This window comes from Oncorhynchus nerka, linkage group LG18 (assembly GCF_034236695.1).
Source record: "Oncorhynchus nerka isolate Pitt River linkage group LG18, Oner_Uvic_2.0, whole genome shotgun sequence".
NCBI classification, from domain to species: domain Eukaryota; kingdom Metazoa; phylum Chordata; class Actinopteri; order Salmoniformes; family Salmonidae; genus Oncorhynchus; species Oncorhynchus nerka.
In genome coordinates this window covers 34,758,672-34,864,754 of record NC_088413.1, presented here as the reverse complement: position 1 = coordinate 34,864,754, position 106,083 = coordinate 34,758,672, and the positions used below count along the sequence as shown (strand labels likewise).

At 44.2% G+C, this 106,083-nt stretch overlaps 4 protein-coding genes across 4 annotated transcripts; 1 reads left to right on the top strand and 3 right to left on the bottom strand.

Annotated features, from left to right (window-relative positions):
- Positions 1-6,793: 6,793 nt before the first annotated feature.
- Positions 6,794-8,831, bottom strand: LOC115146578 (oocyte zinc finger protein XlCOF6.1-like). The gene has a single exon (XM_029688659.2). The coding sequence runs from the start codon at positions 8,637-8,639 to the stop codon at positions 7,368-7,370; it is 1,272 nt and encodes a 423-aa protein (XP_029544519.1). The 5' UTR covers positions 8,640-8,831; the 3' UTR covers positions 6,794-7,367.
- Positions 8,832-25,073: 16,242 nt separating this feature from the next.
- On the top strand, positions 25,074-60,483 carry LOC115145862 (pericentriolar material 1 protein-like). Its single transcript, XM_029687443.2, is given in 40 exon segments — positions 25,074-25,190; positions 26,020-26,271; positions 26,608-26,931; positions 27,610-27,780; positions 28,509-28,628; positions 28,979-29,159; positions 29,290-29,399; positions 29,778-30,063; positions 33,002-33,191; positions 36,643-36,849; positions 37,183-37,346; positions 37,449-37,678; positions 38,651-38,781; positions 38,912-39,041; positions 39,227-39,406; positions 39,680-39,858; positions 40,044-40,229; positions 43,662-43,932; positions 46,855-47,000; positions 47,572-47,810; positions 48,885-49,059; positions 49,577-49,896; positions 50,281-50,445; positions 50,613-50,669; positions 51,336-51,508; positions 51,799-51,948; positions 52,775-52,910; positions 53,026-53,097; positions 53,100-53,177; positions 53,526-53,629; positions 55,244-55,378; positions 55,836-56,060; positions 56,180-56,239; positions 57,660-57,792; positions 58,088-58,203; positions 58,291-58,366; positions 58,627-58,817; positions 58,972-59,064; positions 59,211-59,331; positions 59,571-60,483. Coding segments are annotated over 40 exon segments (6,408 nt in total). The 5' UTR covers positions 25,074-25,085; the 3' UTR covers positions 59,597-60,483.
- Positions 60,484-60,946: 463 nt separating this feature from the next.
- LOC115145863 (acid ceramidase-like) lies at positions 60,947-65,651 on the bottom strand. Its single transcript, XM_029687449.2, has 14 exons — positions 65,506-65,651; positions 65,331-65,377; positions 64,875-64,965; positions 64,683-64,769; positions 64,482-64,560; positions 64,288-64,362; positions 64,115-64,160; positions 63,714-63,858; positions 63,495-63,549; positions 63,317-63,398; positions 62,996-63,127; positions 62,108-62,231; positions 61,867-61,923; positions 60,947-61,751 (listed from the first exon to the last, which is right to left on the bottom strand). Exons 1-14 carry the CDS (start codon positions 65,581-65,583, stop codon positions 61,662-61,664), a joined length of 1,188 nt encoding a protein of 395 aa, XP_029543309.1. The 5' UTR covers positions 65,584-65,651; the 3' UTR covers positions 60,947-61,661.
- Positions 65,652-67,440: 1,789 nt separating this feature from the next.
- Positions 67,441-88,394, bottom strand: LOC115145864 (protein FRG1-like). Its single transcript, XM_029687450.2, is given in 10 exon segments — positions 67,441-67,720; positions 68,025-68,135; positions 76,698-76,789; positions 77,009-77,034; positions 77,037-77,112; positions 77,401-77,515; positions 77,800-77,857; positions 87,738-87,860; positions 87,976-88,043; positions 88,254-88,394. Coding segments are annotated over 10 exon segments (765 nt in total). The 5' UTR covers positions 88,313-88,394; the 3' UTR covers positions 67,441-67,683.
- Between the last annotated feature and the right edge of the window lie 17,689 nt (positions 88,395-106,083).

Genomic DNA, 106,083 nt, shown 5'->3' with positions numbered 1-106,083 from the left:
CCCCTGCCATGTAAGGCCCTAGGACTCCCACCCAGCTAGGGTTCTCAGCCACCTGACTTGGGGTACCCACCACTTCCTGACCCAGTGGGCCTGTTGTCTTCAGCTATGGGGGGGGCACGTCTGCCACCTGCCATGGATGTGCCTCACACCGGGGAAGCCACCCAGCCTCACCTCAGGGGCGCAGCTTTCCTCATGCTCTGAATACCTTATAGGCCTTCTTCAGAGCAACGGTCCCCTGAATCTTATCTAACCTGGGAGCCATCTCCAGCTGGTAAGGTACTGTGTCAGTTGGATTCTGCTGGAGCCATGCCAACTCACTAGGAGCCAATCCTCCCAGTTCGAGCATTCAGAGGTCGAGAGAGAGAGGAGGGAGAGGGGGCCCAGGGTCGAAACAGCAGGTCTGGTCCAGTGAAAATAGGACACTGCTTACGAGCTGCCACTCTAGTTTTATGTCCAGACGCACCTTGACTGGTCCCTTTGTTGCTCTGCCTACATGTCCTGACATTGCCTGGATGGTTAATATATTTAATGTTGAATAAATTAATTTGAAAATGCATATTTCTGAATTTAGACATCCGCCATATGTTTGAGCACATTATAAGGTGAATAATGACACCAAGATATTGTCTGTATTATGTACGATTCACAGATGATAAACTCTTACAGGAGGCATGTGCAGTATGCTCTAAAAAGAGCCTAAAATGCCCACTTTCATCATGATTTTCAGAAAAGTTTTTGAAGTTTCTTTGTGAGAATTGACAGCAACATCTGATACCCTAAATATTTTCCGCTCCCTCTGGTCTGGAATCGCCCCAGAGGGATGAGGGTGATGTCCACCTTTAGGTAGTGTACGTTTGTCGTTTCGAGAAGAGAACGCAAACCATTTTCTCAAGGACCAGAATTGTGTGTGTCCTCTTCCTCTTGGACAAGAAAAAAATACAAGTTTTGCTGTATCCACATTTTAACCATTTTTTGACAAGCAAATTCACACTCTCCATCTTTTCCTTTTTGTCTTTCCTCCTTTCTAGGGTTAATCATAACTATGGAGACACTGAACTAAATGGGATATCGCCAGGCGTCTGGCTTTGGTAGACCCTGGCCCACACAAGCCTTCATCTCCTTCACTTGTTCTCCTACAACACTGAACAAAACTATAAACGCAACATGTAAAGTGTTGGTCTCGTGTTTTCTTGAGCTGAAATAAAAGATCACAGAAATGTTCCAGAAATGTTCCCTATATCCCTGTTACATCCCTGTTTGTGAGCATTTCTCCTTTGCCAAGATAATCCATCCACCTGACAGGTGTGACATATCTAGAAGCTGACTAAACAGCATGACCTTGTGCTGGGGACAATAAAAGGCCTCTCTAAAATGTGCAGTTTTTTCACACAACACAATGCCACAGATGTCTCAAGTTTTGTGGGAGCGTGCAATTGGCATGCTGATTGCAGGAATGTTCACAAGAGCTGTTGCCAGAGAATTGTATTCTCATTTCTCGACCATAAGCTACCTCCAATGTGGTTTTAAAGAACTTGGCAGTATGTCCAACCGGCCTCACAATCGAAGACCACGTGTATGGCGTCGTGTGAGCGAGCGGTTTGCTGATGAACAGAGTGCCCCATGGTGGCGGTGGGGTTATGGTATGGGCAGGCATAAGCTACGGACAACGAACACAATAGCATTTTATCGATGGAAATTTGAATGCACAGAGATACAGTGATGAGATCCTGAGGCCCATTGTTGTCAAATCAAATCAAATCAAATTTTATTTTGTGCCATTCATCCTCTGCCATCACCTCATGTTTCATCATGATAATGCACAGCCCGATATCACAAAGATCTGTACACAATTCCTGGAAGCTGAACATATCCAAGTTCTTCCAGGGCCTGCATTCTCACCAGACATTTCACCCATTGAGCGTGTTCCAATTCCCGCCAATATACAGCAACTTCACATAGCCATTGAAGAAGAGTGGGACAACATTCCACAAGCCAAAATCAACAGCCTGATAAAACTCTATACGAAGGAGATGTGTCGCTCTGCATGAGGCAAATGGTGGTCACACCAGATGCTGACTGGTGTTCTGATCAACGCCCTTACCTTATTTTTAAGGTATCTGTGATTAACAGATGCATATTAGTATTACCAGTCATGTGAAATCCGTAGAATAGGGTCTCATTTAGTTATTTAAATTGATTTATATCCTTATATGAACTGTAACTCAGTGAAATCTTTAAATAGTTGCATGTTGCGTTTATAGACAGCGCGAAACCTCACGATGAAGGTGTTTTGCTCCCACCGCTTCTTCAACAACATAGAGGACGGTGATGGCCAATGTTACCAACTGCTCCTAGACCAGGGTTTACCGTACTAAGAGGTGGGCAATCTGAATGAACCAGAAGTCTGAGAACCTGCCAGATTGTCAACAAAAACCACACAAGACACAATTACTAATATATTGGTAGCACTCTGAAGCGGAGGGATACACCCCAGGTGAGGATTTAGAGATTTACTCCCGTGTACACCTGTATCACGGCTGTGGTCCGCCCCATGTATAGACCCCATGGCCTCGACACACGTTCTCTACATCATTTTTGGAGGTGCCTCTAGCATCAGAGGAGGAGGTGCAGAGGATTGGAGTGATCCATATAGCTCACATAACCGTGGTTACATACGTAACCTTCGTTATGTTTTACTATATTGGGTTACTCCAATACATTGGTATATCCGTACCAGATTTAGTCGGTGCTAGAGGGACATGGCCAGCCAGCGGCGAAGTCCCAGCGCAGGACCGAGACGTAGGGGCAGTCAATGTGGAAGGGGGTTCCCGGCACAGTCCCTGGAAGGGGAGGCGACGCCCAGGACCGATGAACCAACCGCAGAGCCAGGGGCCATAGTACCTAGCAAAAGGTGCAAGAGGAAGCCCAGCTGGCCGCAGCACAGATATCAGTGTGGGGCATTCCTTTCAGTAGAACCCAGAAGAAGAATCCAGCCCTGGCCAATCTTGAGCCAGAGTATCCAAGCCCAGAGGCCCTGGTGGCTCCGACATGGAGTACCACAGGGGGCAGTGTGCATTGTCCAGGGAGACAAAAAGGTCCACCAGCGCCCTCCAGAACATGTCCCACAGGTGCTGCATCACCTGGGGATGTAGGCTCCAGTCCCAAGGTGGCAGGCCCTCCCTCAAGAGAATATCTGCTGTCACATTCAGGATGCCAGGTCCGTGCGCCGCGCGTGGAGACACTAGATGTCCCTGAGCACAAAGAAGGAGCTCCCGTGCCATAAGATGGAGGAGGTGGGACCTCAGTCCACCCTGATGGTTGATGTAAGCCACCACTGTGGTGTTGTCCGTTCTTACCAGGACACACCTTCCCTTCAGATGTGGAAAGAAAGACTGCAGGACCAGCAGCACAAGTCCTTAAGGAAACATTTACAATAAAAGGATCATATAAAGATTGAGTCTATGGCGAGGTTATTTTTAACTGCGCTTTAGTAGAAGGATAACCATAGGTTCATTGTCATCGAATACACAGAATTAAGCATTTATTTACAGAAAGCCATGTTCTCAATGTTATTAGATAATGTTAGTACTCTAGAGGCAACAAAAAAAAGCTTGCTGCGGGTTTTCAGCAGAAATCGCAGCATAAAATAGAAAACAAATCCCTGCACATTCCATTTGGGTTTGATCATCAGCCTGCAGTCAGACCTGGTGTTGGACAGGATCTACGCGACCCAACATGATCATCACAGAGGTGCTTTTGACCCCAAGCGCACCTATCGCATCAGTAAGGGGTATGTCAGTATCCCTGACTAGAAAATCAAATAAAAGCGAGCCGCACACTCTAGGAGCTCAGATGCAAAACTTTAATTACCAACTTTTCGACAGCCAAGCTGTCTTCATCAGGGTATAATCACAAACACTGTGGGATGACTCGTTTATATAGTGTCAAAAGACACAGGTGTCTGTAATCATGGCCAAGAGTGACCTAATATCATTGGTTAATAATCAAATATTAAAATGTCATACAAACAACAAATGGATAGCATACAATCATAGATTAATTTGACTACACAAGCTTACAAACAATTATAATGGCAAAGTCACAATAATCACAAGAATGGCTTCAGATCAAAGTCTACGTTGAGACCGAAGGGCGCAAGGGTCTTTAAATTAAAGATCCAGGCAGCCTCTCGTTTTAACAATAAATTATCAAGGTCACCCCCTCTCCTAGGGAGGGTGACATGTTCGATGCCAATATAACGCAGAGACGAAATCGAGTGGCCTGCCTCCAAGAAGTGGGCCGCAACTGGATAAGTAAAGTTTTTACACCTAATGGTGCTACGATGCTCTGAGATACGTACTTTTAATTCGCGCTTTGTTTTACCTACATAATTTTTTACCACAAGAACAAGTTATAAGATAAATAACTGCCTTAGTGGAGCACGTAATAACACCTTTGATTGGGATCGATTTCCCTGTTTGTGGGTGTTTGAAGGATCTACATTTATAAGTGCCATTGCATTAAGCACAGCCATTACATTTGTAATTTCCATCCAGTAGGGGCGCAAATAGACGTTGTTCAGGAATATTTTGGGGTGGTAAATCAGAGTTTACCAATTGGTCTCTGAGATTTCTGCCCCGCGAGAATACGACCAAGGGAAGGTCCGAAAACACATTACCGAGACGATCATCGGATTTTAGGATGTGCCAATGTTTGTGAACAATTCCCTTAATTTGTTCAGAGCACTTTGAATAGCGGGTAGTTAGAACGCAAGAGTGCGTCTTTTTGCGAGACTGACCTTGACAAAGGTCATGTCTCGTTTTGTTTTGAATTTTCTCAATGGCGATATTAATCTGATCATTCTTGTAGCCCCTCTCCTTGAACTTTCTTTGCGTCTCAGCCATATTTCTGTCGAAATCGGATTGTTTTTTGTAAATTCTTTTGATTCGACAGAATTGGCTGTAGGGCAAACTATTTTTCAAGTGAAGTGGGTGACAACTATCAGCCCTCAACAAACTGTCACGATCAGTAGGTTTCCTGTAAAGATCAGTGTATAGAACATTATCTTCACACAATATCAGATTATCAAGAAAACTGATTTGACGTCTATCAGATTGCATAGTAAATCTCAGATGCTCAGAACAGGAGTTAAGAAAAGCATGGAATGCCTGGAGCTGTTTTGCATCACCCCTCTATAAAACAAAAATATCATCAATATACCGTTTCCAAATAATGACGTGAGGCAAGATTTTTTTTGTTGAGAGAATTGAAAATAGACTGTTTCTCCATGTAACCCACATACAAATTAGCATAGTTAGGAGCCATGGGGGATCCCATAGCAGTACCTTTCGTCTGAATAAAGAAATAATTGAGAAACATGAAATAGTTATGCGTGAGTACTATTTCAGCCAATGTTACAATGCATGCACTGGAAGGTAGTTCATTAGGGTCGCGTTGCAGAAGAAAATGTTCCATAGCTTCAATACCGCCCCCGTGTGGAATATTAGTGTATAATGACTCAACATCAAAAGTAACTAACAAGGTATTCTCAGGGAGAGGATCAAGCGATTCAATGATAGAGATCATACTGCTGGTGTCCTTTACAAAGGAGGGGAGCTGTTCTGCTAGGGGTCTAATAAAAAAGTCAACAAAAGTAGATAGAGGGGCCGTTACTGCATCAATGCCCGCTACAATAGGGCACCCTGGAGGTTGTGTAACATTCTTGTGTAATTTCGGCAAAGTATAGAGGGTGTTGAATAGCCAAAAAAGCATGTTCTTTTTTGGTTATCTGACCAGAACTTAAATACCCATCTAGGACAGTAAAGATAGTATTCTGAAATTGGGAAGGGGGGGATCACTTCTGAGTTTCTTGTAAAAGGTGTTGTCAAGCAGCTGTCTATGACACTCATGTGCATAAACTGTCCTATCCATGAGTACAACCGACCCACCCTTACTAACCTGGAGCTGGATTAACTCCTGGAGCAGACTGGATCCTCTTAAGACTTTCTCCTCAGGCCAAGGTCATAAAGACAGAGGCATCAGTACACTTAATTTATTTTGAGACTAATATCCGATGGTAAAATTCAAGATCTTTAAAATAAATGTTTTTTTTTCTTGTTAAAAATGGATAATAGGCATGGTTATGAAAAAAATGTGGGAAATTTTGATAAAGGGTCTTGTTTTCAGATCTTCTAATGTTTTTTTTTTGTGTGTTCTGATAGGCGTAAGAGAGAACCAGATATCATTTGTAACGGTTTATGCTCTTTAAAAAAAAACTGATCTTAAATCAGCATTTGGGGATAATTTCATCCTACTCCATACAACACTCAGCTGGAGGGACAATGCTATTCCACAGACCCATGAGACAAATTAACGGTGATATGTTTCATGTTTTTTTCAAGTCAATAGAGATACTGTGGATTGCTGGCAGATTCCTATGGTAAAACTACCATCCTAGATTCTGACGTATATTGTTAAAGGCCTAGTGCAGACAAAACTGTAATTGTCTGTGTTTTATATATTTCCACATTGAGGTTGGAATAAAAAAAATAGTGAAATTGCCCTTTTAACGTAAAAGCGGTTTTAAAAGGCCACCTGAAATTTCAGTTTGTTTTGGTGAGATGGAGTTTGGCCTGCCTGGTGACATCGCTAGTTAAGAGCCCAATAAGAAAATCAGTTCCAAACCTCTCTGCCAACAGCTCGTTTTCAATTTTCCCCTACCCACTCAGATCACTCCCAAACAGTCCCAGCTAAATTCTTGCATGAGAAATTGCTCTTTGCTTGGAAGTTATTTTTGTTTCTTTGACCATTTTAATTGAAAACAATCACAGTAAGGTACTTAATTGTTACCCTAAACTGATTTGATATTGAGATGAAAACAGCTACATTGGGCCTTTAAATCTAGACTTGAGAACATAATAGAACAGTGGTCCAAAGGTCATTCCCAGGGGACCCGCAGGGAGTGCACATTTTTGTTTTAGTGCAGCACTATAATACATGTTTCTAATACAATACTTTATTAGTTCATTAGTAGTAAAAAAAAAAAAGGTTGAATGTATCAATAACATCAGTCTCACCGTTCTCTCATCACCCGAGAGACCGGGAAACTCCTGTTTTTAACAACGTGAAAACATCCATACCATTCTTTGAACAATAGCATGTACTGTACTGTTTGATCATTATTCAAATAAAATCTAACTTTATTTACATAGAACATTTTACAAAAGTGAATGAATCACATATCCATCTATTTGAAACCTACAAGATGAATGATTTAGAGTTGTTTCGCTAAACAGTTGTCCACATCCTGCTTCTCATCTCCTGACAGAAGATCTGTCTTACTTTTCTTTCTTCTTTTCACCATCTTCCTATGTTCTTTCTTTGTGGATGAACAGTATATGCCTGTTGAGGTTAACCTTGTAATTGAAGCTTTTTCCACATTCTCCACATTTAAATGGTTTCTCTTCCATGTGAATCATTATATGTTTGGTTAAGTCACTCTTTTGCTTGAAGCTTTTCCCACAGTCAACACAGCTAAATGGTTTCTCTTCTGTGTGAGTCAGTAAATGAGAAGTTAGGTTCCTCTTCCTATTGAAGCATTTCCCGCAGTCGCCACAGCTAAACGGTTTTTCTCCTGTATGATTCTGGATATGATCAATGAGGGTCTCCTTGCGATTGAAGCCTTTCCCACAGTACCCACAATGGAATGGTTTTTCTCCTGTGTGAATCATTTTATGTCTGTTCAGGGTCTGCCTACGAGTGAAACTTTTCCCGCAGTCACCACAGCAAAATGGTTTCTCTCCTTTCGTCGTTCCATTTTCGTACTGTGTCCCTTCTTTGTGAACAAGCAGTATATGCCTATTAAGAGTAAGCTTGCGATTGAAGCTTTTCCCACAGTCACCACAGTTAAATGGTTTCTCTCCAGTGTGAATCACTATATGTTTGGTTAGTTCTCCTTTCAGCTGAAATCGGTTCCCACAGTCTCCACAGCAAAATGGTTTGGCCTCTGAATGAATCCTCGAGTGCATCTTCAGTCGGCCAATCTGAGTGAAGCATTTGCCACAGTCAAGGCAGCAATGAGGTTTTTTAGACACAGTGCTGCTTTTTGTCGGTTCTCTCAATGGTGGGCTGCTGTCAAGTCCTAATGGGACGCTGCTTATGGCTGAGCTGTGGATGGAGGTGTTGCCTTCATTATCCGGAGGGTCACACGAAATGTCGAGACCCTTTATGTGATTCAACAGTTTAAAGTCACTCCCTCTGCCATCCACAGTCTGGGTTTGGGGAAGATCACATTCACTTTTCACACAAGGGGTGAATACGAACTCAATGGTGTCAGATTCCAGGCATTGGAGCTGCTCTACCTCCTGACTGGTCCAGATGTCCTCCTGTTCCTCTTTAATCTGTGTGGGCTCTGGTTTCTCCTGCCTCAGACTGGGGCTCCACTCCTGCTCAGGGGTTTCCTCCTCTTTTATCTCTGTTGTGATCCGCAGAAGTCTCCGTAGCCGGTCGTTCTCCTCTTTAGAACGGGAAATTTCCTCCAGGTACTCGGCTACCACTTTCTCTACAACGTCAAAAATCTCCACAGCAGCCACTGTTAAACGCTCATTAACAAATACACTCAAAGACTGTAGTTTAGCCATTCTCAGAAAACTTAAAACGGAATTTTCAGTTTCGTGTCTTCCTTGGTCCACACAATGACTGTAGGAAATCAAAACAAACTCGCTTCCAAACCGATTTCCGTGTTTTCTTTTACTTGTTTCCGCGGGTGCCGAGCGCAGAAACGGAATATAGCGCCGCCAGCTGGATGGAGTTCTGAGCTGCAATAGGTGATATGGTGAGTGTGATTCAATGACTGCATAGTGCCCCACAATGGAGGTGTCCGAATACCCATAATCCTAGCGATCAAACAGTGAAATGGTTCCAATCGTTTTCGACCATTCATTTTTTCCCCATAGGGAATTTTAGAAACAGTTAAAAGAAGGGCTGTGTTTTGTGTAGGCTCTCTAGGACAAGGGGACAACACAGCACCATCACCAGGAGGAAAAGTAATTGATATTGGCCATTTCATGGTTATTTCTTTGTAAATCAACAGAGATACATGAGTGCACATTTTTGTTTTAGCCAAGCACTAGACCTGTTTAACATCAAGGACTTGATGATTGGTTATTTTTTATATATATATATTTTTCAATGTCTTTATTTTTGCCTAAAGTATACAATATTTTACACCAATAACATCAGTATCACCATTATCTCATCACCCTGAAAGACATTCCAAAACAAAGCATAATTCTGGTTTTTAATTATTATTTTTTGTTTGTTTTGATTACAAATCAATTCCCAGATATTATTAGATTAAAGTATGAAAGGGATATAAAAAAAAAAGAGCCACCCCACCCCCTGGGAAAGCAGAGACTATGACCCCCGGCCCTCTGACCCAACCCATCACCACCCCAACGCCCCCACTACATTCATTCCCATCTCCTGACAGAATATCTGTCTTAAGTCTTAATTTTCTCTACACTTTCATCCTGATTTCTTTCTTTGTGGACTACCAGTATATGACTATCCAGGTTCACTTTATGTCTGAAGCTTTTCCCTCAGCCAGAACAATTAAATAAAGTCTCTCCTGTGTGAGTCAGTATATGCTTTTTAAGCCTATATTTGTGTCGGAAGCTTTCTCCACAGTCACCACAGCTAAATGGTTTCTCTCCTGTGTGAGTCAATGTATGCACGTTCAAGTGCTCTATGCGATTGAAGTTTTCCCCGCAGTCACCACAGTTAAATAATGTTTCTCGTGTGTGAGTCTGTATGTGCCTGTTCAGATGTCCCCTGTGTCGGAAGCATTTTCCACAATCGCCACAGCTTAAAGGTTTCTCCTCTGTGTGAATCATTAGATGTTTGGTTAGGTCTCCCTTCTCCTTGAAACTTTTCCCACAGTCACCACAGTTAAATAATGTCTCTCGTGTATGAGTCAGAATATGCCTGTGAAAAGTCCCCTTGTGATTGAAGATTATACCGCAATGTCCACAGCTAAATGGTTTCTCTCCAGTATGAGTCTTTATATGCTCATTGAGGGTCCCCTTGTGTTTTTTAGATGCGGTGCTGGGTTTCTTCAATGGTGTGTTGGTATCCAATGGTGGGCCTACTGGATTGCTGCTTGTGGCTGGATGCATTGTCTTGACTATCTGGAGGGTCACAGGGATTGTCAAGGTGGGTTACACTGACAAAAGGTTTTAGATTCATTGGTTTCGAGTCACTCTCTCTGTACTCCAACGTCTGGGTAAGAGTCAAGGACTGAAGTTGATCCACCTGATCGCATTCACTTTTCACACCGGGAGGAGTGAATATAAACTATACGATGTCAGCCTTCAGCCCTTGAAGCTGCCCTACATGCTGACTGGTCCTGATTCCCCCCTGTTCCTCTTTAATCTGTGTGGGCTCTGGGTCCTCCTGTCCCAGACTGGGGCTCTCCTGCTCACAGTGCTGCTGCTCAGGGGTAACCTCCTCCCCAGAGACAGCGAGCAAGAACTTGTGTGAATCTGTTCCACATAGTTTTATCTCGGGTGCGATCCGCAGAAGTCTCTGAAGCCGGTCATTCTCCTGTTGAGATCGGGAAATCTCTTCCCGATACTCCTTTATCACTTTCTCTACTACGTCAAAAATCTCCACTGCAGCCACCATTAAGCGCTCACTAATAAACACACTCAAATACTGTAGTTTAGACATTTTCAGAGGACTGAGAGTTCGGTATTCAGTTCAATGCGTCTACGCCAGGTGCCTTCTACAAAACAAAACAATTATCAATTATACTTCCGTGTTGTCTTCTTCGTTAAGTTTGTCATCGGTTGAGTCCCAAAATAGATAACAGCGCCCCCAGCAGTTGTGAGCTGGGATAGATAAGAACAAACATTTGGTTGGAAGGTAACCTTGCTGAATGCATTCAACTGAAATGTGAGTATGCTCATGTAAAATATGATATGTCCGTTATACAGTAATATAAATTTAAACATAAGTCTAAGATAGAGATACCGTTCAAATACAAAATATTGGGCATAAAATAACCAGTGGTGGAAAAAGTACCCAACTGTCATATTTGAGTAAAAGGTAAAGATACGGTAATAGAAAATGACTCAAGTAAAAGTGAACGTCACCCAGTAAAATACTACTTGAGTAAAAGTCTAAAAGTATTTGGTATTAAATATACTTAAGTATTAAAAGTAAATGTAATATAATTATTCTAAACAAACCACAGAAGCGGTTAGAACTACAATTTTGGTAGCCGCCGTTGGACGTGATGCAGCGTGGGCTCTCTAGTGGTGCAGCGGTCTAAGGCACTGCATCTTAGTGTTTGAGGCGTCACTACAGCGCCATTTTTGGTAGCCGCCGTTGGACGTGATGCAGCGTGGGCTCTCTAGTGGTGCAGCGGTCTAAGGCACTGCATCTTAGTGTTTGAGGCGTCAAACACCGGCTTCGAGGTTATCAACATATTTAAATAATGATTGACATATTTGCATTAAATTATGTGCAACTGATTGCTTTATATATATTACGCTTTATCTGCCTTTTTCTCAATTAGATTTGCTCAACTCCTGCATCGTCTCTCCTCCGTCCTCTCTGGCATCCTTTTGAAAAAGGTGATCAAGGAGAAGAGGTGAGGAGGGAGAAAGTGGACAAAAATGTGCTTGTATGAAATGAGACTCCCATCAGAACGGAATCAGGCAAATTGTTTACAGGATGGAATCCCAAAATAAATGTATAAAGTGATAAAAACAAATTTTGCTAAATATTTTAGAGATAAAAGGATATTGTTTAAATGTTTGCAAGCTTTTCTCATTCAAGACAAAAATACCTCATTCAAAGTTTTTTTTTCAGATTTTAGGATACACGTGCTTCCTCTCCAAAAGGAGGCTGTAGAGGAGGTGAGGACCTTCTTCTGTTTGCCTACTAGCAAATTGACACTCCTTGACCACTCATCGGTTTCCAGGTCACTGAGGAGAGAGGGCGAAGGACAGACTTTTGTCCAAACAGGAAAAGGACAGTGTCAATTCATTAGTAGGCAAACGAAAGCCTCCTCCCGCCAAAATGACTGAGTATCCTCCCAGCGGCTAGAGTGGAAGTGTTTTAAAATCTGCCACACCCCCTTAGAATCAGCTGTTGTTTTTCTAAGTAGAAAAGCATGCACACATTTAAAAAACGCTATTTGTCATTTTATCTATGAAATGGTTTGCACAACGAGCTACATTTGTTTGGATCACTTTACATGTTTTTGGGATTCCTCCTATGTAAATGTAATTTGCCTCTCCTCGATAACCTTTTTTAAATGGTGGCGAAGAGAGGATGGAGGTGAGCACGCGAGGAGTCAAGCACAACCAATTGAGATTCTCCCGTTGTTTGCGTCCCAATTCTCCACACTTCTCCCAAAGTGTGCACTTGAACAATGCCCATAATAGATTACAAAGCATTGGGTTGGTGTTAGCATTGGCTGGAGGGAGTTTCCATCATTATCATATCCATCAGGACCCGAGAGAACATAATAGAACAGTGTTCTTCACTCCATTCCCGGTTGACCCCCAGGGAGTGCACATTTTTGTTTGAGCCCAGCACTACCACAGCTGTTTGTATAATCAGGTAATTTAATCAATGATTGGTTAATTAGTCAATTTCCCCTTTTTTTCACCCTGAAAATTCTAACATGTTTAATGTATTGATAACATCAGTTTTGCCATTCTCTCATAGCCATGAGAGACAAAAAACAACCAGGAATTCCTGTTTCTAATAAGGTGAAAACATACTTTGAATAGCAGTGTGCGTTTCCTCACAGACCAGGACTGGTTGTTCCGACAATACGCTGTACTCTTTGATCATGAAATTAAATCAAACTTATTTTTTATCTTAAACCTACAACATGAATGATCCAGAGTTGCTTTTCTAAGAGTTGTCCATCTCCTGATCTTGGTCTTTATTTCTTTATTATTTCCAAATTTGTTCTGTTTTCTTTCTTTGTGGATGTTCTATACGAACTCAGCAAAAAAAGAAACATCCATTTTTCAGGACCCTGTCTTTCAAAGATAATTCGTAAAAATCCAAATAACTTCACAGATCTTCATTGTAAAGGGTTAAAAACACTGTTTCCCATGCTTGTTTAATGAACCATAAACAATGAATGAACATGCACCTGTGGAACAGTCATATAGACACTAACAGCTTACAGACGGTAGGCAATTAATGTCACAGTTATGAAAACTTAGGACACCAAAGAGGCCTTTCTACTGACTCTGAAAAACACAAAAAGAAAGATGCCCAGGGTCCCTGCTCATCTGCATGAACGTGCCTTATGCATGCTGCAAGGAGGCATGAGTACTGCAGATGTGGCCAGGGCAATAAATTAGCGCTACAGGGAGACAGGACGGACAGCTGATCGTCCTCGCAGACCACGTGTAACAACGCTTGCACAGGATCGGTACAGCCAAACATCACACCTACGGGACAGGTACAGGATGGCAACAACTGCCCGAGTTACAGCAGGAACACACAATCCTTCCATCAGTGCTCAGATTGTCCGCAATATGCTGAGAGAGGCAGGACTGAGAGCTTGGCAAGTCGAGGTTTTGTCTCACCAGGGGCGATGGTCGGATTCGATATTTATCGTCAAAGGAATGAGCGTTACACCGAGACCTGTACTCTGGAGCGGGATCAATTTGGAGGTGGAGGGTCCGTCATGGTCTGGGGCAGTGTGTCACAGCATCATCGGACTGAGCTTTTTGTCATTGCAGGCAATCTCAATGTTGTGCGTTAAAGGGAAGACATCCTCCTCCCTCATGTGGTATCCTTCCTGCAGGCTCATCCTGACATGACCCTCCAGCATGACAATGACACCAGCCATACTGCTCGCTCTGTGCATGATTTCCTGCAAGACAGGAATGTCTGTGTTCTGCCATGGCCACCGAAGAGCCCAGATCTCAATCCCATTGAGCACGTCTGGGACCTGTTGGATCGGAGGGTGAGGGCTAGGGCCATTCCACCCCAGAAATGTCCGGGAACTTGCAGATGCCTTGGTGGAAGAGTGGGGTAACATCTCACAGCAAGAACTGGCAAATCTGGTGCAGTCAATGAGGAGGCGATGCACTGCAGTACTTAATGCAGCTGGTGGCCACACCAGATACTGACTGTTACTTTTGATTTGACCCCCCTCCCCCTTTGTTCAGGAACACTATTCAATTTCTGCTAGTCACATGTCTGTGGAACTTGTTCAGTTTATGTCTCAGTTGTTGAATCTTATGTTCATGCAAATATTTACACATGTTAAGTTTGCTGAAAATAAACACAGTTGACAGTGAGAGGGCGTTTCTTTTTTTGCTTAGTTTATTACTGTCCATATTAAGTTAGTGTCTGAAGCTTATCCCACAGTCATCACAGCAAAATGGTTTCTCTCCAGTACCTTTGAGTATGCATAAGCGCAGGTAGGTTTTCCTTGAGTATGAAGCTTTTCCCGCAGTCACCACATTTTAATGTTTTTTCTCCTGTGTGTGTCAGTAAATATACAGCTAGGTTCCCCTTCTTGTTAAAACTATTCCCACAGTCATCACAGCTAAATGGCTTCTTTCCTGTGTGAATCAGAGTATGTTTGGTTAGGTTTCTACCTTACGCTTGAAACTTTTCCCACAGTTACCACAGCTACATGGTTTCTCTCCTGTTTGAGTCCATATATGCCTGGTAAGGCTAACCTTCTCTCTGAAGCTTTTCCCGCAGTCACCACAAACAAATGATTTCTCCCCTGTGTGAGTCAGTACATGCCTGTTAAGAGAAACCTTTTGATTGAAGCTTGTCCCACAGTCACCACAGCTAAATGGTTTCACTCCGGTGTGACTCCGGATATGCTCAGTTAGGTTCTTCTTGTGTCTGATAGCTCTTCCTGCAGACATCACAGCTAAATGGTTTATCTCCTGTATGAGTCTTTATATGCTAATTTAAGGTCCCCTTGCGATTGAAGCTCTTCTCGCAGTCACCACAGCTAAAGGGTTTCTTTCCTGTATGAGTCTGTATGTGCCTGTTCAAGGTCCCCTTGCAACTCAATCTTTTCCCAGTGTGAGGTTTTTATGGAAGTGGTGCTGGGTTTCTTCAATGGTGTGTTGGGATCCAATTGTCGCCGGATGTCAAGTCCTACTGGATCGCTGCTTGCGGCTGATCTGTGGCTGGAGGCATTGTCTTGATTATCTGGAGGTCACAGGGATTGTCAAGGTGGGTCACAGTGACAAAAGGTTTGAGATTCACTGGTTTAGAGTCACTCTCTCTGTATTCCACCATTTGGGGAAAGAGTCAAGGACTGAAGTTTATCCTCCTGATCACATTCATTTTTTCACACAGGGAGGAGTTTATATTAACTCTATGACGTCAGCCTTGAGTCCCTGAAGCTGCCCTACATCCTGACTGGTCCTGGGGGGTCCTCTTCCTCAGAGACAGTGAGAGAGAACTGGAGGGGGTCTATTCTACATCGTTTTATTTCAGGTGTGATCCGCAGCAGTCTCCCAGACGGTCATTCTCCTTTTTAAATTGGGAAATCACCTCCTTGTATCTCGCTACCACTTTCCCTATTACTCCCAACATTTCTACTGCAGCCACTGTTAAACGCTCACTAGCAAACACACTCAAAGACTGTACTTTGGCCATTTTCAGAGGACTGATAGGTCGACATTCAATTCAAAACAAACTCACATCGACTTGCAGAATTGTTTGCATTGCCTTCTTCTTTTGTGTTTTCAGCTGGTGACGAGCCCAGAAATAGACAACAGCGCCGCCCGCTGGATAGTGTTTTGAGCTGGGCTAGATACAAAAGCAAATTTGAAGGGTTTTATTGTGAGTGTGATGTAAACGGAATCAATATAATAATATATTTCCAGTACATAGTAATAGTTCAGATGATTGACGAGGCTGTACAGCTACCGTTGAAATACAAGCAATGTTATTGGGCATAAAATAACATAGAGAAGATGCTACTGTGTCATTCTGTATTCACTATTTTACAACTTGATGTTAGATGGTTCCTCACCCTGAAAGTAGTCTATGGGCCAAGAGAAACTGTAATCCATGGTTCAGTTTTCTTTAAACAGTCACTACAACTTGTGTAAAGCATTTAAGTAAAAATACTTGAAAATACGACTTAATTTTAAGTCGTTTTTTGGGGTCTCTGTACCTTACTTTACAATTTATATTTTTGACAACTTTACTTTAGCTTCACTACATTCCCAAAGAAAATGATTTCTCCATAGATTTTACCCAAAGGTACGTATTTTGAATGCTCAGCAGCACAGGAAAATGGTCTAATTCACACATTTATCAAGATAACCTCCCTTGTCATCCCTACTGCTCGTTTGTAAATGACGTCTGTGTTGGAGCATATCCCTGGCTATCCGCAAATAAAATAAAAACAAGTAAATAATGCCGTCTGGTTTGCTTTCGTCCCAACAACGAATATTCAACATCAAAATAAACTCGGCAACCACTGATGTATGCTCGCCTCCAATTATATTTCTGCTTCGTCTTCTTTTGTGTTTTTCATCGGATGTGTCGAGCCTCTAGCTGGATGGAGGTGTAGCAAAGAGTGCAGTTGTGAATTGGTGGTCGGGCACATCATTCTGTAAACTTAAGCAGATCTTGCGGTGTTTTTTAAATACTTTTCTCCAGTCTCAATGTATTATTAATATAGATTATAGGGATTTATTGTGTTTTTATGTGTCTGTGCGTTGCAAACTTTCAGCTCAGATGATAAGGGTAGGTTCTATTGATTCACAAAGGGGCCTGTTTGTTTATCATATAATTAGAGCGAGTAACAGTCGGAATATTTACACATTTCCATGACACTAGTGTGAGTGAATACTGTAAGTCGTTGGCCAATTTGATTAAATTGAAATAAACTTGATCTGTTCAAAAGGCAACTTTTAGGCAAAACACTGACATTATTGCAACGTAACGTTAGTTAACCATCCGAGAGCCCAAATAGTACCTTATTCAATAGGGGTGCCATTGCCTGTACATTTTGTAAAAAACATATTGTACACAATTAGTCACTTTGATATACTATTTACATGTGTGTGTGTATTTGAGGAAAAACATGACAGTATTGATGATGAGGGCTCTTGTGCGAGTCACACTATTTTATATCATTCCGCCTCGTGAAACAGGGAATATAATGGCTGACACTGGGCCGATAAGTGTACATTGACTGAGGGGATTCATCAACAACACCGAAACGACTTATTTGTACTTATTGAGACACAGTCTTCTCCTGGCTCTTAGAATGAGCCGTTGACCATAAAGTGTTACGATAATTTCTCAAAAAACACTCACTGAGGTAATTCATTTCTTTTCACTACTTTTGTTAGCCAATGCAAGTGGCTAGTTCACCACCAGCTAGCTAACGTGTAGCATCATCACGCAGTTCGCTAGCTACATTCATACCCAAAACAAAACTAGGTTGGTGCTGTATTTTCGAGTAGACATTAGCTAATGTATTTAACCAGCTACGTGTATTTATTTTGAAACTGTTATAGCCAACAATACCTATCTAGGCATGCAATCTTGTCAGGCCGTGAAATCCTGTTTGTTTTTAGTTAGCCAGCTAGCTAACATTACTAGCTAGTTGACGTTACCTACGCAAGTGTCTGCAAGGTACTGTAATTCCTACTAGATAGTGACAGTACTTTCCTCTCCGAATTTTAACATGGGCTTTTGTTTTGTACATCTATTTTTCAAACTTTCAAAGGGCAGTGAAAGCAACAATTGTAACGTTAGTTGGTCTTCAATGCATTTTCCATTGTCGGAATTTCACCCCCAGTTTTCGCGGGGAAGGTAAGGGGGGGGCTCATGCGTTACCATGGCGTGCAACTTCATGTTGCCAAACAGTGACAAAGCCAAATGTAAACTAGTTTAGATTTGGATTGCCACATTGGTATCCCAAATGATAAATACACCTCATCGATAGGCTATTGGAGTGTATATTGATGACTGGTTTTTGTCCCCATTCTTATTTTACGTTAGCTAGAAGTTCTCAGAGGGGCGCTAACATTAGTTGTTAGTTGTTGCTAGTGACAGTTGGCTCCATCGAACTCGCTGAAGTGGAGGGAATTTCGGAAACTTTACCGGGAATTCTAGCGGTCTACAACGCTGGTTTAACGTGAATCCCTCTTGACTAAACAGTGCCTTTTGTTAGATAACTACTGTTAGTCAGCAAGAAATCCTTACTCAGTCCACGATCTCCAAAAGCAAACCAACAAATTATTAGTGGGTAACTGAATACACCGCACAGGTACGTAATCGATAGGTAACGTTATTGATAGCGCTACAGTTGTATTATTTATGTCATAAATAAGTCATACAATGGTTTGTAGCTAGCTATGGTGTTTTGGATGATTAACGTTATGCCTCATGTTATGGTTTAGTTTACTGTAAAGTTGTCATACTTAGGGAAAGGTCTGTGAATGTTGACTGTTGCTTAGTTGCAGGAACATTCCTCCAAACAAGGCACCGTTTCTGACTGGAGGCTGTTTCTGAAAGCAACAAACATCTCTAGAATCATGCACTCTGTTAATGTCATAACGATGTAGATACTTTGGAAACACACCTCTGTATATTGGTTTCCTTGTTTGTTTTGAAGTGTGTGTGTCAGGGTTTCCATTAGGAAAGTGTGGTGCCAGACAACGTGACCCTAAATATTTGAATTAGCTGTCAATTTGTAAAATGTACCTGCCCCATAATGTTATGCATTGTGTGCATGACCCATTACAACATCCACCTATGGTGCTAAGAATGACAGACATTTAGATTATGGTATTCATTTTAACAGAACATCCAACGCCTGTAATGAAGCAGACACTAAAGCATTATTTTCAAACATTTGCCAAAATGCAATTTGTGGTCAAACTACACTATTCCAAACATCGCACCTGATGCCAGAGGTTCCATATGTGACAGAGAAATCTCTGTTAGAAACTTAGGTTGCTAATAAAACTGGGATTGTGCCTTTGGCTTCTGGACAATAAAATAAAGAGGTATATGTTTTCAAAATGCATACTGCTGCCAGCTCACATTGCAAAGTGGTGGGTGACGTGCTGATAGCATGCCTACATTTACATTACATTTACATTTAAGTCATTTAGCAGACGCTCTTATCCAGAGCGACTTACAAATTGGTGCGTTCACCTTAAGACATCCAGTGGAACAGCCACTTTACAATAGTGCATCTAAATCTTTTAAGGGGGGTGAGAAGGATTACTTTATCCTATCCTAGGTATTCCTGAAAGAGGTGGGGTTTCAGGTGTCTCCGGAAGGTGGTGATTGACTCCGCTGTCCTGGCGTCGTGAGGGAGTTTGTTCCACCATTGGGGGGCCAGAGCAGCGAACAGTTTTGACTGGGCTGAGCGGGAACTGTACTTCCTCAGTGGTAGGGAGGCGAGCAGGCCAGAGGTGGATGAACGCAGTGCCCTTGTTTGGGTGTAGGGCCTGATCAGAGCCTGGAGGTACTGAGGTGCCGTTCCCCTCACAGCTCCGTAGGCAAGCAATATGGTCTTGTAGCGGATGCGAGCTTCAACTGGAAGCCAGTGGAGAGAGCGGAGGAGCGGGGTGACGTGAGAGAACTTGGGAAGGTTGAACACCAGACGGGCTGCGGCGTTCTGGATGAGTTGTAGGGGTTTAATGGCACAGGCAGGGAGCCCAGCCAACAGCGAGTTGCAGTAATCCAGACGGGAGATGACAAGTGCCTGGATTAGGACCTGCGCTGCTTCCTGTGTGAGACAGGGTCGTACTCTGCGGATGTTGTAGAGCATGAACCTACAAGAACGGGCCACCGCCTTGATGTTAGTTGAGAACGACAGGGTGTTGTCCAGGATCACGCCAAGGTTCTTAGCGCTCTGGGAGGAGGACACAATGGAGTTGTCAACCGTGATGGCGAGATCATGGAATGGGCAGTCCTTCCCGGGAGGAAGAGCAGCTCCGTCTTGCCGAGGTTCAGCTTGAGGTGGTGATCCGTCATCCACACTGATATGTCTGCCAGACATGCAGAGATGCGATTCGCCACCTGGTCATCAGAAGGGGGAAAGGAGAAGATTAATTGTGTGTCGTCTGCATAGCAATGATAGGAGAGACCATGTGAGGTTATGACAGAGCCAAGAGACTTGGTGTATAGCGAGAATAGGAGAGGGCCTAGAACAGAGCCCTGGGGACGCCAGTGGTGAGAGCGCGTGGTGAGGAGACAGATTCTCGCCACGCCACCTGGTAGGAGCGACCTGTCAGGTAGGACGCAATCCAAGCGTGGGCCGCGCCGGAGATGCCCAACTCGGAGAGGGTGGAGAGGAGGATCTGATGGTTCACAGTATCGAAGGCAGCCGATAGGTCTAGAAGGATGAGAGCAGAGGAGAGAGAGTTAGCTTTAGCAGTGCGGAGGGCCTCCGTGATACAGAGAAGAGCAGTCTCAGTTGAATGACTAGTCTTGAAACCTGACTGATTTGGATCAAGAAGGTCATTCTGAGAGAGATAGCGGGAGAGCTGGCCAAGGACGGCACGTTCAAGAGTTTTGGAGAGAAAAGAAAGAAGGGATACTGGTCTGTAGTTGACATCGGAGGGATCGAGTGTAGGTTTTTTCAGAAGAGGTGCAACTCTCGCTCTCTTGAAGACAGAAGGGACGTAGCCAGCGGTCAGGGATGAGTTGATGAGCGAGGTGAGGTAAGGGAGAAGGTCAATAGGGTCAAGCGGGCAGGTTGTTGGGCGGCCGGCCGTCACAAGACGCGAGATTTCATCTGGAGAGAGAGGGGAGAAAGAGGTCAGAGCACAGGGTAGGGCAGTGTGAGCAGAACCAGCGGTGTCGTTTGACTTAGCAAACGAGGATCGGATGTCGTCGACCTTCTTTCCAAAATGGTTGACGAAGTCATCTGCAGAGAGGGAGGAGGGGGGAGGGGGAGGAGGATTCAGGAGGGAGGAGAAGGTGGCAAAGAGCTTCCTAGGGTTAGAGGCAGATGCTTGGAATTTAGAGTGGTAGAAAGTGGCTTTAGCAGCAGAGACAGAAGAGGAAAATGTAGAGAGGAGGGAGTGAAAGGATGCCAGGTCCGCAGGGAGGCGAGTTTTCCTCCATTTCCGCTCGGCTGCCCGGAGCCCTGTTCTGTGAGCTCGCAATGAGTCGTCGAGCCACGGAGCGGGAGGGGAGGACCGAGCCGGCCTGGAGGATAGGGGACATAGAGAGTCAAAGGATGCAGAAAGGGAGGAGAGGAGGGTTGAGGAGGCAGAATCAGGAGATAGGTTGGAGAAGGTTTGAGCAGAGGGAAGAGATGATAGGATGGAAGAGGAGAGAGTAGCGGGGGAGAGAGAGCGAAGGTTGGGACGGCGCGATACCATCCGAGTAGGGGCAGTGTGGGAAGTGTTGGATGAGAGCGAGAGGGAAAAGGATACAAGGTAGTGGTCGGAGACTTGGAGGGAGTTGCAGTGAGGTTAGTGGAAGAACAGCATCTAGTAAAGATGAGGTCGAGCGTATTGCCTGCCTTGTGAGTAGAGGGGAAGGTGAGAGGGTGAGGTCAAAAGAGGAGAGGAGTGGAAAGAAGGAGGCAGAGAGGAATGAGTCAAAGGTAGACGTGGGGAGGTTAAAGTCGCCCAGAACTGTGAGAGGTGAGCCGTCCTCAGGAAAGGAGCTTATCAAGGCATCAAGCTCATTGATGAACTCTCCGAGGGAACCTGGAGGGCGATAAATGATAAGGATGTTAAGCTTGAAAGGGCTGGTAACTGTGACAGCATGGAATTCAAAGGAGGCGATAGACAGATGGGTAAGGGGAGAAAGAGAGAATGACCACTTGGGAGAGATGAGGATCCCGGTGCCACCACCCCGCTGACCAGAAGCTCTCGGGGTGTGCGAGAACACGTGGGCGGACGAAGAGAGAGCAGTAGGAGTAGCAGTGTTATCTGTGGTGATCCATGTTTCCGTCAGTGCCAAGAAGTCGAGGGACTGGAGGGGGGCATAGGCTGAGATGAACTCTGCCTTGTTGGCCGCAGATCGGCAGTTCCAGAGGCTACCGGAGACCTGGAACTCCACGTGAGTCGTGCGCGCTGGGACCACCAGATTAGAGTGGCCGCGGCCACGCGGTGTGGAGCGTTTGTATGGTCTGTGCAGAGAGGAGAGAACAGGGATAGACAGACACATAGTTGACAGGCTACAGAAGAGGCTACGCTAATGCAAAGGAGATTGGAATGACAAGTGGACTACACGTCTCGAATGTTCAGAAAGTTAAGCTTACGTAGCAGGAATCTTATTGACTAAAATAATTCAAATGATACAGTACTGCTGAAGTAGGCTAGCTGGCAGTGGCTGCGTTGTTGTTGTTCTATCTCTCTATAGTGCTGTTTCTTGTATTATGGTCTCTTGTTTCTTTAGAGGTTTCACTTTTTTTTTTTTTTTAAGGTTTGCCTACCTTTGCACTTGATTGGGAAGCATGTTTCAATTGCCAGTTGAGAAATAAAAACAGTAGTGCTTTGTAATCGTGGCCATCAAAACTGTTTTCAGGTGACTGCTTTCAGAATTGTTGCCCACTGAGTGGTCTTATAAAAGTACATGTTTTACTTCAGCAGCAATGAGCTGAGGAGCTGCTGCGCAGCATTGTCTGACAAGCGATATTCCGCTCAAAATAGGCTATGTGCGCAAGTAAGACATTATACATTTACGACCCATGTTCCTTCAAATTTTTTTCGTCACTGAGCAAATTTCAGGTCTGCTGAGCTCAAACTTGAAAGTTGTAAAAATTCTGTGCAACTTCCTGTGTGTGTTTACTCAACACTGAGGCTGTACCTGCTTTAAGTTAGTTTGAACAGTGGCCAAGTATGTAGGCTACTGTGGCTATTTGATCATAATGTAGACCTACGAGTGGCCTACCATCATAAACAATGAAGAAAATGCACCGCATAACATTGTAACATAGAATCGCTTTTTCCATCTTTCAGCCTACAGTAGCAACCAATGTGTGGTGTTCAATGTAGGTTTACATTCCATGAGACTTTTGAAAAAAACATGCAGGGCTTGACTATAACCTGTTCATCAACTTGTCCTTCAGACAAGGTGACTGAAAATGCTGTTTGATCTAAGAAACCACTTTACAAAATAAAATACATTATTGTCATACCATTATTACAGAGCATCAGATATCAGACTGCCTATTGGCTACCTAGCTTATTCAAGCCTGTCTCAAAATACAACACTGCACTTTTTTAAGACCGCTCTTTAACTGACTTGCTTTTCAAAGATGTCTAGTAGAAATGTACAGGTTGTGTGCTCTTGGCGGATACAATCACTCACCCATTGCTGACTAGAAATGAGCTATTACTGACTACTAATTATCTATAACTGGACTAATAACTCACTAACTAGCAAAGGATATGAACACAATGTGCACACGTGGCTGCATGCAGCTCTTGCTTTGATCTCAAAACAAGCACATCTACTCACAACCGCTGTAAACAGTTCAAAGTAAATGGCACAGATTCGTATATGACAATGGTTTATTTGCATGTAGGTCTACTGTAGCTCACACTGTTTATGCCGCACAAGTCTGTATAGAGTTATTTAACTAGTCAAGTCGTTTTAAGAAAAAAATATTTAGAAAAGGGCTAGGAAGAGTGGGTTAACTGCCTTGTTCAGTGGCAGAACGACAGATTTTTCCCTTCTCAGCTCGGGGATTCGATCTAGTAACCTTTTGGTTACTGGCCTAACGCTCTAACCACTAAGCTACCTGCCGCCCCAGGTACGGGCAGAGTAGTGTGTCAATGCAATAGAATCCTAATCCGACGCGTTCTGCCTACAATAATCTCTTGCATAGTTTTTTGCTTATGTTGCATTGAAAATTGATAATATTGCGTTGATTCAATCACAATTTCCACAGTAAAGGGAAACGTTGTTAGTGTTAACAGGGGGAAAACTCTAGAACAATTAGGTTTGTGCAGTAAACTATAGGCCCAAAACATTGTCACTGCATATTAGCTTTGCTTGAATTGCTCTGTCAACGCATTGTTGTTCGGGCCATTTGAAAAAATATAAATATTTCCAAATTTGAGGTAGGCTATATGGTCACACCGGTAATGGAGCCGTTGAAGTATTACTGATGTAATTAGAATTGTACTGGGCTGAAGGTGCCTGCATCTGATGGTCAGTCTCAGCAGAGGGGAGAGGGCAGCAGACTGAGCGTCCGCCTCTCAACATCCCTCCACTGACCATAAAATGGACACTGTCTTCCGGCTGATGGTGAAACTCTGATGGTCACACCACATTATTTCTGCCTCGTGCACAAATTCATGTTACTCCTATGGACAGAGTGAAATATTCCACTGTATTAAAAATGACCCAAGCTGCTAATAATGACGCATGCCTATAGATCCACTTTCCTACTCATTCATTACTGCTGCACTGCTTGTTGTAGCGCTGAGTGGAAATAGGAACCTGCATTTCATGGCCTATAAAAGTGTTGACAGTGCTGAGTAAGAACTTTAAAATGAACTCATTCACATAAACAGCAGCTCTTTGCTGTATTCGTTGACAGTTTCTCTAGTTGGGGTTTTAAGTTTTAATCTCACAGTATCTTTGCTGTAGCTTTTTCTTTTATGCACAGAATGGCAACAGTTTGCCTACCCGGCGTGTAGGTGAATTGGGTGCACCTACCACCGGCAGCCCGAGACTTATAAATTAAATAGGAACACAGTGCTTTATCATTGGGTTTTTTACAGAAATGTTTTCGCAATTGACTAGGAATGCATTGGAGGTCGATCGACCAGTTGGTGACAACTGTATTCCCATCAATTAATAAAAAGCATTATTTTGCACTGGGATTTTTTTTTTTGTCAATTTGGCTGACCACAATTTTATCGGCTTTTCATTTTATGTCATGTCCAAAAGCCGACAATTACCCGCAAACGGAAACCTTGGTGTGTGCGTGAATGAGTTGTGCACAGTATGCCAGTATGAAAGAGACCTACTGTGTGTGTGTACATGCTTTTGTCTCCAGTCCAAAGCCGTTCTTGAGTGTTGACTGACTGCATGTCAACAACCCAACAGGCGCGGAGGAGGACATGGCGACAGGGGGCACTCCCTTTGATGACTGTGCAGACGAGCAGGAGCTGCACAACTGGACCGTTACCAACGGCAGCAGCCTAGAGGACAGGCTCAACAACATGGTACAGAGGAGACGAGAGAGACTGGCTGTGTCCCAAACGGAACCTTATTCCCTATGTAGTGCAATGCACAACCTTTGACCAGAGCCCTATGGGTCCTGGTCGAAAGTAGGGCACTACTGGAATGGGGTGACATTTGGGACCATTGAGAATGGACACTAAAAGGTTGAATCCTAACTGGAGATTTGCGAAAGTAATTAAAATCTTTGATTGCATGAGTTGTTTGTGCATATAGCCCCACGGTGGAGATGTTATAAAACCTAGAGATCAGGGAAATGGTTCCAATAATTTTCCCACCATTTCATCTACACAATACACAGACAGCCCTTATATGAAGTGTTTCTAAAATCCCTTATGGGGAAAAATGAATGGTGGAAAAACTATTGGAACCATTTCCTTGTTTGACCGCTAGGTTTTATGGGTATTATGACTCTTGCTGTGGTACTCTATAGCTTTAGTAAGGATTCAGCCCCCTCACTGTCTAGCTCTAGAATCTGTTCGTCTACCTATAATGCTGACCAAAACATGGATTTGAAATGGTGTATTACAAGTTTATTGTAATGTGTCCCTTTTGAGGAACCACGATGTGCTTATCATCAAGCAAGTACAGCATTATACAGTACATGGTATTACATAAAACACGTGGATATGACCTTCTGTCCCTTTTTTAAAGAATGAAGTTTCCCCAAGGTAAATGTCAAGGATCAGCTTCCCCACCCCAAATCCCAACCTGAACCATTTGTGGTGGGGAAATGCAAAACTGACCCAAGATCAGTGTTTAGGGATAACTTCACCCTACACTCCTTTTTCAAAGCTTCATGTCCCCTCTCAGGACTGGGGCATCCAGCAGAAGAAGGCCAACCGCTCGACGGAGAAGAACAGGAAGAAATTCTCAGCCGGCGGCATGGCGGAGAGCCGGCTGACCAATGACATCTCCCCGGAGTCCACACCTGGCACGGGGCGGAGAAGGACAAACACCCCTCACTCCTTCCCCCACGTCAAGTACACCACCCAGATGTCGGTGCCCGACCAGGCCGAGCTGGACCGTCTCCGGCAGAGGATCAACTTCACTGATCTAGACGAGGTGAGAGGATTCTCCCTAGAGCTTTCTTAACTAAGCATTTCTTCTTTGAGTATTCGTCTGTGATTTTTGGTGTCTGGGGGGGGGATCATAGTTAATCCAGAAATGTGTAAAGTTCACCGAAGATGTTGTGGAAGGGTACTGTTCATGTAAAAACGCACACATTTCTTAGTGTGTTGTCTTTACGAATGTGAAAGTTTTCAACTATTCAATGTTCCAAAGGACCTTCTTTCCAGCTTTTTATATCGCAGAGGTTCTGCTGCATTGTTCTGTTTCAGAGTACTGTAATTTAGACTGGAAGCCAGGTTATGACACATCCCTCGCTCTCTCTTTTCTCAGAGGAGCGTGGGCAGCGACTCCCAGGGTCGTGTCACAGCAGCCAACAATCAGCGAGAGCTGGCGGCGGAAAACAAAAAGCCCTTCAAATTCCTGCCGCTGCACGTCAACACCAACAAGAGCCGGGAGGCGGCCTCGGCCCCCACAACCCCCTCCGTCGCCGCCACAGCCAAGAAACAGAGCCCTGGCCTGGGTCTTGGTCTCAGGGAAGCGTTCACCCCCTCCCTGCCCAGCAATGACACCCCCAGGCTAGGTAGAAGGGCCGAGAGAGGGCTCCTTCACTCTAGGGAGGATGGGAGAGGAGAGCTCAGCATCGACAGTAGCCAGGTAGGTAACGTCTAGGCACTTGGGTTTACTGGATTAGGGCTTTTCAGCACTTGCATTTTATACTCCCTGTATGTAGTCTGTTTTGTTTGATCAGCCACTTATTGCACAATGCAAATGATTGAAGTTTGTAGTTTCAATACTTAATTAAAATAGAACAAACACAGGACATGCTTACAATAAAGTTAGTTTAGTTGTGGGTACATAGAGGAAAAACTTACTCAGTAACCCATTTTGGACAAATCTATAAATAGCATACCTTGGAACAGCATTTTCACCACTCAAGTCTGTGCTTGCGCTGAACTGATTGTACTGTCTGCAAACCGTCACATGGCATGCTGTGCTCTCGATCTTGTAAGAAAATAAATGGTAGAACAAGGATGGGAGACTAGGCAGGCAAGATGATGATGAAACCAGTGCTTATTTAGGGCAATTTAAAAATATGCCACCACCGCAGGTTCCCAAGTGAGTTCTGCCCTCGTTTAGCTCGGTCTGCAGTGAGCGGACTGGTATCCGCGCTCTCACACACCATTTCTCTCTCGCTCTCTCTATCATTTACACTCACAGACATGCATGCACACATGCTTTCTCTCTGCTGTGCCACTATCTCATACACACTCTCACACACTCTCACACACCCTGTCTCTCACACACCCTTACACTCTCTGGTGTCCCTATCAGGTGGTGAGCAAGTTGGTTCAGATCCGGGAGTATATCGGCAAAGCCAGCTCCATGAGGGATGACCTGGTGGAGAAGAACGACATCCCGGCCAACGTGGAGCGCCTCACCCACCTCATCGCCCACCTCAAGGAGCAGGAGAAGTCCTACCTCCGCTTCCTGCAGAAGATGCTGGTCAGTACAGTACGCTGGCTTATCGAGGCTTTCTCACTGTCTCTATCTGTTTTTCTCCTTTCTCTCTCTTTGGCTTGATCTGTATGTCTTTATTTTTCTCTTTCCATCCTTCTGTCATTTGAGGATGAAAGTGGCTGCTTTCGAGAGGCTTTTAGTTTGAATTCACTCAATGGTATTTATAGTAAAAACAAGCTACGGCAGCCTTGGGCTTTTCCCTGTTAAAGAAGCCTGCAGTCCACTGCTTTTTTCTCTCACATTGCTGTTGATAGTTCAAGGTGTTGTGCTTGGGGGAACTTTTCACTGCACCCTGGTCATGTATTTTTAATGCCAAGGTGTCTGAAACGCCGGCAAGACAGTCGTGTATCTTGTTCCATTTGGCAGACAAATCTAGGACATGACACACATTGCTTCTGAACTGCTGGAAGGCACGTGTCATTTGATCTTGCTGTCAGCGCATCTTGCTATCAATATTACATAGGTTACCCCCCTCCGGCATTTATGTGCGAGTAGTTATGACTATTTCCATTGTTGTATACCAACTTTTTCACCAACCACTGTTCAAGTATTACATTGAAAGTGGGGTGGAGAAAGGGAAGGAAATTGTTGAAGACCCGTGTTCCCATAGCCACTACACCCTCCGTGTCAATGGTACCATAGTTCGGGCCGAAGAGGGTGACCGTGCTTGCAGTCCGTGCCTAATATTTTACTGACCGCTGCCTCTTCTGTAGGCGAGGGAGAATGAGGAGGACGAGGCGGGAACACTGGACTCGGCCTTGGGTTCAGGCTCGTTGCCAGAGAGCACCACCCTGAACATGGAGGTGCGCTCCTCGGACGCCTCCAATGCCACCGTAAGTAGCCCTTCCTCTAGTTCTGACAACCAACCTCCCCCCTGCTAGTTTTTTGTTTTATAGAGGAGTTTGGATTGGTCACAAACGAGATCATCTGATATGTGCATAGGGATACGCATTACAATCTCTACCAGATAGTAAGACGCTTCTTCTAGAATTCGTCACCCAAGTAGACCAAGGCTAATTGTATTGCTGCCATCCCTCCCTCTCATCCCACTCCATCCCTCCTTCTCCCCTTCTCTCCATCCCTTCCTTTGCCGGTGTAACACCAGGAAGTCTGCACTGTCAGCATCTGAGGCACAACCAGTTCTGCTTGTGCTGGCGATTTCTTATGTGCGTGTCTCCAACAGGGTCGCATTGCAGGCCGCAGTGACCAGAAGGAGGAGCTGGAGAACTTGAAGAAGCAGCATGAGCTCCTGAAGAAGATGCTGGAGCAGCAGGAGCAGCTCAGGGCTCTACAGGGCCGCCAGGCAGCACTACTGACCATGCAGCACAGCTCCCAGCAAGCCACACAAACCATGGCTGACACCGGTGAGACACGGGCCACATAGAAAGAGAGCGCGTATGCAGAGGAGTCAACGCACACTGGACACACAAGCGCACATGCAGAGCTGGTAGCTACACACACACGTAACCTTATTTCATTTGGTGTGTGTTTCAGTGCCGACAGAGACCACAGGCAGTGTGTCAGGGCTGAGCATCACCTCGGAGCTGAACGATGAGCTGAACGACCTCATTCAACGCTTCCACAACCAGCTGCACGACTCCCAGGTACCAGCATCATAGAATACTGGGTCGTATTAATTAGGGCACACTGTAGCCAAAAGTATTAGCGTTTTCTTCTGTCTGATGCCTAATGAATACAACCCTGGCAAACATCAAAAGTTATAATAACATGGTATTTTTTACCCCTCTATTACAGACGTGGTGTATAACCCTGTAACTAACTATAATGCTTACATTTAAATGAAGGGATAACTGGGCAAAATGAAGTCTTCATGTTGAGTAATTAGAACTTGTTTCCATGTTATTACCACTTTATCCTGTGTGGTAATGTAAAGTGCTACCCATCAAAGTAATAAATTATGAGTTGAATGTTTGGTCAACTACTAACACCTACTAACATCCTGTGTGCCTTTCCTTCCTCAGACCAAGGCAGCAGTCCCAGACAACCGCAGACAAGCCGCGAGCCTCTCCCTCTCCCGGGAAGTCTGCCGCTCTCGCTCCTCCCAGCCTTCCCCTCCTTCCCGCTCTGCCTCCTCCTTCCTCCATCCCAGCCCTCTCACTTCCCTGACCTCCATCACCCCGACGTCGGCCTCGGCGGCGAGCGCCAAGCTGACCAAGTTGCAGGAGCTGCAGGACAAGAAGCAGACTATGGACAAGATCCTGCAGGAGCTGCACTCACTCCGCGACCAGACCCTCAACAACAACTCCTGTAAGTTATGGTTTGTCTCGGTAACTGACTAGGAGTAGGATAACACTGTGGGGGGGGGGATATATATATATTTTTGCGAGATTCTTGCTTGTTTAAACGCCTACAAATGCCATTTCCTGCAAAACATTGCCTTTAATGATGTCAAACTTGTATTTATTTATTTGTATTTTTTTTGTGCAGCTCCCATCTTACGTTATTTGCGGTGGAAGCCTGGTGCATATTATTATTATTATTATTATTTTTTTACCTTTATTTAACCAGGTAGGCTAGTTGAGAACAAGTTCTCATTTGCAACTGCGACCTGGCCAAGATAAAGCATAGCAGTGTGAACAGACAACACAGAGTTACACATGGAGTAAACAATTAACAAGTCAATAACACAGTAGAAAAAAAGGGGGAGTCTATATACAATGTGTGCAAAAGGCATGAGGAGGTAGGCGAATAATAACATTTTTGCAGATTAACACTGGAGTGATAAATGATCAGATGGTCATGTACAGGTAGAGATATTGGTGTGCAAAAGAGCAGAAAAGTAAGTAAATAAAAAAAGTATGGGGATGAGGTAGGTGAAAATGGGTGGGCTATTTACCAATGGGCTATGTACAGCTGCAGCGATCGGTTAGCTGCTCAGATAGCTGATGTTTGAAGTTGGTGAGGGAGATAAAAGTCTCCAAGTTCAGCGATTTTTGCAATTCGTTCCAGTCACAGGCAGCAGAGTACTGGAACGAAAGGCGGCCAAATGAGGTGTTGGCTTTAGGGATGATCAGTGAGATACACCTGCTGGAGCGCGTGCTACGGATGTGTGTTGCCATCGTGACCAGTGAACTGAGATAAGGCGGAGCTTTACCTAGCATGGACTTGTAGATGACCTGGAGCCAGTGGGTCTGGCGACGAATATGTAGCGAGGGCCAGCCGACTAGAGCATACAAGTCGCAGTGGTGGGTGGTATAAGGTGCTTTAGTGGCAAAACGGATGGCACTGTGATAGACTGCATCCAGTTTGCTGAGTAGAGTGGTGGAAGCCATTTTGTAGATGACATCGCCGAAGTCGAGGATCGGTAGGATAGTCAGTTTTACTAGGGTAAGCTTGGCGGCGTGAGTGAAGGAGGCTTTGTTGCGGAATAGAAAGCCGACTCTTGATTTGATTTTCGATTGGAGATGTTTGATATGAGTCTGGAAGGAGAGTTTGCAGTCTAGCCAGACACCTAGGTACTTATAGATGTCCACATATTCAAGGTCGGAACCATCCAGGGTGGTGATGCTAGTCGGGCATGCGGGTGCAGGCAGCGATCGGTTGAAAAGCATGCATTTGGTTTTACTAGCGTTTAAGAGCAGTTGGAGGCCACGGAAGGAGTGTTGTATGGCATTGAAGCTCGTTTGGAGGTTAGATAGCACAGTGTCCAAAGTATATAGAATGGTGTCGTCTGCGTAGAGGTGGATCAGGGAATCGCCCGCAGCAAGAGCAACATCATTGATATATACAGAGAAAAGAGTCGGCCCGAGAATTGAACCCTGTTGCACCCCCATAGACTGCCAGAGGACCGGACAGCATGCCCTCCGATTTGACACACTGAACTCTGTCTGCAAAGTAATTGGTGAACCAGGCAAGGCAGTCATCCGAAAAACCGAGGCTACTGAGTCTGCCGATAAGAATATGGTGATTGACAGAGTCGAAAGCCTTGGCAAGTACCTGGTTTAGTACCTTGAGCGTGGCTGAGGTGCACCTGTGACCGGCTCGGAAACCAGATTGCACAGCGGAGAAGGTACGGTGGGATTCGAGATGGTCAGTGACCTGTTTGTTGACTTGGCTTTCGAAGACCTTAGATAGGCAGGGCAGGATGGATATAGGTCTGTAACAGTTTGGGTCCAGGGTGTCTCCCCCTTTGAAGAGGGGGATGACTGCGGCAGCTTTCCAATCCTTGGGGATCTCAGACGATATGAAAGAGAGGTTGGAACAGGCTGGTAATAGGGGTTGCGACAATGGCGGCGGATAGTTTCAGGAATAGAGGGTCCAGATTGTCAAGCCCAGCTGATTTGTACGGGTCCAGGTTTTGCAGCTCTTTCAGAACATCTGCTATCTGGATTTGGGTAAAGGAGAAGCTGGGGAGGCTTGGGCGAGGAGCTGCGGGGGGGTGGCGGAGCTGTTGGCCGAGGTTGGAGTAGCCAGGCGGAAGGCATGGCCAGCCGTTGAGAAATGCTTATTGAAGTTTTCGATAATTATGGATTTATCGGTGGTGACCGTGTTACCTAGCCTCAGTGCAGTGGGCAGCTGGGAGGAGGTGCTCTTGTTCTCCATGGACTTCACAGTGTCCCAGAACTTTTTGGAGTTGGAGCTACAGGATGCAAACTTCTGCCTGAAGAAGCTGGCCTTAGCTTTCCTGACTGACTGCGTGTATTGGTTCCTGACTTCCCTGAACAGTTGCATATCACGGGGACTATTCGATGCTATTGCATTCCGCCACAGGATGTTTTTGTGCTGGTCGAGGGCAGTCAGGTCTGGAGTGAACCAAGGGCTGTATCTGTTCTTAGTTCTGCATTTTTTGAACGGAGCATGCTTATCTAAAATGGTGAGGAAGTTACTTTTAAAGAATGACCAGGCATCCTCAACTGACGGGATGAGGTCAATGTCCTTCCAGGATACCCGGGCCAGGTCAATTAGAAAGGCCTGCTCACAGAAGTGTTTTAGGGAGCGTTTGACAGTGATGAGGGGTGGTCGTTTGACTGCGGCTCCGTAGCGGATACAGGCAATGAGGCAGTGATCGCTGAGATCCTGGTTGAAGACAGCGGAGGTGTATTTGGAGGGCCAGTTGGTCAGGATGACGTCTAGGAGGGTGCCCTTGTTTACAGAGTTAGGGTTGTACCTGGTGGGTTCCTTGATGATTACTTAGAAGCTTGTAAGTTTGCTGCCGTGCATGTGTGAGTAATGTGTGTTCTGTCAGGTCGCGGTGGCAGTGTGTCCCTGTCCTCTCAGCATAGACTGGCTCTGGGTGCGGGCCCCTCGGACCGCCCCTCTGCCCTGTACCGGGAGCCCAACGGGGCCACAGCCATGAGACGGGATCCCTCCACCTACCATCCCTCCACACACACCCAGCAACCCCAGCATGAGGACGCTCCAGCAGACAAACTCCGGTACTAAACTTCAACAATTATTACAATTGGTGCACATCACACCACAGTTGTATTCATAAGGAGCCAAATGGTAGAAAACTGACTGAAATGCAGAGGGACTTCCTGTACTTGCCCAAATCACATTTTATTGGTTGCATACACATATTTAGCAGATGTTATTGCGGGTGTAGCGAAATGTAGCGACATGCTTGTGTTCCTAGCTCAAACATTGCAGTAATATCTAAAAATTCCAAACAATACACACATCTCTAAAAGAATGGAATTAAGAAATATTAGGGCGAGCAATGTCTGAGTCTGACGTATGAATATGTATGTATACAGTGTGCATGTATACAGTGCATTCGGAACGTGTTCAGACCCTTTGACTTTTTCCACATTTTGCCTTACTAAAAGGGGTCAACTAGTTTTTCCCCTCATCAATCTACACACCCCATCATTACAAAGGAAAAACGTTTTTTTTAAAACATTTTTGCAAATGTATTAAAAATAAAGAGAAATATCATATCATATTCAGACCCTTTTACTCAGTACTTTGTTGAAGCACCTTTGGCAGCGATTACAGCCTCAAGTCTGCTTGGGTATGATGCTACAAGCTTGGCACACCTGTTCTTCTCAGAAGATCTTTTCAAGCTCTGTCAGATTGGATTGGGAGCGTCTCTGCACAGCTATTTTCAGGTCTTGCCAGAGATGTTGGAGCGGGTTCAAGTCCGGGCATTGGCTGGGCCACTCAAGAACATTCAGAGACTTGTCCTGAAGCCACTCCTGCGTTGTCTTGGCTGTGTGCTTAGGGTCGTTGTCCTGTTGAAAGGTGAATGTTCACCCCAGTCCGAGGTCCTGTGTGCTCTGGAGCAGGTTTTCATCAAGGATTGCTCTGTGCTTTGCTCCGTTAATCTTTCCCTCAACCCTGACTAGTCCCCCAGTCCCTGCCGCTGAAAAACATCCCCACAGCATGATGCTGCCACCACCATGCTTCTCCGTAGGGATGGTGCCAGGTTTCTTCCAGATGTGACGCTTGGCTTTCAGGCCAAAGAGTTGAATCTTGGCTTCATCAGACCAGAGAAGTTTGTTTCTCATAGTCAGTCCTTGAGGTGCATTTTGTGTGTACTCCAAGCGGCTGTCGTGTTCCTTTTACTGAGTGGCGGCTTCTGTCTGGCCACTCAACCATAAAGGCCTGATTGATGGATTGCTGCCAAGATGGTTGTCCTTCTGAAATGTTCTCCCATCTCCTCAGAGGAACTCTGGAGCTTTTTCAGAATAACCATTGGGTTCTTGGTCACCTCCCTGACCAAGGCCCTTCCGCCCCGATTGCTTAGTTTGGCCAAGCGGCCAGCTTTAGGAAGAGTCTTGATGGTTTACAACTTTTTCCATTTAGGAATGATGGCCACTGTGTTCATGGGGACCTTCAATTCTGCAGACATTTTTTGGTACCCTTTCCCCAGATCTGTGCCTCGACGTAATCCTGTCTCGGAGCTCTACAGACAATTCCTTCGACCTCATGGCTTGTTTTTGCTCTGACATGCACTGTCGACTGTGGGACCTTACATAGACCGGTGTGTGCCTTTCCAAATCATGTCCAATCAATTGAATTTACAACCGGTGGACTCCCAAGTTGTTGAAACATCTCAAGGATGATTAATGTAAACAGGATGCACCTGAACTCAATTTTGAGTCATAGCAAAATGTCTGAATACTTATGTAAATAAGGTATTTCTGTTTTCTCTGTCATTATGGGTTATTGTGTGTTTGAGTACATTTTTTTATTTAGTACATTTTACACGAAGGCTGTAATTGATCAAAATGTGGAACAAGTCAAGTGGTCTGAATACTTTCCGAATGCACTGGATGGGATGTATAGACATGGATAGTAAACTCAGCCAAATAAAAGTCCTCACTGTCAACTGTGTTTATTTTCAGCCAACTTAACATGTGTAAATATTTGTATGGACATAACAAGATTCAACAACTGAGACATAAACTGAACATGTTCCACAGACATGTGACTAACAGAAATGGAATAATGTGTCCCTGAACAAAGGGGGGGAGGGTCAAAATCAAAAATAACAGTCAGTATTTGGTGTGGCCACGAGCTGCATTAAGTACTGCAGTGCATCTCCTCATGGACTGCACCAGATGTGCCAGTTGTTGCTGTGAGATGTTACCCCACTCTTCCACCAAGGCACCTGCAAGTTCCCGGACATTTCTGGGGGGGAATGGCCCTAGCCCTCACCCTCCAATCCAACAGGTACCAGACATGCTCAATGGGATTGAGATCCGGGCACTTCGCTGGCCATGGCAGAACATTCTTGAGGGATTGATGGAGGGATTGTGTGTTCCTGGTGTAACTCGGGCAGTTGTTTTTGCTGTCCTGTACCTGTCCCGCAGGTGTGATGTTCAGATGTACCGATCCTGTGCAGGTGTTGTTACACATGGTCTGTCACTGCGAGAACGATCAGCTGTCCATCCTGTCTCTCTGTAGTGCTGTCTTAAGCGTCTCACAGTACGGACATTGCAATTTATTGCCCTGGCCACATCTGCAGTCCTCATGCCTCCTTGCAACATGCCTAAGGCACGTTCACGCAGAGGGGCAGGGACCCTGGGCATCTTTCTTTTGGTGTTTTTCAGAGTCAGTAGAAAGGCCTCTTTTTAGTGTCCTACGTTTTCATAACTGACCTTAATTGCCTACCGTCTGTAAGCTGTTAGTGTCTTAACGACCGTTCCACAGGTGCATGTCCATTAATTGTTTATGGTTCATTGAACAAGCATGGGAAACAGTGTTTAAACCCTTTACAATGTTTGGATTTTTACAAATTATCTTTGAAAGACAGGGTCCTGAAAAAAGGACGTTTTAGTTTTTTTTGCTGAGTTTGTGGATAGAATATTTAGTGTGTCTATAGAACAGTATATATTCAGCAATAGTTGAATAGGATGGCATTGACTCAAATACAATATATTGAATGATTTAAACGGTATGTAAACATTATTCCAGTGACCAGTGTTTAATTTTCTATTGGGACTACCTGGACTTAATGAATACAACCCATTGCCGATGAAGCAAAGGAGATAAGTAGAGGGAACCAACTCAGTCTATTAGCATGCACCCTTTGTATCTCTCTGGTACCGGCAGCTGAAGATCCATGCTGTACTGTTCCTTCAGACAAGCTCTACCATCCATCACCCTTATCCCTCTTATTCATTCATTCGTCTGGTGAATGAACAATAGATCCAATTAGTCAAGTGTCTCTCCTTCATTGAATCAGTTGTCCATGTATCAACCTTAGTCTCTTTCCCCCATTCCATGTCTCCCCATTCATTCATCCACACTCTCTGAAATGTGACTCAAAAGGAATAGACTGCTTGAGGTCTCACTTACGGTGCTTTTAAGTCCTTGAGGTGGAGACATTTTAAAATGGAATCAGGCCTAAGTCTCTCTCTCCCCCCCCACCCACCACAGCAAGCTGAAGGAGGTGCACAAGCGTCTGAACGAGCTGCGTGAGCTGGTGCAGTACTACGAGCAGACATCAGACATGATGGTGGACACAGTCAACGAGAACGTGAAGGAGGAAGAGGAGGAGGAGGAGACTGAGGAGGACGGCTCCATGCTGGAGACCATGTTCGACTCTGAGCAGGAGAACCGCCGGCCCCCCATCACCAACATCAGGTACTTGAAGGACACGGACGGAGTAAGGTGCAGTCATTATTATTTCTCATTAGATCTGTTTATTAGTGGACCATGTCCAATTCTGATTCTAAGCATCACAGACCTGGGATTCGAACCGGCAACCACGGACAGTAACGTGTTAGTTTCGAGCCAAGCATATCTGTTCCTTTCATGTACCTCAAATTACCAGGTTAATTTAAAATATAGTTCTCAATAACTTTCCTGGATAAGAAATGTTAAAGGTTTAGATAATATAATTCCCAAGGGCAAATCACGCCGGGGAGTGAAATTGAGACCTGACCCCTTTTCTCCATCTTTCTTTCCCCTGGTCAGAAACCCACAGCATTCTGGGAACTGGACAGAAATGAACAGTCTGACCAACGGCCGAGGAGGCGGCAGCACCAACAACCACGTTGACGGGAGGCTCAACGAGTGTGAGATCAACAACCGCTCTGCAGCAGCCAACCTCCGCAGCCTCAACATCCCATCAGCCATAGGTAGCGTGACACACATACACACATTACATGTGTGCAACCTGTATACACACGCACACACAATCCACTCATCTCACTAACCCTCATTGTTTCTGTCTCCACCAGAGTGCCAGTACAACCGCCCCTACAACCAGGTCAAGGATGACGATGATGACGATGCCCTGGAGGATGAAGAGGAGGTGCGGGGGGTCGGGGCCCGAGACAGCGATGCCTCGGGGTCGAGCAGAAGGAGCAGCCTGGAGAACGAGGACGCGGACTTCGCCCACAAAGTCCACCGGCTGCAGACCGCCAAGCAGAAACTACGGCAGCTCCAGGAGCTGGTGGCCATGGTGCAGGTGAGAGGACTGACTAGAAACAGAGAAACATAGCATATGAGAGAGATATAGAATCTGAAATAAATTGTAGGCCCCATAGTGCAAGTCAATAATGGGACCAATCTCATCCAAAAAGTTGACTCAAGTTTGCCAAAAAGCACCTGGATGATCATCAAGACTCTTGGAAGAATGTTCTATGGGCAGATGATTCAGAAGTATAACTTTTTGGATGATATGGGTCCTATTTTATTCCTGGCGCAAACCAAACATTGCGTTCCAAAGTAAGAACCTTATACCATCGGTCAAGCATGGTGGTGGTAGTGTGATGGTTTAGGAATACTTTGCAGCCTCAAGAACTGGATAACTTGCCTTAATGGAAGGAACCATGAATTCTGTTCTGTATCAGAGAATTCTACAGGGAACTGTCAGGCCATCTGTCTGGAAGCTGAAGTGCAGGACTTGAAACGAGCAGTTCATGCTTGAAAACCCACAAATGTTGCTAAGTTAAAGCAGTTCTGCATGGAAGAGTGTGCCAGAATTCGTCCACAGTGATGTGAGACTGCTCGACTGCAGGAAGCGTTTGGTTGCAGTCTTTGCAGCTGAAGGTGGCACAACCTGTTATTGAGTGCAAGGGGACAGTAACTTTTTCACACAGGCATTGGGTGTTTGATAACTTTGTTTATGAAATAAATTAAATTAGTATGTCATTGTTATTTGTTATCTCATTTTAGGTTTTGGTTGAAGATCTGATAACATTCACTATAAAAAAAAAATGCAAAAGCAGAAAATGGAGTAGAAACATATCAACACACACATAATACAAAATAGAACACATGCTATAGAATCTAAAATGACCATGGTGCAGCTGAGTGGTCTAGACAGTTCAGAGTGGAAGAGGACCCTTTTGCAGTCCAAGAAAATGGAGCTGGAATTTGAGTCATTTATGGGCGATAGCTTTATGGAATAGTAACCGTGTGACTTCCTGCCTCCCAGAGTGACGATACAGATGCCACCACAGCCGACGAGGGTCTCCACCAGCAGCCCAACAACACCAGAGGTGCTGCTGCTGGCTCCTCCTCCACAGGCAAGAGCCCCAGAGACCTCACCCTCACAGACAAGGCCAGGTAGGAGACTAACCATAATAAGTGTATGAAAGTACCCGTGTCTATATCTTAAGTGAGTGCTTTTAAGCATGTGAATTACACAGCTGGTGATTCTGTTTGTGAATCTAAAATCTTTTTTTATGTGTCTCAGGGAGAAGCTGTATGAGGAGAAGCTTTGTCAGCAGCAGCAGGAGTTGCAGCAGCTTCACGAGGAACGCCAGCGGCTGATGGAGATCCAGGACAAGATCCAGGACCTGCAGTGGGCCTGCCCCGATCTGCAGGTAACACGTGCACGCACAGACGCTGAGAACTGAGCACACACCACCATTTCCTGATTGATTGTGTTGAAAGGCTTTGGAGTCAGAACTTCTTTCTGACCCCTCTTAACCGTAGTGTTCTATATTGGTAATGGGGTATTATTTGAGGCAACCTCTCACACACACTCTCCCTCCCATCTTCTCTCCAGTCGTCAGTGTCCAGCAGCACAGTGAGCCAACAGGCTCTGATGAGGAAGCCCCCAGCTGCAACTTCCACCCCGGCCCCTGCTCCGGCTGCAGCCCCCAAAGCCAACGCTTCCCCTGCTGCCACCGCTGTGCTCAAACCCACAGCCCAGGCCGCTACTAATGCCTCTGTCACCGACAACGAGGTGGGTTCGTTATTTTGATTTGACAGGGTCAGTTTACTGTATCATCAAGGATAGTATGCTCATCCCACAGACTTAAAGTGCTTGCTTGCCAAAATCAAATGGAACACTTGTATCACCCGCTCAGTGCAAGGCTTTTCTTGAGGGTTAACTGGTAATGGTTAGCGTAACCGAGTTAGCCATGGCTGGATGTCAGGGAGCTGTATAGTAGTGTGGGTTATTTTGCTGATGTAACCATGAAAATGACACTGCTCATTTACCTTCGTGGTTCTCCAGCAGCTGTGGTGTGAGATGCGGCGCCACCAGATCCTGCGGGAGGAGCTGCGCCAGCGGAGGAAGCACCTGGAATCCCTGATGGCCGAGCACCAGAGGAGGAGCGGCCTCAGCGACTCCCCCTACAAGATTGAGGACCCAGAGGGACACGCCGCCTCACAGCCACTTAGCAGGGACGAGAGGTGGGCGAAGCGTTACCCCTAAATAATCTGGGGGAGTTCCATGATGTGAAATATTCTGAATGTTGCAGATACAAGTAGAATGACGCTTTTAGCCATTGTGTGCTTTCATATCTGCATGACGTGCCTTGAGAGATCGGTTTAGTCTCTGAGTGGGGCCTTAATTGACTTGTTTCCCTCCTCCTCAGGACCATGGCCACGTGGGGTGGCTCCACCCCCTGTCAGCTAGATGAGGACGGCTACCCCTCTGAGATGGGTGCTGAGGAGGAGGAGGAGGAAGAAGAGGACGGAGCAGAGTCCAGCTCCAGTGATGACCTGCATCTCTACTCCACTAGGAAGCAGAGATCCTACAGCAATAGGAAGACACTGGGCAGGTCTGTGAAATTCATACAAGGATACCCAAGGATAAAGATACAGGGCACAATAGTCTTAACCTCTAAAAGTCTAAGCCCGTGGGAGGGGACTAGGCTACATATGGAATTGTTTTAAGATGGTCATACCATGGCTCATTTAGCTATTTGATTTAGAATTTTAGGACTACTTTGGGTAATAAAAAAATATATACAGTTAGGAGATTTAAGTTATTTTTTTGTTATTTCTGGACACATTTAAACCCCTTATTTTTGTTGCTACTAAACTACCTCCATACTTCTATTTGTTTGCATGGGTTACCTTCAGACAAGTCCCGTGACACTTGTATAGCAAAATGGAGAAACCCATCGTAAGAGTCGCATCTTTCCATAGTCAGGGTAGTTTTGTAGACCTAACTGTTCCGACGCTACAGACTTTTTCAACATTAAAATCTTTAATGTCTTGTGTTTCACAAAGTCGTGGCTGAACGACTACATTAAGAACATACAGCTGGCGGGTTATACACTATCGGCAGGATAGAACAGCAGCCTCTAGTAAGACACGGGGCGGGGGCCTATGCATATATGTAAACAACACCTGGTGCATGATATCTAAGGAAGGTTTTGCTCGCCTGAGTATCTCATGATAAGCTGTATATCACACTATCTACCTAGAGAGTTTTCATCTGTATTTTTCATAGCTGTCTACATACCACCAGACTGATGTTGGCACTAAAACCGCACTCAATGAGCTGTACACCACCATAAGCAAACAGGAAAACGCTCATCCAGAGGATGCACTCCTAGTGGCCGGGGACTTCAATGCAGGGAAATTTAAATCAGTTTTACCTAATTTCTATCAGCATGTAAAATGTGCAACCAGAGGGGAAAAACATTCTAGACCACCTTTACTCCACACAGAGGCGTACAAAGCTCTCCCTCGCACCTCAATTTGGCAAATCTGACCATAATTCTACCCTCCTGCTTACAAGCTAAAATTAACGCAGGAAGCACCAGTGACTCTATAAAAAAATGGTCAGATGAAGCAGATGCTAAACTACAGGACTGTTTAGCTAGCGCAGACTGGAATATGTTCCGGGATTCTACCGATGGCATTGAGGAGTACACCACATCAGTTACTGGCTTTATCAATAAGTGCATCAAGGATGTCGTCCCCACGGTGACTATACATACATACCCCAACCAGAAGCCATGGATTACAGGCAACATTCGCACTGAGCTAAAGGATAGAGCTGCTGCTTTCAAGGACCGGGACTCTAACCCGGAAGCTTATAAGAAATCCTGCTATGACCTCTGACGAACCATCAAACAGGTAAAGCGTCAATACAGGACTAAGAGCGAATCGTACTGCTCCGACGCTCGTCGGATGTGGCAGGGCTTACAAACTATTACAGCCTACAAAGGGAAGCACAGCCGAGAGCTGCTCAGTGACACGAGCCTACCAGATGAGCTAAATCATTTCTTTGCTCGCTTCGAGGCAAGTAACACTGAAACATGTAGGAGAGCATCAGCTGTGAGTAAGACCTTTAAACAGGTTGACATTCACAAGACCGCAGGGCCAGACTGATTACCAGGACGTGTACTGTGAGCATGTGCTGACGAGCTGGCAAGTGTTTTCACTGACATTTTCAACCTCTCCCTGTCCCGAGTAAAACCAACATGTTTTAAGGAGACCACCATAGTCCCTGTGCCCAAGAACACGAAGGTAACCTTCCTAAATGACTACTGACCCGTAGCACTCACATCTGTAGCCATGAAATGCTTTGAAAGGCTGGTCATGATTCACGTCATCAACACCATTATTCCAGAAACCCTAGACTCACTCCAATCCGCAGATCTCTATTGCACTCCACACTGCCCTTTCCCACCTGGACAAAAAGAACACCTATGTGAGAATGCTATTCATTGACTACAGCTCAGCGTTTAACACCAGAGTGCCCTCAAAGCTGGACCTCCTGATGGGCCGCCCCCAGGTGATAATGGTTGTTAACAACACATCCACCACGCTGATCCTCAAAATGGGGGCCCCTCGGGTGTGTGCTCAGTCCCCTCCTGTACTCCCTGTTCAAACGTGACAGCACGGCCAGGCACGACTACAACCCCATTAAGTTTGCTGATGACACAACAGTGGTAAGCCTAATCACCGACAATGATGAGACAGCCTATAGGGAGGAGGTCAGAGACCTGACCGTGTGGTACAAGGACAACAACCTCTCCCTCAACGTGATCAAGACAAAGGAGATGATTGTGGACTACAGGAAAAGGAGGACCGAGCACGCCCACATTTCCGTCGACAGGGCTGCAGGTTGAGAGCTTCAAGTTTCTTGGCGTCTCCATCACCAACAAACTAACATGCTCCAAGCACACCAAGACAGTCGTGAAGAGGGCATGACAAAACCTATTCCCCCTCAGGAGATTTGGCATGGGTCCTCAGATCCTCAGAGTTCTACAGCTGCACCATTGAGAGCATCCGGACAGGTTGCATCACTGCCTGGTATGGCAACTGCTCGGCCTCCGACCTGGCACTACAGAGGGTAGTGCGAACGGCCCAGTATATCATCGGGGCCAAGCTTCCTGCCATCCATGACGTCTATACCAGGCGGTGTCATAGGAAGGCCCTAAAAATTGGTCAGACTCCAGGCATCTAGTCATAAACTGTTCTCTCTGCTACCGTAAGGCAAGCGGTACCGGAGCGTCAAGTCTAGGTCCAAGAGGCTTCTACCCCCCCAAGCCATAAGACTCCTGAACAGTTAATCAAATGGCTACCCAGACTATTTGCATTGCCCCCCCCCCCCCCCCCTCTTCTACACTGATGCTACACTCTTATTATCTATGCATAGTCTCACTTTAATAACTCTACCTACTTGTATATATTAACTCAATTACCTCGACACCGGTGACCCCGCATACTGACTCTGTTCTGGTACCCCCTGTATATTGCCCCGCTATTTCTTATTTACTGCTTTTTTTTTTTTTTTTTTTTTCTTAACTGCATTGTTGGTTAAGGGCTCGTAACTAAGTAATTTCACTGTACCTGTTGTATTCGGCGCATGTGACAAATAATATTTTATTTGATTAATCAGTTGTAGTAGTTATGAGGGGTTAGGGTTAATCCTAACCCAACTCCAGTCCTATAGAGATACTGGGTGTGCAGGCTTTTGTTCCACCCCATAGGTTTCTATTGATATATGGTTACATACGGTATTGTTCTTCCATTTACTTGGTTGGTATTTTCTTATTGTTGAGAAGGAACCTGCAAGTAAGCACTTTGTTGGATGATGTTGACCATACGTAGCCTGTTTTTATAAGACTAATAAATCTTGAATCTTGGCATCATGAAAGTTCTGAGGGAAAATTGGGTCATTCACAGCAGCACCCACAACTCGTTGGACACCCAATAATACAAATATATCACTCTCCCCCTTCTTTCAACAGCAACGTTCTGAAGCCGCCCCAACAATTTGCATCTGTAGCTAGTGGACGACCCTCTCGAGCCAAACAACAACAACAGTCCCAAGCCCATGGCGGCATCGCGGGTGCGAGGCGCCAGGAGAACCTGCGTTGGGCGGCTGAGCTGTCCTTCAAGGAGGGTTCTGGCACTGGGTCTGCGTTAGCATCACACCACTGGCAGGAGCAGGTGGGCACACTACAGAGGCAGCTGGACTTCAGCACCAGCATGTGTCAGACCCTACTGCAGGACCAGCAGGTTGGTATAGCAGTTCAGTCACCTCACACCAATACATAGGCTTATCTAAAACATTTGACATGGTTGAGGCGTGCCTGATTTAGCTTGTCAGGTATGAGGCAAGCTGGCATGAGGAGTTTGATTTCTATGTACCTGACAAGCGAAGCTATATCAAGGGTACCTCGCATGTCAACCTTTTGGAATGTATTGATTTTAGCTTACATTTACATTACATTTAAGTCATTTAGCAGACGCTCTTATCCAGAGCGACTTACAAATTGGTGCTTTCACCTTATGACATCCAGTGGAACAGCCACTTTACAATAGTGCATCTAGGTCTTTTAAGGGGGGGGGAGAAGGATTACTTTATCCTATCCTAGGTATTCCTTAAAGAGGTGGGGTTTCAGGTGTCTCCGGAAGGTGGTGATTGACTCCGCTGTCCTGGCGTCGTGAGGGAGTTTGTTCCACCATTGGGGGCCAGAGCAGCGAACAGTTTTGACTGGGCTGAGCGGGAACTGTACTTCCTCAGTGGTAGGGAGGCGAGCAGGCCAGAGGTGGATGAACGCAGTGCCCTTGTTTGGGTGTAGGGCCTGATCAGAGCCTGGAGGTAGTGAGGTGCCGTTCCCCTCACAGCTCCGTAGGCAAGCACCATGGTCTTGTAGCGGATGCGAGCTTCAACTGGAAGCCAGTGGAGAGAGCGGAGGAGCGGGGTGACGTGAGAGAACTTGGGAAGGTTGAACACCAGACGGGCTGCGGCGTTCTGGATGAGTTGTAGGGGTTTAATGGCACAGGCAGGGAGCCCAGCCAACAGCGAGTTGCAGTAATCCAGACGGGAGATGACAAGTGCCTGGATTAGGACCTGCGCCGCTTCCTGTGTGAGGCAGGGTCGTACTCTGCGGATGTTGTAGAGCATGAACCTACAGGAACGGGCCACCGCCTTGATGTTATTTGAGAACGACAGGGTGTTGTCCAGGATCACGCCAAGGTTCTTAGCGCTCTGGGACGAGGATACAATGGAGTTGCTTGTCTGGCATGAGGGATTTGTGTGCAATTCAGACTATTCCATTGTTTTCTTTGTACCTTCCAAGCTAATTTAAGTGCCTCCAAGTATTTCAAATGTTTGGAATACGTATCGAACCATGTCTGAATTCACCGAACCAAAGGAGGTATTTGAGGTTAATTTAGCTTGCCTGACATGAGGAGTTTGTTTCCATTGTACACGACCAGCTAAGCCAAATAAAGTACACCTCAAGTATTTCAAATATTCTGAATATTGTGTATTCACGCCTGGTCTGTGTCGTGACTTTACTTTCATTAATCTGATGACTGTTATTTATCTAATCAAATAACTGTTTAATTGTTACCCAATTTAAATTCTCATTAACAATTAACTCATTAGGAATTGGGGCACCAAGAGAGCGGTTCTTGAAAGAGTTACCATCTCCCGAATTAAACTTTAAGGGTCTTTACCAATCACATTCATAAACGGTCAACGTATTAATGATAACCTTCTATCATATTATTCTGAACAGTTGTAACCTCTTGCATCTGCAAAAACCCCAGCCTTACTTATGATTCAGTGCTACACAAATTAGTTTAATTATTTACTAGCTAACTAAATGGTAACACAGGATAAACATACACACTTAATACATTAGCAAAGGGTTCCGAATGGACTGACAATATGGCGGCTTGTTACAACGGGAAGGGGGACATTATACTTTGGTACATTTAGTAACTACTCTCACAATAATCATATACTTTGCACACGAACCACCACCCGTTTGGAGTAAAGTCATCATGAATGTATTTACGTGTAAATGTCTTGGTTCGTCATGAACACATGCTTTGTTTGTAAATTATGTTGGAATGTACCTCTGGCTCTCCGTAAGTAAAACAAAACAAGAAAATGGTGCCGTCTGGTTTGCTTAATATAGGGAATTTAAGTATATTTTAGTAGTACATTTTAAACCAAATACTTTTAGACTTTTTCCTCAAGTAGTATTTACTGGTTGACTTTTACTTTAGTCATTTTCTATGAATTTTTCCTTTTACTCAAGTATGACAATTGGGTACTCTTTCCAACACTGATACATTTCAAGTTACAGTAGTTCCTTGATTTTTTTTTATGACATCACAAAATAACAACCAAATGACATTAGTGGTCTTTTAGGTCACATCTGCCCATTCCCCACGTTGTATGATAGAAATATTGTTCCAGTATTTGCTTTAGAACGTGTTAGCGTTTCGGTGGGAAATGTCTGTGTAGACAAAGGCACATTCCTGTGTGAACATTGGAGAGGGATGTTCTCTCCTTGATTTACTATTCCCCCCCCCCCTCTGTGTGTGAGAGGGGGTCCGGCTGAAGTTATTTATTGCAAAGCTTATCTGATTTTGAGTCAGGACATCTGTTTCACCCAACCTACAGAAAAGGTAGCAGCAACTTAGGCACACCGCCAAATAATGTTTGGCATTTCTGCTCGCTTTCCTTTCTGTTCAATGTCTATTACATTTCACTAAGGTTGATAAAGTAAGTTAATAAAGAAATGTATTACTCATGCCAGTCTTGTGTTAGAGGTGCCTAAATGGATTTTCGCCGCATTGTCATTGATATAGCACGTTGACGGTGACACTTAACCTATAGAGCATGGTGTTGAATTTGAATTTATTCGGCGTGCGTCGTCGTCCTGATGGAAATGCAAACACTGCTATTCCTTTTATAGAAATCAGCCGTTGGCTTGAGATCCTATCTGACTGGGTGTCAGAACCTGTATGGGGAAACCAAATGACAGACAGGTTCATGAATACCATTTTGTTCTCTTCTTTCTATCTCTTTCAAACTTTCTTTCTCCACACACACACACACACACTCTTTCTACATCTCTCACTCACTCTTCTACCTGTTTTCCTTGTCCCTACCTGTTCTCCCCTCCCCCTCTCCAGATGTTGTCCTACATGCTCCAGACCCTGCTGACAGGACCGTACAATGCGCTGCCCAACAACCTGTCCTCCCCCCAGGTCCACCTGGTCATGCACCAGCTCAGCCAGTGTTACACACAGCTGGCCTGGCAGCAGAACAATGCCGAAAGGTAGAACAAACACGCAAAAAAAATCAACTAGAATCTATTGGTTTATTTTCATTTTTGTCATTTAGCAGAGCGACTTAGTAGTGTGTGTGCCTACTTTTTCGTACTGGTCCAACCGTGGGAATCGAACTCACAATTCTAGCGTTGCAAGCGCCATGCTCTACCACCTGAGCCACACAGGACCCATTTGCACAGATAATGTACAACAAACATTGCACCATATTTTAGCTATATACTGTAGCTAATTCTCATCTGAAATCCCCAGATACTTTACTAGTTTACTGATATGTTAATGTCACTGGCTCAATGTATGGCATGAGGGAAATGATCAGTGTCTGTTTTCCAGACCTTACAATTCAGTTGAACATTTATTCATTGCAGCTTTCGTTTGTTAGGTTCACACCCATGTCATGTCTACATTAGTTTATAGCTCTAAGTGCATAGCCAATCATGGTTAAATGACTATCTGCAGTATATGTGAACATGACATCAGGTTTAAACATGACTTGTGAATACAAGAATATGGTTAGGTTTTAACACACGACTTGCCTGTATTTGTCCCGTTTGTTCCCAGACTGAAACTGGTGCTGAGCGACCTGCTTCGTCAACAACAACAACAACAGCAGCCGCCCTCCTCGTCCTCAGGTCAGCAGGCCCAGAACCAGGGCTCCACGTCCCGGGACTCCGGCAGTGCCTGTCCCCCCTTCTCCCCCACCAGTCTCTTTCTCCCCTTCATCTCCTCCATGCCCCCATCTGTCAACCAGGCCCTCAACCTGCCTCCCGGCCTGGCCGGATTCCCACCCCTCTCCTCCGGTACGCCTTCCAACACCCCTTTATACATACATCTTCCATACATTGTTTTTCGACCCTTCCTCGTTGATGTTATGACATGAGTGAAAGTTCTCAAAGGAATGAAAAATCAAAGAATGTATACCAAACATTAGGAACACCCCCTCAGAACAGCCTCAGTTCGTCAGGGCATGGACTCTTAAGTTGTCAAGTGTTCTACAGGGATGCTGGCGCCCATGTCAACTCCAATGCGTCCCACAGTTGTCAAGTTGATTGGGTGTCCTTTGGGTGGTGGACCATTTTTGACACACACGGGAAACTGTTGAAAACCATTAGCGTTGCACTTCTTGACACCAACCGGTGTGCTTGGCACCTACTACCATTCGCCGTTCAAAGGCACTTAAATTATTGCCCATTCACCCTCTGAATGGTACACATACAAAATCCATGTCTCAAGGCTTAAAAATCCTTTAACCTGTCTCTTTAAAGCTTTCCCCTCATCAGTCTGTCATGGAAAAAGCAGGTGTTCTTAATGTTTTTGTATAGTTAGTGTTCAAATAATGTCTCTTTCAGGGACTGTGTGCAAAAATGTATCAATTGCTTTTGTAATAATGTCATGGAAGGCACTTCTTTAAATACTTGTCACCTTGACCCAGTTCAATTCAGAGGTTAGCTTTAGAAATTGAGAAGCTCTGGCACATATGAGTGTTATTGAGGAATAGAGGGCATACTGGAATAGTAGGCAATTCCTGATTTGATATGTTTGTAACCAAGTGTTTTCCAGATCACAATATACGCAGTTTGACGTTTATTGTCATCAGTCTTGTCCTGGAGGCAGAACTGAACGATTTCCCCTTAAATAAGCCAGTCAAAATTGTCTTTTGTAAAAATTCATAAAATTTAGAAGCTTTTTAGTCTTAGTTTAAGATTAGGGTTAGCAAGTGGGGTTAGGTTTAAAATCAGATTTTATGACTTTGTGGCTGTGCCAGCTAGTGACCATGCTGCAGATTTGCCTCCAGAACCAGATTCATGGTGGAAAAACCTCTAACCTGCACAATATACCTGTGTGCTCACTTCATTTATTTTTCTCCTCCACAGGGTTTAATTTCAACCCCATGTTCCCTTCTGCTATGGGGGAGTTCCCTCGGAGTACTGGCCAAGTCAGCCCAGACAACCACCAACAGCAGCTGGATCCCAACACCTCAGTCAAGACAGAGTACTTGAGCTTTCCTCCGCCCTTACAATGCTCCCCACTCAGCACTGTAGACAAAAGGTGTGTGTTAGTGATTGATTGGCAAAAATCAAGTAGTTGCATATCGTGATATTATTTTTGGATGATATTGTATCGATTATTACTGACGTTTGACTCCAAGTATCGATTTGTAGGCAGCGTTAGCTAGCGCTAGTCGGCTGTATCTGTGCCAAAACTCCAGTATTTATTCATCCTATAGCATGTTCTCCGTCTTTTTTAAATAGTGAGCCAACATGCTTTCAGTACTTCTATTTCCCTGACTGATCAAAACAAATTTTCTCTTGCCCCTCTGCAGCAGACACATATAGTGAGCAATATGTTTGGAACATCATCGCAATACAATCTGTGTCGAATCACAATGCATATAGAATCGCAATACATATCGTATTGGCACCTAAGTATCCCTTGCAATTCCCAGGCCTGTGTGTGTGTGGGCAAAGAATGAAAGGCATACTTCATTGCTACTTAGTTCTCTCTTACTCACATTTTTTCCTACTTTAGTCCAACCGTCTTTCTCTGTCTGTATCCATCCCACCAGGCCCCAGAGGCAGAATGAAGAAACCGGCAGTCGTGGCCATGAATCTGGCTGGCTCAACGTCTCCCAGCCTCCAGCTCCTATCACTGAATCCCCCTCCTCTCTACCCCATAGAGGGGCTAACAACACCCGGCCCCAGGCCTTCGACCAGGCCTCCCAGGAGAGCTTCAGCAGCATGCCGGACCCGGCTGACCCCACCATCATCACCAAGGCCTTCAGGGCAGGACGTAAGGCCTCTGCCCAGGCAAGCCTGGCCTCCCGCGACAAGACTCCCAACTCCAAGAGGAGGACCCGGCTGGTCAAGGGACACCACAAGAACACTGGTACGACATGGGATACTGTGACCTGTAATGATTTATATTGAGTGCTTTTTCTCTAGAACTTGACATTTCCTTCCTCTCCAGCAGCTCAGTTAGGAAGGCCGGGAGGTAACTCGCTCCAACCACCACCACTGTAGCACCTGCCTATTGATATATTTACAAGATCATAAGACTAGAGATTTGAAGACCTCTCAATATTTCGGAGACACAACTGAAACAGTATTGCTCAAGGCGACTTGGTCAACACTATCTATTCAAAAGACGAATGCACAAATAGGGTATTTTTTTAAACATACGATGCGTGTAAATGTTTATTTTTGCATATCTCACACTTTCTCCCCTCTATTTGTTTTGTGTGTTTCTCTTTCCTTGCTTGTGTATCTCCAGGAGTGGAGAGTGACAGTGTGTCCAGCACGGCCGACTTTGTCCAGAAGAGGGTGCCGCAGCCCCATCGCCAGCGGGACCAGAACCAGAGCCTGCTAGACAAACTGACCCAGGAGAAACTGGACACCAAGACCAAGACTGGCAACAAGCCCAACGACCTCTCCTCCGGTACAAAACCTTGACCCGATCACACTACACCGTGTCCACGCACATCTTCAGTTTCATTATTATGGTTATTTGAGTTTAATTGGTTTTATGTCCTCACCTTTTTGTAATGTGACCACGTTTTACTTTTTTGTTTATTTATGTCGTTGCTTTTTTGATTTTCCTCACAGCCTATGCTTGGAGAACACCTTTCCTCTCTAACAGAATTGCATGCACTGAAGCGCCAGGTAAACTCACCCCTAGCACACAGCTAAGCACCAGCTAACACTGATTGTCACTGATTTGAAGTTTGGGGTGTTTTTTCCCCACAACTTTTGTGTAATATCGGTCATTCAAGCACCTCATGCATGTAATAGTTCAACTTTTAACGGACTCAAACTAGATCCCAACCTTTGAGTGTCTCGCTTGATCTAATGGACTTGGCGAACAATTGAAAGAGAAAAGGGGTTACCTAGTCCGTTGTCCAACTGAATGTATTCAACTGAAATGAGTCCGCATTTAACCCAACCCCTCTGAATCAGAGTAATATGTTTGGCATTCTGATTGGCTTTTTAATTATTATAATTTTTTTATGCAATTGTTTTATCTTTTACATTTGGAAATTTGTTAGAATGTGTTCCATTGTACAGTATCATTGCCTTCGATACATTACTCTTAGAGAACTACTAGGTGCGCAGGCTTTTCCAGGCTTTAACACATCTGATTCAGCGAATCAAGGTCCTGATGAAGGTATGTTTCAGCAGAGCTGGAGCCAAAGACTACACCGCCACCTGTGCAATACTGGCTGGATATATATATAGATATATCTCCCCAATAGACTGCCACATATGACTGCTTCTTATACTTGCGACAACATCTTCTTGAGTGTCTGTCTTGCATTTTAACACTTCCAGATGCCAGCAGTGACTTCTCCCTGTTCGAGGCCCTGAGGGAGACTATCTACTCGGAGGTGGCCACGCTCATTTCCCAGAACGAGTCGCGGCCCCACTTCCTCATCGAGCTCTTCCACGAGCTGCAGCTGCTCAACACGGACTACCTGCGCCAGAGAGCACTCTATACCCTACAGGTAAACGCGTCCGAATGAGGATTTACTGCTGATCCTAGACCAGCACTCCTACTCTGAGACTGCAAATAGTATTTCATACAATCCATGGGTAAACCTCATAGGAATGGATTCAAGCCACAAGGAGCTGCTGATAAAGACTTGAGGTGCCAAAATGTTGTTGTTAAATCCCGTAGGAGCATAGAATCCAGTGTTTTATTTCTTTCTTCTAAATGTACAGCTCATGATTGTAACCCTCTTCCTTGCTGTTGGATTCTCATGTTTAACCATGTCTTTTTGCTGTTGACCTCCAGGACATAGTGACCAGGCACCTGACGGAGAAGAGTGCGGCCGAGGACCAGGCCTCCACCCTGGGCCCTGTGGCCTGGGCAGCCGGCTCCCAGTCAGAGCTCACCCCCCAGTCAGAGCTCACCCCCAGTGAAAGCCTGGCAACCAGTGACGGGGTGAGACAGACGGATTTACACACACACCTGCCTCTTCATTAAATCACTTGCCTGTCATATCTCCCACTCCCTCTTTTCTCTTCTCACAAGCTTTCCCTATCTCTCGCTCTTTTCTCTAGCTCTCTTGCCCATGTCTCATTCCTGACACCTCTCACTTTCTCTCAACATCTCTCGCTCTTTCCAGCCATCCATCTTAAACACTGTCCATCTATTTTTATTTCACTCTCATCCATCTTAAACACTCCGTCCATCTCTTTTTCTCTCTCCCCCTACCTCCTTTGTTCCCCCCCTCGTCTTTGAAATCCAGTGCTCCAGTTGTCAGTAAGGTTGTGCCTTGAGGCCCATCCGTCACTCTGAGCGAAGCGTTGCGGTTGCTGCCTGCCGGACAGATTAGATGTGTGTGGTTGTGCAGGTCTTTGTTCTAGCCCAGGTCCCCGGATGTTTTGCTAAATTATAACGATCCCTTTTGTCTTTGTAAATCACTCCTTTGTTCCCCAGTGATGAATGAGATGTCTGATTTTTTTTGTTTGTATTTTTTTCCCCCTATGTTTGGAGAAAAGGATACAAGGGCAGATGCGCAGCCCATTGTTTTTAGTCTATTGCATCCCGAGATGGAACAGACGCAAAATCGGTCAAGGGAGTTTAGCAGAGCGGTCTCTGCAATGAATCAACGTTTTTCTTTTGTTCTCCCCCCTCTCTTCCTCATTCGAACAATGAATGATGAATGGGTTCTCGTTTAGGATTTTTTTTTCTTTCTAAATTGTGTTTGTTAGCCCCCAATGGGTGAGTGGTGTGTGACTGAATTCCCTTTTTACCTCTCTCTCAGGATGTGTCGGAGAAGAACATCCGGGTCATCAAGCATCATGTCCCTAGTAAGAGGCGGAACGACGCAGAATCGGTAGACAACGAGAGCACCCTGTCCACCACCTCCAACCTGGAGCCGTTCGCTAACGATGACTTAGGTATAATTTTTTAGTTGAGTTGAGTTTATTGTCCCGCGTTGCTCTTCTAATATCCTTCTCTTGTGTTCTCTCGCTCTCTCTCCCTCTCCTGACACTTGCAATGCTGTGCTGCCAGGTAACACAGTAATCCACTTAGACAAGGCTCTAGCCAGGATGAGAGAGTACGAGCGCATGAAGCTCAAGGCTGATTTAGCCCCAACACCACCGCTGCTACCGCCTCTGAGGCCTCTGCTAACTCTTCTGCTAGCGCTGCTCAGCTGCTGGAAGGTACACATCTCTCTCTCAACTTCTCTGTTCTACATCTCTCTCTGGTAGAAATGCGTAACGCTTGCTCCCCAAAGCCATGTGCTTCGTCCCACTCTACGGTGTTGTGGTCGGCGGGTGTGAACACTCCCACACACGTGTTTCCAAGTGCAAAGCACTTTGGCTGTCTGCGGTCTCATGTAGAGTCCTTGAAGTGTGCAGTCGCGCCCTCACGCACTTAGTAAAGAAAAATGGGATATGACAATGGTGTGCTGAGCTGTTTCGATTTCTCTTGGTGCCAGCTTACAAAACACACACCTCAGATGGGAGATAATAATAATAATACATCTGTGTGTGTGTGTGTGTGTAAAGGTGCGGGAGTCTGGTCAGGTGATGTCCACTGTCCGCAGATCGACACCCAGCAGCTGGACAGACAGATTAAGGCCATAATGACCGAAGTCATCCCCTTCCTCAAGGTAGGAACCCAGGACCCGTCTCAATACCCTATAGTGGTCTCCCTTTTGTCTCCTGTCCTTCATTTATACTAGGGGTGGTCAATCCTCATCCTGGAAAGCTACTGGTCTGGATGTGCCCAAGCCTAGCTCAGATAATCCCTACCATTGTGTAGCAGAGTTGTCCTAATGCTCCAGCATTGGCAGACACAATGTAAGTAACTTAATTTGTCCATCTAATTGCCCTGAATGCCTCTGTTGATCCTACAGCTATTTTAGGCAGAAATCATGTACCTATGAACCAGTTATACTGTTAGCACTGAGACGGTGTGCCCTAGTAGGAATTCCACTGTTTGCAGCTCACCCTGCACGATCAGCTCAAACATAAATAACATGAGCATGTCTACTTATGCTAAGCTTCCCATTAAATCAATGAAAACAATCAAGCATTCCAGAGAAGTGCTAAAAAGGGTTGAGAAGGATGAGGCAAAAGGAATGGTAAGTCTGGGTGCACAACCGATTTGACAAACGTACTGAAAAAAGAAGAAACTATAATATGAAACACAGATGAATGATAGTAAAAAGCTTTGGAGCACCTTAAATGAAATGTTGGGCAAAAAGGCAAACTATGCTCCATTCATTGAAACAGATGGCTCATTTTTCACAAAACCCACTGTTATTGCCAATGACAATTACTTTTTCATTGGCAAGATTAGCTAACTTAGGTATGATGTGTCAGCATTTGTTGCTGGCACAACACATTCAAGAAAAACTGATTTAAATGAGGAAAGACAAGCGTTGTAATTTTGAATTCCATAAAGTGGGTGTGGAAGAAGTTAAATGGTTATCTATCAACAATGACAAGCCACCAGGGTCTGACAACTTGGGAAATGACTGAGGATAATAGCAGACGATATTGCCACTCCTATTTGCCATATCTTTTATATATATATATGTGTGTGTGTGTGTGTGTGTGTGTGTGTGTGTGTGTGTGTGTGTGTGTGTGTGTGTGTATATAAGTATGTATGTGTATATATGTATGTACAGTGGGGCAAAAAAGTATTTAGTCAGCCACCAATTGTGCAAGTTCTCCCACTTAAAAAGATGAGGCCTGTACTTTTCATCATAGGTACACTTAAAAAATGACAGACAAAATGAGAAAATGAGAAAAAAAAATCCAGAAAATCACATTGTAGGATTTGTAATGAATTTATTTGCAAATTATGATGGAAAATAAGTATTTGGTCACCTACAAACAAGCAAGAATTCTGGCTCTCACAGACCTGTAACTTCTTCTTTAAGAGGCTCCTCTGTCCTCCACTTGTTATCAGTGTGTGATGTAAGTGCCTTTACGCGTTTGGACCCCGGGAAGAGTTGACAGCAGCTAATGGGGATCCCTAATAAATACAAATGTGCAGACTCATGCTACATTTGGAGTGCAAAACATAAGAATATTGTGACTGTGACTTGGGCAATTTTTCACTATTGGCAATGGAAAAGCTCTGGTTTTTGTTTGACAAACAATTTGGCAAACTAGCATGATTTGAATCCAGAAACAGTCAGGTACCCAGGCTAGCAATATACTTTGTTAAAGGCAAAGAACTGAAAGAGGTTGTTTTTGTTCTTGTGGTCTGTCAGGAGCACATGGACGAGGTGTGTTCCTACCAGCTGCTGACGTCGGTGCGGCACATGGTGCTCACCCTCACCCAGCAGAATGACGAGAGCAAGGAGTTTGTCCGCTTCTTTCACCGACAGCTGGGAGGCATACTGCAGGTATGATAAGCCTTATGATGATATAGCAAATTTAGAGGTTTTCCCCACTGTGACTCAAACCTCAGATTAGTCCGGTAACTGTTTTATTTTGGTGTAAGAGCTGAAAACGTCCACTCGAACAAAGTTAACAAAGTGCAGACTAATAACATAAGAATTTATATACAGAAATATTGGTTCAGCCATTTTAAAATCAGCGAAGATTTTTATAACTAAGCCAAGGAAGACCACAGCCTCTCGTTGCCATGGGAACAAATGAGCTATAGTGGGCAGAACAAGCAAGGAGGGGGGCAAGAACCAAGCACGAGCTTGTGAATCTATTGATTCAGCCATTTTTAAAAATAAGTATCAGTGTGCAGCTTTCTTAGAATAGGTGTTGAGAAAATCTTGTCTATCTAGTACTGTTTTTAGCTTATCATTATTTTCAAAATGGAATCCTAAGTTTCTCCCTCCCCCTCAGGACTCTCTGAGTAAGTTTGCAGGACGTACTCTAAAGGACTGTGGCGAGGACTTGCTTGTGGAGATCTCTGAGATCCTGTTTAACGAGCTGGCCTTCTTCAGACTGATGCAAGACCTGGACAGCAACAGCAGTAGTACTGCTACTATAGCTAACTCCCAGGCCAGGCACAAGAACCACAAGAGACCTAATAATAACCAAGTCAAGCAGGAACACAGGAATAATGAGGTAGGTGGAGGGGATAGGGGTGTGGGTGAGTATTTTCATATTGGATTTGTGTGTGTGTCATTCAATCTAATACAAAATGAGTGAATACATTTCAAGACTGAACATTTGACTACTTTCAGGAGAACAAGTCTCCGGAGGTCGAGAAATCCTTTTCCCCAGCATATCTCGATGAAGACAAAGTGAGGAAATCAGCATTCAACATATGATTTTCTCGTGTGGTTTCAAGCCAGATGTCTCTTTAGACTACACTTAGTGTAGTCCAGGGGTGTCAAACTCAGAAAATGTGTTATTTCTTTGCTGTCGACGCTCCGAACTGTCTCGCTTTAATTTCAGTGATTTATTAGCAAGCTGGACATTGTATGAATGTACGTCCATTATAATTTCTACAGTTTCAATTTGGTTTAGTCATTTTAGTGTGTATGTATGTACTCAGCAAAAAAAAGAAATAGCCTCTCACTGTCAACTGTGTTTATTTTCAGCAAACTTAACATGTGTAAATATAAGATTCAACAACTGAGACACAAACTGAACAAGTTCCACAGACGTGATTAACAGAAATTGAATAATGTGTCCCTGAACAAAGGGGGGGGGGGTCAAAAGTTAGTCCGTATCTGGTGTGGCCACCAGCTGCATTAAGTAATGCAATGCATCTCCTCCTCGTGGACTGCACCAGATTTGCCAGTTCTTGCTGTGAGATGTTACCCCACTCTTCCACCAAGGCACCTGCAAGTTCCCTGACATTTCTGGGGTGAATGGCCCTGGCCCTAGCCCTCACCCTCCGATCCAACAGGTCCCAGACGTGCTCAATGGGATTGAGATCCGGGCTCTTCGCTGGCCATGGCAGAACACTGACATTCCTGTCCTGCAGGAAATCACACACAGAATGGCTGGTGGCATTGTCATGCTGGAGGGTCATGTCAGGATGGGCCGTGAGGAAGGGTACCATATGAGGGAGGAGGATGTCTTCCCTGTAACGCACAGCGTTGATTGCCTGCAATGACAAGAAGCTCAGTCTGATGATACTGTGACACCACCCCAGACCATGACGGACCCTCCACATCCAAATCGATCCCGCTCCAGAGTACAGGCCTCAGTGTAACTCATTCCTTCGACGATAAATGCGAATCCGACCATCACCCCTGGTGAGAAAAAAACGCAACTCGTCAGTGAAGAGCACTTTTTGCCAGTCCTGTCTGGTCCTGCGACGTTGGGTTTGTGCCCATAGGCGACGTTGTTGCCGGTGATGTCTGAGGACCTGCCTTACAACAGGCCTACAAGCCCTCAGTCCAGCCTTGCTGTGACCTTAATTGCCTACCGTCTGTAAGCTGTTAGTTTCTTAACGACCGTTCCACAGGTGCATGTTCATTAATTGTATATGGTTCATTGAACAAGCATGGGAAACAGTGTCTTTAACTTCATTGTAAAGGGTTATTTGGATTTGTATTAATTATCTTTGAAAGACATGGTCCTGAAAAAGGGACATTTATTTTTTGCTGAGTTGATATATATTTATTTATTTTGACACCCCTGGTGTAGTCTAAAGGTTGGGATTAAGGCGTGTAAATGTCTTAACTTTTTACATCTCACTCTGTGTGCCAGGATGAAGATGAGACGGAGCAGAAAGAGACCGAGAGGGAGCAGCACGGAAGGGAGGGGAAAGACAGCAGGAGCAGCGAGGCCTCTGAGATGGAGGAGGAAGAGGGGGCTAAAGAGGGACTGCTTCACTCTATTAGTGAGTGAACACTACAATGCGAGGCGCCTCAATTAGCCTTAAAGCTACTCTGTAAAGTGAGTTAGTTCAACCACGGAAAACCTTGCTAGTGACCGTAGCTACTAGAGGAAGCTTGTGATCGAGTGTTCTGCAGGTTCACAATGGGGGATTTGTTGTGAATCTTTATGGTCACGTCATTACAACTGTCGCCAACCTATTTCCAACAAAGTAAACTCCTACTACGGTTATGACGAGTGCCACACCTTTGACTTGTTCTCCTAGTGCTAACCCTTTGTTGTTTTGCGTTCTTTGCCAGGTCTGTCCAAGGCGGAGACCCAGGCCCTGACTAACTACGGCAGTGGGGAGGATGAGAACGAGGTGGAGATGGAGGAGTTTGAAGCTGAGCCCCAGGACGTCCAGACCTCCCTGCAGGTTAGCAATGATGGTGGAGAGCAACGGGTTAGGACACACACACTCAGTACGCACACTTCCATTAGACCATCTTCTCCTGTATTTCAGGTAGTAGCAAATGAAGCCCCATCAAATGGAAACCGAGAGATGAAGTCTGACCAAGAAAGCTCTGAGAGTAACGATGGTAAGAACGCTCACGGTTGTTTTTCTGTCTCTTGGCTTTTAGTCAGCCAAAAATAGTACCTGTTTTTCATCTACTTTTTGCTGTCCACGTTTTTGTAAATGGTTGCCAGATGTTTTCATTATAGCAATGTTTGGTCTGATGGATGCCTGCGTTTTCAGCCCCTCTGATTCTCTATTACACCCCCCCAAATCCTGTCTCTCCCTCCTTTTTCCTTCTCTCTATCCTAAACTTTTCTGCTTGCTTATCGCCCCCACCCCCAGTCAAGAGCAGTAAGTCCGAGTCCATCGATGTGGTAGACTCCCCAGAGGAAGAGCGTGAGGAGCATGGGAGGCCGGAGGGGGAGAGCCAGGGAGGTGCAGCCTCAGCCACCACCAACAACCAGGAGGGATCCCACGGCTCAAACAGCAGCGGCAGCCCTGACACAGAGTCACCTGTCATGCTCAACATAGATGTAACACCACTACATAGATCTTTGATCCTTTTTAAACTACAAAATTCTTTAATAGTTGAATTTATTTAAGTCTTAAGTTTATTTGTGTATTCCAATGTCTTTATTACTTCTCCAAACCCTTTATAATGTATATGCTTTCATTTAATTCATGCAGGAGGTGGGATCAGGAAACATGAGCCAAAAGTCAGACGAGGAAGACTTTGTGAAAGTGGAGGATTTACCCATGCAACTGAGTGTCATATGTGAGGTGGGACGAGCCAGAATGACTCCATTTCCCTTGTTATCAATACGTCCACTTCCTTTTTTTCCCCTCTTCTTACAAACTGTCTGATCATTAGTCTTATGAAATCTAGTAATGTTCTCTCTCTCTGTGTGTGTGTGTGTGATGAACAGGAGGCGCTCCAGAAGAGGGTAGTTGAGGAACAGCAGAATAATAATCTGTCTGTTGAGATCCTCAATGGGAACACTGACACTAGTGGACTCGTGGGCAATGGACACACACTCAAAGAACCAGGTAGGTACATACAATATCTAGTGAAATGTTTCACTGTCTGGCACAGTTTTCATTTCAAAATTGTTTCATGAAACTGGTAGAGCGGAACTTCACAGAATGTCCAGGGAAATGTTGCAGAACCGATAGTCTGCCGTGTAAATGTTGGCTATGTACTATTTAATACTATTGTATCCATCTGTGTTTGCGATATCTCTAGGAAGACAATGATTCATCTACTTTTTTTCTCATCTTTCTTACAGAAACGATAGGTGCACAAAGTGCATAAAAAGACCGTCTTGTACAAACGTTGTCGAAATGAACCACTACAGAATAATCCTAAAGATGTTCAGACTCCTATTGGTACTTAATGATTGGATGGTCGCAAGGGTTGGCGAGACAATGTCGTGCCAGTGACTAAGCTTCGCTCGAAACCGTTTGACCAAGTACAACGGTTAAAAACAACTACAACTGTAATGTAATCAACACTGTTTTGTTTATTTCTACTCCTGAGGCTGTATCTATTAAGCACATCAGAGTAGGAGTGCTGAAGATCTAAGATAAGTTTGGTATTTTTGATCATCCTACATACTGATTGTTTGGACAAGTTGGACCTGATCCTAGATCAGTACCCATTCTCTGAGACACTTGATACATACAGCCCCTGATTACTGAATGTGTTCTTTGATTTGGGGATTTAGGGTGGGGTCTCTCTCTGCTGCTGTGTTACGTATAAAGTTTTACAAGTCTCGTTTGAATCCTCTAGTCTAGCAAACTTGTTGAAAATCGCCTTAGTTCTGTTTTCTGCGGATATGGGATCAGTTTGGAATCGGTTTGTCATTTTGAATAATTTTATTTGTTCATCTTCTTGGCCTTGTCTTATTCTCTCTCACTAGCTCCCATGCTTTTCAAGCATCTGACCTTTTGAACTCTTAACTGCAACACTAATGAACTACAAGTACGACTTCAAACTTGATTCAGGCTGCTTGCGAGTCATTTCCTCACCTTTGGCTGTAAAGACTACATTGACACCTAACATATTTTCCCTTGTGACATGGGGCTGTCGTTAACTTCCAAATCTTAGTTTGACCTTTTTGTTTTCTCGGGGCAGTTTCCCATGTAATTAAAGATAACTACTGTATGTAGTTTAAGAATAAAATGATGGAACTTTTCAAAGCGGTGGCTTGTCTTTGTGTTTAACAAGTGTAGTTTACTGGAAGGCTGTAGACATAAGACCTAAAATCAGATTACTTGAATGCAAAAGATGTAAACTGATTGATCAATGCTTTCATGAGCCCAGTTTATACCTGGTGCTGACATGTGTCCTGGGCACTTTCTCAATTGTGTAAAAATCTGTCCTCTGTGACCTGTAAATAGATTTGGTAAATGGAGGCGTTTCCTCACCAATCATCCCCTACCAGCGGTAGAAAGGCTCTATCGTTAATATAAATTACAGGCTAATACGTGTTCATTTGGAATAAAGTGTGAATGGCAAAATGTTTTCAAAATATTGAGTTGCCATTTAACCCTTTACACTTGTGGGAATTGGCCTATTGAAATGTTTCTCACAAAGGCATATGCATGAACATGGTAATTGAAAGGGAACTGTGTGGAAATTAGACCAAAGGGAGTACACAAGTTCAACTGAATCCAAATTTTACACATGATTTGCATTTGAGCTTTGTGTAGATTTTGGTAATGAAAAAAAAAATAAATCCAGATACATCCAATAAAAAGACTATTGGGAAGTGTGGGGTAGGTGCAACAAGACATGTTACACTTTCACAAGGCAATTCAGACATTGTAATTTTGCTGCGCATAGAAAGGAGTCAGCAGCAAAACAAATTCAAATGGGCTCAATTTTTTCAGAAAAACCAAGGGTATGACATTACATCAAACAGTGATCATAGAGTTTTATGATTTGGAAATGTAAAGTGCACATTTGGACTCCCAGGTGTTTGGGTTGCTTGTATGACATCAGTGGTATTAATTATAATCTCCTGTCATCTTTCAAAATACATAGAGTCCTCTTAATTTACAGCATTTCTCACTCAGACAAAGTTGCCCAATTACTGGGAAGGGAGCTTTGTTGCGTAATGCTCAAGTTCAGAGAACGTGATCTCTGACATGTTCAGCCCACTGTTCCAATTTTGGTGCTTAACAGTGCCCAACTCTGCCATTTTCAACCCATGTATGAGTGTTAAGGGTTAAGCAATGTTGAGGCAATATTTTGATTGGAGCCTTTAGTTACAGCGCAAAGACTTGAAATATGTACAACAGGATTCTCCAGTTGTTTCTGAATCAGTTAAGCCCATCTCCCCACCACCGTTCTGTTAGAAACCCATTTGGAGGCTTCACCAGGGCATACAGGGATTGGGGCAGTCACGGATGTAGGATTCCAGTTTCCCCTTGTTCACGTCCATCAACGTGGTGTATGTGGTCAACTGCAATGACAAGTCAGTCACTCGGGTGGTCTTTTGAGAAATGCTGACAGGACTTTCGCATTAGACAGATTTATTGAATCGATAAATAATGATAAAACAGTAAATAAGGGCTCACCTTGTTCAAGACTGGTTTTGTCGACAGCACGTCGTACACGGTCTTCAGTGAGATGTTCTGAGGAGAAAGGATAGGGGAAAAGAATCTTACCACAAAGATACCTTTTGAATTTGTACAGGAAATTGAAACAAACATCAAATTAAGGAGCAGAGCCAAATTCTAGTTGACTTTTTATTCAGCCATGGAATGGTTGGTGTCTGCCCAACTAAATATATGGCTTATCTGTGGTTGTAGTACTCACTGCCTGCGTGGTCTGGTTCATACACTTTATGGCTGGAGTCCTGCGGTTGTCCAAGAACAGAGGCTCCTTCCAGTGATCGTAGTTGGTTTCCAGAACGTACCAGCGGCCCAGCTTCAGCTCAATCCTTCACAACCGGAGTACAGTGTTTAGGAATGTGATGCCTCCTGATTAAATCAGGAATATCTAGGCCTCCTGCGTTGCGCAGTGCTAGAAGTGTCACTACAGATCTGGGTTCGATGCCGGCCGCGACCAGGAAACATGAGGCGGCGCACAATTAGCCCAGCGTTGTCTAGATTTGGCCGGCTGGGATGTCCTTGTCCCATCGTGCTCTAGTGGCAGCTGGGCGCATGCACACTGACTTTGGTCGCCAGCTGTACAGTGTTTCCTCCTACACATTGGTGCAGCTGGCTTCCGGTTTAAGTGAGCAGTGTGTCAAAAAGAAGTGCGGCTTGGCATGGTTGTGTTTCGGAGGACGCATGGCTCTCGACCGTCGCCTCTCCCGAGTCCGTACGGGAGTTGCATTGATGGGACAAGACTAACTACCAATTTGACGTAAAGTAGATTTGTTTTACACATTTCGTGACATGTATCCATATGTAATAGAAATGTACCTGTTGGCTAGACATTTCAGATTTCCCTGTTTTTGTAGTCTGGATCACATCCCTGAATGTTAAACAATATGATTTGTATGACCAGTGTGATGCAAGGTGATCTTGTTCCACCCCAGCACCTTTTCAAATCAGGCATGCTAGTGCTGAGCTGGAACAGAACCCTGCACAGCTAGTATTTCTCCGTGACACAAGTTAGAGACCCCTGCTGCACTAGTAGTGTGTTTAGTATTTAATTTCAGTAGTTGAAATTGGATAGTAATATGTTTTAGCCACTCACTCCCAGATGTCGAGGCTGAGGACTCTGGAGCGGGTGATGACACAGCCCTGGCCCGTCTGGTTCCCTCCCAGGATGAAGTAGGCCGGGGCCAGCAACTTGGTCTGGGCCAGAAGGTGCTTTGCCTCCTCGTAGCTGGACACACACAGGGTTAAAGAAAGGGTGTGTTTTCACGAGACCAAAGAAATGTCTGTTTCATAATGCTGGTCTTGAATGTGCTCAGGTTTTCCTCCATAATTACAGCCCTCATTAAAGCAAGAATGTGTATTATTGCCTTCAATAACAAAACATGTCAAAAGTAGTTAAATGACAGTAATTTGATACCTGGTAGCATTCTCTAAGACAGAGCGAGTGAGGAAGCTCATCCACATCCCATCTCTATTCCCCAGGATCCACTCCACGATCCCTGAGAGAACAGACACACTTAATATTCCCCCCTCCGCATTCATAACAGGTCTATAAATGTACTGATTTGATAGACCGGGAGAGTTGGGTAGCTCACCGATGTATCCTCCATCAAGGCTGAAGCGCTCATTCATGGTCAGAGTGAAAGCATGCTTCAAAGAAAATGAGAAATGTTTTTGTCAAATTACACTTTCACAACTACCATGATGCTAAAAAAGATGCCACATCAGGGTCACGTTCAAAAGGGATTTGTTTTTCCCATTTGAAAATGTTGCTTGCTTCCATTTGTGCCTGCTGAATGCAGCCCAGAGCTCACCGGTTTGATACCAGTCAACATGCCCACGTAGCCGGCGAAGTTAGTGGACTTGAAGACCGTCTTGTTGCCTCTCTGGAAGTCAATGTTGACCACCAGAGGCTTGAGTTTCTCTGTTATCAACCAGGACCTGTTCTTCATGTCCCAACTGGTAGAGAAAGAAACAATAAAGGGGTTTATTTTCAGTAAAGAATTAAAAGGTGTAGCAACTGGAAAAACGTTTACAGAAAACCAGCAAAAATAATTAAAAATTGGTTAAAAGGTATTGTTCACCCAAATTGACTGACTAGTAATTTGGGTTTGTAATAGCTACAGTGTCCTATTAACACAATGGAGCACAAAACAATGCATGGTAGGACCCTTGATATCCCTCTGTCACTAAACCGTAGCAGTGACATTCTTACCCCATGAAAAGTCCAAAGTCCATATTCCGCCCATGGATAAGGTTACCTATGACAATGCAAGGAGAGAAACCAAAATGCTGTGTGTGCATGAAAATTTCAAGCATCACGTCCTACCATGATGACATGTACATAACTAAAGTATTGATTCAAATGTCATAACATGAGCTACTTACCATTTGAGTCCTCTGCCACTAGAGAAGTGCACACCGTAAAGATCTCATAGAAGATGTTGTAGAGGACAACCTCGCCTGGAGTGAAACCAAGTGTAATGGAATCAGAATAGAGGGAGGTGAGAAACTAGAAACTGAATGATAGTGCCGTTGCGGTCAGGGGTTGGAATAGGCAATTGTGGGTTACTGTATATTACCAAGGGGAACACCCGAGGCAGTCGCAACTCCTTTTATTTCCTCATTGAATGGGTAGGGTAGGGTATTCACTATCAAAGGCTGCAGAACACACAAGACCATTAGTAATGGATTAGAAACGGTTACATTGTCAAATTAAATCATCACTGAAATTATTTTATGAGGTGTAATAGTTTTCCAGTGAAATGATCAAACTCTCTCACCAAGTCCTTGTCAACCAAATCTATCAGTTTCCCACTAGGAACAAATGCGTTGGCCAAATCCTTGATAGCCTGGATCATGTTGACCAACTGAAGAAAAACAGACAAATAGTGAATAAGAAAACAGTACGAGTATTGATCCTACAGTAAATACATTTACATAATTGATACGAACAAGACATGTAAAACTCTCACCTCAGCTTTCTTGTCAGTGATGATTAGCTTCCATCTTTCGCTGGGGGGCAAATCCAGGTCTATTGTGTACCAGGTGACAGGCCCTTTGAATCTGATCAAAATCGTGACATGAGAGATGTTAGATGGATGCATAATGACTATCCCCTGCAAGTGGTATTACACAATAGTGTCATGTGAGATTCATTTTAAGGCTACAGTAGTCAAAAGTTGCCCCAGTCTAATTACAATGGACAGAGGCAGGTAGCTAATGACTAAATGCACCTGGTTATACACAATACAAACACTTCTTGTTAACCTGGCATAGGTGTGCCGCCTCACGCATGAGCCATGATCTGGGACCGGCCGGGTATTACAAAACGTGTGCAAGTTGTTTAGATGTTATGGACATTTGACAGCACCTTGGACAACTAGCTAACTTAGCTAGCATACTGTGGCAAACTAATGGCAAATACTTACGTTGGACCTTTGGGAGGGTACATGCCCGTCTGGCATTCTTCAGTATACTGTTAAGAGGGCAAAAGAGACCAAAGCTTTGTTCAGGTGAAAACGCACTTTCTAGCTGGAACTCAGACTAACTAATATTTGGCAGACAGTTTACGATTACAGAATATTCATTATTTGGATCACTTACCGGTGGCACAAACTGTGCCGATACTGCAGATAAGGACACCAAAAGAAGACAACACAACCTATCCATCTTGTGTCCCATTGTTTGTGTGTAAAGCTTCTTTTGATTTTTGGTCAGCTTCAAAATACGGAAGTGTATTCTTTCCTCGTGATTTGAGAGGGAGCGTACCATTACACTATGGGCGGGCGGCTACAACATATTTTATACTTGCATTTTTCTCTGATTCAGATACATTAGTTTTTTTTTTATGTCACGTATTACATATACAAATCTAAGTGTATAAATAGGATTCTACTTATGTGGAATGATATGTCCTCCCACCCGATACTGGTACATTCCTGATTGTTATACTGAAGTGAAAACAAGTGCACACATGACATGACTGGCAATTAAATATCAATAGAATGGGATTATTGTAGTTAAAATTGGGCACAGGTTACTCATAAAACAACTGAAAGCACATTTAAGGGGTTGCGACAAAATGACTTTTTAAAGCTAATTCGCTTGTCAACAAATCCTGTTTTAAAACAGTTTGAAAAAGATGAGGAAAAGCTGAGGAGCCTTGTCATATTCACACGTTGACGCTGTAAATTTGACCAAATATGTAGAAAGAGGTCATCATTTCATGGAGTCTGTGAAGGAAGAAACAACATGGAAAAAGTAGTAAGCAAGTTAGGTCCCAAAAAAATGTAACATGTCAAATTAATGTGTTAGAGGTTTCATGATGCTTTTATCGAAATCAAAGTAAATCATTGTTCTACACATCAGTTGGTGTCTCCTATAAGCTTCAGTATGAGGACATACAATTAGCATTAAGGTACATCCTTGTAGCTGTGTGGGTTATTATAGTCAAAATGTCTTGGGATAAGTTGAGCCAATGGCAAGTTGAGAAAATTAAAGTTTGTTTTCTTCCCAGCTGAAATGCAAGGCATTATGGCTGGGATGAGGTAACAGGGCCTGCCTGGCCTATGTTAAAAGTACAACATGTTTGTAAGACTGTTAAAAGATACTTCAAATGATTAAAAGACAAAGCAATTGTGTTGAATTGTGTTTGGGAAATAAAGATAGACATGGTTTTAAAATGGTAATGGTGATATTTCATTCAGTAGACATTTGCAAGCAGCTTAAAGGATCCAACCCTTTTTTAAATGTTCACCTTAAAATTACATACCCAAATCTAACTGCCTGTAGCTCAGGACCTGAAGAAAGAATATGTATATTCTTGATACCGTTTGTGGAAATGTGAAATTAATGTAGGAGAATAACACATTTGATCTGCTAAAAGAAAGAAAAAAGCATGCATTTTTTTTGTACCATCATCTTTGAAAGAGAAAGGCTAGAATCTATTATTCCAGCCCAGGCACAATTTAGATTTTGGCAACTAGATGGCAGCAGTGTATATGCAAAGTTTTAGACGACTGATCCAATATAACCAGTGCATATCTGTTAAATGTATCAAGACTGCCCAAAATGTGCCTAATTGGTTTATTAATACATTTAAATTCATAATTGTGCACTCTCCTCAAACAATAGCATGGTATTATTTCACTATAATAGCTACTGTAAATTGGACGCGGGGGATACCGATTCCATAGAGGTGAACTTATCTTGCCCTGCGGCTCAGTTTACCACATACCAGGGGTAAGTTTTGCCAAGCTGTCAAAACTAAATGGTCACATGAATTTGGATTATTTCCAGGGATACACAACATCCTGAAATATGTAGATTTCTTTGCTGGAAAGAATACTATATTTCCCTTGACGGAGTGATGCTGTAAGCAAAGACTGGCTCAACTTACCCCCCTCTTTCCTACAGTATTCCCTAATAAACAAACATCAATGGACTGTCCCAAACATCTGACAGGTCTGCTGATCTGGGCAAAACAAAGATAGTGGTGGTAGGCATGTTGGCAATGATTTACAGGAAATACAATCCAGCTCACCATAACCACAACTGCAGTTTATTTATCTGAGAGATAACGCACAGGGAAACCCAGTGAAACAAGCTAATCGGTCTTCTGAGCAGCCAGCTAGGGAAGGGGTTTAGGGATTGAAATTACACAATCCCACAAAATGACTTTCTTTTACCCAAATAACATTTATTCATGATAAAAAATGAAACCCTTTTTGATTTTAACACAAGGAATTCAAAGACGAGTGGACAATCCATAAACTTGTATCTTCACTTGCAGTATCGGTCTGCTTTCATCTTGGCTCTCCTGTGGACAAAAAAAATGAAAAAAAGTCACAAGTGGTTATTTTTAGTCCTTACATCACCACTATCCACGAGACAATGTAAATAGCTATCATGTGACAAGTCAACAGTCATTTGGACCAGTTCCAGAGTGATTTTCTTGGAAAGGAAATTTGAATGTGTTGATCATTAAAACCAGTTTGTGTGTTGTTGTTTCGTTTGGGGCAGCTACAGCCACTGAAATAAAATGTCATTCATATATTGATGTCAATGGGAGACTGAATGAAAATGAGTTTAGGATTTGCCTCTTTATGAAGATGTTCTCCCACCTGTCTAACAGCTCTTCGTGGAACTTCCCGTCTTTCCGGGCCATCTTCAGTGTGGTGCTGTCCTCCTCGTTCACCCTCAGCCGCCTGTCCTGGAAACTCTGGAACTTCTTTCTGTAATATCAGAAATCTGTGTTCAGTGAGACTTATTGCACACGCAGTTATCATACAAAGTCTCATGATAAGACACAGAAGGACCAGTCACACCACTATCAAACACAAAGAATAGCGTCAGTGAACAAAAATCAAATAAAATGTTATTGGTCGCGTACAGATGTAATCGCAAGTGTAGTGAAATGCTTATGTTCATAGCTCCAACAGTACAGTAATACACAATGATACAAAACAAAACACACTCAAATCCCCCAAATAAAAGAATGAAGAAATATTAGAACGAGCAATGTCAGAGAATATAAACAACATTGCACTCTCTGGGGCATAAACCAGACTACCATTATCAATGACAAATGTGTATATAGCGACTTACGAGTGTAAGTACCGTGCTATTTCCATTGAAGTAAACAGTCCTGAAAGTAGATACATACAGAGTGCAACAGGGCCTCAAACAAACGCATAGATTTTTACAAGGTGCGCTAACGACATTTTAACTGTCATTGGTTTATGATTCACGGGCAGTGCTCGGTTCATGCAACACGCTCGGGGATGCTAAGCACTACATCACGATGACGGGCTCAAGAGCAGCCATTATCGTCACGTCAACATGATGAGTCCATCTCCCCCGTGTTTTCCTCCAAAATAAAATAAAAACGATGGAGAGAGAGGGGGGGAAGATAAAAAAAAACGGAAAACGAAGTTGAAAGGGGAAGAGGAGAAACGGAACACAATGACAGCCTTGTTCACGCTTAGCCCTCAGAACTTAATGGGCCGCCGCAGGCCGTAAAAGCGGCAGCGGCGTTCCGTTCTCGTTTCCATCCCCGCAGCTTTGGCTCTTCAATCAGCCTTTTAAGGGAGTGGGATTGATGAAGTGGCGCCCCTATGCTTCCCCCACCTTCTCCTCGCGCATCCGGGCCTGTGATTTAGTTGTCAAAATCTTGCCGGAGCGGAAGGTTGTCAGGTGAAAACTGGAGGGAAATCACTGTCTGTCTACGGAAGGTCACAGTGTTCAACCCCTCCACCTTCCTGGCTGTCTTTTCTACATAAAATACTTCACCCACCACTATGAGAACTAGTAGGTGAAGTTTAAAGGACAATTCCACCCCAAAATGTTTTGCATGTCAAAAATACATAAACTCAGCAACAACAAAAAAATACCTTCCCCTTTTCAGCACCCTGTCTTTCAAAGATCATTTGTAATCCAAATGACTTCAAAGAGTTTCATTGTAAAGGGTTTAAACACCGTTTCCTATGCTTGTTCAATGAACCATAAACAATGAATGAACATGCACCTGTGGAACTTCATTAACTTCTTGGTGACAGGGGGGCAGTATTGAGTAGCTTGGATGAATAAGGTGCGCAGAGTAAACTGCCTGCTACTCTGTCCCAGATGCTAATATATGCATATTATTAGTAGTATTGCATAGAAGAAAACACTGAAGTTTCTAAAACTGTTTGAATGATGTCTGTGAGTATAGCATAACTCATATGGCAGGCAAAAACCTGAGAAAGATCCAACCAGGTTTGTAGTTTTTCAACTCTTTGCCATTCCAATATACAGTGTAAATGGGATCATATTGCACTTCCTAAGGCTTCCACTAGATGTCAACAGTCTTTCGAACTTTGTTTGAGGCTTCTACTGTGAAATGGGGGGTCTATTGAGAGGCGAATGAGCCAGGTGTCTGGCAGAGTGCCACAGGCTCGTGAGGCGCGGTCACGAGAGTTAGCTCTCGTTCCGTTGTTTTTCTACAGACAATGGAAGATTTATTTATTTTTTGAATTTTACCCCCTTTTTCTCCCCAATTTCGTGTTATCCAATCTTGTCCAATCTACTATCTTGTCTCATCGCTACAACTCTCGTACAGGCTCGGGAGAGACGAAGGTTGAAAGTCATGCGTCCTCCGATACACAACCCAAGCCAGCCGCACCAATGATTCGGAGGAAACACCGTGCACCTGGAAGCCTTGGTTAGCGTGCACTGTGCCCGGCCCGCCACAGGAGTCGCTGGTGCGTGATCAGACAAGGATATCCCTACCGGCCAAACCCTCCCTAACCCGGACAACGCTATGCCAATTGTGCGTCGCCCCACGGACCTCCCGGTTGCGGCCTGTTACGACAGAGCCTGGGCGCGAACCCAGAGGTGGCACAGCTGGCGCTGCAGTACAGCGCCCTTCACCACTGCTCCACCCGGGAGGCCTACATTATTGAAGATTTATGATAAAAACATCCTAAAGATTGAGTCTATACTTAGTTTGACTAGTTTCTACACAAAATAACTTTTTTGAACCTTACGTCCGACGTTCGGCTGGACCTGAACGCGCGTTTGGATTTGTTTACCAAACGCCCTAACAAAAGAAGCTATTTGGACATAAATTATTAACTTTATCGAACAAATCAAACATTTATTGCGGAACTGGGAGTGCATTCTGATGAAGATCATCAAAGGTAAGTGAATATTTATAATGCTATTTCTGACTACACAATATGGCAGATATCTTTTTGGCTGCTTTGTTGTCTGAACGCTGTACTCAGATTATTGCATGGTTTGCTTTTTCCGTAACGTTTTTTTATTTTTAAAAATCTGACACAGCGGTTGCATTAAGGAGAAGTATATCTCTAATTCCATGTATAACACTTGTATTTTCATCAACATTTATGATGAGTATTTCTGTAAATTGAAATCTGTAAATCACCGCATGTTTTAGAACTACTGAACGTAACACGCCAATGTAAAATTCATTTTTTTAAATATAAATATGCATTTTAGCGAACAAAACAATAATGTATTGTGTAACATGAAGTCCTATGAGTGTCTTCTGATGAAGATCATCAAATATTAGCAATTTAATTTGCTGTATTTGTGCTTTTTGTGACTCCTCTCTTTGGCTGGAAACATGGCTGTGTTTTTCTGTGACTTGGTGCTGACCTAACAATCGTTTGTGGTCCTTTCGTTGTAAAGCCTTTTTGAAATCAGACACCGTGGCTGGATTAACGAGAATTCTATCTTTAAAATGGTGTAAAATACTTGTATGCTTGAGGAATTTTTAATTATGAGATTTTTGTTGTTTTGAATTTGGCATCCTGCACTTTCACTGGCTGTTGGCGAGGTGGGACGCTAACGTCCCACATATCCCAGAGAGGTTAAGACACTAACAGCTTACAGATGGTGGGCAATTAAGGTCACAGAAATGAAAACGTAGGACACTAAAGAGGCCTTTATACGGACTCTGAAAAACACCAAAAGAAAGATGCCCAGGGTCCCTGCTCATCTGCGTGAACGTGCCTTAGGCATGCTGCAAGGAGGCATGAGTACTGCAGATGTGGCCAGGGCAATAAATTGCAATGTTCATACTGTGAGACGCCTAAGATAGCGCTACAGGGAGACAGGATGGACAGCTGATCGTCCTCGCAGTGGCAGACCACGTGTAACAACACATGCACAGGATCAGTACATCCAAACATCACACCTGCGGGACAGGTACAGGATGGCAACAACAACTACCTGAGTTACACCAGGAATGCACAATCCCTCCATCAGTGCTCAGACTGTCCGCAATAGCCTGAGAGAGGCTGGACTGAGGGCTTGTAGGCATGTTGTAAGGCAGGTCCTCACCGGCAACAATGTCGCCTATGGGCACAAACTGACTGTCGCTGGACCAGACAGGACTGGCAAAAAGTGCTCTTCACTGACGAGTCGCAGTTTTGTCTCACCAGGGGCGATGGTCGGATTCACATTTATCGTCGAAGGAATGAGCGTTACACTGAGGCCTGTACTCTGGAGCGGGATCAATTTGGAGGTGGAGGGTCCGTCATGGTCTGGGGTGGTGTGTCACAGCATCATCGGACTGAGCTTGTTGTCATTGCAGGAAATCTCAACGCTGTGCATTACAGGGAAGACATCCTCCTCACTCATGTGGTACCCTTCCTGCAGGCTCATCCTGACATGACCCTCCAGCATACAGACATACTGCCTGTTCTGTGCGTGATTTCCTGCAAGACAGGAATGCCAGCGTTCTGCCATGGCCAGCGTAGAGCCCGGGATCTCAATCCCAGTGAGCACGTCTGGGACCTGTTGGATCGGAGGGTGAGGGCTAGGGCCATTCCCCCCAGAAATGTCAGGGAACTTGCAGGTTCCTTGGTGGAAGATTGGGGTAACATCTCACAGCAAGAACTGGCAAATCTGGTGCAGTCCATGAGGAAGAGATGCACTGCAGTACTTAATGCAGCTGGTGGCCACACCAGATACTGACTGTTACTTTTGACCCCCCCCCCCCCTTTGTTCAGGAACACATTATTCAAAGGCGGAGGTGTTGCTAACATTTACGATAGCAAATTTCAATTTACAAAAAAAAAAATGACGTTTTCGTCTTTTGAGCTTCTAGTCATGAAATCTATGCAGCCTACTCAATCACTTTTTATAGCTACTGTTTACAGGCCTCCTGGGCCATATACAGCGTTTCTCACTGAGTTCCCTGAATTCCTATCGGACCTTGTAGTCATAGCAGATAATATTCTAATCTTTGGTGACTTTAATATTCACATGGAAAAGTCCACAGACCCACTCCAAAAGGCTTTCGGAGCCATCATCGACTCAGTGGGTTTTGTCCAACATGTCTCTGGACCCACTCACTGTCACAGTCATACGCTGGACCTAGTTTTGTCCCATGGAATAAATGTTGTGGATCTTAATGTTTTTCCTCATAATCCTGGACTATCGGACCACCATTTTAATACGTTTGCAATTGCAACAAATAATCTGCTCAGACCCCAACCAAGGAACATTAAAAGTCGTGCTATAAATTCACAGACAACACAAAGATTCCTTGATGCCCTTCCAGACTCCCTCTGCCTACCCAAGGACGCCAGAGGACAAAAATCAGTTAACCACCTAACTGAGGATCTCAATTTAACCTTGCGCAATACCCTAGATGCAGTTGCACCCCTAAAAACTAAAAAAATTCTCATAAGAAACTTCCCTGGTACACAGAAAATACCCGAGCTCTGAAGCAAGCTTCCAGAAAATTGGAACGGAAATGGCGCCACACCAAACTGGAAGTCTTCCGACTAGCTTGGAAGGACGGTACCGTGCAGTACCGAAGAGCCCTTACTGCTGCTCGATCATCCTATTTTTCTAACTTAATTGAGGAAAATAAGAACAATCCGAAATTCCTTTTTGATACTGTCGCAAAGCTAACTAAAAAGCAGCATTCCCCAAGAGAGGATGACTTTCACTTTAGCAGTGATAAATTCATGAACTTCTTCGAGGAAAAGATTATGATTATTAGAAAGCAAATTACGGACTCCTCTTTAAACCTGCGTATTCCTCCAAACCTCAGTTGTCCTGAGTCTGCACAACTCTGCCAGGACCTAGGATCAAGAGAGACGCTCAAGTGTTTTAGTACTATATCTCTTGACACAATGATGAAAATAATCATGGCCTCTAAACCTTCAAGCTGCATACTGGACCCTATTCCAACTAAACTACTGAAAGAGCTGCTTCCTGTGCTTGGCCCTCCTATGTTGAACATAATAAACGGCTCTCTATCCACTGGATGTGTACCAAACTCACTAAAAGTGGCAGTAATAAAGCCTCTCTTGAAAAAGCCAAACCATGACCCAGAAAATATAAAAAACTATCGGCCTATATCGAAACTTCCATTCCTCTCAACATTTTTAGAGAGGGCTGTTGCGCAGCAACTCACTGCCTTCCTGAAGACAAACAATGTATACGAAATGCTTCAGTCTGGTTTTAGACCCCATCATAGCACTGAGACGGCACTTGTGAAGGTGGTAAATGACATTTTAATGGCATCGGACCGAGGCTCTGCATCTGTCCTCGTGCTCCTAGACCTTAGTGCTGCTTTTGATACCATCGATCACTACATTCTTTTGGAGAGATTGGAAACCCAAATTGGTCTACACGGACATGTTCTGGCCTGGTTTAGATCTTATCTGTCGGAAAGATATCAGTTTGTCTCTGTGAATGGTTTGTCCTCTGACAAATCAACTGTAAATTTCGGTGTTCCTCAAGGTTCCGTTTTAGGACCACTATTGTTTTCACTATATATTTTACCTCTTGGGGATGTTATTCGAAAACATAATGTAAACTTTCACTGCTATGCGGATGACACACAGCTGTACATTTCAATGAAACATGGTGAAGCCCCAAAATTGCCCTCGCTAGAAGCATGTGTTTCAGACATAAGGAAGTGGATGGCTGCAAACTTTCTACTTTTAAACTCGGACAAAACAGAGATGCTTGTTCTAGGTCCCAAGAAACAAAGAGATCTTCTGTTGAATCTGACAATTAATCTTAATGGTTGTACAGTCGTCTCAAATAAAACTGTGAAGGACCTCGGCGTTACTCTGGACCCTGATCTCTCTTTTGAAGAACATATCAAGACCATTTCGAGGACAGCTTTTTTCCATCTACGTAACATTGCAAAAATCAGAAACTTTCTGTCCAAAAATGATGCAGAAAAATGAATCCATACTTCTGTCACTTCTAGGTTAGACTACTGCAATGCTCTATTTTCCGGCTACCCGGATAAAGCACTAAATAAACTTCAGTTAGTGCTAAATATGGCTGCTAGAATCCTGACTAGAACCAACAAATTTGATGATATTACTCCAGTGCTAGCCTCTCTACACTGGCTTCCTTTCAAAGCAAGGGCTGATTTCAAGGTTTTACTGCTAACCTACAAAGCATTACATGGGCTTGCTCCTACCTATCTCTCTGATTTGGTCCTGCCGTACATACCTACACGTACGCTACGGTCACAAGACGCAGGCCTCCTAATTGTCCCTAGAATTTCTAAGCAAACAGCTGGAGGCAGGGCTTTCTCCTATAGAGCTCCATTTTTATGGAACGGTCTGCCTACCCATGTCAGAGACGAAAACTCGGTCTCAACCTTTAAGTCTTTACTGAAGACTCATCTCTTCAGTGGGTCATATGATTGAGTGTAGTCTGGCCCAGGAGTGGGAAGGTGAACGGAAAGGCTCTGGAGCAACGAACCGCCCTTGCTGTCTCTGCCTGGCCGGTTCCCCTCTTTCCACTGGGATTCTCTGCCTCTAACCCTATTACAGGGGCTGAGTCACTGGCTTACTGGGGCTCTCTCATGCCGTCCCTGGAGGGGGTGCGTCACCTGAGTGGGTTGTTTCACTGTTGTGGCCATCCTGTCTGGGTTGGCACCCCCCCCTTGGGTTGTGCCGTGGCGGAGATCTTTGTGGGCTATACTCAGCCTTGTCTCAGGATGATAAGTTGGTGGTTGAAGATATCCCTCTAGTGGTGTGGGGGCTGTGCTTTGGCAAAGTGGGTGGGGTTATATCCTTCCTGTTTGGCCCTGTCCGGGGGTGTCCTCGGATGGGGCCAGTGTCTCCTGACCCCTCCTGTCTCAGCCTCCAGTATTTATGCTGCAGTAGTTTGTGTGTCGGGGGGCTGGGGTCAGTTTGTTATATCTGGAGTACTTCTCCTGTCCTATTCGGTGTCCTGTGTGAATCTAAGTGTGCGTTCTCTAATTCTCTCCTTCTCTCTTTCTTTCTCTCTCTCGGAGGACCTGAGCCCTAGGACCATTGCCCCAGGACTACCTGACATGATGACTCCTTGCTGTCCCCAGTCCACCTGGCCATGCTGCTGCTCCAGTTTCAACTGTTCTGCCTTATTATTATTCGACCATGCTGGTCATTTATGAACATTTGAACATCTTGGCCATGTTCTGTTATAATCTCCACCCGGCACAGCCAGAAGAGGACTGGCCACCACACATAGCCTGGTTCCTCTCTAGGTTTCTTCCTAGGTTTTGGCCTTTCTAGGGAGTTTTTCCTAGCCACCGTGCTTCTACACCTGCATTGCTTGCTGTTTGGGGTTTTAGGCTGGGTTTCTGTACAGCACTTTGAGATATCAGCTGATGTACGAAGGGCTATATAAATAAATTTGATTTGATTTGAATTTCAGTTAGTCACATGTCTGTGGAACTTGTTCAGTTTATGTCTCAGTTGTTGAATCTTATGTTCATACAAATATTTACACATGTTAAGTTTGCTGAAAATGAAGTTTATATGCAGCCAGAATCTTGTAGTTTGCATCATATGATGCAAAATGAATCACATCGGCTGTATTTCTGATTTTGAAAGTTACATATCTTAAATCTGATAAGATTTTGGGACTATATTAACAATAAACGAATGAAACAAATACCAAAAGATAGTTTTTGGGTGGAGTTTTCCTTGAACTGTGATGCATGCATTACTGAACTGGTATATGGTATAATTTCAGTACTGCACTTTAATTTAGGTTACAGTTCAGTGTTGATCCTTGTTGGGCATATCTGACAAAGGTCTGTCTTCAAGTTTTTCATAAATGCATAAAACATTGTTTGTCATGATATAGGGCAGGCCATTGCATTTCCTATACCTTTACCATGAATTAAGTTCATTTGGACAAGACCAGCCGTACAACAGGGGTTACAACCTCTCTAGACTAGAGGGCATGGAATCACCACCTTGTATGATTACCGCTGCAAATGTTGCTGCCACTGACATAGGTAGACAGACGGTACATACACGTAGTTGAGCTCGCAGTTCTTCACGTTGCCCCTGTCCTCGTCGGCAATGTCGTCGTTCCGCTTGACCTCCCTCTCCGCGCATGACCGGATCTGTTCATCACCATTTAGAGAGGCAGAAGGAGAGAGGGGGGAAAACACAAAACAGTTGCATGTTGAATAGCAATATCCTGGCTCCCCCCTAATGTTCAGAGACATTTTGTTTTTTCATTCCGTCACCAACTTCAGACTCCCCGATGGTGATGTAATTTCTATATTATAGATGGGAGGGGGGGGGGATTATGGAGTGACCTTGTGAAATATATACATCACCTTAACCATCTCGTCTTCCCCGCCAACTTGCTCTTGGCCTCAATGTCCCCACTTTCACTGTAGGAGATGAAACAGCTATTTGCTGCCATGAGAGCCATTTTGCCCTTGGAAAAAAAATGGAAGACAAAACAGAAATGAAATGAAGAGATTAGTTGACAGATGAGTTTCACCTCATGCTGATACACCATTTGCGAGGTAAAAGCTCAATTATATGCAGAGAGCGTCAAGCTTTCTCTCCGATACGCATCAACAAAGCAACAAGCTGTGAGGAAAACGAGCTTTATCTATACCTAGGGTTACTATGCAACAAATTCTATATGATATGGCATTATATCACAGTCTTTATATGCATTGACTTTGATGTTTTTTTGACTGGCAGTTGCTTCACTCACTTCCTGGAAAACAGGTTCCCACTGTTCCCGGGAGCCGATGGCGTCGGAACGCCCCACCACGACCCCCTCCGAGGTGATCCCTAGATACTTCCCATAGCCAGACTTCAGGGCTACCCTGGGGGGGAACACAGTAGAACAAAATTCATTCCTGGATAATGGCAATTTGTTTTGAGTGTCTAACAACTTTTCCAAAGTCTATTCAAAGATCATTTGAACAACAGAAGCGAAGCTCCTTTATAACGTTGTAATTAAAATCCAATTTTGTATTTACAAAATTGTATACCTGCAGAGACTGTAAGTGTTCTTCCAAAGTCTATTATAACTCACCAGGATACATTCCATTCAGATTTGGGGGGAGAGGAAGTCAACATAAAATGTGCGTAGGTGATATTTACGCACCTAGAGTCTGACAACTTGATGGCAGTGAATTGCTCCGGGGGGTCTGGCCCTTCGTCGTCTGCAAATATCAAAGAGTCACAAATCACTTTTTGATATTCTAAAAATCAGAGCATTCTCTCTTTATCATCCCAGAGGAGCCTTCGTTTTGGTTTAATGAGGATTAAAAACAAGATGAGTCTTTACTATCACTTCAAACATTTGGGAGCTTGGCTCTGCCGACTTAACATTCAGAGTGTCGAGACGTGTACGATTAGCATTTCTCACGTTCTCTCGCCAGGTTCGTGATCTTGAGAAAGAAAAACGAAAATCTGTCGCAGTGGTGCCAATACAATGCATTTTGATCACGGTGTGTCATTCTGAAAACAGACCATTTGCATAATTTCCTCAAGCAGCGGGTCTACCCTTGAGACGTACTGACGTAGAGCCTTCATGTTTTACTAATGCTTCATGGTCATTTATAAACACACAACCTCGGGCTACACGACGTTGCTGTTGGGTGCTATTGATCACCTACACCCACCCTAATCTCGGAAACCCAGACCTCAAATCTTGCGTAATTCCATCAGATGCTTGATTAGGTTCTGGGGTGAGATGTATGAGAACAGATACTATAAGACTAGAGAAGTCTCCAACCCCTTAAAACGGAAACTCTCAGCTAAAGGCTCCATCCACCCTTTCAGAAATTGTTCCACCTGTAATCATTTCTTGAAATTCCCCGCCCCAATTTAAGCACCGTCGTCACACAATCCTGATCTGGCCAAATAACCAGCGACGGAAAACCAAAGCACCGGGACTACTGTTGCTCGTTAGTCATCGTAGTCCATCCACACGAGATTAAACCCACCCTGACCGATGTAAAATTATAGGCAATCCTTATCCTGAGTTCCAAAACTCTTCTCTGGCTTTGTAGGCTCGGCCCTAATTTGTGTTCTCTGTCACCTGGAGCTGCATGGCAAATTGTCCAGGAACAAAGGACAATTCTCAAGGACAAGTCAGTCCTTCTCCCTCTAAGGGGCCAAAATGTACATCTGTTACAGTATCCAGAGGACTGACAATAAAATGAGTGATAGAATAATGCTTTAATATCTATGTTTGGTATCTATCTGAAACCTGTTCACTGAGGATAACTCTGATGCTAACGATATGGATGTATCTTGTATAAGGTGAACTCTGAATTACTATATCCAAAAAGGTTTTATGGTCCTCTGTCTTATTTACGTTGGTCTCACACAAGCCTTTTTTATTTTTTTAATGTGACACTGTGGAGATTGGGCATGGGAGTGTGGTATTCTTGGTAACTTGGTATCGTTTGATTGGTTAACGGTGGTTGGTTTTTGGGTTGAAAGGTTACACCTTCAAATGTTATAAATGGAATGAAATGCCTTTGTTCTCCCTCTTATCCTGTATCCAGTCCATGGAGGAAGGTTGTATGATCAATTCTCATTTCCTAGACTTCTAGGCCCAACGTTGTTCATGCGTTGTCCTGTAAGTTAACCTTAGGATCTATATGCTTGGAATATTGCCTAATGCTTGCTTGTATATATGCATTATCTTTATGGAGTCAGAAACATTTTAATAGGCTAATTGCTTAGCATGTGATGTATAATATACTGAATATTTACATGTCAAATATTACTGCCCAATATAGCTTCATGTCCTAGTGTCCTTTCTCATCAGTGATGGATAAAAGTTCTGGAAGGATTTCTACCTTATTGCTTTGACCTATCATGTATGTTTTTCTCTAAATATAACCTTTATTTATTTAACTAGGCAAGTCAGTTAAGAACAAATTCTTATTCACAATGACGGCCTACTCCGGCCAAACCTGGACAACGCTGGGCCAATTGTGCGCCGCCCGATGGGACTCCCAATCACGGCCGGATGTGATACAGCCTGGATTTGAACCAGGTACTAGATTGACGCCTCTTGCACTGAGACGCAGTGCCTTAGACCGCTGAGCCACTTGGGAGCCCTGACAGATCAGTGGCACTGATGAAAGGAAGCTAAGTAATCATACAGAGAAACACTCCGTAAGGATGTGACCATCACAGGTTCTCACAACATTAGGGAAGTTAAAGAGGGGAAAGTCTGTCAATTTCAAGGACAGATTGATGCATATTGGGAAACCACACCGCTGTGTGCAATCATTTGGGCATTGGGATAGCAAATAAAATCCCTAGGCTCACATACCTCCATGTTTCTCAGACCACAATAGTCAGATAGACAGGTTATAGTCTAATCATATTTCATCCCCTAAAGCAGGCATACAGCTCCCTGTGACCCTTGAGTTTACTCAGAGGGCATTCACAACGTCTCCTGAATCCAGTGACTAAGCACCTCTAGGGCTTTTCTCAGCTTGAGAGGGCTAAACTATTCTAGATGGGTTTCCTTCTTACTGAAAATCCCATAAAAGTGCAGAAACATCATCTCTCTCTCTCCCTGTAACTCTATTTCTCTTTCATCTCATTTAAAATGTGCCTGCCTCCCGAGTTAGAGCCTCACCAAGGGAATAGGAATGGTTGATGTTTTTATCTCCTGGCGCATTTTCCCCTCTTCAATAAAAAAAACGTGAGCTGAATCCCAGGTCTGCATTTCTGTCTTCAGAGGGTGGATGGGGGGGGTTTATTGAACATTTCTTAAACATGTCTCGCCTTAGGGCAGAGAATCTTTGCCTGGAAACTCCCATTTAGTCTAGCTTGGCTAGTTAGGTTAGGTGCTCCACCCCCAAGTCAAGTCCTTTTGCCTGAGGCTCAGGGTCTGTAATGGGGCTCTGGCCTGCTAGTCAGTGGGACTAACTGTGGGGAGATGAAGCATGTCATCTGTGAGCCTTTGATTCAAAGATGTGATTCCAGCACACGTTGGCAATGTCCCTCTAACTTGTCATGCACGCCAACTTGGAACGGTAAACATACCATCGAAATGAAATGGTTTGTGCTGATCTTTCCTGTTCATTTTAGATTTTAGATGACTGTTTTCACCTTAGCCTACCATGTGGGTCCGGATATTCGCAACAGATGCCATCTATCGTGGACCCCAGACACAATTCCATTTGGTGGTATGAAAACACGTGACCAATTTAAAAGTTGTGCTGCAAAACTATCCATTTAAGAGGCAAGGAATCACAATGACATTAGTTCAATGATACTCATGTGGATCTTTGCCTGTTACCTTGTTGCATTCTAACCCATCAACAGAGCTGTGCAATACATTTCCTCCATGTAAATGATTTCATTGTCTGCAAGTGGATGGGCACCATAAATCGTAGCTAGCACCGGATTCATATTGATGATATCCAATAACATGCTTGAGAGGACAAAGAAATGGATTAATGCCTGGTGTGTGTGTGTGTGGAGGAGCAATTCCAGCTTCCTCTCTAAACCATTACCCGGCAAGCTGTGCAGAAATGAATGTCCTAATAGCTTCTGGAACAACATAGTAGTTCAGTTCTCCCTTTCATTTTACATGTCCACTCTCTCAGAGTGTGATTTCAAATTGATTTAGAACGAAAACGCCACTAAATCTTATACCGTTTAGGACAAAATTCAAAACGCTTGGTACTTCACGCAGGCAGCCATCGAATGCGGCGGTCTTCGAAAATGCAAGAAAATGGAGGAAACAATTAGGGAGTTCCCCCCCCTTATTCTCCACAAATTAATGACACTAAAAATTGCCTGCCGCTTTGCCAGGCTATCCACGCTAATGGAACGCAATGTCCATTACAGCTCTTAAGGTTTGCTCTCTTCGTATTAGAATAGAATGGAACATGAGAGAACTAGGATCTTCCTCCATTCTCTTATGGGATTCACTCATTCCTGTCAATTTCCAGCTCCATTTACTCTGCCTATAATGCCGGATTATAGAATCCGTTGCAGACAAAAAAAATGTCTTTTAAAATGTATTTTTTTCTCCCCAATTTCGTGATATCCAATTGGTAGTTAGAGTCTTGTCCCATCGCTGCAACTCCCGTACGGACCACACTGCTTCTTGACAAACTGCTCGCTTAACCCGGAAGCCAACCGCACCAATGTGTAGGAGGAAACACCGTACAGCTGGCGACCAAAGTCAGCGTGCATGCGCCGAGCCGCCACAGGACATCCCTGTCGGCCAAACCCAGATGACACTGGGCCAATTGTGCGCTGCCTCATGGGTCTCCTGGTCACGGCCGGCTGCGACACAGCCCGGGATCGAACATGGATCTGTAGTGACGCCTCTAGCACTGCCTTCGACCGCTGCGCCACTCGAGAGGCCCTGATGCAGACAATGTAAGTAAATACAAGTGACATGCTGGGCTGGCTTGCATTTAAAAAATGACTTGATAAGAAGGAACAATCAACAGGACCACTTCAGATTTTTCTCTCTAATCTTGTTAGTTTGAATTGCAAGGCTTAACAAAGTGAAATCTTTTAAGAATTTACAGTAATTTTAGAGTGACTTATTCTGACAACTTGAGTAACGTTGCCATCTAAAATGGTTGAACCGCCTTGACTTAAGCCATTTAAGTTCAAACAATGTGTGCTCAAGCTACCAGTTGAGAGACCAAACCTTACTATAACCATAATGTATGATGATTATAGGCAAATCAAGTTCCAATTGAAACTACGCTCCAATTAGTTTTTCTGAGGCACGAAGATGCCTTTAGTTTAGTGGGCCAACCTGTTTTGAGTTGTGCAGACCACCCAAGTTCGAGATACCCTGGTTGGTATCATTGGTGCAAGTCACTTGAATCACAGTTGATTTCAGCAGCTGAGTTCCTAGGGATTCTACAGTAACGAGGGAATTAAGAAGTGTTTCGGCGTTTAGCTTGCACAACTACCCTCTCAAAGATCCTGCAACATCTGGCCTGGTTCCACAGCTACACCAGCGGAAGAAGGTAAAGGATGACTGCGAATTTAGCCCCCGGTCAGAGGCCACTTCCGGTGTGCCACAAGAGGGCGTGGTCTCACCACATCCGTTTCTCCTTCACATGTCCACCTGAAAAGTTGTCTTCAGTGACACTGGGTATGCTGATGATGTGGGGCTGTCCCAAGCCATATACCACTAACCAGCATCCAGGAGGACACTTCCATGGGCTTGGAGGCAAAGCAGCTGGATGAGTTGGCTACATCCAACATGCTCCTGACCGGGAAAAAGTCTATGGAAATCCGGACATGCTTTTAGAGAGACCCTCCACAACCTGTACCACTCATCCCAGGAGGACAGGAAGCACCAGTGGAAACAACAACCAAGTATCTTGATTTTCATCTAGACTCTAACCTCAGTGGTGACACACACGTGGAGCAGTCAGTGAGGGGAGGCCTCAAAACGCCTGCACTTTTTGACTGTTCTTGACAGAAATGGCCTACCCACTGAAGATCTGGTCACAGTCTATACTACCCTGGTGAGGACTGGTCTGGAACACGGTGGAGTGCTGTTAGTTGGATGCAACAAAAAGCAGCAGGCCCAACTGGACAGGGTGCAGAGGAGGGCCCTGAGGATCATCTCCAGAAGTGGAGCAGTCCAACCACAGCTCCAGTCACTGCAGAGCAGGCTGCAGTGCACCTGGCAAGGTACATGCACACTCAAACACACATCTGCTCCATCTAATAAAGGGATGTGAGTGCACCACCAGGCTCAGAGAAACAGACTGTCCTCTATTACTGCCCGTATTATACATTTAAAAAACACCACACTACCCACTGCTGTCAGACTGTACAATAACATGGAACCCAAACCAGCTGCGCGCGTGCACAAATTTATTTTGTCCCCCCACACCAAACGCATCACGACACACAGGTTAAAATATCAAAACATTTATGGAAATTTAGCTAGCTAGCTTGCACTTGCTAGCTAATCTGTCCTATTTAGCTAGCTTGCTGTTGCTAGCTAATTTGTCCGGGATATAAACATTGAGTTGTTATTTTACCTGAAATGCACAAGGTCCTCATCTCCGACAATTAATCCACACATAAAACGGTCAACCGAATCGTTTCTAGTCATCTCTCCTCCTATTAGGCTTTTTATTCTCTGGACATTATATTGCGATTGGCAAGTTTCATAAATTAGGTGCATTACCACCACTGACCTCGTTCGTCTTTCAGTCACCTGCTTCTATAAACCAATGAGGAGATGGGAGAGGCAGGACTTGCAGCGCGATCTGCGTCACAAATAGAACTGACTTCTATTTTAGCCCTCGTTGGACGATCGTTGGATCGCCCGAGCAGTGTGGATGCAATAATTGAATAATATACATTTCTAAATTTATTTTGCAACGCACGCGATGCGAGCGGTGTAGTCAGCCTGTAATTCTAGCTCTTACATATTTTCAAAGTAGACCTACTCTCTTTTTTTAAATTCAGTTTTCCATCATCAAAAGAAAATGTCCAGGAATACACTACATATACAAAAGTATATGGACAACCCTTCAAATTTGTGGATTCTGCTATTTCAGCCACACCCGTTGCTTACAGGTGTATATGAAGAAATAAAAGTGAGCACACAGCCAAGCAATCTCCATAAACAAACAATGGCCTTACTGAAGAGCTCAGTGACTTAGTGACTGTCATAGGATGCCACCTTTCCAACAAGTCAGTTCATCAAATTTCTGCCTTGCTAGAGCTGCCCCAGTCAACTGTAAATACTGTTATTGTGAAGTGGAAACATCTAGGAGCAACAATGGCTCAGCCGCAAAGTGGTAGGCCACACAGGCTCACAGAACGGGACCGCCAAATGCTGAAGTGCGTAGTAGAGGTCGACCGATTATGATTTTTCAATGCCGATACCGATTATTGGAGGACCAAAAAAATCCGATACCGATATTTGTAATATACATTTGTAATAATGACAATTACAACAATACTGAATGAACACTTATTTTAACTTAATATAATAAATACATAAACATTGATTCCGTCTCAAATAAATAATGAAACATGTTAAATTTGGTTTAAATAATGCAAAAACACAGTGTTGGAGAAGAAAGTAAAAGTGCAATATGTGCCATGTAAAAAAGCTAATGTTTAAGCTCCTTGCTCAGAACATGAGAACATATGAAAGCTGTTGGTTCCTTTTAACATGAGTTTTCAATATTCTCAGTTAAGAAGTTTTGTAGGTTGTAGTAATTATAGGACTAGTTATCTCTATACCATTTGTATTTCATATACCTTTGACTATTGGATGTTTTTATAGGCACTATCGTATTTCCAGCCTAATATCGGGAGTTGATAAGCTTGAAGTCATAAACATCGCTGTATTCAAGCAAGCTGTTTGAAAGAATGCTTACGAGCCTGCTGCTGCCTACCACCGCTCAGTTAAACTGCTCTATCAAATATCAAATCATAGACTTAATTATAATATAATAAACACACAAATACGAGCCTTAGATCACTAATATGGTCAAATCCGGAAACTATCATTTCGAGAACAAAACGTTTATTCTTTCAGTGAAATACAGAACCGTTACGTATTTTATAAAACGGGTGGCATCCATAAGTCTAAATATTTGTTACATTGCACAACCTTCAATGTTTTGTAATAATTATTTAAAATTCTGGCAAATTAATTACGGCCTTTCTTAGGAAGAAATGGTCTTCACACAGTTCGCAACGAGCCAGGCGGCCCAAACTGCTGCATATACCGACTGCTTGCACAGAACGCAAGAGAAGTGACACCCTTTTCCTAGTTAATATTGCCTGCTAACATGAATTTCTTTTAACTAAATATGCAGGTTTAAAAAATGTATAATTGTGTATTGATTTGAAAAAAGGAATGGATGTTTATGGTTAGGTACATTGGTGTAACGACAGTGCTTTTTTCGCGAATGCGCTTATTAAATCATCACCCATTTGGCGAAGTAGCCTGTGATTCGATGATAAATTAACGGGCACCACAAGCTAGTTAAACTAGTAATATCATCAACCATGTGTAGTTAACTAGTGATTATGTTAATATTGATTGTTTTTATAAGATACGTTTAATGCTAGCTAGCAACTTACCTTGACTCCTTGCTGAACTCGCGTAACAGGTGGTCAGCCTGCCACGCAGTCTCCCCGTGGAGTGCAATGGAATCGGCCATAATCTGCGTCCAAAAATGCCGATTACCGATTGTTATGAAAACTTGAAATCGTCCCTAATTACATCGGTCGACCTCTAGTACGTAGCGCGTAAAAACCGTCAGTCCTAATAAAATGGGTTTCCATGGCCGAGCAGCCATGCGCAATGCAAAGAGTTGGCTGGAGTGGTGCCATTGGACTCTGGAACAGTCGAAACGCGTTCTCTCTGTTTGGCAGATGCCAGGAGAATGCTACCTGCCCCAATGCATAGTGCCAACTGTAAAGTTTGGTGGAGGAAGAATAATGATCTGGGGCTGTAGGGTAGCCTAGTGGTTAGAGCGTTGGGCTAGTAACCGGAAGGTTGCAAGTTCAAACCCCCGAGCTGGCAAGGTACAAATCTGTCGTTCTGCCCCTGAACAGGCAGTTAACCCACTGTTCCTAGGCCGTCATTGAAAATAAGAATTTGTTCTTAACTGACTTGCCTAGTTAAATAAAGGTAAAATAAAAAAAATGGTTCGGGCTAGGCCCCTTGTACCAGTGAAGGGAAATATTAACACTACAGCATTGACATGCTAGACAATTCTGTGCTTCCAACTTTGTGGCAACAGTTTGGGGAAGGCAATTTCCTGTTTCAGCATGACAATGCCCCCATGCACAAACCGAGGTCCATACAGAAATGGTTTGTCGAGATCGGTGTGGAAGAACTTGACTGGCCTGCACAGAGAGCCCTGACCTCAACCCCATCAAATATCTTTGCGAGCCAGGCCTAATCGCCCAACATCAGTGCCTGACCTCACTAATGCTCTTGCGGCATTAGTCCCCGCAGCAATGTTTCAACATCTAGTGGAAAGCCTTCCCAGAAGAGTGGAGGCTGTTATAGCAGCAAAGAGGGGCACCAACTCCATATTAATGCCCGTGACTTTGGAATGAGATGTTCGACAAGCAGGTGTCCACATACTTTTGCTCATGTAGTGTATGTATCCAAGTGTATTATGTATCCAAGTGTTCTGCAGTATGTTCATGCCATGTACTATGTATCTAAGTGAATGTTTTATTTTGCTATTTTCTATGCAATTTTTTTATGATGTAAATTCTGCATTTCTTTCAGTTTTTCTGTGATGAATAATGTCAAACTAAAGGCTACTCAGTGTTCCTGTCTTGTGATGAGTAACCCTACCCCAAAGATTTGTGTTCACTTTCTGAGCACTTCTACAATGGGCAAATAGGTATGGAAAGTTTAGTTCAAATCAAACGGGGTGCTGTCAAAAAGTGAGTGAATTCAAAAGGATTTACCCATAGGTCTTGAATTGTGCAGACATCTACTATTTGACACCCGTGGTTTGCAATCTCTCCAACTCTTTGTGTTTCATAAGTCTCAAACAGTAATCTGTATGTAAACAAATCAAAAGTTCCACTACGTTAAACCTCCCTCACTGCTCCCTGGTAACAGGTGGAGCAGGAGAGTGAGAGCTGTAACAGGGACTCGACCCCTAACTCAAGCAGTGCAGAGGTGAAAGCCTAACGGACTGTACCACAAAAGCCTCTGGGTTGAGGCAGTACAACGCTTCCATACACCACTTAATCAAGCATAACATTTTAGGATCACACACACACACACACACACACACACACCAACACTTCAAAATGAACCCTGTCGACAGTGGCGTATCAAAAAGCAAAATGACTCTCGAAACACTCCCCCCTTTCCAATCAAGTAGCATAACAACCTAGTATGGCACACAGCAAATTGTGTGCATCATCATCATGCATTAATGACAACACACATGACACCCTACTCCCTATATTATTGTGCACTACGTTTGGCCAGAGCTCTACGTGGCTCTAATGAGATGTGGTGCACTATAAAGGAAATAGTGGGTAGATTTAGCTAAAGACACACTCCTTTCTTACCTTGATGTGGTGCACCAACTGTGAACAGACCGGTATCCAGGGCATGGATGTAGGAATTAGTCTGCATCTCTATCGCAACCGTTCCTGAAATCTCCCCAAAGCCACTAATACACCACCATCCACCTAGAAAGCAGAAATAAAACATAGTTGTTTGCTACTTTGTGGAATATCATAATAACCATTTTTTCAATTTAGCTACATATTTAGCTAACTGCAGATTGACCAGCAAACAACATACCAACAATATCAGGTTTATCTTGCGCATCATCTCTTTTTCTCTTCTTATCCTTGTGCTTCTTCTTCTTTCTACAAGACAATTGTGGATCAACATTAGCAAGGTCAAATTAGAAATCGGGAAAATAGCAAAGAGTTAGCTAGCTAACATTAGCCAGTAGCTAACTGTTCATGCCTGGTCAGTCAATGAATGATAGCTAGCTAGATAGCATTATTAGCCAGCTTGATTCGCCATATTCTACACAAACAAATATTGAATTCGATGTTGAGAAATAAACGCACCCATTGTTCAGTCCTTTCAAAACAAGTTTTGTTGTTTTCACTTTTGAATATTCAGCCATATCTTCAGATTATGGTAAACTAGCTAACAACATACACAAACGAAAACAACACGGGAGTACGGTGCCCGTCGAGGTAAGAACGAATATCACTTAACAAACGAGCGACATCTATTGTTTGGAGAATATATTACATTGTATGTGTTCAGATTCGGAATAATGCATAGTTTGTTTTTCTTTTGTGCTAAAAGTTGGTGTGTAACTAATTATGTGTTACTAGGTGTGACAGAGAGTCGCACATTATATATATAATTTCACTGTTTGTCTACATAACCTGGTTCAAACATTCATGACATTACCCTGAAGAAGGTACAGTGATGCCAAAACATTTGTGGTTTACCCAATAAATTACTGGAAGCTTATATAGAGTGTGACTTTCTTTACTCGCTGTTGGTCAGCAGTCAGCACCTCTAATAACTTTTTAGACTAGGTGTGCCAGAGACAATCACACACACACGTGCTCTTAAACTTGCACATGCACACACTCAAAATATCACCCCAACTCACACACACACACATGCATGCCGTAGTCAAGGGGCAGCTTAAGTGCCCAGTCTCACATAGAGTGGGTCTCTGTAAACTACCTGAGTCCAGGCCAAGGCTGGCAGTGTGAGTGTGAGGGAGATTGACTGTCTGTCTCCTGGCTCAGAGGGGTACTGGAGTTTGGCTTTTCTCTTAATAGACTGTGTGTCTGCTGTCCCTGACCAGCAAATTACTGTAAATTACTTCCCAGACGTTGGTTCTGTTTTTTCATTCACCAAGACTCCCGGAGGGGCTGAAAGAGAGCATGAACACAGACCAATGCACACACACAAATGTATTCCACTTCAACGAACACGCTGCTCAACATCACACAATGTGCCAGAAGAGTTTGTCACTGACACCACCGACTGCTAGCAGGTACATGGCATTGTGTCAAATTCCTGCACCAATTCCTCCCAGAGTCTTCGTTGAAACAATCAACCTGTGAGCCATAGCAGATATCAACCTCCCGAGAAAGGGGTGCGCTCAAACTAATGTTTTTACTAATGACACCCCATTAAGGAAGAATAGCCCAATCAGGAAGCCTGTGACGGGAGGTAATAAATCATTGGATGACAGTGTCAGGAAGTAAAATTAATGAGACAGAAGCTTGTGCAACCTGCCCTATGTGGCAGCTGTGTTTCTCAGAGCTTAAAAGTCACGCAGACAAAGAGGAGAGACTCTGAAGTCAATTAAATGCTTTCCGTGATGATAAATGGTCATTTTAGGGAGTTGTATTGGCTCCTTGTTAGTTGATATTACAATTTACAATCAATAAATCAATCAAATGTATTTTATATAAAGCCCTTTTCACATCAGCAGTTGTCAAAGTGTTTTTACAGATACCCAGCCTAAAACCCCAAAGGGCAATCAATGTAGAGGCAGATGCACAGTGGCTTGGAAAACTCCCTGGAAGGCACAGAGCTATAAGAGAAACCAGGATCCAAGGGTTGGCCAGTCTTCTTCTGGCTGTACCGGGTAGAGTTTTAAGTAAGACAAATCAAATCAGCAAGGACATGTCAGGTGTAAGCAATATGGTGAAATTCCCTCACACCCTTCTACTTTCCCTCACTCCCTTCCACTGTAGTTTGGAAAGAAATTAGGCAATTCGATTGGATCACACCCCATTAACATTTCTCAAATGGTAAGATTGTAGGGAAAGTTCTCTAGATGCTAGACTTTTAAAAATTATTCAGATATTGCAGCGATAACAAAATTCGATAATAAACATTGCTGCTTCTGAAAATGTTTTGACGAGTTTGAGTCGGTGGAGCGAATAATACCAAATCAATTTGCAAACAAAAATGTTAGTCTTGTTGAGAAGTCACCGCAGTTTAGATTTTACTGTTTCTGACACAACTATTAAATCTGTTTCAAGCAAACACACAAATGAAAGCGCTCTCTGTGGATGTTTAGATTGGCTGTTTCCCAAAATGTACCACATTCCCTTTATAATGCTCTACTTTTGACCAGAGCCCTATAGGCCCTGGTCAAAAGTAGTGCACTACAAAGGGAATAGGGTGCATTTTGGACTCAAACTCTTATCTCTTTGTAATTGAGCCCTGTGATTTTCTCTTTCTGTTCTTTGCCTCTTTTTCGTGTACTTAAAATGCATTTTATCTAATAAGTCTTCCTGCCCCATTAGCTGCCTTTCAGCTGTGAAGGAAAATTCTTCGTCCTTTACGTGACCAAGACACAAAACAAGAATAACAAAAAAATTGGTTTAGGAAATAGTGTTTCAGAGAGAAGAGAGACGTTAGTGGAATTTGGTTGAGTGGCATTTTAGTTTGACTTCTAAAAGTGAAGGGATTATGACAGTTAACTATGAAAAACCCTTTGAAAGTTAATATCAAAGTGCAAGCACGCGCATGAGCACACACACACACACACACACACACACACACACACACACACACACACACACACACACACACACACACACACACACACACACACACACACACACACACACACACACACACACACACACACACACACACACACGTACCCAAGCACACACCACAGTAAACTATGAACCCTATGATGATGGCTATGCACACAGTAAGTAGTTAAATGCCCAGGAAAGCAATCCCTTTTGTAAAATGATGAGATTGACCAGAGGTGTTCCTAAATAACAGCTATTCAGTAAAAAGCATCTTGAGGACTGAGTGCTCCCACGTCAGATAACGGCAGACAGTACGAGACGTCACAATTGATAGGAACTGACATGCAACCCTCCCTTCCCTCTCTCTCCCTCTCTCCCTCCTTGTCCCCCTCCTCTCCCTCCGTTCCTTTCCCCCAAACCATTAGCACTAGTCCCTCAACTCCTGTTCAGCCCGCCTTGCAAACATAAGTGCCGTCTACTCTCTCCCGCAACCACCTCCTTCCTCTCTCTCCCATGTCACTCAAATCCTTCCTGCGAGGACTGGGGTGGTTCGGGGTAAAGTGACTGACAGCGCCCAAGCAGGTGTCCCTGGCTCTCTGTTAAGTGACGGCATGCAGTTATGCTCCTCTATGGGCCCCGCTGACTTTGTCAATGTCACTGGGCCCCGCTGACGGCTGCTCGTCAGGGATTACGACTGCGGTGCAGATGTACCAACTCCTGGAGTGCTCTTTGATGTGGGTGACATTGGAGAGACGGCAGAGAGTTAAAGGATTCTTAAAACGTGGTCCCAAGGGGCCCACTGAGTTAAGAATGACATGGTGATGTCGTCTCCTGACTAGATGGGGGAGGGGGAGGGGGTATTTTTTGTCATTTGAGAGGGGCGTAACCTCTGACCTGATTATTGAGTGACCATATAGGAGCGGTCAGGGCTTCCCACCCTATCGATACATGGCCCAGTCCAAAAACAACCTCTAGCCTCTAAATCAAAGGCACTTTCTGTAGATCTGAAATAACTGGGGGAGTATTCGCACAATATGGTAGTAGCTCCACCATGTACTCTTTGGGAATTTGGCCCATCAAGATTTACATGCTAAAATCTGCTGCTTAACTTGTCACACCCCGATCTGTTTCACCTGTCCTTGTTATTGTCTCCATCCTCTCCAGCTGTTGCTTGTTTTACCCAGTGTATTTATCAGGGGGTCAGCGTTCCCTCGGCCCAGATGTTTGTCTGCCGCTGTCGACATACCTGGAGAAGAGCCCGGGTATCGTCGATAAGCTGGCTGTCGCCGGACCCCAGCTCCCCGCTATCACATTGGGCAGAGGGTATGGCTTTCCACTCGGGATCTGCCCCTTCGAGTGGAATCCCGCAAGCTGTCTCCCCGTTTCATTGGTCCTTTTCCACCGCTGTCCGTCTTGTGTCACCCCGTACCCTCCTTATTCACCCTACCTCCATGTGTCTAGGATTAAGCCCTTGTCTCACAGTCCTTTGTCTTCTGTTTTCAGGCCCATCCCCCCCCCCCCCGGCTCATCGATGGCCAGACAGCGTATACGGTGAGACACCACCGCTGAGGGTTCAACCACAGGGCAGGGGTTTCCAGTACCTGGTTGACTGGGAGAGTTATGGGGGGGGGGGGGGGGGGGGGTACTGTCACACCCTGATCTGTTTCACTTGTCCTTGTGATTGTCTCCACCCCCTCCAGGTGTCGCTTGTATTCCCCGGGTGTTATTATCCCAGGGTGTCCTGTCTCTATGTGCCAGTTTGTCTTGTATGTCCAAGTCAACCAGGGGTTTTCCCCCCGTTGTCCTGCTTTTGCTATTTCTCCTTTTTCTAGTCCTCCTGGTTTTGACCCTTGCCTGTTTCTGGACTCTGTACCAACCTGCCTGGCCATTCTGCCTGCCTGCCACTCTGTACCTCCTGGACTCTGATCTGGTTTTGACCTTTTGCCTGTCCACCACCATTCTCTTGCCTACTCCTTTTTGGATTATTAAACATCTAAGACTCCAACCATCTGCCTCCTGTGTCTGCATCTGGGTCAGATTTAGACTTGGACAGATTTTGGACAGACATCAGTTCAATGTCTATTTTTGATTTACATTTGGTTGAGTTGTCAACTACCGTGAATTCAACATGAAATAAATAAAACAATTCGCCATGTCATTGAATTTAGGTTAAAAGTTGGTTGAAAAAAAATGCGAATTCCCTTACGTTAGCTTTTTTCAAATCCAATTATTTTCTCACGTTGACTCAACGTCATCACGTAGAACGTTTCGGTTGAAATGATGTGGAAACCAAACTTCGCCTCCCTCTCTCTGTTAGTACCAAGCCTTCCAAAAAGAGAGTGGTCAGCAACACAAGGGTGGACCCTCAACCACAGACTCTATGGGCTGGTTTCCCGGACACAGATTAAGCCTAGTCCTAGACTAAAAATAATGTTCAATGGAGATTCACCACTGAAAAGACTAGGCTTAATCTGGGTCTGGGAAACGGGCATTATAAGCATAGCAAGCTGTAAACCATGCTTTTTCATACGCTTTTGATTTATGTTGTGTTACTGTAAATTCACTTCTGCAAATGAGAGTCCAATGAAAGAAAAAAACCTCCAGAAATACATTTAATTCAACCTTCAATCAGCTCAAACAAAGCTATCACTTTGTGTCTGTGGGCCCTACATTTCCAATTCTGTTTCAAGATAGACGAGAGAGCACAAATCAAAAGCTAATTAAGGTTCAACTGAAGATGTGCTGCGCTGTATACTCTCAAGTTGGAAAAAATATTTACCTCAGGAAGAAAAAGGGATTCAGACGATAAAAGAAGTAAGAAGCAGTCTAGGGGCTAATGTTTTGGAGTGAGTAGAATACTCCTCTCGTGGTGTGCTGGACTGCGGTATTACCAGACTTCATGGGGCTCTACTTCGGGAAATTGACTACAGTCTCTAGTCATTTGTGGGGCTTGTGGCAATTCCGCCGCAGGCTATGGAAGATGGGAGTTCAGCAAATGGATAAACAGCCGTGAAATTTCCTTTCAGCACCTTGTTGGAGGTAACAGACAAACCCTTTTCTGCTTTGTTTCTCTCTCCGCCGCTCACTTTCCCGCCTGTCTTTCTCAACGCTCACTCGGAGCCTAGAGAGGATGAGAAACGTTGCACTCCCTGGGGACGAGTGTCGCTAGCGACGCCACAGGGAGGAAAACAGAGGTAGCCACTTTATGGGTTCCACGTGAAGTGGTCAGATGTTGGTGATAGGGGGGGGGGGGGGGGGGGGAAACGAGTAGTAATTCTCATAAGGCCAAGTGAGAGACAAGTCAACGGTGGTCTGACTTCGCTAGACATGCCATTTCACGGTGGCGCACCTGACAAAGCTATTTCAAACAATGGACTTGATGGAGAACTGACATATGAATGGCTGCCAAACAAAGGTCCGTTGTGAAAATTGTAATTATCAAAATGGCCCCATCCACGGTCATATAAAACAGGGTCGCTCTTTATTTGAAGGATTCCTACACATTCATAATCCATACATTATGCATTCATGACAGTAGCCTACTTGAGCATTTCATAACTATCTCGTTCCAGGCGACCAAATGAGGATGGCTCATTTCATGAAGGCTTATGTCAACAAATGCATACAGATAATTGCAGTAGTAGTGACATTGATGGAACAAAAATATTAGTTGCTCATACTAAAGGGGTTTGGAGAAAAACAGTGATTTGAGAAAATCCCTTTAACAATCATCCGCCATCTCCGATTCCATATAGTGCCATGGACCACAGTTAAACATAGGCCCGTAGCTGGCTCTCTGTAATTACAAATTGTGTGGTGGAGATTGAAGAAACTAGTCATTTTGGTGTCCAGTAAAAAACATGTAAAAAAAAGAATAAAAATGTCTTCCCTTCAGAGCACAGTAATACACCATTGGACACACTAGTGACACTCAGGTTTCTGGCAGGTCACCCTGCGGTAGATGTCCTACGCATGCACACAGACAGGCACACACACACACACACACACACACTCCCCAGGTACACTTCAGCATGCCTTCTCCCTGGCAGGTGCTCGCTATGTGGGGACTCTGTGTACCGTTGGCACACACTCCCGTTCCCGCTACACAACTCCCTCACCCTCTCCTTCTGTCACTCTCTCATTCCCTCCCTTGTTCCACCCGTCTTCTGCAGGTCCCTCAACCCTTTCATCCTCCCAGACCTAGAGGTTGTGCTTCATCAGTTGTGAATGTTAAAGAGATTAATTTAGCACCCAAATGGGTCTTCTTGCTGCTGGGCCAATGAGATTAGGCTGTAGAGTCCAGTCAATGTGTGTGTGTGTGTTTTGAGAGAGTGTGTGTGTTTGTGAGAGTGCATGTGCACGTGTGTCTGTGTGTGCTAAAATTCAGTTTCAATATTTTATCATAGTCTGCCCTCACCACTGTCTGTCACATGCCAACACTAGGGGGCAGTGTCACCTCATAGATACTGTATGTACTACTAATCACTAGGGTCAGTGCTATCCGAGATCCTTGCGATGTCCCAACCCTTACCCTAACCCTAACCTTAATCTGTCCTTACCTAACCCTCACCTTAACCCTTACCTTAACCATTTTACATTTAAACTTCAATGGGGTAGGGATATCTCAAGGAATCCAGGACTGCAGAGACCTAACCACTACCAGCACAAGTCAAGTGAAATTGCTCATGCACAGTGCTTCGTGCTGCCAGCCTGCCACTGTGCCACTGAGATTTAGGAAGGATTCCAAAGTAAATCATACTGAAATTTATTTGGGCTGTGCATATCTGAATGTGTAATTCTGAGGAACATCATTATATTTCAAGGAAACCTAATATGGCTTGTGATTGGAGTGTTGTGGAGTGTGTAGAGGGTGCAGGACGAGCCACCTGGGATGAGAGGAACTGGTTTAAAAAGCACACATGATATTCATTGAGGTCATTTTTAATGACATAGGTACAGGTTGTAGGAGGTGAACACATCCATGTTGGGATACAGTTTGAGTGTCTACTGCTGATTCTTATTAAACGGTTAGTTCCAGACACACAATCTGATTGTTCAGTTGAGGGTCCAGCTGTGATTATATATTGCAAAAAAAAAAAAAAAAACTAACAGGCCTACATACATTATTGTTGATATCTTACGGACATCCTTAAGGTTTTGAGATAAATATTGCATAGGGTTGTGTTCAGTAGAGCCTACTGCAGCAAAGGGTTTTGCAACAGAATTTATGATCCTCCAATCAAACAGTCCTCCACTGTAGGAGGTACTGCAATCACAAACTTTCATTGTGTGTGTGTGTGTGTGTGTGTGTGTGTGTGTGTGTGTGTGTGTGTGTGTGTGTGTAATCGTGTATGCGTGTGTGTAATTGTGTGTGTATGTTAGGGTTGAATATTTTCTCAGTATTTTCTCATTTCATCCGGGAAACCCTGTATTTCCTGCCAAAACCGGAAGTGTCATTCAAAAGCATTATCAAGCATATACAGTACCAGTCAAAAGTTTGGACATACCTACTCATTTCCGTTTTTAATTATTATTATTATTTTTTTACTATTTTCTACATTGTAGAATGATAGTGAAGACATCAAAACTATGAAATAACACATATGGAATCATGTAGTAAGCAAAAAATTGTTAATCAAAACATATTTTATAGTTGAGATTCTTCAAAGTAGCCACCCTTTGCCTTGATGACAGCTTTTCACAATATTGGCATTCTCTCAACCAGCTTCATGAGGTCACCTGGAAGGCATTTCAATTAACAGGTGTCCCTTGTTAAAAGTTAATTTGTGGAAGGAGGAACCAGAGTTACCTCTGCTGCAGCGGATAAGTTCATTAGAGTTACCAGCCTCAGAAATTGCAACCCAAATAACATTTTCAGAGTTCAGGTAGCAGACACATCTCAGCATCAAATGTTCAGAGGATACTGTGTGAATAAGGCCTTCATGGTTGAATTGCTGCAAAGAAACCACTACTAAAGGACACCAATAATAAGAAAAGACTTGCTTGGGGCAAGAAACACGAGCATTGTACATTAGACCGGTGGAAATCTGTCCTTTGGTCTGTGGTCTGATGAGTTGAAATTTGAGATTTTTGGTTCCAACCGCCGTGTTTTTGTAAGACGCAGAGTAGATGAACGGATAATCTCCAAGTGTGGTTCCCACCGTGAGGCATGGAGGAGGAGATGTGATGGTTTGGGGGTGCTTTGCTGGTGACACTGTCTGTGATTTATTTAGAATTCAAGGCACATTTAACCAGCATGGCTACCACAGCATTCTCCAGCGATACACCATCATATCTGGTTTGCGCTTAGTGGGTCTATCATTTGTTTTTCAACAGGACAATGACCCAACACACCTCCAAGCTGTGTAAGGGCTATTTGACTAAGAAGGAGAGTGATGGAGTGCTGCATCAGATGACCTGGCCTCCGCAATCACCCGACCCCAACCCAATTGAGATACTTTGGGATGAGTTGGACCGCAGAGTGAAGGAAAAGTAGCCAACAAGTGCTCAGCATACGTGGGAACTCCTTCAAGACGGTTGGAAACGCATTCCAGTTGAAGCTGGTTGAGAGAATGCCAAGAGTGTGCAAGGATGTCAATCAAGGCAAAGGGTGGCTACTTTGAAGAATCTCAAATATAAAATATAATTTGTATAAACACTTTTTTGGTTATTATGTGTTATTTCATAGTTTTTATGTCTTATTTTACAATGTAGAAAATAGTACAAATAAAGAAAAACCCTTGAATGAGTAGGTGTGTCCGAACTTGTGTCTGGTACTGTACATGTCTGGATTTGATTAGAGCTTTGATCAGCATGACAATTCAAACCTGATGCTACCTGAGCTTGATGAGCCCTACAATAGTATACGATAAGAATTGGACGCAGAAGGCTTTCACTTCTCTTCGCAAAGATTGAAGGGCTATGGGTCTGGATAAATAACTGCTATAGCCTACCTCCATCGCGTGTTCACTCTACTTTCAAACTTTCTATTGGCTGCTGCATTTAACATTCAGCAACAAAAGACCTTGCGTTCCTCTTCGAATAGTCTATTTGTATAATGTTCCTAGGTTAGCTAGCCAGCTATTGTCGTTCTTTTAACGCAACGTAACGTAATCAACACTGCTAGCTAGCCAGCTAGCCCCGAATAGCAGCACAGTAGAAACAATTACACTCAACGGAACGACTTGATTAGTGTAGTGTCAACAACGCAGCCACTGCTAGCTAGCCTACATAGTCAACAACGCAGCCTCTGCCAGCTAGCCTACTTCAGCAGTACTGTATCATTTTTAATCATTTTAGTCAATAAGATTCTTGCTACGTAAGCTTAACTTTCTGAACACTCGAGACGTGTAGTCCACTTGTCATTCCAATCTCCTTTGCATTAGCGTAGCCTCTTGTGTAGCCTGTCAACTATGTGTCTGTCTATCCCTGTTCTCTCCTCTCTGCACAGACCATACAAACGCTCCACACCGCGTGGCCGCGGCCACCCTAATCTGGTGGTCCCAGCGCGCACGACCCACGTGGAGTTCCAGGTCTCCGGTAGCCTCTGGAACTGCCGATCTGCGGCCAACAAGGCAGAGTTCATCTCAGCCTATGCCTCCCTCCAGTCCCTCGACTTCTTGGCACTGACGGAAACATGGATCACCACAGACAACACTGCTACTCCTACTGCTCTCTCTTCGTCTGCCCACGTGTTCTCGCACACCCCGAGAGCTTCTGGTCAGCGGGGTGGTGGCACCGGGATCCTCATCTCTCCCAAGTGGTCATTCTCTCTTTCTCCCCTTACCCATCTGTCTATCGCCTCCTTTGAATTCCATGCTGTCACAGTTACCAGCCCTTTCAAGCTTAACATCCTTATCATTTATCGCCCTCCAGGTTCCCTCGGAGAGTTCATCAATGCCTTGATAAGCTCCTTTCCTGAGGACGGCTCACCTCTCACAGTTCTGGGCGACTTTAACCTCCCCACGTCTACCTTTGACTCATTCCTCTCTGCCTCCTTCTTTCCACTCCTCTCCTCTTTTGACCTCACCCTCTCACCTTCCCCCCCTACTCACAAGGCAGGAAATACGCTCGACCTCATCTTTACTAGATGCTGTTCTTCCACTAACCTCATTGCAACTCCCCTCCAAGTCTCCGACCACTACCTTGTATCCTTTTCCCTCTCGCTCTCATCCAACACTTCCCACACTGCCCCTACTCGGATGGTATCGCGCCGTCCCAACCTTCGCTCTCTCTCCCGCTACTCTCTCCTCTTCCATCCTATCATCTCTTCCCTCTGCTCAAACCTTCTCCAACCTATCTCCTGATTCTGCCTCCTCAACCCTCCTCTCCTCCCTTTCTGCATCCTTTGACTCTCTATGTCCCCTATCCTCCAGGCCAGCTCGGTCCTCCCCTCCCGCTCCGTGGCTCGGGACGACTCATTGCGAGCTCACAGAACAGGGCTCCGGGCAGCCGAGCGGAAATGGAGGAAAACTCGCCTCCCTGCGGACCTGGCATCCTTTCACTCCCTCCTCTCTACATTTTCCTCTTCTCTCTCTGCTGCTAAAGCCACATTCTACCACTCTAAATTCCAAGCATCTGCCTCTAACCCTAGGAAGCTCTTTTGCCACCTTCTCCTCCCTCCTGAATCCTCCTCCCCCTCCCCCCTCCTCCCTCTCTGCAGATGACTTCGTCAACCATTTTGAAAATAAGGTCGACATCCGATCCTCGTTTGCTAAGTCAAACGACACCGCTGGCTCTGCTCACACTGCCCTACCCTGTGCTCTGACCTCTTTCTCCCCTCTCTCTCCAGATGAAATCTCGCGTCTTGTGACGGCCGGCCGCCCAACAACCTGCCCGCTTGACCCTATCCCCTCCTCTCTTCTCCAGACCATTTCCGGAGACCTTCTCCCTTACCTCACCTCGCTCATCAACTCATCCCTGACCGCTGGCTACGTCCCTTCCGTCTTCAAGAGAGCGAGAGTTGCACCCCTTCTGAAAAAACCTACACTCGATCCCTCCGATGTCAACAACTACAGACCAGTATCCCTTCTTTCTTTTCTCTCCAAAACTCTTGAACGTGCCGTCCTTGGCCAGCTCTCCCGCTATCTCTCTCAGAATGACCTTCTTGATCCAAATCAGTCAGGTTTCAAGACTAGTCATTCAACTGAGACTGCTCTTCTCTGTATCGCGGAGGCGCTCCGCACTGCTAAAGCTAACTCTCTCTCCTCTGCTCTCATCCTTCTAGACCTATCGGCTGCCTTCGATACTGTGAACCATCAGATCCTCCTCTCCACCCTCTCCGAGTTGGGCATCTCCGGCGCGGCCCACGCTTGATTGCGTCCTACCTGACAGGTCGCTCCTACCAGGTGGCGTGGCGAGAACCGTCTCCACACCACGTGCTCTCACCACTGGTGTCCCCAGGGCTCTGTTCTAGGCCCTCTCCTATTCTCGCTATACACCAAGTCACTTGGCTCTGTCATAACCTCACATGGTCTCTCCTATCATTGCTATGCAGACGACACACAATTAATCTTCTCCTTTCCCCCTTCTGATGACCAGGTGGCGAATCGCATCTCTGCATGTCTGGCAGACATATCAGTGTGGATGACGGATCACCACCTCAAGCTGAACCTCGGCAAGACGGAGCTGCTCTTCCTCCCGGGAAGGACTGCCCGTTCCATGATCTCGCCATCACGGTTGACAACTCCATTGTGTCCTCCTCCCAGAGCGCTAAGAACCTTGGCGTGATCCTGGACAACACCCTGTCGTTCTCAACTAACATCAAGGCGGTGGCCCGTTCCTGTAGGTTCATGCTCTACAACATCCGCAGAGTACGACCCTGCCTCACACAGGAAGCGGCGCAGGTCCTAATCCAGGCACTTGTCATCTCCCGTCTGGATTACTGCAACTCGCTGTTGGCTGGGCTCCTGCCTGTGCCATTAAACCCCTACAACTCATCCAGAACGCCGCAGCCCGTCTGGTGTTCAACCTTCCCAAGTTCTCTCACGTCACCCCGCTCCTCCGCTCTCTCCACTGGCTTCCAGTTGAAGCTCGCATCCGCTACAAGACCATGGTGCTTGCCTACGGAGCTGTGAGGGGAACGGCACCTCAGTACCTCCAGGCTCTGATCAGGTCCTACACCCAAACAAGGGCACTGCGTTCATCCACCTCTGGCCTGCTTGCCACCCTACCACTGAGGAAGTACAGTTCCCGCTCAGCCCAGTCAAAACTGTTCGCTGCTCTGGCCCCCCAATGGTGGAACAAACTCCCTCACGACGCCAGGACAGCGGAGTCAATCACCACCTTCCGGAGACACCTGAAACCCCACCTCTTTAAGGAATACCTAGAATAGGATAAAGTAATCCCTCTCACCCCCCCCCCCCCTTTAAAGATTTAGATGCACTACTGTTCCACTGGATGTCATAAGGTGAATGCACCAATTTGTAAGTCGCTATTGGATAAGAGCGTCTGCTAAATGACTTAAATGTAAATGTAAAATGTATAAGAAATGCAACAACAACAACAACAAAAATGATGTCCAGCAAGCTATCCTAGTCTAGTTTTTCCTGCATGGGACTCCAATAGCCAAGGAGGGTTTTTAAAAGGAGAGGCCATTGGAGCACAGATGCTTGTGTATTTTGGAAGCTACAGAGGTTACAAGTTAGATGCTTATTATGCATAACCCATCATGAATGAACTAAATATGAGGCTAATACTGAGTTTAATTGATTACCTGAATATGGCAAGCTAGGACATCTCTCTCTCTATATATATAGGGCTATATGTCAATTTAGAACAGGATGATCTATTTTGAATGGAGTTGATTTAAGTCAATTTAGAACAGGATGATCTATTTTGAATGGAGTTGATGGAGAGAGAGAAAGACCGCGAGAGAGTGCTTGTGCGTGCACTGATTTAAAGCAACGGTGTACGATTTGATAGGCTGTTTTAAAACTCTGCAGCAGCAATAAACTTTTTTTTTTTTTAAGTGCAATTAAAAAACAAGCTGAACCCCAAAAGCCAGGGGGATTTGGGTAAATAAGACTCTTTATACGACTGTAGCATGGACTACGGGCCTACCAAGAAATAAAGTCACCAGGAGATGAGGTCCACGTAGGTCTACATGCATTGTGAACCATGCTTCATATTGAGATGGGTCTGTCCCCACCCTGCTGTTGATTCGTCATGCAGAGGCCGCAGAGGCCGTAGAGAAGCCAGATTTAGACATTGCATATAATTGAACAGTTCCATTTCACGCTACGCTGTTCATATAAATCATTTATTATCATTTACCGGTTCCTTGCAGTTATTTCGCTCTGGAAAAGGGAGTGGTTTTGGCCTGTAAATCTGGGTATCCGGGTCCCTGCCATTCAACCCTAGTGTGTGTGTTGCGTGCATATGTATGGCACTGTGTGTGTGTGCAAACCTGGCGTGAAGTGAAGATACACTGAATGATTAACAGTATGTCAGTCCATGGCAGCTGGAACGTGATTCACATCTCTCTGAATTATACATGTATGGAGAGGTTTGAAAGTACACAGGTTGGTGCATAATTCAGCCTCGCTCTCACTCCGAGTGTTTTTAGCCTGAAATGTTTGTTTGCGTCCCAAATTTCCAGAGTAAAGCATAAGGCTCTGGTCAAAAGTAGAGCACAATGTAGGGCTTAGGGTGCCATTTACGACGAAACCATTTACAGCTGGTGGGAAATGTGATAAACAGCATGGGCTCCAAGTTTGACAACATACTAAGAGTGACATTTTCCCATCCACCTAACTGTCTAGTAGTCATATCCCTTATAGTCCATGGAGGTGTATGGCTGGGGTGTGTTGAGTAAGGTCATTTCCATGTAAAAGGACCCATGAGCACCAACGTGAAGTGCATAGAAGCATGTCAAATTGGGTGCCAAATGAAAGTTAAGAGTTTATATTTGTAAGACATTAAGGCATATATCCATCTTTCAACCAATTTCCATCCCCCCAAAAATTGAAATAAGCAGAGTTTGATTTCTTGTCAAACAGAAAACGTCAACCAGAAAAGACCTAAAAAGGTATTAGAAACACCTCAAAAGAGCATCATGTTTATGTAAATAACCCTGGCAACTAATATTAACACTTTTATATATAGTTTAGGAAAAACATCTCTGCTTTCTGTAAGTAATCAGAAACATTGCCTTGTGCCTTTACAATCCCGTCACCAAAAGCTCACATATCTTTAAGATGAAGGGGAGAAGGATAATGAAAGTTCACAGAAAGGTAGACCTACCAGTTAGTTATAGTGTCTCTGCTGATATCCATTTTGTTTATGAATGATTCAATTATTCAAATCTAAAAAATAACGGAATTTCTTCAATTGAATTGGCTACAATGGGAAATCACAATAGTTACAACCCATTTTTGTGTTCACAAGTTGAAACAGCACAGTGCAGTACACTACAGTACAGTACTACACAGCACAGTACAGTAAAGTAGAGTATAGTTAAGCATAGTACAGTAGAGCACCGTAGAGTTGAGTACACTATAATGTATTGTATTGTACTGTAATGAACTGTACTCTACTTTACTGTACTCCGCTGTACTCTACTGCATCATACATTGATGTCCAAACATGTGAAACACAGACGCCTATGATTTGTTTTGATTTGGTCTGGTCTGAACCAACCACATTTGGTCTGGTCTGAACCTACCACATTTGGTCTGGTCTGAACCAACCACATTTGGTCTTGTTTGGTGGCGGAGAGCATTAAAAATAATAGCCATTGTGTAGAATAATACCCAAGTATGCAAAGAAGGATATTGCATATTTCTACATTTGTGTACCATGAAGAGAATAACATTAATATCCATAATCATGCATTTATGTGTAGTACAGATCATGGACTCATGTTACCGCTATTCTGTTTCCTGGGTGTAAATCCACCTCACTTACCGTAGTTCACTAACCAAAATAGATTTTTTTCAAAACTCAAGGTATCATGTCATAGCTGACACTCCATTCTTTCTGCAGACATTGTTGAGTCTTAATTCCGAGCAGATATTTACCAGAGTTTTTGGAAAACGTGGCAACGGGAGGTTTTACCGAAATTCCGTTACCGAACTTTACACCAGCACAGTTCTTCCAGTAAAATGTTTTTTTTTTTGTTCAGTGTAAATTATTAAAAGTAGTCCTTGTGCGCAGAGTTGTATGATTTGTTAAACTTTGAAAATCAATGGTTTAATGTTTGGCATACATTTTTTGGGGTAAACTGTGGAATTACAGGTAACTGGAAAATGGGGTGAAATGGAGACAAAAACACATTTAAACATATAGTCCTACATGTTTTCCTTCTGGTTTAATCTCAGTAGTCTAAAGTGGCTCCCTCTCCTGCACCTGATTCTACACTGATCTCAAAACACAGAATGGGTGAAAGCAACATGTAGGATGCCGACCAGGAATGATATCTCACCTATCCATTTCTTTATGTCAGTGCAGATGGTGACGAGGCCACGGATACCTTTTGATGCTCATTCAAGTATTAGAATGTCCTCCTGCCCTCCCTGCCTGAAAGCTCTTCGGTCGCTAATAAGCCAGGCATCATCTCTTAAGCATCACCTGTTCCTGACAACACTGCACTGTCCAATCAATGACCTGCATTCGGTTGAACATCGTCAAATGGGCTTTGAGTATTGTGACGTTATGGAGTCAATATTGAAAAAGAACAGTTAGCATGTTACGGCATTATGATGAATATCCTTTGTATTCTCCCAAGGTTGATTTTGTTTGACAATTTAAATATTGAAATAAGGTTCTGGGCGACAATTTCAATTATTTTAGTTTCACATTCCTAAGACTGAGCGCCCCTTTAGCAGTCCAGAAAATATCTGAAATCCTGGTTAGAGAGCCAGTACACTACAACTATAAAGATTGATTTGACAATTGTTAAGCTCCACTGTTCTCAAAATGGAGGATTGTCCTGTCAAAATCAAAATCAAAATCAAATCAAATTTATTTGACACATACACATGGTTAGCAGATGTTAATGCGAGTGTGGCGAAATGCTTGTGCTTCTAGTTCCGACAATGCAGTAATAACCAACGAGTAATCTAACCTAACAATTCCAAAACTACTACCTTATGCACGTCAGAAAAAAAAATCTGCAATTAGTCAAGGAAACAGTAGTGTGGAGCATCACATCCACTATTCCAAACAAATTACAGAGAGTTACTGGATTGCAAATGCATTATTCATCATATCCCGAATCAGACACACAGCTAGGCAGTAGGTAGGCTCATTTGTATTTCTCTCTGCTGCATTTGAGATGATGCAAACATCCACTCTCACTCTAAATGTCAACGTTGTAGAAACAAAACGCGCACCTGAGACAACTGAAGCCCTTTAATACTCGGGCTAAGCTCTGATCAATTTGGATTCAGAGAGATACGGAGAATGGGGTGGAAAGGGAGACAGAGGGAGAGAAGGAGAGTGAAGGAAAGCGAGAAAGGGGGAAGGAGAGACAGAGAGAAAGCAAAGAGAGGAAATGGTGGGAGAGAGACTGGGGGGGTGTTGAGAGAGGGAGTGAGATAGGGAAACGAGAGGAGAAAATGGGGAGGAAGAGAGTATGAGCCTTCTGCAAAATAAATAGCCTACTCAAAACAAAGCCAACAGAGAGGATGTGCTGTGAAAGGTAATGGGGTGAAGGAGATCCAATCGGTCCATAATAGGATGTCAATGGAATTCAGCGAGCCTAATGTTTGGCTGTGTGAACCATTTGCTTTGCACAAATCTCAATAGTGGTGTTATATGGAGAGTACATGATGAAAACCATGATTTAGAGAAAGAGAATTCAAGTGAAATAGGATATATCTGATTGTCTCCTATTTGATCAAAAATGTTGAATGTATTCCAGCATCTCCACTCAATATTAGGAAGATGTTCCTAATGTGTGTTATTCTCAGTGTTTTTGAAAAGCTAACATGCGCTAAAATAGGCTACAGTACACTCTGAATCGCTATTCACAATTTCCCTACCTCTGGCGAAAACATGGGTGAGTTCTCATAAACCGCCAACAACAAGAAGTCTCAATTTACATGTTGCTTATGAGTGCATTTCACACTACTTTTGGATTATAATTGATTGTGAGGCTCATATGAATGTCCTGCTTAATATAATGTTTGTGTCATCGTCGTAAATCAACGACATTATACTTCAAAAATACTTGAATTTCAACCAGTAAAATGGCTGTAGCTTAGCCTGTCCTATGTAGGCTGCAGCAATGTAGGCAATGAGCTTTAGCATTCTAGCTTACAACTGCTGCATCCAAAATAGGCATTTTGCTATCGCAACCAAATATAATCTTATCGACTGTTCAAGCAATAATCTAAACAACATTGTTAGCCTGTGAGAACACCAA

Excerpts from the sequence above, each read along its gene's own strand:
- LOC115145863 (XM_029687449.2), bottom strand. The coding sequence starts at position 65,583 with ATGGGACACAAGATGGATAGGTTGTGTTGTCTTCTTTTGGTGTCCTTA. Across the intron at positions 64,161-64,287 it reads AGTGGCAGAGGACTCAAATG|GTAACCTTATCCATGGGCGG; the intron begins GTAAGTAGCTCA and ends GCATTGTCATAG. Across the intron at positions 63,859-64,114 it reads GACTTTGGACTTTTCATGGG|TTGGGACATGAAGAACAGGT; the intron begins GTAAGAATGTCA and ends TTTCTCTACCAG.
- LOC115146578 (XM_029688659.2), bottom strand. The coding sequence starts at position 8,639 with ATGGCTAAACTACAGTCTTTGAGTGTATTTGTTAATGAGCGTTTAACA.